We start from the raw sequence: 143,963 nt of genomic DNA, 5'->3' as shown, positions 1-143,963 counted from the left end.
AGAGCAGCAAAAGCGTTCAGCCAAACCGGCGATTCCAAACCGGTGAACTTGGTTAAAATCAGGATAAAAAACAGGTTAAAAACAGTGCTGTCGACATCGATATCCAAGTGTAGAAGTCCCAGCAGGTTTCCAACTAATCAAGTCCTCAGGGCGTGGCGCGGCTCAGCACATGCACGATTGACGACATCTACCTTGTACACAGCGGCAGGATGCATTCCGGGACGGTTGATTGATGTCCCCTTTTCACGGCCACACTCCCAGGTTTTAGTCTTGTGGCGCTAAATAGGCTGACAATATACAGACAATATACATGACCCAGTTAGCGCCATATGTGCCCTCTCCACGACGTGCACGTACCAGGGAGCTCGGAGAAGTATAAATAATCATTAGATCTATCAAGTTTTCATCTTAATTTAGCATGACAGAAAACCATAAGATCATCTTGAATTTTCAATATGATCAATCATTTAAAGTGGCATTATGCGCATCTTATTGCACATAGTGTCTTTCTGGTGAAAGTTTTATCAAAGCAATAGTTGGTTGCTATGCATTTAAATGTGTTAAATTAAAGATAATGCTGCATAAGTATTTGAAGTTGCTGCTTTAGAAATAAAGAAATCAGACTAATAAAATAGTTGTTATTTTCTTCAATCTTCTACGCAGTGATCTCCCTCACCTATAGGTAGAGTTTTCTGAAGTTGAAGGGAAACAACTCCTGCAGGCAGTTTGGCTTTTCTTAAAAAGACTGCCCCAGTCAAAATAAGAAATGTTATATTTGGAAAGTTATTATATCGTACTGGTAACAGGATGAGTTTGGTATATTGGTATAAAAGCTATAATTTCCTCCACCCTTTTTACACACACATCTATTTCAGCTGGATTTTTACTTGAAAAATACGTATAATTCCACTTTAAGTAAGTAAAACAACAATTTCACTTAAAGCTGTAAAAATGTCGGTAAAACGCAAGAAAGTCCATGGAATGGAACCCTTATAAAAATATTCCTCCAGAGGAGCATGCCCCTATCCGTAGAAGTGCCTCCCTGTTTTCAAACGCAAATATATATTTACATTGAATTACTTAAAGTCAATCAACTGAAGTATCCTCTTGCCATTCAAATCTGATTAAGCAGTGATTTACTTAAAATAAAACCGGGGAAATCTGTAGAAAGATGCAAAGTAACAGGGAAGGTATATTTTTATTGCCGTGACTCCGATTACAGATCTTTACAATGCATAAAATTGACCTGATCCTGAAATTCTCACTTGAAAATTTGATTAAACTGATGTTGTTGTAGACATAATCATATTTCGAGTAAGTAGATTAAGAATATCCTTATATTTTATTCAGTTAGACTTATTCCCCGTTTTTAAAGTAAGAAAAGAACACGTTTTGTTTTCATCCGTTTGTCCGCCCAAAGCATTGATGATGCACGGGGAGACTTTTTCCAATCGCCATATGGCATTTAAAGATTGCTGCTGTGATAGATAATCAAGTCTATAAGAAGATTCTATGGATGCATAGAATGTAACCAAGCAAATCATAAGTAGACTCGGTTTGATTGAGATTGTTCATGAGAGGTAATGGAAAATGCAAAACTCCCCAAGCCTCAAAGCACTGCCAGTCTGGCTTAAGGGGAATGCTATTACAAAGGTATTGAATGGACTCCGTGCAAAATTCTGGACTCCATGACTCCACGGAAAATATAACAACACTGAAAACAAGTACGGTGAGACTAAGAGATTGCTTTTGTGATAGTTAATATATAAATCTATAAAAGGCGCAGAATGCAACCAAACTAAATACTTGCAATCTCGGACTGACTGAATCTGTTCATGAGAGGTACACTACTCAAGCAGTTCCATATGTCTAAAGCACATAATATTAATGGCTTACCAGTAAGCGCATCCAAATATTTTGTTCAGTGTGTTGAAATAATTACCGTTTGCGAAATTTGTGTAATGATATTGGCAGTAGCTGCGCAAATGATTCGCGCAAATATTGTGATTTAATACATACTGATTTTATCTTATGACAAGTATCATAAGAGGACCTTTCATATAGAACTGTTTAATGATGCAAATGAAAAAAACAAACCAGACATGCTTGAAGGCGATCTTGTTGGATTTTTTTGAAGCAACCGTCTGCAATATTTTTCCGTTACCGTTTCTTTTTGTTTTGGGCCTACATCGCGATGCATGGCTCAATGGTTGTGTTTGGGGTGCTCTGTGCTTCTAGGGAATCTGCCCTTATCTTTTATCTTTTATTTTAATTCTATAGATGAATAAATGTACGCATATGTATAAACAAGTATGATACTATCAATCGAATTAGTAGGAAACCGGCATAAAATGAAAGTATGGTTTCCAATCTAAAGAATGAAAGAAACAAACAAAAAAGATAATAGGTAAGGGTAGATTTCTCGGAAGCACAGAGCACCACAAACACAGCCTCAGAGCCACACATTTGAAAAGTAGGCCCACAATAAAAAGAAGCTGTAACGGAAAAATATTACAGGCGGGTTGCTTCAAAAATCCAACAAGTACATTTTAATTTTATGCAAAATATAGATAGAGGGGGTGGAAGGGGTAAGGGGTAAAAAGGGGGTGTGGGGCTCGAAGGGGAAGTAGAACAAACGATTCAAAAGGAATTCTACGTTCCTTAATCACAGTTACACTACAACGTATACCACAGTAGCGCAGACACTCGTGTACAAAAGAAACACACACACGCACACGCACACACACACACACACACACACACAAAACTAACTAACATAGATAAACAGACAAAAAGCAAATTTAAAACCATACTCAATCTACATAAACAAAGCAAACACAAACCTACAGCTTAACTCAGAGTCATGAATATAAACTAACTCAAGTTCAAAATTTGTAAACTTGAAAAATACAACGAGTCTGTGTCCGTGTCTTTTGCAATAACCCCTAATACAAGAAAGAAAGATGTGTAACACTGATTCTCAAACCTTGAAACTCAGATACAAGATTTACAGGATATTGGATTTGTATCAAGAAATATGCACGAGTTCTGCAGCGGAAATATTGCGCGACTTTAGGAGCGCAATATTATTCCGCGAAAGAACGAGTGCATATTTCTTGATGCAAATCTAATAATCTTTTTATTACATACGCATTTCCACTTAAAATTATTATATAAATGATACAGATTTGATTTTAAACCTGAGTGAAATTGAAAATATTGTCGTAAAAGAAAACTTAAACGCTGTGAAATAAAATATTTTTTGGTACTGAAGTATACACATATAAGTTAGAGAGGCTGGTTTATTCATGGTCATAAACTTAATGTCCTCTATCATTGTGTGGAGTGTTAATTTAATAAAGGGAGATAATTGAAAAATAGGCAAGGTAGTGTTATGGTTCTTGTACTCGGCCCTTACCCTTATTGTCCTCTACTTATGTATGCAGTTGGCAAAAATTCCCCCGAGTACTTTTAGAGTTAAGCCCTGGACAAGTTAATTTAGTAAAGGGAGATAATTGAAAAAATGGCAGGGAAGTTAAGTTTCTTGTACACTGCACTTCCCCTTAATGTCCTGAAAAGTTTACTTTCATGAAAAGTTTGCTTATGTTTTACTGTTTAGCAATCGTTTACGATTATGACTAGCAGGCGCGTTGTCAGGGATAGCTGTTAAAAATAGTAAAAAACACAGACATTATGTGCATCACAAAGATAGAGTATAAGAACTATTTTACAGGCCAAGTTATAAGTAAAGGCAGGAAGTTGAATTAGAACAGATAGAAAGGTGGCAGCTGCCCAGCAAATATTTCTAAGCTTGCACTAGCTTTCAAAGACACAGGGAGACTATTCCCCAGACGTATACTTGCGGGGAAAAAGGAATTGGCATGATAGAGTATGAATACGGTATTAAATAGTTCAGGTTTCTAGTTCTTCTAAGGTGACTATGGTCAACAAAAGCAAGGTGGTGTTGGATCTTATACAACATTGTAACTGACCTGTTATTACGTCGTTGTCCTAGGGCTTGCAAGTTTAATTCATTTAACATTTTGGAAACACCACTGGTGTAACTGTAGTCATTATGAACATATCTTGCTGCTGATCTTTGGACTTGCTCTATTTTGAGGGTTAGATATTTTGGCAACTGATGCCATATGGTGGAACAGTACTCTAACTAAGGTCTAACATAAGTTTTATATGCAACCTCTTTGACTTTTTTATTTGGGGTTTTGACATTTCGTTTAAGGAATCTTAGGGAATTATTTTGCTTTGAATGTTATGTTGTTGATATGATTGGTCCATGATAGGTCTTTGCTGATGGTAACACCTAGATATTTGGCAGAATCAGCCGATTTTAAATTGATATCATGCAGCTTATCGGGGAAGATTAAAGGGTTTCTTTTGCGACTGATTCTGAGGACTTCACACTTGTCTGGATTGAATTCCATGGACCAATCAGACTCCCAGGTGTCGAGGCTTAACAGGTCCTCTTGTAGAGCTTGAGCATCACTGCTGGATTTGACGGTAACATAGACTATCGTATCATCTGCGAACAGCCTCACTTTGCACTCACTGTCAAGCAGATCATTTATGTAGGAAAGGAAAAGGCAATGTCCAAGGACCGGGCCTTGAGGGACACCAGAGGGGACGGGGAGATTGTCTGATTTGTGACCTTCAACGACAACCTGCTGGGTGCGACCCTGAAGGAAGGACTTGACCCAGAAAGTGACCTGTGGGTTGACACTTCATCTTTGTAACTTAAGGAGTAGTTTATGATGATCTACCTTATCGAAAGCTTTGCTGAAAATCCATGACTATGATATATGTTTGTTTACCTAGTTCTAAGTTGTCTTTGACTTCTTGGGAGAAACTTATTAGCTGGGTTTCTCAGCTGTGCTTTGACCCGAAACCATGTTGATAACAACTTATCAAAGAAGGGCATAATGTTGGAGACCAGAATGTATTCCAATAGGTGTCAAAAATTGTTTATTTCCTGTGTCCCGACCTACCCTAAATTTTTGGCCCGACCCTAAATGTTTTTATGGCTTTGGGGAATATTTTTTTCAACTTTATAACAAAAAAGTTGCTAAACTGCACTTTTATACTTTAAAAATGGTCAGTGATGTTAGAAATCAACTTACTGATGCTCTAAAGGCATAACCCCTTATTTGTATTCATTTTCTGACACAAAAAAATAATTTCCGAAAAGTCTCACTTAATAAAAAAAGATCCAAATTTTTTTTATATTTTCCTACCTAACTACCCTAATTTTTTTTTAGCACGTCACCGGAAACAAGGAATTATTTTTAGTCCTTAGCTTTGATGCGATACATGTCAGGGATATGGGGCGGTAATTAGAGTTAGCTTGATCTGGTATGGTGTGGCAGTTTAAAGCACTTACTGGCAAATTTTCATGTTAAGATATATCTTGCATTCATGAAAAAATTATCTGTTTCAACGATATTTTTTAGTTTTCATTAAAACCTTCATTATTCTCGCAAAAGTTTTCATAAAAAAACTAATAGCTAAGTGGTGGCAGTTTTATACTCCAGTATAGTACGCCAGACTGTCTATAACCTTATCTTTATTATACTTGAGTACGAAAGAAAAAAGAACGAATATGTTGTTGATTTGGCCAATCACGCGCCGTGTTCTAAAACTACTTTTCACGTATAATCTATATTTTGATTGGTTAAACTTGAAAGTGCGGGTAGAACAAATTTTTGGAAGTGCGCTATAATAAATAAAACTTTAATTTTGGTAAAAGCAAATATGGAGAACGATAACGGGTGGGATTTCAATGCTCCACAATATGTAGACTTTTCGGGAGCACAAGTTTTAGATGATGATGACAATGCTGACGAATATTTCGGTAGGCCTAACAGTTTTTGAAATTGATAAATATATCTACCCCACCCATGCCAGATTTGCATGTAAACTCCGCCTGCACTGTTGTCAAGGCACTCTGGTGGCTCGGAGTCAAATGAGGTTTGAAAAGGTGGTTGTCCTTTCATTTAGGAAGCCCTAGAACCCGAGATTTGGGTAAAAATTAGTTTTTCTGATAAAAAAAAGTTTTCCAGAAAAATTATGTCCACCTATAATATGTGGGTAGGTAAATTTACAGATAAGGGAATAGAGAGATATTTAGAGGGAAGGAAGGGGTGAAGGCACGTCTTGAAAAAGCACAGGCATTGACGGTCATATTTATCAGGTTGGAGATATCCCCTGGATTGAGACATTCTCTCGATCTAAACATTGTCTCTCATTCTAAAGACTCAAATTAGCTTAAGCAATGAAAATCATTGAAAGAGTAATTAAAACTCTTTTTAGAATGCGCATTATCATATTGTTTATTTCAAATATAGAAAATTATCTTCCTTTTATCAGATTTTCAAAATCAGAATTATTTTGGGAATTTTATTTAAGCATTATAATGCTTAAGTAAACTTCTATGACAATGTTTTTCTTGTAAAGTTTACTCGAAATAACAAATTGTTTCAATGAATAAATAATGCGACTGCAATGTAATGATTGTTTTGATAATGATTTCCTGTTTTTTCAACACTTAAGCTAAATACAGTATTTCGATTGAAAGACATTTTGTCTTTCAAACGAGAGACAGTGTTTAGATCTAGAGACTGTCTCTCAACCCAGGGGAAGTCTCCGACCTGTTTATATTGGCTTTTTACTGTCGGTGTACTGACTGAAGCGGCAGTAGCTAAAAAGATTCAGTTCAAAGATGTTTATATGCTGTTGGATCTCTGAGCTGAAACGAATCCTGTATTAAGGCATCGCCTACAGTGGCAGCCATTTGACTCAAAATTTTACATGCAAATTTTCATAAAAATAAAAGATGACTAAGTGGTAACAATAAAGTCAATAAATTTGTCATAATTATGTTTTAAATATCTATGTGAACATATGCAAGTAGAAGGATGTGCATTTCACTACCTGTATTATGCCTTTATTCGATATTTTTCTATGACAAAATTTTGCAGTATTATCTGCAGTCAAACTCAATATATATTCAATACATTTCAAAGATAATTACAGCCAATTGTTAAGCAGCCCGTGAAGAATAAAGTCTTCAGAAATTATTTTGAAATTTTACCTGATTACTGAATTATACACAAAAATCCCAACACCATCAATTTATCCAATTTGTGTTATCTGTTCACACATAATTTACATGTATATAAACAGGTGCTATTATAGGATTATGTATAGGTTTACCTGGCTACCTGTGGTCAGTAATGCATGTACAAACAACATTTTAAATTAAATTTACATGGGGTTGTCTTTTTGTCTCTAATGCAATAACCAGGAACAATTTCAACAAAAATCCGTGGGAGTTTGCAGTATACATATTGTACTATGAAATTAACTAAATTTTGTCTTTGTAATATTTTTTATATTGGAGTTTTACTGCACATAAAATTTCAATATTTTGGGGTAAACTTTCAGTCTAAACGAGACTCAAATATTTTACAAGCGGCATATGTACTATAAATCATCATATGCTTCTTATGTTGATGATAATTTGACCAGCTGTTAGGCGTAAAAAAAAAATATGTATGTTTCCGGTGACCCGACCGACCCTAATTTTAGCCCCCGACCCTAAACTTTTTTTCGGACGAAAATTTGCGGGTACGAAAAAAATTAAATGCTCTCATTTAGGAACATCGGATCGATGTACATTCACCGGGCTTTTTTAATAAGTCAATCCGCCAACAGGCAGTTTCTTGTGAAGGATCTGACAGTTCTATATTCACCTCCATCGTACATTGACGAGTTAAATTCTGGATAGGACGAGTCAGAGAAATATTTATTTTTATAGCTCTTTGGACGAGTGGACTTCGCTGTATACTCGACCGATCGGGCGAGTGGTTTTAACGTCGTAACTTTACTAAATTCAGAAATTATATCACGAAAAGATACCTGGATTGATTGGAATTAACTCGCGAATCATAAGGATATCAAAACGTCATGCCGGTAATTTTCCATTCCACGAGCACGTGCGACCTACCGTAATATCTAATCTCGCTGTTACTTTTGTTTATCGACACGAACACAAAAAAACGCGCGTTGTGCATTCATTTTTTAATATAATCGCTTCGAATTTTCAACACCGCTTGAGAAGTAATACAGTTTAAATTCTATAATAATTTTAATAAGACATTGACAAAAATGTAGGCAAAATTCTATAAAAACGGCCGAATTTTCATGTAATCACTTGTAACATTTGAAACAGCGCGATCATAATTACTTATGTCTTTCTTAAAGTAAATAAATGATACATAATACGGTCATAAAATTCAGATTTTTGAACAGAAAGTATAAAAAACAGAATTAAAAAATCTTAAATAATGAAAAAGCGGCAGCAATTTAAATACATGGAGTAAAACGATTTTTCGCAAACAGATTTCTGTTAGCGCGGCAGAATAGGTTACGTGACCTCGTGAATGTATATAGAATTGTGGCTTTAGAATAACGCAGTATGATGTTGTTGCGGTTTTTAATTAAGTTTTAAATGTATCTTTTCGTACAAGTTTCTCTAACAATAATGTAAATTCTTTGAGGGCAAACAGGTCACAGAGGTAGGGTATCCGGTATAATTGTTTGACACATTTATCTGTCAGTTCATTCGTGATGTTGTACATTCGCTTTTAAAAAAAGTAAAGAAGAAACTTTTTTTATTGATTTCTTTTCAAAAATTTAAAGAAACGAGGCGGTACGATCAAACAGCGATGTTTCACATGGCGCGAAAACATGACGTAATGCCATGACAATCTCGGGCAACTATACCGCTTTGATCTTCACTTCAGATGCCATGATACCGACACACTTCTTTTAGCTCTTTGGAGGGTGTTAATTAATGATGAAAACAAGGCCAATTACTTAGCTTATAAACAGAATAATTTCCGATAATTGTTTGTTTTTTTTTTTCACTTTCACAAATTTAGGGTGTGTGGATGATGATAATTATGTCCATATTTTGGGGACACTTTTCAGAATAATAATTTTCGGGAAATAAGTCTTGAGAAAATGAAAATAACTAAATATTTTATGCTGTCCTAATAGTTTAGGAAAATACGGGAGGGGATAGACTTGAATTATTATTACTATCGCTGCAGTTATTTTGGAGAGCAACTGGCTGGTGCTGCTGACAAAAATACAGGAAAGAAAAATAAAAATGTCTGCTGTAAAAAGGAAGTTTAAGAAGAACAAATATGCCACCTTAAAAAGGAAATGTAGGATACAAGAGAATAGTATTTGTCTACTAGTGATGGGACATCGGTTGGAATCGGTTAGCAAACCGATGCGATGTATCGGAAAAATAATCGGTTGAATGTAATTTATTTTCATACTTGTTTATTCAGATAGTCATGTCTTTAAAGTGACTGTTTTTCTTAAAATTCATATGCTCTTTTGAAAAATAAAGAACTACCATTAATCAGATGTTTTAAAGCTGGTTCATGGTAAACAGAAACTTGTTTAATAATGACTAATTAGTTGCAGACAGGGAAACAACAATAAATTGCAATCTGGTTTACATACATGTATTTTAGACACATAGCTGTCATTTGTGACAGTTGACTGGTATACCTGTACCTGTAACATATCTAGCATACAGCAAGGAAGTACAGTCTTTCTCTGGCTGACAAAAATAGTGATTGTAGAAAATCATTAAATGAATTCAGTTATTTTTCGGTAATAATAATATTTTCATACAATGGTTACCATAGCCTGACACTACTGAGTAGCACCATGTTCCAACTACTTGTTGCTAGGGCATATAACAATGTCATGAAGCTTGGTAAAAAATGATCAGATAAAAATCAGAGTTTAATCTGTTTCCATATGTACACTGGTCAGCGATACTGGGTAAACAGAATTTTGGCAGAAAAAAATCACGACAACTCGGTGACAACTGCAACTGCATAAAAACACCAAAGTTCTTTCCATTGAAATTACGTCATGGACACGGAAATTTGACGGCATTAGTGTCAAGTTTCAACAGATAAATTCCCTCGGGCATACCGTTGTAAAATACGAAAATTTCTCAAGTTTCGCTAATTTTTTTGGCCCCACTTTTATTGACGCTATGGACGCCGCCATGTTAACAGCTGATCCTAACTGTAAGATGTTAAATCCATTTTCATTGGATAACTGAAACGAAATACTAACGTTTGAGTGTCGGCATACTTCTGTTTTATCCGTTATGCATGCAGGTAGTCCATATTTCGGATATTTCTAGGGTAAACATAAATTCTCACGGACCGTATTTCCCTTCGGAAACCTTCGTTCATACCCGTGTAGATTCGTACCCGCTATCGACTCTGAGAAAACATAATCGATTATCGGAATCGGTTGGACTTTTCTAGCCGTCAATCGATTATATCCGCTAATCGGCCCATCACTATTGTCTACTGAGTGTTACATTTGAAATTTACTTATTGTATAATACTCCTTTCATAAAAGTGACAATATTAAACATGTCAATTATAAGGGAAAGTGACTGTTCACTAAGGGCTAGCAGATTTTAGTGGTTAGTAGTCCTGCAGGGCAGGTGGTAGGGAAAAAAAATACACCCCTGCCTTGACATAAAATATCATGAGTTTAAGCTAGGCTTGAACCAATGGAAAACCAAAGGTGCATTCTGTTGAAATATTTTGACGGTATGTATTTAAAAATTTGACTAAAAGCCAAAGGGAATATAAAAAGCAGTGTATTTAAAGTGTATAGCGTCTACCATCTAGTACAGACATATATGTATTGATAAGACAATAGGCAAAAGCAAAGACAAGGGAATTCCACTGCTGTAAAGATGTGTATTCAAAAAAAAAAAAAAAAAAAAAAAAATCGACCTACCTACCCTATTTTTTTCTGGCATGTCACAGGAAACATACATATTTTTTTTTTTTGGCCTTAAGGCTTTAGTGCAATTTTCAAGAGAAAAATTCTCGGCCTGAAAATATGAACTAATACTGAGTTGTGACTGTGGCGATGCCTTAACTAGTCCAACAAATTTGACGCGATCCTAGGAAATAATGAGATAATTTTTTCATATATGAGCAATATCCCTGCCAGCGTTGAACACTCGAAAGACCGAATTATTGTAGAGGAAATTTCCAATTAAATTTTCATCGCTGCCGTCGCTTTACATGCTATAGGTTTAAATGCCGATTATGTCACAAATTGGCCATAAATTCAAATAAAACTTACATTATCAAAAGGGGATTCAATTCCTCATTGATTTATGTAAAAATTATCAAATAATGTCCAAAATTACGAATTTTCAGGTGATTTAAAGCTATGTTTGTACTGTACACGATTAACGTTTACCGTGTCTACAAGCCAATATGCACAAAATAATTTGGATGCGATTTTTTCTCATTTTGTCATTTTTTGCAAGATCTCGCAGTTCTCACACCCCAAAATGATCCCTGGACAATCCCATAACTCTGATATAAATTTTGACAGAGTTATGCCCCTTTTAAACTTTGAATTTTTTTGGTACAAGTTTTGTAAAGTTTTTACTGGCAAAGCTCTAATTCAAATTCAGATTCAAGCTCAGAAAAGTCGAGCGCACTGTCTTATGGACAGCTCTTGTTTAATTAAGGAGAACGTCAAAGACCCCTCAGATCTAAGAAGTAAAAACTTTAGTGACAATATGAAGATTATGATGTTAATGTGAAATTCAGACAGGATATTCTTATTTCAGACTATGACCACGAAAATGGCGTCCCTATTAATATAGAAAATGACACAAATAATGGAACAATTGATGGTGCCCTGTTCAGTGATGTTTTCTCTACACCACAGAGTGAGATGAGACAGACACGAGCATCAGCTAATGCAAAAAACCAAGCAGTGTCAGGTACATGCAGCTTTATACTTCCATTATAAATGTATATGTATAAATAAATGTGTGACAGTGATGCACATGTATCAGTGTCGTTGCAACTTGACTTGCAATATTGTTTTCATAAATGAGTCTGACTTACAATGCAAGATTTTAATGCTCGTGTCCAGAGCATAACTTTAAATATATTTTTAGCTCGACTATTCAAAGAATAAGTAGAGCTATCCTACTCACCACAGCATCAACATCACATGTTGGTTCAGTTTTTCATACCAGTCCACATTTTGACAAAACCTTTTGAGATAAAGCTGTGAAACTTTGAACACTTGTGTACCCTCTCCAGTCTCCATATCCAGTTTTAGGCAAGAGTAGATAACTCCATCAAGGATTTTAGCTGAATTATGGCCCCTTTAACTAACAAGTCTTTGTTAAGTTTTTCTTACCCGTTCATATTTTGTGTAAACTGTTCTACATGTGGCTTTGAAACTTTAATCACTTGTTTCTTTAAACTTTATTATAACAATATCTATCTAGGCAAGAGTACATAACTCTAGTCAACTATTTTGGCTGAATTATGGCCCTTTCTGGACTTGGAAATTGGTTCAGTTTTCATACAAGTCCACATTTTGTCAAAACTATTTGACATACATGTGGCTTAGAAACTTTGAACATTTGCTTGTCATCATGATTTCCATCTGAAGGCATGAGTACATAACTCTGTCAACTAGCTAAGTTGTGGCCCTCTTTTGACATAGAATGTAGTTAAGTTTCGCATACCATTTTATATTTTGTCTAAACTTTGATATATGGCTTTGAAACTTTGAACACTTGCTTACAATCATGGTCTCACATTGCCATATAGTGCAAGACTTTATACCAAATCCACAAATTTTCATACAGGTACATTGTTTGTCTTATCTATTTTTCTTAGAGAACTTTTGTCTGAAAATCTTTGGTAATATTTTGACCCCATACTTCCATCAACAGACAGCTCTTGTTTATTTGGCAGATCCCTTTTTGTGAACTTACAATTTTCTTTATAGAATTTCTTCCCTTTGTAACGTTGTTCCTATAAAAAGCTTATTTTGTAACTTTTTAGCTCACCTGTCACAAAGTGACAAGGTGAGCTTTTGTGATCGTGCATCGTCCGTCCGTGCGTAAACTTTTGCTTGTGACCACTCTAGAGGTCACATTTTTCATGGGGTCTTTATGAAAATTGGTCAGAATGTTCACCTTGATGATATCTAGGTCAGGTTCGAAACTGGATCATGTGCGGTCAAAAACTAGGTCAGTAGGTCTAAAAATAGAAAAACCTTGTGACCTCTCTAAAGGCCATATTTTTCATGGGATCTGTATGAAAGTTGGTCTGAATGTTCATCTTGATGATATCTAGGTCAAGTTCGAAACTGGGTCATGTGCGGTCAAAAACTAGGTCAGTAGGTCTAAAAATAGAAAAACCTTGGGACCTCTCTAGAGGCCATACTTGTGAATGGATCTTCATAAAAATTCATGGGATCTGTATGAAAATTGGTCAGAATGTTCATTTTGATGATATCTAGGTCAAGTTCAAAACAGGGTCACGTACCTTTGAAAACTAGGTCAATAGGTCAAATATTAGAAAAACCTTGTGACCTCTCTAGAAGCCATATTTTTCAATGGATCTTCATGAAAATTGGTCAGAATTTTTATCTTGATGATATCTAGGTCAGGTTCAAAACTGGGTCACATGAGCTCAAAAACTAGGTCACTATGTCAAATAATAGAAAAAACGACGTCATACTCAAAACTGGGTCATGTGGGAACAGGTGATCGATTCAGGACCATCTTGGTCCTCTTGTTTTATAACTGGCCGTTCAATACAACCTACACACGAACATGGATGATACATCAAGTTTTTAGACCTGTGTATTTTGACCTATCTCTACTTGGTAAAGATTTTTTTTTTTTTTTAATACTTTAAGATTTTTTGTGTGTGTGCGGATGATTGTCTCCATTTAACAACTTTAGTTTGGGTCAAGATATTGAAATGAAACTTGTTTTAATTGGCTGAAATGTTTTAGTCATTCAGGCAGCAGTATGTCAACAAATAATTCATTAATTGGCTTGACATTCTTGCTCTTTGGCCTTCCAACATTCTAGTTCTTTAAATTTTGCTCCCGTCCTCCTCTGATATAATTATTTGGCGGAGCTCTTGTTTAAAAATGAACTCGAGACCCTTGAAAAAGAGGCCTGACAAATTGCTTGCACAGAAAGATTCATTGTTGCTGATGAAAATATGTGTTGTTAACTGTTATGTAATAATTAAATGGACGTTTTAGAAAAATTATTTCAGGGACCCCAAAAGCTGGTACACCCAAGAGAGTTGTGTGTTCAAAGTCATCAGGTAACAGATCAATCACTGTTTGGATAAATTAGATCTTTAATTGATAAGACAATGACTTCAGAAGGTATAATATTAACAAAAACACATACATGTAGCCATTTTATTGCTGCCTGAGACTACTTTAAGTCTTAGATGTTTGTCGGAAATTTATGTATAAAGATGACAACACTTACTTGATACTGAGATGTGGTAATGTTTGTTCTGAGCATTTCTCATCCAAATACTGAGACAGCAGCAAAGTTTTATTTTATGTCCTGAGCACCTTATTGCAAAGGAAAGGAACATGTTATCTGTTAGATATAAATAATACATCAGTACATTGACTGAATTATGAGTTAAATTTTAGCAGTTAAACAAGTTTGATTTTTAGCTTGCATTGACAATCTGGCATGGTATCAGCATGACTGAGGGTCCGACATTAGCTAGCATGCATCTGTTAATCAATAGGCAGTAGAACAGGGATCAAATTTAACATTTTTTTCCACTAGCAAATTTTGCTAGTGCCATATTTTTCCACTAACAAAATGATGGGTTCAACTAGCAATTATTTAAAAGCTGTTTACCTGCTAAATTTATTAAGTTGTTTTGTTGTTTGGTTTCATATAAAAGTTCACGGTCCAGACAGGCCGGGGACTTTCTGGTTTTGAAAGTACGATACGAACCAAAGTACTCAATGATTCTTTGAACTTTTGGCTGGACGTTGAAGTCTTAAGTTTTTTTTAGGGCAGTGGTCACTGCCCCTAGTTTTGCTAGCATTTTAGATCGCGGGCATTTTTGAAACATTATTTTCCTCTCCATTTCGCAGAACTTTGCAAATACAGACCAAAATGAAAACAAATATTGCCTAGACGCTTACTTAGATTTCTGATAATTACTAAATTGTATAAAAGCGACAAGTGTCTACAAGCAGTCACATGATTATCGGTAAATAAACTGCCCCAAAGGAGTTTTAAAAGAGAAAAGGACAGTGAGCGAATTCCCCGATTTTCGAACGTGATCGCGAAAATATTCAAGTGCCATTATTTTCTACTCGCATTTTTTTTATTCTTACTCAAATTTTGCGAGTTAATGACCGCTAAATTCGATCCCTGTAGAAAAAAGTGAAAAACGTATTTAGTTTCTTTGAATATTTCCATTTATAATTACAAACAAATGTCTTGATATCCTGAAACTCTCTGACTGTATATATCATTGACTTATCTAGTCATCAATATTGTGATTAAATATTGGTATCGTATAGTTGACCAAGTATTCTTCTTCTGACAGGATCAGGAACACCAAGTGTTGGCACACCACAGAGGGTGGCACGTTCCAAGTCAACTACAGGTACAAAATAAGTGTTAGTTCTAATCCCATACCATTACTGGGATCATTATCACCTCTTACTTCTTTGAAGGCTGTTGTAAAATACAGAAAATAGTCTGTTTTGTACAATTCAAATTGCCTAATCTGACTGATGAAATTTCCTCTAGTCTTGTAAAAAAAAGATGGAAAATAAATTAAAATTACAATATACAAAGACAGAAATCATTTTTTGGGTCCTGTCTTTGATGAACACTGATTCTTCATACATGCAACACTTTCCACATATCTACAGTCCATTTAACATTTAATTGATATATGAATGTAATACTTGATTAATAGATGTCTAAAACAACCTGTTCTATTTACTGGTACACCCCAAAGAGTTCCAATGTCAAAAACACCATCCGGTATGTATCAATATTTTGTTTCAAAGTACTGAAATACATTTTTGTAATAAATTGAACATTTTCCAGTCAGATTCTTGCATACCAGTGCCTTTTTTTAGCAGTTAATTTATAGTAAAATGACATTATTATTAAAAGTTCTTTGAAGCAAGCTTACCTAGTCTTTAGAGCAGACAGGCATTACAAAAGAGACGCCACCTGTGTCTGTATTAATACTTGCAGGTCACAAAGTGGAGTTGCGAGCTTTGAGGGTGAATGGGTGATTGTATAGGTAAAACAATAGAAATCTTATTAAAGTTTTACTAATTTGCTAATTTCCCATCAAAGGTATAGCTAACAATGTGGAAGATAGTGCGTCACCTGAACTACGAAGGAGACCAGAACAGACTGTTCGAGTTACTAAAGGTAAGAATCGTTTCAGACAGTTTTATTGTTTAGCATCTACACACTTTTCAGTTATATTTTTACATGTTAGAATGTTTTTAACATGTCAGCAGATATAGTTTTCATCTCTTCTGAAGAATTTAGATTTGTTTGCATGGAAAAATAAATAAAAAAAATATCAAAGATATGGCAGACTCATAACTTGGCTTGAAATGTAGGTGAACAATTTAGATGGGTCCCTTAACAAGGAAGTTGCAAATACTTTACTCTTCTTTTTTTTTCAGATGAAGAAAAAATGCAAACACCAAGCCCAAGAGTGACTCGCTCAGGAAAAATGATCACACCTAATACTGTTGGTATGTGAAAGTTGAAATTGTTTGTTATTCAATATTGGCACAACATGGCAAGTAAAGACATTTTGGGTTTTGAAAAATGTGATTGCGTATGTATCCATCCGTCATAATACATGTCCGCAGCAGAACTTTATAACCATTACAGGTATTGACTTTAATCATATTGACTTTTTTAAATTGGCATATGAGACCATGTGCAGAGCACTTTACCCACTCTGTATGCTCAATACACTCTCTGACAAGCTCAATACACTCTCACAGTCTGACTACCTCAATACACTCTCTGACTAGCACAGTACACTCTCACAGTCTGACTAGCTCAACACACTCTTTGACTAGCACAGTACACACAGTCTGACTAACTCAGTACACTCTCACAATCGGACTAACTCAATATACTCTTTTAGCAAGCTAATTCTGTATACTCCGCCTAGTTCTGTATACTCTCTGACTAGCTCTATATACTCTTTGACTAGGTAACTAGATAAAGCTTCACACTAGATTTAGGAACACTGTAAATGAAATTATTATATGAAATGTAGATATTGTTTGTTGTATCCTTTATCAAGTATAAAGGAGTGGTGCGAACAGGTTTGTTATGTACTCTAGTCTAAGAGGCATTTTTATAGGTGGTTTCCCTTTGAAGATTTTTTTCAATAAAAACATCTTTCAGATTATGCAATTTTCCACTGTTTAAAGGTTGGATACACCAGGTCTTTTTATTTCCATTTTGCAAAAACTGAGCTTTATCAGTTATCTCCAACCCCACATAACAGGTCCAGGCTCTTTCCGCTCTTTATATGGTAATAATATTTCACAAAATAACATGGTCAGTGTTACTGCTATGAATATGCACTAGTAACAGCTTGATTTCTATTCACAGAAAAACACTATGAAGCAATACAGAAGAAAAAACAGCCACCAAATAACATATGTACAAACTTGGAGGAATGGAAAAAGAAAACCACTGGTGCTAAAACTACACAAAATCAGTAAGTATTTCTTCCCTTCCCCACACGGAACTCTGTCTTTACTTATATTTCCATACGGTATTTATGCCAATGATTTTATATGCAGTACCTCACTTTTACGACCTAAAATGGTCAAATTTTGTATATCACTTGTTTGTAGTTGTAGAATTCATGTATAAGATTAGAATGGCATCAAACTGAGGCTTATAATTGGAATACAATGCAATGTATCTTAAACCCCCAACTGCCATATAAAAGCCAGAAAATGGTGCTGGGGCAGGTTTATATATAAATTATGCATGTTTCACATCAGAGAGCCCTTTTTCAAAATTTTAAATAAACTACTGAATAAAAAGTTATGAAAAATTGCATAAATACACATTGAAACATTCTTTATCAATTGGTGTTTTTATTTTTTAAAACAAAAAATTGTGAAGTATAGTTTCAAAAAATTGTTTAAACCTAACTGCCAAAAATTTGAATTTGCCGGGAGGAGCTAATGAGGTCATGAACCCTAGAGAAACAGAGAATGTAAACAATTCTCACGTGGTTAATTTTATCAACAAACTTGATCAGCAGAAGGCTTGATGTATCAATGGAATTAACACCTAGAGTGCATTGTAAAACTTTTCCAGAAAAGTAAATTTGAATTTTTAAACTGAATAGAATATCATAATCATTTCTGCAGTTATATTTTTATGTGTTATTTAAAAAAAATGTTTTAAAGATATTGGGGAACTAAATAACAGACATACAGTGATAAATTATTTCAAATAGCTTATCATTTTTATTACCTCACCTGTCACATAGTGACAAGGTGAGCTTTTGTGATCACCCCCCGTCCGTGCGTCAACAATTTCTTGTCTGCACGATAGTGGTTTCATTATTGATTTTATTTTAACCAAACTTGCACACAACTTGTATCACCATAAGATCTCGGTTCCTTTCTTGAACTGGCCAGATCCCATTATGGGTTCCAGAGTTATGGCCCCTGAAAGGGCCAAAAATAGCTATTTTGACCTTGTCTGCACAATAGCACCTTCATTTATGATTTGATTTTAACCAAACTTGCACAAAACTTGTGTCACCATAAGATCTTGGTTCATTTTTTGAACTAGCCAGATCCCATTATGGGTTTCAGAGTTATGGCCCCAGAAAGGGCCAGAATTAGCTATTTTGACCTTGTCTGCACAATAGCAGCTTCATTTATGATTTTATTTTAACCGAACTTGCACACAACTTGTATCACCATAAGATCTTGGTTCCTTTCTTGAACTGGCGAGTTTCCATTATGGGTTCCAGAGTTATGGCCCCTGAAAGGGCCAGAATTAGCTATTTTGACCTTGTCTGCACAATAGCAGCTTCATTTATGATTTGAATTTAATCAAACTTGCACAAAACTTGTGTCACCATAAGATCTTGGTTCCTTTCTTGAACCGGCCAGATCCCTTAATGGGGTCCAGAGTTATGGCCCCTGAAAGGGCCAGAATTAGCTATTTCGACCTTGCCTGTACAATAGCAGCTTCATTTATGATTTGATTTTAACCAAACTTGCACACAACTTGTATCACCACAAGATCTTGGTTCCTTTCTTGAACTGGCCAGATTCCATCTTGGGTTCAAGAGTTATGGCCCCTTAAATGTCCAAAATTGGCCATTTTGGATTTTGCAGCCATATAGAGACTTCATTTATGGTTTTATTTGATACAAACTTTCAAAATATCTTCAACAACAATAAATCTTGGATTCCATGACAAATCAGATCCAGTTGTAGGTTCCAGAGTTATTTTATATCTGATTACCTCCCCTGATTGTAATCAAAATGGATTTATATAAGTAAGTCCTTATAGGACTTATTTGAAATTTCATTATTGTTATTAGTTGGACTGAGACAATCAGGGTAGATAACTATGGACTGATTTGATGTCAAATTACCTCCCTTTATTTCAAATTAAAATTTGTATATCTCCGTAACTAATGAAGATACTGATCTGAAATTTCATTTATGCCAACATATTTATTTGGCAGATCCTTCTTTTGTTCACTTACATTATTATTTTTTTTTTTTTAATTACTTCCCTTTTACGTTACTATAAATAGCTTATTTTTAGTAACTTTTTTATTATTGGCCATAGGGAAAAACGAGACCACTTTTCTGTGGTACAACATGGATGGTACCTCCAATTTTTAGGTGTTTTTTGACATATCTATACCTTGTAAGAATTTTTTTCTTCTTTTTGGTTAAATTTCTTCCCTTTGTTGTTCCTGTCCTTTGGATTTAGATATTTTTTTTGAGGACCTTCTTGTCTCAAGTGCAATGATAACAGGTGAGCGATATAGGGCCATCATGGCCCTCTTGTTAGACCTTATCACAGCAACACTTGCTAATTTGTGTGCATTGTGCTACATCTCAGACTTAAATAGTTTATTATTTCTGCATTTATTGCTACATTATCTCTATTAATGGACTTGTCAGCAATGATAGAAAAGTTAAGAATGTTTGATTTCAAGTTTCACTGTTCATTTTACATTAATAAGAAGTTTAAAAATCAGGAGTCTAGCTCAACTCAATTTTTCATAACAATGATATTGATATGGATGCATAAAATATGTATAATATTAATTTGTAATCATCAAAACATGCAAGTTCATATTTATTCTTCAACTGACCATTGTTTACATTTGCTTGTGAATCATTGAAAGTGAGCTATTTTTAGCTGACAGACATCCTGGAGTCGCCTTGTTATTTGATAGGCTCCTCCTACAAATCGTACTGCCAGGGTAGTAAAAGTTGGGGCTTTAATTTTGCAAATAATGAACTGAAGTAAATTCGCTCTGTATTACACAATGTGATTTTAATTAAATTGCTAATTATGTAATGGTTCCTAAAGAGAGATTTTAACTTTTTATAGCAAAGAGGCGTCTGTCAAAGAAGAACAGGCAGTTAAACCAGTAGTGAAACGACAGCACAGATCACTTGAAAGGTAGTTTATATTTCTTAAAACATATATTTTACATATGCATATGAATGTGTTAAGTTCAAATGAAATTGTTTGAATTATGTTGAAACTACTGCTTGGAACCAGTGATTTTTATCTGGAATTATTTAACTTGATGATAGATTTATATGTTATTTATTGATCTGAAGCAGAGAGAAATATTTTAATTTGTTGACCTGAATTGTTAAAACTTCAGTTTGTACCTTTACTTCAGGTCAGATTCGTTACCAAGGAGACAGAAGCCAGTTGTTCCAGAGCGAGGTCGAACACCAAACAAACATGCCAGTGGTCTTACACGAAGCAGCTCTTTCTCAACAATAAATAAACAGTCCAGTAATGATAGTGCAAGGCGCAAGAATCATACACGCGGCCTGTCTGGAGAACGTCCATCCCAGAGAACCAGATCTGGATCCAACAGCTCTGAAACTGACAGAGGCATAACTATACCAACCACTCCAACATTGTTAAAGTCAGTATAACAGATACATGAATGGTTTTAGGAAGTTCTGTATGTTTTAAAATAGGCAATGTTTCTATCACTCTAAAGATAACATGAAACATTTTGACTTATTACGCAATTCTAAATCCTGTCTAATGTCAGCTTGAAATTTGCAGATCTGAAATCATGGGAAATTGTCTCAGTAGCAAGCACATGGACATAAACATTTGATTTCATCATATTATAGATCATATGTATATTTACAACTGAAAAGTTTCATTAAAAGCTACAAAATTTGTATTTAAAAAAAATGATACAAGAAAATGTCAGTAAAATTATGGTATATGCTGATTAACTCCCATAATATATAAAAACATGCATTGTTTAAAAAAAAAAATTAAATCGTAGCATAGAACGTAGGAAACAATGCTATCTTTTCATTGGCCAAACTGTAAGGCATGTTTTGATGTTTTAAAAATCAGACTTCAATCAAGCTCTACATTTTAGAAAAGATTTGATTAGAACATGCAGTCCTATCTTTAATGCACAATGAAATCACTGACACATTTTAATACAACTAAATGTTGGCCTAGTTGTCATATTGTGCTTTAAAATTACATATTAAGGACACCTAGTTTGAGAACATTGAGTCAGTTGTAACCATGCTTAAAACATTGCTGCTGTCATTTAGCACTTCTAATTTGGATTCTGCATTTTGTTTTGTCAATATAAAGTTTCAGTTTGAGGTCTTGGAATAACTTGCTCAGATTAAGAAATAGTATGTCTTGCATATTTGAGGTTAAGTAGGCTTGACAAATACTTGAATATTTCTTTTCATTTCAACAGACGTAAACCCATCAAGATGCAAGCACAGGGAGCTGTGAAGAATTCAGAACAACTTGAGATTGAGAAAATCTCCTACTTCAGACAGGAACTAGCAAAGAAACGTAAACTTGCACAAGAGTCTTGTAAAGTTGCTTTAAGTGCAAAAGCACCAGCTTGTGTAGTGCAAACAAAGGAGTTAACCAAGCCTGAAGGATTTAAGTTTGAAACTGACTCTAGAATAAAAACTCACAATATGGAGACAAGACACGATAGTGATGTCAAGGATTTTGCTACTTCCCTGAGATCTGACAAAGGAAAACAGGTATGTCTGCATGGACTTGGTGGCATTCTGATATTATCACAATTTTTTTTTTCCGGACCTGTGTTGCAGAAAGAAGGCCCTGTTCACCCTACAAATTTTGTTACAAATTTTCCTCAGAAAGATGACAGGTGTTTAAGTTTTATTTTTAATAAACACCATAATTGCCTTTGAATTCAAATCATTGTTAAAATGTTAATGCTTTTGATATTTACACAAGGACATGTATTATTTCATCACGGGAGGGCACCAGAGTAGAACCATCGACCTTCGGTAAGCCAGCTGGATTGCTCCCTCAGATGAAAAATTCAACGCGCAAAGTGAGGTTCGAACCCACATTGGTGAGGGGCAAGTGATTCGAAATCAGCGACTTTAACAAAGCTGCCATGGGGCCCCCTTAGTTGAGTTGAAATGCTTGCAGATTTAGTAAAGCTTCCTGCCATACCTGTAATGTATGTATCAACACTATCTGCATATTAACTTCCTATACAATATTGTGATCGGCACAAATATAATCTCTACATTTTACTGCATCTGACAGTATAAATCACATTGTTACGACTCATATTTTTATCATTCCAACGTGTTTTTATTTTTCTAGCCAAATATCTCGTCAAAGCATACTATAACGAAGCCTGAACCTTTCAAACTGTCTGCACAACGGAAGAGGAAATTACCTGACCTTGATGAAAAACAAGCTGAGAAATACGAGTCCATGGCAGAGAGACTCGCTCAGTTTACAAAAACACCAGACAGGTTCAGGTCCAAATCAAAAGGTAACAAATGGAAAAAAATGTCTTTGAATCAGTGTGTTGATAAAGACTGAAGTTGGTGACAGTCTTTTTGGGTAAAATTAAGATTAGTCATAGCTTTAATTTTTACTTGGTCGGTTGATGGCTATTATTGTTAAGTAGTGCTCTGATAGGGAAAATGAAAAGAAAATTTAAGCTGGCTTTGTGATTTATTCACAAGCCTAGTGACCATACTGCCAGATGCTGATATTTGATTCTTTTGTAACTTGTTATGCATTAGATAGCAGATATTGTGTCTAAAATTAATAGTCCCCCAGTTCTGATTCATGCAAAGAAGTTGACAGTTACTTACAGAGAACAGGTTAACACTGGTAAAGAATCCAGGAGCGGTTACCGTAGGTTGACTGCTGGCCATTATATAACTGAAATACTGTTAGTCTGTTGAAAATGCTGCCATATAGTAATATAACTTCAATACACACAATCTGTTAAAAAAAAGACACTCTACCCAAAACAAATTTATAATGCATAAATTTTAATATTTTTTGCTTGTCTTGTGGCCAGTAAAGGTAAAGTGCAGCTTTTTAAGCTCGACTTTTCAAAGAAAAAATAGAGCTTTTGCACTCGCCCCGATAAAGTCGAGTATCTCTGTCACTATCAAAGCTATTGACTTGAAACTTAAAATAGTTACTTACTATCAAAGTCTACACCAGGAGAAACAATCTCCCTAACTCTGGTTTGAATTTCGACAGTTAGGCCCCTTTTTAACTTTCTGTGAATATTTTTACTGCAGTTAAGGCCCTTTGATAGTTTTTGCTATATAGAGGATGGCACAGTATGTGGGACCATCCGTGTCCTTAAGACACAATTCTTGTTTGTAATCAGAGTGGTGTCACTATATTCTAAAGGTCCAAAACTATACAGAGTTCTGGTTTAGATTGTGGTCCATATTGTAATCTGGTGTATGTTTTCATAAAACATCTTTTTCAAACACTTAACTGTATGGGACACAATGCTACTATCAAGCTTGTACAGTTTTATCCAATATTAAAATAGCAAAAATAATCACATGCAAATCCAGTTCAACTTTGTTAAAATACATACATGCTTTTTACTTAAATTTGCAGCTGGTCCCTCAGAACAGAAACGTGGCAGGTCAAAATCTCCACATGGCATAACAGTGCCAAAGACTCCACAGTTTGAAACCCGGACTAGAAGCAGACCTGTTACCGCCCCAACCAGAGAAGATATGGAAAAGATAGAAGTGGAAGAAATGCAGAAGTATGTAATTGTATTATTTAATGATTGTTGTTTTGTGGGAATGTAGGACAAAATCCACTGGGACGAAATTCTCCTGCTAATTTCACTGAGGCTGACAAAACATAAATTTTAAAAATTAAGAGTTTTTGGGATAAAACTTTTTCAAAACGAGTGAAAATAGGACATAATTGAAAAACGAAAGGGGATTTTGTCCGCCTTGGTTTAATTGAGCAAGGGATTTTGTCGGTTATCAATGTGAGCAATACTACATGAAATATATCAACCTACATTTTTTTCTTATATTGAGTTATCGCATTTTTGGCATCGTGGGAGTAAAATAAAGCCATTACATAGATTTGGTATTACTCTAGTGATGCCACTTTAAGTGTAGGAGACGTTGGTCGAATTTACTTGAACTATAATAGGTAAAGAAAGATGAAATTTTGATGTTTCAGCAGGAAAAGCTTACATGTGATAAAGAGAATATTACATTTGTGGCTGGATAAAATTGATGCTCGGCAGAGCCTCACATTTTGTTATTTTATTCAACTTGTTAAATAAATTCAGTTTGAAAAGACACGCGTGAAATATCTTCTATTTAAAACCTGTACAGAAATGACAGTTTCTTATTTCTTCCATTTTGCCAATCAGGAACCAGTTCAAAGCACAACCAGTTAACCCAAAGATTTTCAAGAACCCCAACACAGGAGTGCGGAAAGTACCCACAAAGGCACCCACAGTACCAGAGGAGTTCCATCTGTCCTCAAAGAATCGACATCACGAGAAAGAAAAGTCTGAGGAACAGTATCATTTCCATGCTCAACCTCTCAACAAGAAGATATTGGAAGGCACTGTAGTAAGCTTTTACATTCAATTTCAATATCGAAATGACTCCTTTAAAATGACAATAAGAGTTAGAAAAACTTGGAAAAATATGACTTGTGTGATTGTAAGAGACAGGTAGATAATAGCATCTTTTTGGGAAAAGCTGGGTTTGTTCCATTTTCACCCTTTTGTGAATGTGTAGTTCAATAGAAAAAAGTATTTCAAGTTGCATTTAATATATGAGCCGCACCATGAGAAAACCAACATAGTGCATTTGCGACCAGCATGGATCAAGACCAGCCTGCGCAGTCTGGTCAAGATTCATGCTGTTCGCTAACAGTTTCTTTAATTGTAATAGGCTTTGAAAGCGAACAGCATGGATCCTGACCAGACTGCGCAGATGCACAGGCTGGTCTGGATCCATGCTGGTCGCAAGCACACTGTTGGTTTTCTCATGGTGCGGCTCATATTATGAACTTGTTACCAGACATAAGAAACACCAAATGATAAGCAGTTATTTCACTTGTAGGGTGTGAAGGAAGCAAAGAAGTTGGCCCCTACTGTACCAGAGTCCCCTGCATTTGCTCTGAAACACAGAGCAAGAATTCCTGTTGTGGAACAACCAAAGGTGAGGCACATAGAAATAATTACTTAGCCCCTAAAATTATTCTTAAATCGTTAGAAATAGTGATATTATTGGGTGCATTTGCCGATGCTTTTGATAAATTTGCTGACCAATGCCCTTATGTCTGTCTGCTGAGATTGATCATGCTACTGTTCAGTTTTTAACAATAAGCTCATCTTAGAAGTGAGAAGACATTTGAGTTCATGTTTTGTTTTATGCAATGACATTTGTATTATAATACCATGAAACTTATTTATCAGGATGATAAGCCCAATCTGCGTTCCCGACCAGCTCCACATTTCGGAATACCTTTCCAGCCTCATTTCGAGCATAAAGCTACAGAACCTGAGCCTTTCGGTTTTGATGAAAGGGAGAAAAAGAGAGCTGAAGAGAAAAAGAAAAAGATAGATCAAGTCCTGGATGAAGAAAAAAAGGTAAAAGAAAAATCAGGTGTCTCTATTTAAACCTCTCATTACCAAAAACACATGAAATTGGCTTAATCTTCAAAAATGGAAAATAGATAGGAATCCTACAGAAAAATTGTTCAATTTTCTCATTACAGACAAAATGCAAAAGATATGTTTTGAAAAGATTAACTTTCAAATAGTTAAAAGATTGTTGCCTCTGTAAGAAATGTCTTTTGAGGAAAAGCTGTTTGCTATATGCCATGCTTGAAATTCATAAAAGTTTTCCCCTCTTTTTACAGCATAGGGAGTTTCATGCTAATCCTATGCCAGATTTAAAACCCCATCTTCCACCAAAGAGGAATCGTCCCCTTACAGTAAAGCAGCCTTTTAACCTCGACACTGATAACCGTGGAGCCAAGAAAGCAGAGGAATGGAGTAAAAAGGTACTTGATGCAAGGGGCATGATGTGAAGTGGTTGCACACTTACTTCGAGCGAGCGAAACAGTTGCAAAATGACAGATATTTGCTAAAATAATCACGTTCATTTTTTTTTTTTTTTTTTTTTTTTTTTTTTTCATCAAGTAAGTGGGTTTCTGTGGTATTTGGAACTCTACAGATATGTGTATGTATCAGTTCTATGTCTACTTTACACTCGGTTTTGCGATTCATCATCGTAGATTTCGAATTATTGAAGGTATAAAATGACTATGTGCATATTTTGATATTTGAAAGGGCGCGTTTCTTGTTGACTTTTTAGCTCGACTATTCTACTCACCCTGGCGTCGGCGTCGGCGTCACACCTTGGTTAAGTTTTTGCATGCAAGTACATACAGCCATCAATTAAAGGCATATAGCTTTGAAACTTATTTTTTCTTTTTCTAGGTCAATTACCAACCTCTCTGGGTCAAGTCCCATAACTCTGACATGTATTTTGAGCAAATTATGCCCCCTTTTGGACTTAGAAAATATTGGTTAAAGTTTTACATGCAAGTTACTATCTCCAAAACTAATGCAGATATTGATTTGAATTTTCACATGTGTCTTCGGGGTTATAAAACTAGTTGATAGCAGCAAGTCCTATAACTCTGACTTTCATTTTGGCCAAATTATGCCCCCTGTTGGACTTAGAAAATTCTGGTTAAAGTTTTGCGTGCAAGTACATACAGCTATTTCTAAAAGGCATATAGATTTGAAACTTATTTTTTCTTTTTCTAGATCAATTACCAACCTCACTGGGTCAAGACCCATAACCCTGACATGTTTTTTGAGCAAATTATGCCCCCTTTTAGACTTAGAAAATTTTGGTTAAAGTTTTACATGCAAGTTACTATCTCCAAAACTAATGCAGATATTGATTTGAAACTTCACATGTGTCTTCGGGGTTATAAATCTAGTTGATAGCAGCAAGTCCCATAACCCTGACCTTCATTTTGGCCAAATTATGCCCCCTTTTGGACTTAGAAAATTCTGGTTAAAGTTTTGCGTGCAAGTACATACAGCTATTTCTAAAAGGCATATAGATTTGAAACTTATTTTTTCTTTTTCTAGATCAATTACCAACCTCACTGGGTCAAGTCCCATAACTCTGACATGTTTTTTGAGCAAATTATGCCCCCTTTTAGACTTTGAAAATTTTGGTTAAAGTTTTACATGCAAGTTATTATCTCCAAAACTAATGCAGATATTGATTTGAAACTTCACATGTGTCTTCGGGGTTATAAAACTAGTTGATAGCAGCAAGTCCCATAACTCTGACTTTCATTTTGGCCAAATTTTGTCCCCTTTTGGACTTAGCAAATTCTGGTTAAAGTTTTTCGTGCAAGTACATACAGCTATTACTAAAAGGCATATAGATTTGAAACTTATTTTTTCTTTTTCTAGATCAATTACTAACCTCACTGGATCAAGTCCCACAACTCTGGCATGTATTTTGGGCAAAATATGCCCCCTTTTGGACTTTGAAAATTCTTGTTAAAGTTTTACATGCAAGTTTCTATCTCCAAAACTGATGCAGATATTGAATTGAAACTTCACATGTGCCTTCGGGGTTATAAAACTAGTTGATAGCAGCAAGTCCCATAACTGATATGCATTTTGGTCAAATTATTCCCCCTTTTGAACTTAAAACTCTTTTGATATTTAACCTTTTTGGGTAATATTTTCCTGCTTCTGGGACAATATTTCGAATAGTCGAGCTTGGCTGTCTTACGGACAGCTCTTGTTAATTACTATGATCAAACTAGCCTGTTCTCGGGCAATTAAACGAGACAAAACAACTAATTGTGCAGAATTTCATAAAAGTTTGGTTCTGCATGTTTCATAAATGATTCTATACCCAAATAAATACCGTTACAATAGAAGCCTGCCGACTATCACCAATCAATAATTATACACAGCGTATCATCTCGGCTAACGCCTAAGGGGAGTACAGGGGTATTTAATTACCTTGAATCGTCGTATATTAAAAACATGCATCATTGAATTATGATTAAAGCTTGTTTGTTAAACCCTGATAATTGAATACAATTGCAATTAAGTAATTTGGGTTATGGACAAAAAATTGTTTCTTATTTATAGCACCACATCGAAGCAGGACTGATTAAAATGTAGCTTAGTGATACTTCTTTCAAAGAAACATAATCTTAATCATGACTAATTATCAATCTAATTTACAAGATTCTGGTCAATTGGATAATTCTGCTATGTACTTGGTCATTCTATCAGTCACTCTCGTACAGAAAAGTTCAATTAATTGTTGTCCAAAATGGGTCGTAAACGAAAAGCTGAAAATATGCCTAAGTCTGAAATAAAAGTGAAGAAAATTTCGGATTTCTTGAATTGTTCCCAACAGAATACTGTTAAGGGTAAATCTATGGATATTTCGGAAGAGATAGTGTCAAACATTGAATTTTCGCGAGTCTGTCAAAGACTGTGAAGCCAAGTGCTTTGAGTTCAGTTCAGACAATGTGTGTCCCAGACCTAAGGTACTTTCTAGTAGGAAATTTCGTGAGGAATGGAAATTTAATAGGTCGTGGTTGACGTATGACCCTAACACTAAATCAGTGTACTGTTCAGTGTGTAAGACCGCGAATGTGACCAATTCGTTTGTGACTGGATGTAATGTCTTGAAAAAGGAAAACGTGACCTATCACGAGCGAGCAAAAGGTGACATCATTTTTATAAAAAAAACTGTTGATGGTACTAGAATGAATTAATACAGCGCCCTTGTTCGCCTCATGAGAATGTTCAAATTTCCTACACGTGGAGTGAGTGACGCAGTGAACTTTTGCCCTGGCCTGTGTATATTTAAAACAATTCATGCATTGTTTTATCATGTCTAAGGGCCCAAGAACAGGTTAGTTTGATCATAATAATTAAAAAATCGGCAAGAAACCAGCCCGTTCAAATATCAAAACATACTCATGACCATTTTATACCTTCAATAACTTCAACAGTTCAAAATCTACGACGAAACACAAAACCGAGTGTAAAGTACACATAGAACTGATGCATACACATATCTGTAGTGTTCGAAATACCATAGAAACCCACTTATCTGATGAAAAAGCAAGCGAATGTGCGGTAACTTTAGCAAATATTCCCAGTTTAGCAAGTTTGCAACCATTTCACTTTAAAGACATAAAAAGTCCAGTGTGATTGTCTTGAAGTATACCAACAAACACAATATATGTCTTTAAAAAAGATTTAAACCATTTTGTACTTAACTTTATTTGTTTAAATTATTTATTTTTAGGTAGTTATAACTATGTGCTTATTTCTTTATGCCTATTGTCAATGGATCTGTGTTGTGAGTGTTTTACCACAAATAACCCATGGTCCAGACATCATAAATTTCTTTATCACAAAGTTGTATTTGACATACACAGTAAGCCTTTTTCTGATGCAAACTTTGCTTCTAAAAAAACAAATGCTTGGATGATGTTTGACACCAGTTTTAATCTTTTTGTCCAAGTATGATCTCTTTGTGTTTACCATGGGATAAGACGTAACATTACGCAAAGCACAAAAGAAAGCCCACAATACATGGAGCTGAATATTGAATATTGTTCAGTTTATTAATGAAATCTGGCAGTGTATATATCAGGCTTCAAAGCAAATGTCAGCCAACATTTTCAGCCTTGTATCTTGTATGTGAAAGGTCGGGAAATCACTGGTCTCAGAGGTGTATATAGTGTTCAAAATTAAAGGCCGACTCCTTAAAATTTTACGCACTTGCTCTCACACAAATAAAACAGCTGTTTTTGTGTATTAAATAAATATCTCAGTTTTAGTAACTTCAGGGTAACAAAAATATTTATATTAATTGTTTAGGTCCAGTTGGAATTACAATCAGAAGCAGTTCAATGAACCAAAGCATGTATTTGTCTTGATGTGATATTACATAATGATAGGAAGAAAGGTGTTATCAAGTACTTCAGTATCTAAATTCCTTCTTTCTTATACAGATGCACAATGAATTGGAGCATCAGAAAGAGATGGCACGATTTAAGGCCAAGAATCCTACAGTGCTGGAACATGAACCATTCATACCTCATAAGGAAAACAAGTATACAACAGGTTTGTTCAACTCCATTATATTGTACTGTAATGAAACCTTGCTGTATGCAAGTGTATGATCATCAAATGGAATTTACCTTTAGGCAAAAAACAACAGTTACATGTACATATGGCTAAATTAAGCTGAGCTGTAACTAAATACTTCCAGGAATTGATAATTACGGTATTGACCCTGACCCAACGCCCCTTTTAAACAAAAAGCTACTTTTAAAGCAAGCCAGTTTTGACCATCAACCTGGAATATTTTGTAACTGCATGGAACTGTCATTCCTTCCTCTATGATTCATGTTGGTAAGTTGTCAGTCAGTTACTTGCATAGAATATGTATATGAGCCATGCCATGAGAAAACCAACATAGTGGCTTTGCGACCAGCATGGATCCAGACCAGCCTGCGCATCCACGCAGTTTGGTCAAGATCCACGCTGTTTGCTTTCAAAGCCTATTGTAATTAGAGAAACCGTTAGCGAACAGCATGGATCCTGACCAGACTGAGCGGATGCGCAGGCTAGTCTGGATCTATGCTGGTTGCAAAGCCACTATGTTGATTTTCTCATGGCATGGCTCAATTGTATATTCTGGTTAGTCCATTAACACTGGTTAGGTTAACTGTTGAAGACTTTGAGAAAGAATTTAAAACACTACATAAACAGCTAGCTAGCTTGACTCGATGAGTTTTTGAATATTTTTCAGTCTTTGTAGTTGTAATTAATTCTTTGAAACTGAATACTTCCATGTAACATGAATGAGGCATTATGTATCTGATACAGGGAAAATATATCATACAGTTATTATTTTTGGATTTCTTTTACTTGATCTTAGCAGATATCAGTGAGTTTGAATTCAACACAGCCAAACGCATGGTGAAGAGGGAAGCCTTCGAAATGCACAAAAAAGCAAAACAGGATGAGTTAGATAACATACGAATTCAAGAACAGAGAATGAAAGAAGCCGAAGAACGTGCAGAATTTGAGAGAATGCGACGAGAGGCAGTACACAAGGCAAACCCTGTCAAACAGTACAGGCGTATGGCAATAAAACCCAGTGAAAAGCCTTTAACAGCACCTATGTCCCCACACTTTCAGACAGACACTAGATTGAGAACTAAAGCCATGCATGGAGAAAGTTTTATGTCACAGTAGTAAAATGTGATCAAAATTTTATTTAGTATTTATTGTTTTAGTTAAAAAAGAAAGAAAAAAGAGAATGTTTGTTAATAAAGAAAAATATCTTGAATATTTGAAGAAGGGTGTAGTGGTAATTGATTTTCATGATTTGCTTTATCAAGTATTCTTCGAATTTCAGCTGGTCTCGGCCCTCGTCGATCAAGTAGTGGATAAATACATACAAATTGTTAACTACACATTATTATGTTTCCCACACCACTGTGTGGTGGGAACCATATTGATTTACTCCTGTCTATCTGTCCGTCCGTCACAAATCTTGTCCTCACTCTTAAGTCGAAAATTTGTCATCTGATTTTCACCAAACTTGAATAAAATGTGTTTGCCAATAAGTCCTTAGCCAAGTTCAGTAAATAGCCAAATCGACCCAGGCACTTAGGAATTATGGCCCTTGAAACTGTTTTTGATAATCAAAGCACTGAAAGTCTGATTGGTTTCTTTTTTGATAATCAAAGCACTGAAAGTCTGATTTGGAATTCAGAATATATAGGGAGTAGTGTTCTCATCCGATCTTATACTACTATTCAGATGATTAGGCAGTTGTGGGAAACATGAGCTTTTCTCAAAAGCAGCAGCTGCTCTAGTTTTTAAAGTTTTTCAGAATTTAGAAAGTGCTGGATAAAAGGTCATTACCTTGCTTAGTCACAAATAGTTAAAGTTACCTATGATCTGCAGAAATAAATCTTTTTGGACAGATTTCAGGTTCATAAATGATGTTTCTAATTATATATGAGAAAATATTCTCAGTACATTGTATATTTGAATTGAGTGAGATGGGAGTGTAGTTAAACTGCAATGGACAAAAAATCTCAGAAATTAACAGTTGATACTTGTTTCTTTATAGACAATAATTTAACTTTTTGTTGGTGTCTGTTGAAGATACATACATTGAACACGACTATAATTGTTTGTGTCTGTCTTTGAACTTAATTGTATTTGTGATAAACTGTTTTTACATACTTGTCAGTTTTTATTTGTATTTCTGTATCTGTTTTTATGATGTATTTTTTTTTTTCTTTTATTGTACAAAATTGTTTTAGCAACAACTTTCAAAGACTGCATAAAAATCATTTATATTTAAATAAGGAGTTTTTGCTTTTCAAAAAATGGTAGTGGTTTTGAAAAAAAAAATGTATAAATTTAGAATAATTCAATTTTCTTAAACAGAAACTTCTTTGAAGGTAGGAAATTATTACTCGTCATATTGACAGTCTGTAATGCTAGAAAGTTGGCAGTTACCTGTAGAAAAAATAATACAGGTGAAATATCCAGGATGTTACTAGACCGCTGTTAACAGGAAATGATGATCGAGTTGAAATGAAATACAGTAATTACAATAATATGCAGCAGAAAGGTATGGAAAAAGTCAGTTCTGATACTTAATTCACTATTAGGCGAATTCTGTACACACGGTATTGAAACTACCAGAAATTTGTTGTGCTGTAACCTCCCTTACCCCTGGTAAATTCTTCAGTTTAAAGTTTAGATATCAGTTTATCAGAATTTAATTTTTTTCCTTTGTAAAACCAACACAAAGTTTCAAATTAAGAAATTAATGTTAATTCAGTAATACAAATAGATTTGAAAGAAATGTGTAAAAAATCAAAGGCTGTATATGTGGGGCAAATTTGAATAAATAATATATGAGCCGTGCCATGAGAAAACCAACATAGTGGCTTTGCGACCAGCATGGATCCAGACCAGCCTGCGCATCCGCGCAGTCTGGTCAGGATCCATGCTGTTCGCTAACAGTTTCTCCAATTCCAACAGGCTTTAAAAGCGAACAGCATGGAGCCTGACCAGACTGCGCGGATGCGCAGGCTGGTCTGAATCCATGCTGGTCGCAAACCCACTATGTTGGTTTTGTCATGGCACGGCTCATATATAGTTTAAATTATTTCAAATCCTTGTACATGTTGGTCTGTTTCAAGAATAGCTATACATTTTGTTGAAAAGCAGAGTTTATAGTTTCAGTAAAGAAGCAGCAGTCAGAATATAAATGAACTAATTGCTGCCAGTTAAGTGATGTCAGAGGTTCAGCAGAAGTGTTGTACATTGATGGAATACAGTATGAAGATAGTTTCAAGGTGTGCAGGATATCTTTTTTGCTAAAAACGAATGATATATACCTGTACCTGCAAATGTAGAAGCGTTTTTGTGCAATAAAATGCTTGGAATGATCACCAGTATGTCAAGTTTTATGCCAGATACAACTGTTTTTATTAGAACTTTGTGTCACTTTCTGTCTTGTAAATGTCAGTCTTTCTTTCTTCAACTTTCCTTCCAGTTCAGTCCTTTCTTTTAAAACATTTGTATATGTTTTCATTCATTGACATTTTATATCATTGTTGGTATGTCACAAAGCAGTGAATAATAAGTATATTGTGTAATCAAATTTTATTTTTGAACATATAATAAATGTACTATTAAAGATAACATAGGATTTGTATTGTCTTTGTATAGTGCTAATACTGTTCATTAACTGACAGTTACCATTCAAGCCTATTTTTAGCTGGACTGGTGAAGAATAAGGAGGGAGGTTGCACTTTGCTTCCGTTTTGGTTGAAGTTTTTTATGAAGTCTGATATTTTCGTTACTTTAAATATCCAATTGAAACTGTCTGTACTTAACTGTAGTGACAATGTACATTGTGTGTCAAGATGTGTAAATTTTTGCAGTATTTCCAGAATTGTGCCCACTTTATCGTTAAACAGAAATTTTTGTGAAAAAGTTATACAAAATGTTAACATCTGATCATTTAGATCTATTTCTGTTCAGTGAGCACATAATACATGCTAACTTTTTCACTGGATGTATTTTTCAAGACGGAGTTCAGTTAACATTAAGAGCTAAAAATAGAGAGAGAAAAACTTTAAATGATGTTTCTGCTGATGTATCTTCGAAAAAACTTAATCTGTAGCATTCTTGTTTAGACCTTTCTTAAATTTGTTCCAATGGTTTTGCCTCGCCCCTAAAATAGAAAAACTTAAATTAACAAGCTGTCTAAAGACAGTGTGCTTGACTATGAAGCCCTTCTACCTTATACTAGCTTACAGACTAAAGCTTTAGCAAAAAAATTTATGTTGAAAAAGGGCGTAATTTTGCTAAAATGTAAGACAGATGTGAAACTTGCAGAGTAAGGTCATCCCATGATGCTGAAGGGGTGTGGAGAATCAAAAACCATAAAATTTTAGTCTAGTCAAGTAGCTCCCGACAAACATGCAAAACTTTCACAAAATGTCAAAAAGGGGCATAATTTAGACAAAGGAAAAATTAGAGTTATGTAACTTGCCACTCCAGTACTAGTTTAATAAAAAGTTTTGTATTCTTTTGTGAAATACAGTTGTTTTGTCTGTTACATCATTTTTTTCACCACACTTAACTTTCTGTCAAGTGTGTTTTCTGGTCATTCTAACTAAATAACAAGGAGCTGCCATTTTAAAATGCAAAATCATACCCCCCAGGTGTATGACCAAAGATGTTTTTTGAGCTTTAAGGTGAAGATCACATGAAGGTCAAGGTCATCTACAATGTTTATATAGGTCAGTTTGTAGCCTATGTCTTGCCACAAAAACTGTTGAGGGAGTATGGACTTTTGGACAAAAAATGTTAAGGTTTGAAGGTGAAGGCTATATCGGGGTCAATGTCGTCTATATCCTTAGGACACCGGGCACATTTTTATGAAATCTCGCCAGGCATATGTATGTTTTTGATAACACAGAAAATGATTTCACTCGAACTTCAGCTATTTCCGGAAGTAAAGAAAATGAAAGTAGACATGCTAAACTTGAAAACGAGTCGTATTTGGATTCGTTGATAGTTGGGGTGACCCCGTCTAAATGTTTGCACGTGGTTGCTAATGGGAAGTCATTTTTCAGCATTTTCTAACAATTTGAAATTACCTGGGTTTTAGCACGACATGTCAGCTTTTCATCTACAAAAACATATTTGAGCTCGGGGATAAACACAAATCCCACAGGGGTCCATAACGGAGCAAGGGTACATGAGATTTTTGGAACTTCATCAAATCGCTGTTACAGAATCCAGGAACACTGGTTCGGTTAACTGCCCGCCGTTACATGACTGAAATACTGTTGAAAAACAGCGTTAAACCCAAAACAAAACAAACAAATATCTCGTCAGTTTGCAGGTCTTGCCACAAGGTGTTGAATGCGAATATGAACTAAATTGGGTAATTAATGTGGGTTATATGCAATCTGGTTTGTTTGGATAGACAGACAGTTCAGTCACTACCAGTATATGCCCATGTGGTGGGGCATAAAAATATCTAAATAAATGAGGGTTTACAAAACAAAAGAACACATACTGATAAAAATTTATCACAGTTCATTTGTTCCTGTAAAATATTACAAACAACTCGCAGATCATGTTAACAAAAACCTGTGAAAAAGAAAGCAAAGTTTTTAATTACTTTAAAAGGTGAACACATCATGGTCAAACACAAAAGCAGTGCAGTTTCTTTTGACTGTTATGGTGTGAGTGATCAATTTTCAACTAGGAAAAGTGAAGTTTTACTGATAAATAATTTTGATAGGCAAATAGAAAATTTATTCAAAACATGTTAATATTGAATACATATAAGTACTCTTGAAATATTTGTATCATAAATTCGAACTTCTTTAAAAAGCCTATTATTCTATCTACTTTAACATGTATGTACTCATATATGACTGATACAGGTGAAACATGGCAGCTTCAGCAGATCTGTCTTATTAAATTATTAACATTTCTGTACAAACAGTGTTTGGTAAATAATTGACAACTTCCAAACAAAACACTAGCACAGTTTAAGGTAACTTATATCTGCACTTCAGACCCTTGTGAGACATTCAGAGAAAAAAACATCAAGGCCTGCACCAAGAGTTCCTTGCTTATGATCTCAAGACACTGAATCCCCACAAGTGAGCAGAATAATGTTGATACAGTGATCTGGCACAGATTTAACATCTTCAAGAAATTCCCATCAATTACTCTTCCTCTTCAAAACGGCATTTGTATGTTAACAGCCAAGACAATCATCAGTGATACAAGGTCTGATCAAATTTGGATCCATAAAATAGCTTCCAGGAGACAGGAATTTTCCACTTTGTATATTTTACCACTGCTTCCTCATCAGCTCCACCTATAGACCGAGACTGAAATTAAAGAAAATACACTGAATTTGTGGCTTTCTTGTTTCTATGATGGAGAATATAAAGGTTGTGAAATCCCAACTTAACATTCTGAATAACAAACTTTTTACTGATGACTCTAGCTCAAATACTTTTTAGTACATAAAACTTATGACAGACAACTGGACATTCAGAAGGGCTGCACACATATGAACAAAGGTCAATCTATAAGTGCCATCCCACCCCAAACCAAAACATTTGGTGGTGGGGGTCCCATAAAGAGTATATTCTCAATTATTATGGTTCAGGTTTCATAAAAACCACACAGACGCCACGTATTTGATATTCTCAATATTGCCAACTATCTCTGTACCAAGTTTCATGAAAATATATTGTACTCTATTTATTGCAGAAACCACTTTGTTGTACATGTAAAAACATTCAAAGTTTAATTAAAAATTAAAAAACAAAACATTATTTTAACTGGGGGCCATATGCTTCTTTTCATGGAATTACACCCTAGTGTATAATTGAAGGTTCCATGTGCACCACTGTATTAACAGATCTGCGGATGTCTCTGAATTGTTTTTGTACTTGCAGTATGTGTAAATGTTGAGTTCTGCTCAACCCGGGGATAGAGGGCGTGGACAGTTGCATCCATTTCCACTACCATCTATGAACAGGTTCAATCAAACTGAGCCTGCAACATTTTCATTGAGAGACCTGTCTAATTTCCACTTTTTTATTTTATCAAAAGTACCTGAGAAGAAGTTTCGTTCAAAAATGACATGAAGGGCCATAGCTCCACAAAAAATCAATTAACTGGAAATTGCTGACTAGCCTAGGTTTTGACCCTTCCTACAAAGTTCAGTTAAAATCTGACCAGTATTTTTTGTAGTGTGGACAAACTTTTGCGACAAGACAGGCAAGAAAAAAATTAATATATTTCCCCATATATTGGGAGACATAACAAATGAACCAACAGAAACTACTTACATGAAAGAGAATGAGGCCAAGCCATCTGTTGAGTCTGTTAGCCAGCTCCACTGCTTCTACAACATTATCACCTTCAGCACAGAACATCAAACATATTGCTGTAGGAACATCTTCATATCTACAATAATTTCAAAATAAATATGAAAATACTGTAAAAATCATTTAATTTCGTAGGCATGAAATTTCGTGGTTTTGATCAAAACAGCAATTTCATGGGGATATGAATTCGTGGATTTCAACTTTCGAACATAAAATGAATTGGAATTTTACTTGTTCACTCGGATTAAATTTCGTGGATTGACTAAACCACGAAATCCATGAAAATTAGTCCCCCACGAATAATAAGCTTTCTTGTGAATTCAGTGTTCACATTAGCCAAATCATGTGCCCATACTGTTGCCATAATTTCTTGTCTAAATGACATCTAAACACTTCGCTGCATTAGTTTCAGAAAAAATTCAGACTGGAAGAAATTGCTTTTTGTGCCAGTGACTTTAATGTTTTCAACCTAAATGGTCCAAATAAGTTCAGACTGCAGTACTTCTGGTTTATGATAGGAATTAATCTTCATTACTTTGAGAGGACAGACAACGTGTTTATAGAATCAATTTGCTTATTTGTATCTTTTTCATGTGGAAGCATTTAATTTACAGATTCAAATAATATTTGGAAGGTGATGGCTAGCAGAACTATATTACTACAAATAAATCAAGTTCAGGTCAGCCTGGAATAAAAAAAAATATTGAATGTGATTTTTTAAGTTACAAACTCATTCAGAAGTCAACACATTTTCTATCATTACATGTAGTACATGATGTACAATAAATTCAGCCAGTTTCAATTTGTAATCATAGCATGAATCTAACTGAAAAGTAAAGCTCATTCAGAAGATAAAATAAATGTTATAGCTTGGATTTTGATGAACTCAAAAAGTTCATTCTAGACATAGCTGTCAGAGAGACAGTGCGAGCTTAGATATGAGCCCTGCATAGTTCTGAGTGTATACAGCAAAAGTAAGGTGAAGTGAAACAATTTTCCAGGTTAACTATTTCTTTTCAGAAAATTGTAAAAACTCTCAAACTTATAAGTCTCCTGGCATTTTTTTAGTATTCATCAACATCACTTCATATATGCATTTACAAGACATACTTACAGATCTTCAAATAAAGTTTTGGCAACTCCACCACCAGGAATGTACAGTTCTCCCCCTTGGTCTTCACCTGCTTCTAACATAGATGGCGCTGGAAAACTCTGTCGTTTTTCTAACTCTTCCCATTCATAGAAATTGCGGAACATGTCACCAAACATCTTTTCAATTTGTGGCGAGGCAACAAACCTGAACTGAGGCCTGTATTAGAAAATAACGACTTCAAAATATAAAACATATATATATATATATCATTACAAATCCTTCAGTCTGCTTGACTGAAAACTGATCAAGAGGTTACCGGTAAACAATATTATGTTATTTAACATTGTTCTGTACAATACGGAGATATATTTGGACGAGTACCCACCTGAGAAAACCATATTTGGACGAGCCGCTAGGCGAGTCCAATATGGTTTTCTTCAGCTGGGTACGAGTCCAAATATATCTCGTATTGTACATTACAATGTTAAATCACCTTTTTATTCTATATCTATTTTATCTAAGTTTAAATTAAAAATGTTTCACTGAATATTGTATTCCTGCCTTTTCTGTATTTTCCCAGCTTGGTATGAGTGCAAATATATATTATACAGAACAATGTTAGGCTCATCCAGGTCAATAGTTTCCTGATGAAGGTCAACAGTCATCCTTGGCTAAATAATAAACAACTATCTACCTTTTAAGTGCTTAATACCCTCCCACTTGGAACACTTCCTATTCGAGTAAGGCATGTTAAGTGACAGTGACTGACCATGGCAGCTCAGACCTGGCCATCTTTGTGTCTTACTTCTTTTTACTATAAATGAAAAAATTTAACTGTCTACAAACCCCTGTAATTGTGTATCAAGTCTTTCTTCTGCTGAACTACTGGTTGCTATGACAACTCTACTGAACTGGTTTTCTTTGATCCACTGAACTAACCATTTCCTAAACAAACCCCTCTTTCCCTGTAAAATACAATGCATCATTTCTATATCAGAAATTCTAGAATGCAGATATGATAAATTTCTACATATAAATCCTCTATGTTAAGAAAGAATAAGTATTTCTTACACTGTTTAAAGTTTTTAAACAAACGGCTTCCTCAAATGAAAGAATTCTACACCCAAGAAAAGTTTCGAAGTCAAGGAGTTGAGGGACGAATGATCCGAATTTAGCGATCTTAACAACTGGGTCATGCAGACTCACTATTAAGAACATTATTCACAAGATGTATTTGCATGTACGAAAATTATTTACTTCATTCATTGATTTTATACAATTCGTAATAAATAAACGAACAACTTTATTCTATCATTTTGGACTGAGATTATGATGCCCGTACATCACTATTTGCCTTTCCTAATTTGCACATAAATAAGCATAACATGTGCCGGGTAGCTTACCATTTATTACCGCCACTGTAGTTAGTCCAAGGGACATAAGGCGTTTATAAAGCTTATGAAGTTCGTCATGATATTCATCAAGAGTTGTCGGACTTTGTGTTTTCAGCCAGTTTATATCGAGTCCTGTACTAAAAGCTCTCCCTTCGCCAATTGTTATAAGCCCAGTTATATCTTCATTTCTAAAATTAAAAAAAAATCATGTTATGTGAAAATTAGTTCTTTATCAATTACCAGTGATTAATTTCTGATAACATCTTTAGATTAAGTGTCACAAACACAAAAGTATATTAATAAATAAGAGATTTTTAATTGAAAATACCTAAAAGCACCCAAAACAATTGCTTCTATTAATTGCGAATTCTGCACTACTAAAGAAGCTGCTCATTACACAAAAGTCTGAAACTACATGTATATCATTTTCAAATAACACTGTTACCCTTATTTAAAGTGTCGGCCGCTCAATCCGGGCCAGGGGTCGTGGGTTCGAGCCCAACTGGGGTCACGATCAAGACTTCTCATATGACACCAGTACTGGCTTTTCCAGGAAGCGGACTCGAGAGTGGTTCCAATAAGCTTAAAGCTTTCATCACAATCGAGCTAAACAAATTAGTACAAACTAAACTACTCCTATTTCAAATCAATAACATAACAGATGGTTATTGAAAGATCGGCGTGAAATTGGCAGTACAACAGTAGCAGCAATAGGAAGATTCTTCTTACTGTTTTATACTTTACACACAGTAGAATGAGTGACTTATAACTTACTTTTCGATGTCGTCCAAAACTTGATGCCATGTTCTCACAAAGTCCATGGTAAATTTGTTATCGCCATTACACATTATAACCACAGCAATTCCATCTGTGTCTGTTTGTAACCGTATTCCATTGTAGTCCATTATGTCAACAGATGTTCGTCAACAAGTGTTTAGTCCTATTATTTTCATTATTTCCTTGGTAAGGATATTGAATATTCCGCTCGTATTTCTATAATCCGCGCAGCTACACCATCCACTAATCTACTTTAAACGCTTACAATTTAGTAAGCTATTCATAGTATAAATAACCTATATGATACATTTGCTTGATAAATTCTAAATATTGACCCCCCTGTGTTGATATGATAGCGTATTTATTTACAATTTATAATGTATGCCGCTTCGACTGTCCGCAAGTTTTTCTATCGTTAATCTGCGAACCACAGTTTTATGATTATCAACAAGTTTTGTATACACAGTCGTCAAATCTTCCTTAACAATGTTGATAACGGTAGCCGGAAACATCTAGTTAATCTCACTCCTGACTTTGTCTATATGTCTTCACGGTAGGTTTTCTAAGTTTTTATCATACTTGTTTCATTCTTATTTTCAATAGGTTAAAAGTCACACTGACAAAGTTTAAGGTCATTTGACGACTTTTTTCTTCTTTTAATAAAGACAATTTAGGTCAGTTGCAATACTGGCTGACCATTCTATCACCTAGGACAAATGTGTCATTCACAAAGTCCGTGAACTTTTCAATACATTCAATAAATCCTCTATGATATGGAAGATTGATTTTATAAATATCCATAAGTAAATTGGCATTGTGATTGACTGTATCACGCACGTGTGATCTGTGATTATTTTCGTCTAAACTCTGGTGGAGCGCTGCAATAGTCCTAGATGTATTTATCGTCAGATGTTTCTTGTCTCGTGCATTATAAACCAACCAGTTGTCGTAAGCAATTGATCCAACGACTATTTCAGGAATATCTTGCCACGGATATATCTTATTTGTAATGAAATAATCCTCGGCAGAGGTTACAAACACTTTTCCTCTACTTTTGATCAGTGCTTTTAAGTTTTGTCTTGGTGATATTTCATTTCCTAATACATTAATAACGTTCCACCTCAGCCCTGTCAGAAACACTGGTGTAGATGATAAAATATCACTGTCCAACTTGTAGACAAGGTGAACAAGTGTCTGTACCAGCCCGTCGTCAAACAGAATATCAGAATTTGCATAACAATAAAATGTTGAATCAAAGTTCTTTATTACATTAATGTACATATACTTCAGCACCGGTAATCCATTGTCTGCTGTCTTTGTTAAAGGCGTAACCGTCCATCCGGCTTTTGCAGCATCTTTCGCTAAGACCGAGTCGTTAGTGAATAAAACGGGATTTAGAACTGGCTTGAAACTGGCCCAGTTTTTCAGCGTGTTGTTGTAAATGTTAGATTTTTCTTCATTTCTAGTCCATGTTGAAAATATAGTCAGCAGTGAGGTAGACTTAAGTGTCCGGTTTGTTGAATATTTTGTTTCCATGAAACTGTCTTTGGCGGCCCATTTCTTATCTATATTCATTTGCTTTAAAGTAAGCTTAATTTCATCTACATCTTTTGTCAAGTTGCTAATAGCGTCCAGTATTTGCGTTAGATTACGATCAGAATTATCAACACTTCGATGACTATCATCTGCTGATGAATGCCCTGAAGATTCTATGTAATCAGATGCGAGATGAATCTGACGGGTGCGTCCTAACGAACTGTTTCGAGGTCTTTCTGTGATGAATGTCCTTCGACTGATGAAATAGAAGTGGTACAACAATAGATAAAAAACCACTGCAGTTATCGTTATTATAAACAGCGGCCTCATCTGGGTCCCTGATTCTGGAACGGAATAAATTTGGTGATGTTAGACCCACATAGCATTGGCAAAATGTTCGTGAAATTTCCCACCGTGTACAATAAAGAGTAGAAAAGATTAATTGAGCCGTGCCATGGGAAAACCAACATAGTGGGTTTGCGACCAGCATGGATCCAGACCAGCCTGCGCATCCGCGCAGTCTGGTCAGGATCCATGCTGTTCGCTTTCAAAGCCTATTGCAATTAAAGAAACCGTTAGCGAACAGCATGGATCCTGACCAGACTGCGCGTATGCGCAGGCTGGTCCGGATCCATGCTGGTCGCAAACCCACTATGTTGGTTTTCCCATGGCACTGCTCAATTAAATCTTGAGAATGTAAGTTTGTAGACAGTAGATAAACATTTTCTAAATGTTATTCTGTATTTGGACTAGCTATTTACACATGTAAACACCATATACAAATAAACATGTTTTCATTATTAATACTTTGCATACATGTACAGTTTATAACAATAGTTTCTAATGGCATTAATGATTTCCTTATGTGTATTATATGTCCGGGGCTCGAACCCGGGGCCCTTCCCTTACAGGGCGCATTACCAACTTTTAGTAACATCGATCTATCGGATAATCGATAAATTTGCCTATATAAACAAAGAAGGAAAAAAATACTTAAACTTAAATAGAAAAAGTTCTATTTGGAAATCAAAAATTCGATACCCCACAAATTAAAGTTTAATTTATTCCGGATATTATGAATATTTTTTGAAAAAAATATTTTAATATTTGGTTGGTCCTTTTTGACTTTAAATAGACCCACCTCAGTTCATATATACTCTGTAGGAAACGGGTAAAAAAAACTGACTTTTTCAAATATAACAGATAAAATGAGATATTTTCCACAAATAATCAAAAATTCGATACCCCTAAAAATGTAGAAAAATTATTCAATTTTCGTTATGTGTAATTTGTTTTAAATTTTTTAATGGTTTGTTTGGTCCTTTTTGCATTTTAGTGTGTACAGTGAACATTTCTTTAAAAAATCCGGCTTTTTCCGCCGTTATCCGTAAGTACTCGGAAGCTGTTACGGAAAAAATTGTTGTCTGCTAGTCTGACTTTGTCGGTACAAATTGTTACAGCTCAAAGCCTATAAATTGTAGGCAACTTCACACTGACAAAAAAAAAAAACAACAAAAAAACTGAGATTGTAATTAGACAAATTAAAACAAATTATTTGTTGAACTCAGAAACGCCGAAACCTGGATCCGCTGTCGTTTAAAATAACGCTATGGGGGATTTAGTGATCAATTCGCATTAAAAATACAAATGCTTTTAATTTTCATCGCAAAAAATACTTAAAGAAACTAATTTTCATGTGTTTCCGTAAAATATAGTCTGTCAGTAATTGAGTTTCAAAGCATTCTTAAGAAATATGGCGATGATTAATTTCCAGATACCTATATTATTTTTTGGCCGAACGATCTGGAGATTTTTTTATTGCCGTGGCGGTCCGGGTCCGGGTCCGATCTCCGACGCGGTCATCTTTTTTTTTTTTCTTCATATGGGATTTTTTTTTAATAATTTTGAAAAACAAAATCGTTTTCTATTATTCATAATATGACCAAACTTTAATTTGAAAGATAGCCTTGATGAACTGATAATTCTGCTTCTTTCCGAACCTACTATGTTTGAAAGATAGCCTTGATGAACTGATAATTCTGCTTCTTTCCGAACCTACTATGTATATATTATTCAGTATTCTTAAATTAATGCATGTTTTTGGTACATTCTTTAATCATTCGTTTTAAAAAAATGCGATATCTATTATTTGTTTTAGTCTCAAGATTGCACAGAATCACATTAGGCATAAAATGATTTAATAGTAACAAATAGATACCGTTCAGGTGGAATAGCGTTATTGATAAAAAATAACCTTGTTCCATATGTTAAAGTCGAAAACTATTCGGAAAGTAACCTCATAAAATTTTTTTACAATTTCAAATGAAATATACGGACGAAATGTTAGTAAAAGTAACGAAGATCTGAAATGTGGTATTATTTATATACCGCCTGCGGGTTCAAAATTTTCGCACACTGATCCTTATTTCGAAATTCAACAAGAGGTATTTAGATACTGTGCTGGTAGTAATCATGTATTGTTATTTGGAGATTATAACGCAAGATGTGGAAATTTAACCGATTATACATATATTGATGATATTTTTTCTGATATGTACGATCTTCAATCTATACAGAATGAAGAATCGAATGTTTTTATGAATTTTGAGCTATATAATATTCCTATAGACAGAAACTGTATTGATAAAACTGTTAATCAGTATGGTAAGCAATTGATAGATTTGTGCAAAAATAATAATATGTTCATTTTAAATGGCAGAGTGGGAACGGACCATAAAAGTCCGAAATTAACATGTAAAGAATCCAGCACTGTTGATTACTTTATATCATCCTCTGATGTATTTGAAAATATCGTCGAATTTAATATTGGTGATTTTTGTAGCTTATATTCTGATGTACACTGTCCTGTTCATATCTCTTTAAAAACAAAAATATCTATGTGTAATGAAACTACATTTGACACAGAACATGTTGAACAAACAAAACTTTGGGACACAAAAAAGGCAGAAATGTTTATAGAAAATTTAGATATAATTAAAATATCCGAAATAGAAACTCGACTCGATAAAATGTCAAATGAACATAATATATCACAAAATGAAATTGACGAAACAGTATTAGATATATCCAAACTGTTTAAGGAATCTTCTAGGAAATCATTTGGAACTAAAAAAATGCATATTCATACACACACCACAACAAATAAAAAACCATGGTTTAATAGAAATTGCAGAATTGCGAGAAACACCTATCACAAAACAAGAATTTTATATAATAAGCATAAAACGCTATATTATAAACATCTTTTAAAAGACGTGAGTAAGCAATATAAAACTACTTTAAGGAAAGCAAATAATACGTTTAATGCTTCAAGAATTGAGAAACTGAGGAAATTAAAAACTAAAGATCCCAAACAGTACTGGAACATAATAAACACGCAAACAAAACAGGTAGAACAAAGTGCTTCTTTAGCTGACTTTTATGATTTTTTCAGAAATATTAATGAAAATTTAAGTAATGAACATGTCCCAGGAAGTAGCACCACCACCACCAACAATTACAACAATGATAATAATAATAATAATAATGATAATAATAATGATGGTGATAATAATAATAATAATAATAATAATTATAATAATAATAATATCAATAATAACAATAATAACAATGATAATAATAATAACAATAATCATACTGATGAAATTAATTGTCCCATAACAGAATACGAAATTACGCAAGCAGTGAAAAGTTTGAAGAATAATAAATCTCCAGGAAATGATGATATCATTAACGAACAGATAAAATATTCACTGCAATATATATTGCCTATTTATATGAAACTTTTCAATATTGTCTTTGATACTGGGATAATCCCAGAAAATTGGACTGTCGGAATAATTAAGCCAATCTATAAAAATAAAGGTGACCCAAAACAACCAGAGAATTATCGACCCATTTCTTTGTTAAGCTGCTTTGGTAAACTATTTACATGTATTTTGAACAATCGTCTAAACAAATATGCTGAAAAAACAAATCTGATAAATGAAACACAAGCGGGTTTTCGAAAACATTTTTCTACTGTTGATAATATTTTTATCCTTAAAAGCCTTATAGATATTGTACATTCTGAAAAGAAAAAATTATATTGTTGTTTTATTGACTTCAAACAAGCTTTTGATTCAGTCTTGCGTGTCGGTCTCTGGCAAAAACTTAGAAACGAAAGTATCAATGGTAAATGTTTTCAAGTAATCTACAGTTTATACAATAATATAAAGTCAAAAGTTTCAACTTCAGAAGGATCAACACCATATTTTGATTGTTTAGTTGGTGTACGCCAGGGCGAGAACCTTTCCCCCTTTTTATTCTCTATATTTTTAAACGATCTGGAACAATTTTTGAATGATAGAAATGTATCTGGTGTCTCTAAGGATTATATAAAAGAGGGTACACGTAAATTCCTGAAACTTTTTATTCTACTTTATGCTGACGACACTGTATTATTTAGTGATAACCATAACGACTTGCAACATGCTTTAAATAATTTTAAGGAATACTGTGACCATTGGAAACTCCAAATTAACACCAGTAAAACAAAAGTTCTGATATTTAATAAAGGGAGACAGTATCACAATGCTAATTTTAAAATCGGTGACACAGAATTAGAAACAGTAACTGAATATAAGTATCTTGGATTATTCTTCACAAAAAATGGCAGTTTCAATAAAACAAAACAATATATAGCAGATCAAGCTACAAAAGCAATGTTTTCTTTGCTAAGAAAAATAAAATCCCTTTCTCTCCCTTATGATATGCAAATAGAGCTATTTGAAAAAACAGTAAAACCAGTACTTCTATATGGAAGTGAAATATGGGGGTATGGAAATATAGATATATTAGAAAAAGTACAACTTAAGTTTTATAAGTATATATTTAATTTAAAGAAATCGACCCCATCGTACATGATATACGGAGAACTAGAGATTACCCCACTTTCAATTAACATTAAAAACAGAATTATTGCATACTGGGCAAGACTCATTGAAAATATTGAGAGCGACAGAACTACTAAATTAGCAGCAAAAATTTACAATCTTATATACGAACTACACTCACAAAATAGTATTAAGTCACAATGGCTAGACAATGTTAAACACAACTTATGTAGTCTTGGGTTTTCGGGAATATGGTACAGTCAGAGCTTTATCAATAGTAAATGGCTTATTAGGGCGACTTTTCAAAAACTGAAAGATACGTTTATTCAAAACTGGTTTTCACAAATAAATAATACTTCAGCAACCAACATTTACAAATATTATAAAACAAGTTTCTCTCGTAGCCCATATATTAGTAAACTATCACCTTACTTCAGTAAAACTTTGGTCAGATTTATAACTAGAAATCATCGTTTACCAATAGAAACTGGTCGGTGGAGAAATATACCACAAAACGAAAGAAAATGTAGAAATTGTCACGAAATAGGAGATGAGTACCATTATCTTTTAATTTGTCCATTGTTTAATATTGATCGAGATAAATATATTGATAGACATATAAGAACAAGACCTAATATGATAAAGTTTATTGACTTGTTTACGACAGATAACCATATCAAACTGAAAAAACTTAGTATAATGTGTGACAAGATAATGAAATATCTAATTAATTTTCAAACATACCTGTGACCAATTGACTTCACACATATATATATCTCATCAGTTAAGTATATATTATTTAGCGCTTTTTAAAAATATACATGTAGAAAATAACTGACTACATCAGCAGTCTAGCCTGACTTTCGATTGTACAGTTAGACTGCTTTCACAGTTGGTCAAGTTATTTCAGACTATTCTCTTGTATTTAACTTTCTTGCTCGTCTAAAGCTTTCGTCTCTTCATTTTTAGGCAGCTAGGAGTTCAATACATATTTATAATAAAGCATATTTATAATACAGTAAACATTTAAATAATAATAATAATGATACGCACAACAACAATAATAATAAGAAGAAACACATACGGATTCTTTCTTAGAAAAACAATTATTTTTCATAAGAAAAGGGAAATAATTTTACTGTAAAGTAATATTATTGGTATACATATAAAAATCAATCATTGTATATAACCCTATATATGAACAATTTGTACCGTTTTCCTTTTTGGTCATGTGAATATTACTGAATGTATGTATTATAGAAATGTATATGCTGATGCTGCCCACATAAAGTGGGACTCATGCTTATTTGTAAATAAACTTGAAACTTGAATATCTTAAAATTACCCTTTGACTTTTATTGTGTATTACAATATGGCCTAGGGTAAACAATACCCGGGTCGATTTTGTTTAAAGGCGGTCATAAAAGATATTTTTACCCACTTACTATAAGTGATAGGTATTTTTATGGTTTATGGTTTTTGCGTTGTAATATATGTCTTTCACTTTTCTTCTGTCTTTACATAGTCCTTTCCCTTTCTTTCAGGAATTTTGTTTTTTTCAGATTTTTACCCTTGTTTCACGAATCGTATGACAGTAGCAAAAATCAGTACAAATTTAGAATTCACATCATTAATGGAGTTGTTCCGTAAATATTTACTGAGTAAAGATCCTGGCCCAAATTTCAAGAAAAATCGGAATTATTATTATTTTTAAAAGGTCTGCTATTCTTAAATTGTGATATTATGAAGTAATTGTTATTTAATGTTGTTGCTTTTCCTGTAACAATATATCTGTAGTTAAAGTATACTATGGTAGTAGTAGTATTTGTCAGCAGTACTTATTCAAGTCACGCAAATATTATATTTATGTTTAGGCACGATATAGAAACTTAACCCTTTTCCATGCTAAATTACAATAAGGAACTTGGTCTATCTTTCAATTTGGACAGTACCATTAATTATGAAAAGGGTGCATACCAGTTACGGGCTGAAGGGCAGACAGTGCAGATCATGATCAGTCGCACGAATTTGCAGGCTGATCATGATCTACACTGATGCAAGGAAGAACCATCGTGTCCAGCATGGTGAGGGGTTAAGTATTTCCTTTTAAAGTATAAGTCTTTTTTCTATACCTCTTTTTTTTTAAAGCGACCGGGCCTCCAGATCGTCCGACAACAAAAATACTTTTTATATATCTTGACAAAAAAGCTATATTTCTTATGAAGGCTTAAAAACTAATTACTGAAAACTTTATGTTATGGAAATACATGAGTTACTACCTTTTACGATGAAAATCGAAAAAACGTTAGTGATTCAGAATTTTGAAAATAGTTTAGAAACAAAAGCTCATATTCTGAGTTCATAATATGTGGAAGAAAGCGCGTATAGAGGAAGTATATACTCTTTCTAAATATTTTAGATAACATATTCATATTCTTGAATATTTATTTGATTTACAGACAGTTTCTTGTGCGTTAATATTTCTTTTCTGTACATAGATATACGTTAGCATGAGTAAATCTGTGTTCGATTAAAAAAAATGTAACGATTTCTTCAATTTTAGATAACCTATTCTTTAAAAATTTCTTTTATTTGACAATTAATAAAGTATTATATAAATTTTCGACTTGTTCCGATTTTCACTTTAATAATTATCAAAGCTTCATTCAATTCAAGTATATCGTTTACAGTTACTGGAACAGACCCGGAGAGAGAGTAGAAACTACTCGCACCCTAGGAGGCTCCAATTACATGGTAATTGAATGATGGGCCCGTTACCAGCAAAGCAGCCAATAAAAAGCAATATAAACACATGTAACAGTGTTGATAAGCTTAGGCCAGATTTTCCCCTTTTGTAGGAATAAACGAAAAACATGTATAAAATGATAGTATGCTGTTTATAGTGCATGTATGTGCATTTAACTGCATGTCTTTTAAATTTGCCCATTTTCCCCCCAGAAAACTTTATATATGGATATAGACAAAATTAATCATCATCCACTTTAATCATTTTTGTGCAAAAATATTTAAAACCTATGAAATATGGGTCCATCATAAAGTATATAAAACTTTCATCAGGAAATTTAATAGTAAGAAGACTATATATACTATTAAATTTTCTACATTTGTATGCCTGTTTGCTGTCTATCCCGTCAAATAAGGTAAATCTTGCTGCACTTTATAAAAACAACATGTTTTATAAAAAGATGGCAGTCTGAAGAATATGCTTACGTTATATTTCATCCATATTTTTGTATCTCTGTCTGTCTGTCATTTATCGAAGATGGAATCTATAAATTGGATAAAAGAAAACATTTTCAGATTGGGGCCAGATGTTGTTTATTATGCATGCCGAGTACCACGTACAGGTTTTCTAAAGTCTATTCTGCTCTGTTCTATTTTAAAACTCTGCTAACAGTGTTTCACCCTACCCAAAAACAAATAAGTAGATATGCACTGCATTTATTCTCTTATAAAGATTGGTATACTAAAATCTCATGGTGAAAGCAACTTAAAAAACATTTTCTGCAAATTATAGAGAAAGTTCATAAAAAAAAAAAAGAAATAATCAACGCCTTAAATAATCTATACTCTATTCTTTAACACGTAATAGGAAATTTCGAACGAAAAACATGTCGTACACTGGTTCATGGAATTTGATAAATTACCTTTTTTTTACCCCCCCCCCTTAAAAACCTGAACATGAATTTGCGGATTATGTAACAAATAAAAAACAATTTTGTTAAAATAAAAAACGAATACTACATGTTTGTGGATTCAATTTCGGTAGTTTTCTGCAAATGAATAAATATAATCCACAATGTAAAATTTGGATAAAACCACTCCGTTTAGAATTTTAAATTTCAAGACATAACTAAGAAAAAAAGTCGCAAATCTATATATTCTCGTGCTTGCATTATTTACTATACTGATTGAATGAATCTAGACCTTAAGCAGATTTGAAATTGAGTTTATAGGAAATCGCATTATTTTGCACTAACATTGCAGATTTTGATTTAAAAATTCTCACAGATTGTGAATCATTATTGATTGTTTTTCATTGATTACCATTGTAACAATTAATTTTCATTTTAGAAAGATTGAGACAGCCATTTAGTAAACACATGAACATCCATAACGCATACATAGCTTATTTTCTATTTATCAAGAACAATGAAGATTACTGCATTACTTTCGGTTTATAAAATTGGAAGACTAAGATATGAAAAACCATGCTTAAAATTGTTCATTAACATATGCAGATGTAATTTATAAATTTCATTCAAACCAGTTCGAACTTGGCCTAGAAATAATCAAGAATTAAACATTCTTACCAAATTTCAAGAAAAAAAGGTCATACATATGCCACTTGAGTGTTAAACAAGCTTTCTTTTGATTGAGCACGTGACTAGTTTTTTGACCAAACATGCCCAAGTGTCACACTTGGTCTAGAATCATCAAGATAAACATTCTTACCAAATTTCATGAAGAAAGAGTCATAAAAGTGGCCCCTTCCAAGAAAAAAAGAAAAAAACCAGCCCCCTGTTATATTTTTTTTTTTCCCTTTGATTTTCTTGATGGCTAGTTTTTACCCACATAGACCCAGTTTAAATTTGTTCAGGTATGAAATATCCATTTCTGAGACCAAGGTCATGGAGATAGGATGAGGCCTTTAGCTTTTGATCTGTACAGTTTTAAGAAAGGAACCGAGATATTATGCACATGCAAGCTGTGTGCAATTTTGATTAAAGTTTAAGCAAAATGTGGTCCCTATCGTGTATCACAAGCCTAAAATACCATATATCTTCCTTTAAGGCATGAAACCCTTGAACCATGATGGGATCTGGCCATGTTTCAAAGAATCGAGCTAATTTCCAATACAAGTTGGTGCAAGTTTGATTAAAATTGATTGCAAAGTCGGTCTCTATCGTGTTGCACAAGAAATTGTGGACAGACGACGAAACGAAGATGATCACAAAAGCTCATCCACAGGTGGAGCTAAAAACAAAATCCTCTTTGCTGAGCTTACGATTGATTAGCAATGAATGGAACTACTATGGCTACACAGTGCTGGTGGTACTTGCTAACAAATTAAAACTAAAAAAAAATCAATGTAAAGAATTATATCATCTTAAAAGTACGTTCACATTCATTCTTTCATTTTTTTTCGAAAAAGGTCACGAAGAAAATACCTTTGTTTAAATAAAAACAGGAAAGAGTAAAACAATTTAACTCCTATATCTAACTTAATTAACAGGTGAATTACACTTTAAAAGTAATCACGTAAAATATACAAAATAATACAGGCTTTTACCAATCTTGTTAGGTCATATCGATACTCTCTGATAATCACATCACAACAATTTTAAATTTGCAAAGTTTTTGTAACTTTCTTATAATTATATAACATGGAACAATGTTGGACCAAATATTTAATAATTACAGAACAGATCAGAATAAATTATGTACATGGTACATCGCCATGCATAACAAACAAATCTGGTCCAATCTGAAAATGTTTCTTTTAGCTCTTGCTTGTCGTCGCAGGATAATTTTCCATTCAAGACATGTTATTTCATATTCCATCTTTTGACAGACAGACAGACAGACAGACATATATTATAATGATAACATATTCTTCCCGACTGCCATCTCTATATATTTCAATATTGTCCTTCTAATTAGAAAATTTGTGATGAAATATATTCTGTGCTTTGAATTATATTCAATAATAAAGACCCATATTATTTGCATAGTTTTTAACTATTTTGCACAAAATGATGTTTAAATTTAATTTGTCTTATCCATAATCAAGTTCCTGAAAAAAATGCCTTCACTATAAACAGCACACTATCATTTTATATATGTTATTCATTAATTCCTGCATCAAGGCTTATCAACACTGCACATTGATTTATTGCTTTTTTTTTGACTGCATGCTGGGAAACTGCCATCACTTCAATTACCATGTAAATCACACGGGCCCTAGCTTATCAGATCAAGTGGTTCCAACGTTGTTTGAGCGTGGAATTTTACGCCGACAGATGGAGAAATAATGCCGATACTACAATTTTTTTGGGGGTTTTAAGTATATTTAAAGAAATTTCTACCCGTTAAATAACGAATCAAATGAAAACGATGGTGCACCTGGAGCGCAAATGTGTTCTATTTTTAGCACATGTGTCTATTTAGCTGAGGTTTGTTTCCGTTTATTCAAACACTTTTGTACAGTCCGGGGGAAGGAATTTTTTACAGTTTTGACAATATCGCCTCGAATATAGTGTTAAACGGGGGCAAGTAACTGTTAAAAACACGTTTTATGTAAAGACTACCTCTAAAAACACAGCGTGGTTTTAAACAATAGAATTTTTCAGGGTTTTTTCTGAACAATCGGCCGAAAACCTAATGCAACCCGTTTCGAGTGGGGCACTATGCAAAAGCAATCAATGGATACCGTTCTGTGTCTTACTTGCGAAGTCTTATCCATCTTAAAACAGTCATTAAAGCCTAACAATGAATAAATTTAGTGACTTATATCATTAAAATGATCCTGCCGTTCTAATATATTGTACTAAATATATATAATACATTTTTATGCTCGCTTAAACATTTAACATAATTTTTACGGACTTGTCAAAACATCAACATAAAGCAAGAGGTGAACATCGAACAATATCATTAAGTAAGTAATAGTAATAGTTCGTAAAAACAAGAACCAGTTCAAGGACATTTATCTCATCCACAATGGTACTGAACAGCATGCCAAAAGCGGGTTGACTCTTTATGAGGATTGTTCAAATATGAATGCATCTGAGCACATAAAAAGTAACCTTGATAGATTTCAATGAAAATTTTATTTGGTTCCCTGGAAGTATTCACCTTCAACAGATTTGCAAAATTTCAGTCTTCTAATCCAATCCTTGAAGCCTTTTCGTATATTTCTAGGTATACTATGAAGACACTGGAATATTGCAGAACTGAGGTGTTTGCGTTCCACAAAGTTTTGACCAAAAGGTATTTTTGCGCCTTGGGAACAAAAAGAAGTCACACGGGCAAGTCAGACGAATAAGGAGGTGACGAAGGGAACACAACAACCTTTTCCTGCTTCAGAAAGTCTTGTAACAATAGACGCCTTTGCGATGACGCGTTTTCATGTAGTCTGACATGGCCAAACCAGTTGCGGTCTTCGAGTTTTGAAATATTTCTTTAGTTTTCGAAGACTTTAGTGCAATGCATGTTCTTTTGCCAACTTTGTGCCCATATTTTGTTCTGAATCTTTCGTTTGGCTCAAAAATAGTGAACCAATGTCTCGTCACCAGTGACGACATTTGCGAAAGATCGGCATTGTAATTTGGAAACTGTTAAAGCAACAAGTTTGCGCATTGCACGCGTGCCCTTTTTCTGCTCATCTGTCAACATATGAGGAATCCATCTAGCACAGATCTTTCTCATTTTCAAATTACGTTTCAGATTGTATGAGCTGCTCTTATGAGATGCAAACCATACATTTGTCTAGCGTGTATCTTGCATCAGTAGCAACTATTTCTTTCACTCTAGCAACCATCTTGGCAGACGTTGCTGTTTTCGGCCGACGCCATGTGGTTCATCTTCTGTTGAAACTAACCCACATTTGAATTTCTTAAACCAACGAATAACGTCGAAAAAGATATTTCATTATGCCCAAAAAACTGAACATATATCATAAAAATGTCTTACACTCTATGCCAAGAACACAACGATTCTTAATACAGGACCGTACGGTGTACGCTGACCTTCTCCAACCATTTTTGTATTAGTATACACGAGTAGGCAATGTTTAGCGAGCGATGGACACAGCTAAAGTGAACGGATTTTAATGGTGTGGTATCGATGTATAAATGAACAAATAAAATACAGACACCAGTGAAAGAAAATAAACGGACTAGCAATCTAAGAGAGACGTGTTACAGTTGTATTTTAACTGTCTCTAACAAAACCATTTTTTTTTTTGCATTGGGTCTTATTCATTTGTATCTTAGTACATGTATTTAAACGGCGACCGTAGAGTTTTATTACATCGTTCTGTTTTATGGAGACCAATAAAATCTTGCCTTTTCCCTGGCCACTTTTAACGGTCTCTTTGATTTATCTCTCTGAAAATAAATGAACGATCACCAGGAATATGAATGAAAATAATACAAACAACTGATCAATACTTTTATTAAGTTTTGTATGAACAGCTTAAATGCACAACCAATCAGTAATGAAATCGCAATGTATTGGTTTTAAGGACTGAAAGTAACCAACTAAACTATACTGATTTAAAGAGTCAACCCGATTTGGCATGCTGTTCATACCATTCGTGGAGGAGAAAAATATCCGTGAACTGGTTCTTATTTGAACGAACTAATTCTAATATTTACTTAATGATATTGTTCAATGTTCATCTTTGCTTATGTTTATTGTTGATGTTTTTTTGACAATGTCCGCAAAATATGTTAAATGTTAAGCGAGCATAAAAATGTAAAAGTACAATATATTAAGAAATGGCGGGATCAATATGATGATATAAAACTATCCAATTAATTTATTCATTATTAGGCTTTGAAAATAATGACTGTTTTTAAAGACGGATAAGACATCGCAAGTAAGACACAGAACGGTATCCACTTGACTGCGTTGCATAGCGACCCACCGAAACGGCGTTGCATTAGGTTTTCGACTGATGTTCAGAAACAACCCTGAATAATCTATTAAAATACACACCTTGTTTTAAGAGGTAGCCCTTTACATAAAAAGGTTTTAACAGTTACTTGCTCCCGAAAAACACTAAATTTGAGCGATATTGTTAAAAACTGTCAAAAATCTCCTTCCCCCGCCGGACTGTACAGAAGTGTTTGAATAAACGCACAAACCTCACTAAATAACACATGTGCTAAAATATAGACACATTTGCGCTCCAGTGCACCCATCGTTTTCATTTGATTCGTTATTTAACGGTAAAAATCCTTTAAATCATACTTACAATTCCAGAAATTTGTAGTATCGGCCATATTTCTCCATCTGATCGGCGTAAAATTCACCGCTCAAACAACGTTGGAACCACTTGATCTGATAAAGCTATGGCCAGTGTGGTAATTGGAGCCTCCTAGGGTGCGAGTAGTTTCTACTCTCTCTCCGGGTCTGTTCCAGTAACTGTTTAGGAAACCGCCTGCCTGTAAATGCATCAGATAATGACCAAAGCTGTTAATTATCGATTTTTCCCCCCGTGTTACTACAACAACAACAATTAGTACGAATCAACGAATCCGTCCGGTAGCGATGATATTGGATTATTGGTTTTATTGATTTTTATGATAGGTAGATCTGTCCCGCTTTATCGGTTTCGAGATGTTACTAAAAGTTGGTAATGGAGTGCTCTACCGAATGAGTGACACACATTCCCCCCTTACATGACCAAGTCCGTACCGTGACATACATTATTTATATCTGTTAAAATTTTAATGCTTATAAAGAAATAGAAAAAAAAAGCAAAAAGCGTTATTACTTGCACGGGAGTCCAGAAAACCGACACACTGTGGCGATTCCATATCCCAACAGATTATTCTGCAATTATTAAACCTTTGATAACAATTAACGGGGAGTGTTGTCAATTAATCTTTTCATAATAAATGTGCGTCGTTTATAAATACAGATTTTCAATTCATTTCATAACATTGTCTAGACATGAAACAAACAGTCTTGCTTCGCGAGCTGCGATCTGTTTGTTTAAATCAAATACATAAAGTGGACTTTTTGTACGCCAGTCGAACGAAAATGGCCAAAGGTATAGCCTGTCATTGTACTGATTCGGACGGACTTTAAATAAAAGAAAATTCTGTTTAAAAATAAACCGTCTAAAGGAAGGATGGTAAATTACACTATAAAAAATGAAATGATGTATATTAGACCTGATAATATCCGTGTACCCGTCATGTATGAAAAACAATCGAAAGGGGGAGTCATATTGAAAACTTTTAGTATCACATATACGGTCACATTACACGGTCTTTATCTTCTTTTTTTTTTATCTCAAACAAGATTAAACGACATATTTTTTGTCACAACAAAAAATTGACAGCCCCACGAAACAAGCATTAGACCCTAAGAACACTAAGCGGATCCCGAAAACGACAACTTTTAATCTCGAATATTAATCTTGAAACTCTAAAAAGCTTTAATAACAAGATAAGATACCTTTGTAAACCATTTGCTTTTTACGACGATTTTCAGAACATTTGAAATAGAAAATAATGCAGTCTTAAACTACCAAAAGGAAAAAAGTGTTCACCTGGCGACTTAAATTCCTAAAAAGATTCCTCATTACTAAATCTTGTATATGCGGGTTAATTTATAGTCCATTTTTTTATCTCTTAACAAAAATCAATCCCTTACTTAATTATTCAACCCACATATTTTCACGATCTTGTTGATTTTTACAATCACTGGGACAGTCTCTCGTTATTTATCATTTTACATGTTTACAGATCAACAATCGATCCGGATGTCTTAAATCGATCAGCCAGTTATATTGAAAGATTATACTAAATGTGTTGTATGGAGTAAATTCAGGGGGGGCGGGGGGGGGGGGGAAGACTTGATATTTCGCTTACATATTTTATTGATACATGTATTCTTATTAAAACAACAATAACAACAACAATAACAGCACAACAACTGCACCACTTCATGACAGCCAAGAAGAAAAATAATTTCGAAAGTTTTCCTGTCTTTTTCATCTATGTACGATTGATTGGGATGCCCATTACTTGTTATTCAATTTTCTAAGAGCAAAAGCTTTAGAAAGCTGAAGTTTAATCATCATTTCTACAAAAGAAAAACGACAAGAACATATGAACCCTGATAATAATTCACTGGTCCCTACAGAGAACAAGGTATGGTAGCCTATACACATTCAAGAACATTCAAAGATCCATACAAGTTCTTATTCTTTCCAAAGGACCGTTAGCCAGTGGAACATGTTGCCTATTACAGCTCATGAAGCAGCCACAGCTGACACGTTTAAAACCATCGTCCCTGTCCCTGTTATTGTCTTAACCATAGGATATTAAACAGCAACTATTTGTATCCAAACATTTAAGAAAAAACTTTAGGACTTGTACTTTAATGTCCGTACGTACAAACAAATACCATACAGTTAAATTTTATTTTAATTCACCAGCGCCTACACATAACTCATTGTTATGGAGGAGTGTAGAATAAAGATACATTAAAATTTGGTTATTACACCTGAAAACTTGTACAGAACGTCTATGAATTCCACAGAGAATTCGCCCATTGGGTGTGTCCCCATTCCCGTCATTTCACTGCCATATCGAAACGTAATTGGAGCTTGGCCATCTAGGGCCATCTTAGAATAAATGCATGCCAAAAATCGGGGTCCGAAATTTCGACCCAAAACTGCTATTCTTCCGACCCCCCCTGGTAGAAAATTCACCGATTTGGGAGGTCCATTCCCATCAGTTTCACTGCCTATATGGAAAAGTTAATTGGGGCTGGGCATCTTGACCATCCTAGCATCAGTTGCATACCAAAAATCGGGGTCCGAAATTTCGACCCAAAACTGCTGTTTTTCTTGACCCCGCTGGTAGGAAAATTCGCCGATATGGGAGGGTCCTATTCCAGTCAGTTTCACTGCCTATATGGAAAAGTTAATTGGTGCTTGGGCATCCAGGACCATCACAGCATCAGTTGCATGCCAAAAATCGGGGTCCGAAATTTCGACCCAAAACTGCTATTTTTCCTGACCCCCCTGGTAGGAAAATTCGCCGATTCGGGAGGGTCCTATTCCCGTCAGTTTCACTGCCTATATCGAAAAGTTAATTGGTGCTTGGGCATCTAGGACCATCTTAGCATCAGATGCATGCCAAAAATCGGGGTCCGAAATTTCGACCCAAAACTGCTATTTTTCCTGACCCCGCTGGTAGGGAAAATCGCCGATTTGGGAGGGTCCTATTCTCGTCAGTTTCACTGCCTATATGGAAATGTTAATTGGTGCTTGTGCATCTAGGACCATCCTAGCATCAGTTGCATGCCAGAAATCGGCGTCCGATATTTCGACCCAAAACTGCTATTTTTCCTGACCACCCTTGGTAGGAAAATTCGACGATTTGGGAGGGTCCTATTCTCGTCAGTTTCACTGCCTATATGGAAAAGTTAATTGGTGCTTGGGCATCTAGGACCATCCTAGCATCAGTTGCATGCCAAAAATCGGGGTTCGAAGTTTCGACCCAAAACTGCTTTTTTTCTGACCCCCATGGTAAGAAAATTCGCCGATTTGAGAGGGTCCTATTCCCGTCAGTTTCACTGCCTATATGGAAAAGTTAATTGGTGCTTGGGAATCTAGGACCATCCTAGCATCAGTTGCATGCCAAAAATCGTGGTCCGAAATTTCGACCCAAAATTGCTATTTTTCCTGAACCCCCTGGAAGGAAAATTCGGCGATTTGGGAGGGTCCTATTCCCGTCAGTTTCACTGCCTATATGGAAAAGTTAATTGGTGCTTGGGCATCTTGGACCATCCTAGCATCAGTTGCATGCCAAAAATCGGGGTCCGAAATTTCGACCCAAAACTGCTATTTTTCCTGACTCCGCTGATAGGAAAATTCGCCGATTTGGGTGTGTCCTATTCTCGTCAGTTTCACTGCCTATATGGAAAAGTTAATTGGTGCATGGGCATCTAGGACCATCCTAGCATCAGTTGCATGCCAAAAATCGTGGTCCGAAATTTCGACCCAAAACTGCTATTTTTCCTGACCCAACTTGTAGGAAAATTCGCCGATTTGGGAGGGTCCTATTCCCGTCAGTTTCACTGCCTATATGGAAAAGTTAATTGGTGCTTGGGCATCCAGGACCACCCTAGCATCAGTTGCATGACAAAAATCGGGGTCCGAAATTTCGACCCGCCTGGTAGGAAAATTCGCCGATTTCGGAGGGTCCTATTCCCGTCAGTTTCACTGCCTATATGGAAAAGTTAATTGGTGCTTGGGCATCTGGGACCATCCTAGCATGAGTTGCATGCCAAAAATCGGGGTCCAAATTTCGATCCAAAACTGCTATTTTTCCTGACCACCTGGTAGGAAAATTCGCCGATTTGGGAGGGTCCTATTCCCATCAGTTTCACTGCCTATATGGAAAAGTTAATTGGTGCTTGGGCATCTAGGACCATCTTAGCATCAGTTGTATGCCAAAAATCGGGGTCCGAAATTTCGTCATAAAACTGCTATTTTTCCTGACACCCCTGGTAGGAAAATTTGCCGATTTGGGAGGGTCCTATTCCCGTCAGTTTCACTGCCTATATGGAAAAGTTAATTGGGCATCTAGGACCATCCTAGCAAGGGTTGCATGCCAAAAATCGGGGTCCGAAATTTCGACCCGACTGGTAGGAAAATTCGGCGATTTAGGAGGGTCCTATTCCCGTCAGTTTCATTGCCTATATGGAAAAGTTAATTGGGCATCTAGGACCATCCTAGCAAGGGTTGCATGCCAAAAATCGGGGTCCGAAATTTCGACCCCCCTGGTAGGAAATTTCGCCGATTTGGGAGGGTCCTATTCCCGTCCGTTTCACTGCCTATATGGAAAAGTTAATTGGTGCTTGGGCATCTGGGACCATCATAGCATGAGTTGCATGCCAAAAATCGGGGTCCGAAATTTCGATCCAAAACTGCTATTTTTCCTGACCACCTGGTAGGAAAATTCGCCGATTTGGGAGGGTCCTATTCCCGTCAGTTTCACTGCCTATATGGAAAAGTTAATTGGTGCTTGGGCATCTAGGACGATCTGGGAGGGTCCTATTCCCTTCAGTTGCTTGGGCATCTAGGACCATCCTAACATTAACTGCATGACAAAAATCGTGGTCCGGAATTTCTACCCAAAACAGCTATTTTTCCTGACCCCCTTTCTAGGAAAATTCGCCGATTTGGGAAGGTCCTATTCCCGTCAGTTTCACTGCCTATATGGAAAAGTTAATTGGTGCTTGGGCATCTAGGACCATCCTAGCATCAGTTGCATGCCAAAAATCGTGGTCCGAAATTTCGACCCAAAAATATTTTTCCTGACCCCGCTGGTAGGAATGTGTCTTAACGCGTTTTGACAAGACTGTGTTTGTTTCTGAATTTACATTTATCAGTTGATACATATATCGAATCCAGTCGTCTCTATATTGAATAGAATTGTTGAATTCCTAAGAAGCTGGTGTTATTGGGCAAGGGACAATAAATTTGAAATTCCCCAAATCGGCGCTGATACCAGTGCGAAAAAAATCATGAAAAATCCAATTTTGAAAAATTCCAGGGAATTTTAACGCGGATGTATTGCATATATTTAGCATTTCATCAAGTGATATTTTCAGCTTGCCGATTCTGTTGTTTCTATTATAAAAAAGAGTAAAACGCCGGTTACAGGACACTAAATTTTCAGGCAAAAATGGCCCAAAATGTACACCTTGCGCGACATGTGTCGTATTATCTGCAAATAACTGACCTAAAACATATGTATATTTTTAAAGCACGTGACCAGACGGAAATAATGGTGCGGAAAAAAAAACGTCTCATAACCGTTTACTTTTTCCGCAAATTTGAGCTGAATCGTCTGACTTCCGTTTACTCAGGTAAGATTTTAGACCCGGCCGTTTACACGGAGCTAAGAAAATCGATACAAGCATATATAAGTACAAGTACGCAGGCATCCTTAGTTCTATAAACATCATAAATAACCGGTTGAATATAAATGCCTTTAAAGTGCATCTGTCGATTTTATTTAGAAAACGTACCTGGGCCAAATACGTAACTGGCCCCTGCCACTATATGTTCTATATTTTACTATATCTTCTATGTAGACACTGGACACTATTGCAATTTTACAACCCCTAAAAATACTTGAACTCAACAGAACTATTCAAGAAAGAAAAAATCCAACCATGGGGTTGACCGGCTCTTTTTTTCCACCATTTTGAACCAAATCACATGCGTATGAAGTATACTCTCTAGATGGCCGCAAACAGGCAAAAGTCATGCTATGCATATTTTGACATTCTCATTCTTGCAAACTGTACATGTACCTACTATTTCATATCTCTTCTATTCAATTATGCCAGTTATTGCAGGTGTTGCACTCAGAAATTCACCAATATTCACCGCCAAACAGAGGAAGTATTTTCCGCCTAACAACTTCCTTATTGTGGTCAACCAAGGGCAAATAACTGTGATCTTGTGCCACCTACTGTATTTTTCTCCCAGTCTAGTCTGCGCCGTTTGAAAACACGAGATGCCTGGCGAGAATTTAAAGCCTTAGCCGCTCGATTCTTTTTTCAAGATTACCGAATCGGACAGCAGTTACTTTTCCTGACGTTTATTTCAGCTATATTGTGAGGAAACATAACACAAATGCAGAAATAATTGTCTGTCTACGAGTTGCCGATAAACCGATATGAAATCAAATGGATCGACTAACTGACCAAAGAAACTGATTGAATTAATTATGAAACAAGTTTTGTGTCGATTCCATAGATGTCGATCTTTCTTACTGTGACATATGAAGACAATCTGCGCAAAACTTATTTGTCGGTGATCATATACAAAACAGAGTCGCTAGAATTAAATGTCAGACACCTTTTTCGTTATGTTTTCATTTTGTGTAGGTTGATTGTAACTAATTTCAAATCCAATACATTCGAAAACACTTAATAATTATGTGTGCGATTTTTATCGCATTTCGCCTACAGTCAAACTTGTTTTAAAGACCACCTCCGAACAAAGACCACCCTAAGAATAAAACCCAACTGGGATAAAACAGTGCACTATTCATTTAAAGTAGAAGCACCTATGACCAAAGACCACATGTCAACAAAGGCCGCTTCAGCTTCTTCCGAATAGTGGTTTTACTGAATTTGCAAAATGATAAAAAACGAAAAGGAATGACAGAAGACTATATATTTGGAGTAAGGACACTGGACAACTTGAGTAATCATTATCTCAATTACTATGAACATACCTATCCGTACCTAGACTTACAGTCTGCTGAGATCAAGTAATTTGTAATAAAGTTTATTTCTTTCTTCATAATGACACTGATAATTTCTAAAACACACACACACACACACACACACACACACGCACACACACTTTTTTGCCTAGGTTCATCTCAACGGCCTTTTTAAATGCGATTCTGAGGTTATAAAACGTATCTTGCATATATACATATGTCCTTCCTTCTTTAGCAAGGTTGATGTGGTTCTAAACATTCAGAACCTGTGAAATGCATTGATTTTGGAGCTTTTCTTGCTGTAATTTTGTTTATATTTTCAACAGCATTTGTTGACTGTAAGTACTCGTAAATTAACGACGGAAAGTAATGTTGGGAAACGTAATTGCGAAAAATCTTATGCACTGATCCCATTTTTTTCGTTTATCATTTTGTTTATAAAAATGTAGCTGAAACTATCTTCGGATTCAAATCAGCACTGGCTGCATCGATGTTCCAACCATAATTACTATATATACTTGCTTTTATCCTGTTTTTAACCCTACTAATATTTCTCTTTTCCAGCACAACAGCTTATGTATGTACATGTTTTACATTTAGGGCTATATAAGATGTTAGGTTTTGCGCCTTTTTTTATCCACAACTGTCGGGGAATACTAGGTGGACCGAGTAGCTTGGGAATCCTGATAGTCTTTCACTTCTTAACCCCGGCCCCATGCATGACCAAAATTTATCAGTAAATTAATTGAACGAGACCATTATCATAAAAGAAGAAGAAGAAATATGACCCTGTCTTGAATAATATTTAACAGTGGATCTTTTATAGATCTATTTAATTTGGCAAATTCATGGTTTGCAACAACTTTGTAATAACTGAATATTAATGGCAACGTGGAGTCGGAGAACTTAAAGAACTAAATACTCAATGCTTAGGTGGGGCGTGATGGGTGTTGTACATTTCGTTGCCTCTTAAGAACAGACTCTGCAAAGTTTGCCTAAACGGAAGCGGTTGCTGTCGCACCCGCCTCACCCCCTCTGAATAAACCCTTGCAGATAAATTATATAATGTACAGATCCTCGCAACATGTTCAGTAAGGAAGCAAACGCGAATAAATCAAAGGAGGATTACAATGAACCCCTTTCGAGGATGGAAACAGGCTGATTCGGACCATGGCTGATTCGGACCAGGCTGATTCGGTCCAAATATTTGGCTGATTCGGACCAAATAATCTGGCTGATTCGGACCACCTACTTTGAAATAAGAGTAGATAATGTGCATATATTTTAACTGATTCGGACCACGTATTTTGAAATAAGAGTAGATAATTAGCATAAAGGTTGGCTGATTCGGACCACATACTTTGAAATAAGAGTACACAATGTGCATATATTTTAACTGATTTTGAAATGATAGTAGATAATTAGCATAAACGTTGGCTGATTCGGACCACATACTTAAAATTTGAAATAAGAGTAGATATAATGAGCATATATGTTGGCTGATTCGGACCACATACTTAAAATTTGAAATAAGAGTAGATAAATTGCATATATGTTCGCTGATTCGGACCACATACTTTGAAATAAGAGTTCATAATGTGCATATATTTTAACTGATCCGGACCTCGTATTTTGAAATAAGAGTAGATAATTAGCATAAAGGTTGGCTGATCCGGACCACATACTTCGAAATACGAGTAGGCCTAGATAATGAGCATATTTGTTGGCTGATTCGGACCACGCCTTTGGATTTTTTTTATTTTGGATCATAACTCACTAGATTGTTAAGCGAAGAAAAGAAAAAGGTTTATTTCAATAAATTTTATTTCTGTTTATTATTATTTACATAATAATCATAATGGATCACATTGTAAACGCATAATGAAACTAAATCAACATAATATATCAACACAAAGAAGTATAAAATACATTTTATAGCTCTTTGATCAACATATGTACCATGGAACAAAATTCTGAATTTTATATAAACGATATGCAGCTCAATGTGCAATTTTGAATATTGATACCATAGAATATAACAAGAACAATATGTTTGGAAATAAAATAAATGTAACTAAACGAATTGAAACTGAGCATGGTATCACTTACATTATATAAAGATTAACGTTCGGAAACATTAGGAAACATCAAACTGAATGTATTAAACATTGGAAAAAAAGAAATTAAATTTACATAAAAGCATTTACGAATACATCTAAACAACGAAATCTAGGATCCTGTATTCGGTTATTTCATTAATTTACAATATTTTTCTTGTGGCGTCGTGTAAGCATTCAGCCTATTTGTGATTATCACGATATGTATGTATTACATTATGACATTTGGCGGGAAGAGCTGTCAAACTTTCGCTGTGATCAGTTTATCTGATTATTTCACGGTATGCAACTTCTTCCAACTGCAACTGCGTCGAATACAGTGCTTTAGGGTATAGCGGATAGCTAACTAATTTTTCCTGCATTCCAATTCAAAGAAATGAAAATAGTAGTTTTTATTCAGTATATCAGACAGAAAACATCTATTCTTCTTAAAACAGTCAGCTTTTCATAGAAATTTATATGTTTTTTCTCTCCACGCCATTGTTTACATATGAGCTGATTTAGGGTACAGGATAGCTTTGGTCATTTTTTACATTATTAGTTTAAAATCCACATCTTAACAAACTTTCCAAGATTTCTTTAATATAAATCAGAATAATAATGTATTCTCTTTTCAAAAACATTCAGCTTTTTAAATTTCTATCAAATACTTTTCATTCACTGACGTTTTTACATATACACCAATTTAGTCTATAGGGGATAGCTTTATTTTACATTTGATGACATATGAAAAACAACACAACAAGAAAATATTTAAAATGTATGTCAGAATGTCTGTTTGCATGCCAGTAAAAGAATGATATGAAAATTTATACAATAATTCAAGTCTAAATATAAAATTTACCAATCTATCCTCTATACCCTAAAATCCGCTATACTCTAAAGCACTGTATGTTCTTTGACATGACACAAGCATTCGTCCATCTGTTTTTACCGGTAGACATTTGGATTTGTTCAGCTAACTTGACGCGATCCTAGGAAATAGTAAGACTGGGCCGGGGTGTGGATTGGGAACAACATTTTTTCAATTTATTGTCACTGAAAAAGGTAAAATTAAATGTAAAAACATGATATATTTAACATTTTAAATAGTCTTCCATGTATTATGCGTTGTTATAACTGTTTAGGCTGTAAAAAACGTAAATCTTTACTACGGCGTAGTTGTTACATAATTGGAACGAAAGTTTATGGTGACGAAACAACTCGACAATTTCTACCCGTGATTTTGTTGCATTCTCTCGTTTACTTTGTTAATTTCTATTTGCATTGTGTAATTTATGTACACTTGCATTTACAACTCCAGTAAAAACACTTACAACTGATTCTGAATGGTATAAAATACTGCAAACTCGATTCAATGTTATGAAATTAATCGTACCGGTGTCAGTAGCAGGTGCGCGTTTTACGTTCGGAACATGAAGAGTTGCCGTTCTTGGCTATCTGCACAGGCTTCAGAAAATGACAAAATACTACTCTTTTACGGTGGTTTTCGTTGAGAAACTATGTTTTTTTATGTAAAACAATGATTGATATACCTCCTAAAACCAGAAATTTCCGCGAAAGGCACCGTTTTCACAATTTTCCGACTTGATGAAAACTTTATAGAATGCTTTGTTTATGTTTTTGCGCACTAATTTACAAAGAGGTACCATTTCCCGCTGCGGACTTCTTTTTTCTCCATATATGGCACGGTGGTTCCCAACTTTTTGCATGTTTTATAAGCGAAATCGACCGTAAGAAATGATATCAAAAATGAGGTCAGCCAAAAATAGTACGGGAAAAACACTACGCCAGCGCCACCTAGCGGAGTTTGCATTGCTACTGTTATCCGCCAGGTGGCGCTAAACTGGAAAGTCGCGAATTATTATAGGTTATTAGCTTTGTATCGGGAAATATTGCACGACTTTAGGAGTGCAATATTCTTCCGCTGAAGAACGAGTGCATATTTCACGATGAAAAGATAATAACCTTTTTATTACATACGCATCTACACGTATAAATATTATGTATATATCATATATATCTTCCATAGCCTGAATAGAATCATTCTCGCATACCAGAGGTCTACCGTGGTACCCCGGATGAACCTCTGGCACATTTCGCCGATATTTATGGTTTGGTTACATTACAGGTAAAACGTTTCAGCCAATCAGCGTCGTTTCGCGACAAATCGTAGCGAACCAATCAAAATCGTCCGTGAAAAGCGTGACCGCGTCCTTTCCATATTATCGAGGGAATACGATGTCCATTTACGACAAATATTATTATTTCTTGATGTAAATCTCTTAACGTCGAATTACAGGAATAAATCTTTATTTATCGCATTCATGGAATACAGCCTTTATCCACCGTAAGCAAGTATCTTGTTTACATATTTTTTGAAGTTTCAATTCGGAGTTCCAAATAATGGCGAACAATGATTGGCTGAAACCACTCCCGATAGTAATTACGTGTGCGCATGCTCACCCATGTAAACGATGGAAATAAATCAGAGGTTCGTCTCGGGATTTTGACGAACCTCTGATGGATGAGAATGGAATAGAATTGACAGTACTGAACTAAATAGAAAAAAATAGTGCAACAACACACACTGAATTACGTCACGCACCTGATTTGAAATTCAGGCGTCAGTGTATGGAAAAATATTGAAGTTTCCGGTACCAGTGTAACTTAACGGGAAATAGAAATGAGTATGTAATAATATTCAAAATTACGAATTTTCTGGTGATTTAAACCTGTAAATGTATGTACTGTACACGATTAATGTTTACCATGTATACACGCCGATATGCGCTAGCGATAAAACCAATAACTTCCATTATTTTGGTCGAAAGTTTTGACGTTTAGACTGCCCCGTCACAAATATAAAACAATCTGAACATCAAATTATTTTGACTAACATTTGGATATAACTTGTTAGCTAAAAAATTTCAGCACAGAGATATTCATATGCTAGCTGTTACATTGAGCTGAAACGAATCGCGTACTGGTACTAATGATAAACTCGGACAGAAAATGAGATTTTTTACCTGTAGCTTTTTAGCTCACCTGTCACATGACAAGGTGAGCTTTTGTGTTCACCCGTCGTGCGTCCCTGCGTCAACAATTTCTTGTCTGCACGATAGTGCTTTCATTTATGATTTTATTTTAACCAAACTTGCACACAACCATAAGATCTTGGTTCCTTTCTTGAACTGGCCAGATCCCTTCATGTGTTCCTGAGTTATGGCCCCTGAAAGGGCCAAAATTATCTATTTTGACCTTGTCTGCACAATGGCAGCTTCATTTATGATTTTATTTTAACCAAACTTGCACACAACTTGTATCACCATAAGATCTTAATTCCTTTCTTGAACTGGCCAGATTCCATTATGGGTTGCAGAGTGATGGCCCCTAAAAGGGCCAGAATTAGCTATTTTGACCTTATCTGCATAATAGCAGCTTCATTTATGATTTGAATTTAATCAAACTTGCACAAAACTTGTGTCACCATAAGATCTCAGTTCGTTTCTTGAACCGGCCAGATCTCTTAATGGGTTCCAGAGTTATGGCCCCTAAAAGGGCCAGAATTAGCTATTTTGACCTTGTCTGCACAATAGCAGCTTCATTTATGATTTTATTTTAACCAAACTTGCACACTAACTTGTATCACCACAAGATCTTGGTTCCTTTCTTGAACTGGCCAGATTCCTTTATGATTTCAGAGTTATGGCCCCTTATAGGGCCAGAATCAGCTATTTTGACCTTGTCTGCACAACAGCAGCTTCATTTATGGTTTGAATTTAATCAAACTTGCACAAAACTTGTGATACCATAAGATTATCTTGGTTCCTTTCTTGAACCGGCTAGATCTCATAATGTGTTCCAGAGTTATGGCCACTGAAAGGGCCAAAATTAGTTATTTTGACATTGTCTGCACAATAGCAGCTTCATTTATGATTTGATTTTAACCAAACTTGCACATAACTTGTATCACCATAAGATCTTGATTCCTTTTTATACGCCTGAAGGGACGTATTATGTTATCACCTCGGTGTCTGTCTGGTTAGCAATTTCCCTTCCACTCTGTAACTCTTGAACCCCTTGAAGGATTTCAAAGAAACCAGACACAAATGTTCACCTCATCAAAACGACGTGCAGAGCGCATGATTTGGATGGCTCACTTCAAGGTCAAGGTCACACTTAGGGGTCAAAGGTCATATGACTTTGTTTTGAGTGTATATTGTGTTGCATTGCAGTGCTCTTGTTTTTATTTGGCAGATCCTTCTTTTGTTCACTTACAATAATTTTTTTTAATTACTTCCCTTTTACGTTACTATAAATAGCTTATTTAGTAACTTTTTTATTATTGGCCGTAGGGAAAAAACGAGACCACTTTTCTGTGGTACAACATGGATGGTATCTCCAATTTTTAGGTGTATTTTGACATATCTGTACCTTGTAAGAATTTTTTTTTTCTTTCTGGTTAAATTTCTTCCCTTTGTTGTTTGACCTTCTTGTCCTTAAGTGCAATGATAACAGGTGAGCGATATAGGGCCATTATGTCCCTCTTGTTGCCGTTTGTCTTGACTTGTACTCAGGGGTTCGATTTGTATATAAATAGCTGTCTTTTTGAATATAAAAGGCTTGATTTTGTGACTTTAAACTGAAATATATCTCATGCTGATAAAAATCCTAGGAGTCTGTATGTACACTTCTGCTAATTTCAAGAGTCAGAATCCCCTACTCGCGGGTCCAGGGAACCCCTGCATACAGTTGTTTTAAAAATAAAAAATAAAATTCTTCACCCCCCAACCCCTACCGCTTTTTTCAGCAAAAATTGGATAATCTAGGAGCTAATTTATTATGGCCTTGGCGAGCAGCATGGATCCTGACCAGACTGCGCGGATGTGCAGGCTTGTCTGGATCCATGCTGGTTGTAAATGCACTATGTTGGTTTTCTTATGGTGCGGCTCAAATGTACATGTAAGTCATTTATTTATACAGAATATTTACCAATTTTGTTTTTGTTAACACAAGTTGGTGTTGTAAATGGTTGCTATTAGACGGTGTGTTCATTTATATAAATAACCGATTGCAATTGAATTATTCAAAGGTGGCGGAATTTATCATCCGTCCGAGTTTATCATCAGTACCAGTACTGAAACCTAACCAGGAATCGGTGCCAGAAGTCTGTCAGGCTATAATTTTATCAAATGAAATGCAATGGACTCACCTTTTACTTTAAAATATTTCCAGTTAATTTTTCTTTGGATCTGGCATAAAATAATCCATGCAACATAATTTGAACACAAGTTATACACACACTTTAGTTTCAAATTGGTACACCTGTCTGCAATATTTCGTCCGCAATTGCAGGTGTCACCAGATTAGGGTACTCGTCATTTTGAAAACCAATAGGTGGTATAGAATTGTTCTTTATTGACCTTTTCTGAGAACTTCTAAAATATGTCTTTTTTATGAATTTTATCGAAAAATTGTTATGTTGATGATTAAATTAAATTCATAAATAGGTAAAATTTTGATCTTGATTTTCAAAAACAACCACATGCTCTGACTTGTTGCATGACATCATCAGTTTTTCACATCTGTGCGAGATGTTGCAGTTTGATACTGGTAAGTTAACCAAATGGGGTTTCGCCACAACTTAATGGACGCAACCATCAGAAAATAAAAACAGCATCTGTTAAGTTATGGTAGCCAGAACTAGTAACTTGTAAGGGCCTCTCCTCCCTGCCCTCTAGGCGCCAGACGTCGCCAATTGGCTGCTTTTAAAAAAAAATTCTGACATTTGCAGCCACGGCAGTTTGACCTGTCACGAAACTCACAGAAGTGATCAGTACCAAGCCTAGTTGTGCGTATCACTGATACATTCCGCTTCACTGCACAAAAAGGCCGCCAAAAAAATATATTCAAGAAGTAAATATGATAAATATCTAAAAATGCCATTAAAAAGTACCTTACTTAACAAATTTTTATGTCTCCCCTGGGGGAGACATTGTTTTTGCCCTGTCAGTCCATCCGTACATCACACTTAGTTTCCGATCAATAAGTGGAGAACCATTTGACCTAGAACCTTTAAACTTCATAGAGTGGTAGGGCTGCTGCAGTAGACAGCCCCTAATGTTTTTGGGGTCACTCCATCGAAGGTCGAGGTCACAGGAACCTGAACAGTGAAAACCATTTCCGATCAATAACTTGAGAACAACTTGACCCAGAACTTTGAAACTTCATAGGATGATTGGTCATGCAGGATAGAGAACCCCTATTGCTTTTTGGGCCACTCTGTCAAAGGTCAAGGTCACAGGGGCCTGATCATTGAAAACCATTTCCGATCAGTAACTTGAGAACCACTTGACCCAGAATGTTGAAACTTCGTAGGATGATTGGGCTTAAAATAAAATTAAGTTTGTTTGACCTTTACCGACCGACCCGAAAAAATTGCCGCGACTCAAATAATTTTATTGCATTCCAGAGAAAAAAAATATTTTTATTTTCTTATCAAAGGGAAAAACTTATTTTGGTGCTTGAAACTGGCGATTATTTTATTTAACAAATGCGTACATAATTATGGCAAGTGAGAAAGTAACCCGCGGTCGGCTAGTAGAAATCGATAAAGCGGACTGTTTATCATCTCGTGTAAACCGAAAACGTGTCAACTATGCCGATAACGTTGCCTAAGGCCATAGGATGCAGACGACAATCAAACCGCTTATAACCGGAAGGCAATCTGACGAAAGGACATAATTTTACAAATCTAGTATCTAATTTACCCGCTAAACGTAAAGAAACCAAAACGTCATGCCGGTACTTTTCCATTCCACGAGCACGTGCGAGCTATCGTAATATCTAATTTCCATCACTCGACGTTACTACAAAAAAAACGCGCGTAGTGCATTCATTGTTTGTTATTATCGCATCAATACTTTTTTAGCACCGCTTAAGAAGTAATATAGTTTGAATTCTATAACGATTTTAATAAGATATCGACAGGAATGTAGGCAAAATTCTATAAAAACGGTCAAATTTAAATTTAGTTCTTTGTAAAATTTCAAACAGTGCGATCTTAAAATTACTTATTTCTTTCTAAGAGTAAATAAATGATAAATTCTATGAGCATAAAGTTCAGACTTTTGACCAGAAGGTATAAAAAACAAAACAAAAACAAAAACAGAATAAAAAAATTTTAAATAATGAAAAAGCGTCAGCAATTTAAATACATGGCGTAAAACGACTTTTGGCAAACAGATTTATGTTAGTGCGGCAAAATAGCTCACAGAGGTAGGATATCCACAATTATCGTTTGACACATTTACCTGTCAGTTTATACAGGATATTGAATTCGCTTTAAGAAATTAAAGAAGAAACTTTTTTATTGATTAATTCAAAGAACCGTGGCGGTACGATCAAACAGTGATGTGTTATATGGCGCGAAAACATGACGTAATTCCATGACAATCTCGGGCAACTGTAACGCTTTGATCTCCACTTCAGATGCCATGATACCTACACACTTCTTTTAGCTCTTTGAGGGGATGATGAAAACAATGACAAGGACAAAGTTTATCCACAGGAGTCTGAAATTCTATCAATAAGACCATAAAAGTCTATCTTTACAAAGAATACCCCCTATATATATAAAATAAACACGTGTGTTTATTTTATATATATAGGGGGTATTCTTTGTAAAGATAGACTTTTATGGTCTTCCTGATAGAATTTCAGACTCCTGTGGTTTATCAACAGAATAATTACCGATAATCGTTTACGCTTTTTATTACGCTTTCAACATTGGGTGGATTATGGTTATTGTGTCCATATTTTTGGGACACTTTACAAAATAAGTCTTGAGAAAGTGAAAATAACTAGTCCTAACATTTTTGGGAAATACGGTAAGGGCTAGACTGTGATTATTTTTACTATCGATGCAGTTATTATGGAGAGCAACTAGGTGGTGGTGATTACTAAAATACCCTGAAAGAAAAATGTCTGCTGTGAAAACGAAATTTAAGAAGAACAAATACGATTGATTACAAAGGAAACGTAATGTACATGAGATTATTATTTGTCTACTATGTGTTATATTTGAAATTTGCTTGTACATAATAGCTTGAAGCTAAAAAATCATCACTTTTACTTGCATACTGCCATAACCGTTGTAAAAACCTTCTAAAACTCATAAAAAGTTATTATCTATTGAATTAAGCATCAGACACTTGTTGAAAATAAGCTGTAATTCAGTAGTGTGTTTAGATGCCAAATATTTTCGCGACTATATGGTTTTGTACTTTTAAGCGCAGATGTAGTAAATACATTTTTGATATATATAAAAAGAAAAAGTATAGACATGAAAGATACTCAAAGACTTGGTCAACTTCGCCTTATGTGCAAATTAAGTCTGTGCCCATATTGTGTGTGCATGAATAGGGCTAGGGGTTTATTACAAGCATACATTTAACAGAGCATCTTCCGAGATTATCTACAAGCAATAGGTATTAATAAATAGACTTTAATTTTTATTATTACTGAGACAACAAACATTAAGAAAAAACTAAAATATAATAAAATTATTTACCTACCTACCTACCTACCCACTGTAAAAGTACTGGGTCGGTAAAGGTCAAACAAACTTAATTTTAATTTAGGCCTTGGTCATGCAGAGTAGATGACCCCTATCGATTTTGGGGTGACTTAAATTAAAGTTCAACGTTACAGGGGCCTGAACATGGAAAACCATTTCAGGTCACTAACTTGAGAACCACTTTACCCAGAATGTTGAAACTTCATAGGATGATTGGTCATGCAGAGTAGATGACCCCTATCGATTTTGGGGGTCACTCTGTTAAAGATCAAGGTTACAGAGGCCTAAACATGGAAACCATTTCCGATCTATAACTTGAGAACCACTTGACCCAGAATGTTGAAACTTCATAGGATGATTGAACATGCAGAGTAGATGACCCCTATTGATTTTTGGATCACTCTATTAAAGGTCAAGATCACAGGGGCCTGCATGGTCATGTAAAATCATTTCCAGACAGGAACTTGAGAACTGCTTGACCCAGAATGTTGAAATTTTGTAGGATGATTGGACAGACAGAGTAGATGACCTCTATTGATTTTGGGGTCAGTCTATTAAAGGTCAAGGTTACAGCGGACAGAAAATGGAAACCCATTTCTGGTCAATAACTTGCGAACCATTTGAACTAGAACCTTCAAACTTCATAGAGTGATAGGACTTACAGAGTAGATGCATGGCCCCTGTTGTTTTGGGGGTCATTTTATCAAAGGTCAAGGTCACAGGGGGCTGAACATAGAAAACTCTTTCCAATCAATAACTTGAGAACCACTTGATCCAGAACGTTGAAACTTAATAGGATGATTGGACATGCAGAGTAGATGACCTCTATTGATTTTGGGGTCACTTGGTCAAAAGTCAAGGTCACAGGAGCCTGAACTGTAACTTGAGAACCACAGGCCTAGAATGTTTAAACTTAGTGGGATGACTGGACATGCCAAGTAGTTGTTCCCTATTGCAGCCAACCATCAAATTGTCTCTTTGACTTTCACTCCTGTCCCCTATTGACTTCTTACCTGTACAACTACGCATTGGGGGAGACATGCGCTTTTTTACAAAAGCATCTTCTAGTTCTGTTAGATCATTCAGAAGAGAAGAAATAAAGTATATATTGAGTAATTTGTTTAATATTAATAATAACAACCTGCCAAAGATGGAGGGATTTAGACTCGTGTTGTCTAACCCCACATGAATGTTTGTCAGTTGGACTGAAATTGAAAGTGCTTAAAATCCAGAAAGTATTTTAGCAAGAATCACCAAACCTCACATAATTACTCATTAGCTCATGACCTTTGCTCACATTTTGTATTGTCCCCATTGAGCTTGTGAAAAAAAGATACAAATATGGATTATGGATCACTATAGGGTGGTGGAGCATGCGCAAGTTTGTCAGGATCTCTAGTAACTGCAGAGTTACTATATACGTAATGATTAAAAATTCATAATTTCCCACAAAGTAACCCATTGATAGATAAATATATACTTCTTATTCACAGAACATTCTATTCATTTGGGGATGTAAATTCATTGAATTGATTTGTTGGACTTAATATAGAAAGATATATTTTCAGACAGAATCCATTCTGGTACATTGTCTTAGAACAGAGTATGTGCACAAGTGCGACTAAAACAAAAGCGGTAGAGCCGTTAAGGCAGACAAAGATACTGGATTACATGAAGAAGATTCCTGCCTCAAAATTCACAACAGGGAAAAGGAAAAGTCTACTCACAGGAGAAGTCTCACCAGTTGTAAAATTAACAAGTGAGCTTGATAGAAATGCACATGATTATTCTCTGAATTCAGCTGACCGTCAAGACTGTTATGAAATTGTTGAACCTTTTTTGAGTGTTAATGGCTTTGGACATTGGCATAATCTTAGGAAGAGAGCCAAAGTTGATTATACAGCAACGAAAATCTCAGGTGGTGAAGATGGTAACAAAGAGGTTGGAAAAGATCTGAGTGATGATAACACAAATCAGCAAGGTAGAAATAATATAGCAAAATATGACAGGGAAAGACATGAATCGGGTATAAAGAAGAGGGATGAGAGGGAGAAAAGAGGGACATTGGGCAGACAAACTAGTGGTGAATTTAATATGAAGGGGGATGTAAAAAGAAGACAAAAAGAAAGAAGTGAAAAAATAATGTGTTCTCATGGTTCAGGGAAAGAAGATGAAGATAAAGATTGGAACTTTAAAGGAAAATCAAAAGTAAGGAAGTTAGATTCTAATGTGAATAATGACAGTAAACAAGACAATATACAAACAGATAAGCAGATGTGCAGTGATGCTGGAAATCAAAAACTGTATTCTCTGGAGGACAAGTGTCAGAGTTGCAGGTACACAGGGCATATTGGAGATTCTGTGAATACTGAAACAGAAAAGACTGCAGCATGCAACACCACTGAAACTGTTCAAACTTTGAGGAATATAGAAAAACCTATTTATGGAAGGAATGATCATATTGAAGCTGCATGTGCTGTTTCAGAAGAATTAACAGATAGAAGTATATCTTGCTTGAACTTAAAAACTGTTGATATTGTGGAAAAGGAAGTTGAGGATGGTAACAAAAAGATTGATAACTTTTTCAGAGTGAAGAAGACAGCAGGTAGTGTTCAGAAGGTTGATGTTACCCCAATGAAAGATTACCAAACAGTTGAAAAACATGATCCTGTTATAGTAGATAGGGTAATTGATACTGATAATAGCTCAAATAAATTATTTAATTTTTACATGACTTGTCCTGTCCCTATACCAGAGATAGATTTTGACATTACTGATTATATAGATGTTTACAACTTCCAAATTGTCAAAGAAAAGGCTTTTGATGTAGTTCAGACAGCTGTAAATGAAAAAAGAGCTTCTTTGGAAATAACTAGAAACAAAGCACAATTTGTAGAAAAGCTTACATGCATGGATACCTCAGCAAATTGTTACAATGAATCAGATGCAGACCAGATCGTCCAAAATCATGTAGATCAGCTAAAAGCTTCTTTTGATGATTTAACAGGCCAGGGCAATGGAAACAAAGAAGCAAAATATAGTACATCTAATGACAGTTTAAAAAACCTCAGGTTTCAGAGTAACAAAGTTGAAGTGAATCAGAAAACTGATAGTGGAGAGGGCCTATGTGGTTCAAGAATGGAAACTTTGAGAGATAAACTTAATATTGCTGTGGAAGATGAAGCTAGTTATGTAGAAGATATAAATGACATGTATAGTGTTGGGCCTAGTGAAAGTTTATTAGAACGCGATATTATTGAACAGATACAAGTAACTAGAAGTGAAAGTGGTAAATGCACAGGAGAACACACTGGAGGATCAGAAAGTACCAGTAAGAATCCTAGTACAACGGATGCATCTCCAACTGAAATCATGCCATTACAAGCTTCATCTGTAGCGGAAGTTAGTTCTGTAGGGTTGGTGGATGAAAAGGTTCAGTATATTCGTTACGTCTTCCAAACTTTATTTTTGTTCTTTAAAATCCGTATACATGTAGCTAGTATCAGGATGGGCTGTAATAAGTGTAAATATAACCCACTAAAGATAACTTGCATCTAATTTTAAGGCAGTGTTGTATGTTGTAACCTCAAGTGGAAATGCTGTTAACATGTAAGTACTGGTCAGAAATCCAGGAACATTTGGTTAACTCAGACTGAGCACTGCTTCATACTAGATAGTTCTGGTCAGTAATCCAGGAACATTTGGTTAACTCAAACTGAGCCCTGCTTCATACTTGATAGTACTGGTCAGAAATCCAGGAACATTTGGTTAACTCAGACTGAGCCCTGCTTCATACTTGATAGCACTGGTCAGAAATCCAGGAACATTTGGTTAACTCAGACTGAGCACTGCTTCATACTAGATAGTACTGGTCAGAAATCCAGGAACATTTGGTTAACTCAGACTGAGCGCTGCTTCATACTAGATAGTACTGGTGAGAAATCCAGGAACATTTGGTTAACTCAGACTGAGCATTGCTTCATACTAGATAGTACTGGTCAGAAATCCAGGAACATTTGGTTAACTCAGACTGAGCCCTGCTTCATACTAGATAGTACTGGTCAGAAATCCAGGAACATTTGGTTAACTCAGACTGAGCCCTGCTTCATACTAGATAGTACTGGTGAGAAATCCGGGAACATATTTGGTTAACTGACCGAGCATTGCTTCATACTAGATAGTTCTGGTCAGAAATCCAGGAACACATTTGGTTAACTGAGCACTGCTAGGAGATGGACTTCCTCCTAGATTTATGTCAGTACATGGTAATTTTTGAAACAGGCAGAAGTTTCAGAATTGTAAATCCGTATTACGCAAGTCAAGATATTTTTAGCATACTACAAATTGCAGCTCATTTAATCCTATACTGTAAAAGCAGAAATTTCCGCAAGGGTTTAATTTTCTCTATATAAGCGAGGCCCTACGTCTTGCGAAAAATAATCCTCTCATAAATATTCACCATTAGTATAATTCTAATTCAAGCAGGATACCATTTTTACAATTTCGTGAACATACTCAAAATTTCAAATTAGTGAAATTTTGACCCCATGAAAATATGTGCGTTTACAGTATCACTCTAAATCCTGTGTGATTTCTATATTTTACACACTACACACACATTGTGTATTTTTTTTATGCCCCCCTTCTTAGAAGGAGGGGTATATTGTTTTGCAGATCTATGTCTGTCGGTCGGTCGGTATGTAGATCAATCTGTTTCCGGATGATAACTCAAGAACACTTGGGCCTAGGATCATGAAAGTTGATAGGGAGGTTGGTCATAACCAACAGATGACCCCTATTGATTTTGAGTTCAGGTGGTCAAAGGTCAAGGTCACAGTGACCCGGAACAGTTAAAAGGTTTCCGGATGATAACTCAAGAATGCTTGGGCCTAGGGTCATGAAAGTTGAAAGGGAGGTTGGTCATGACCAGCAGATGACCCCTGTTGATTTTGAGATCAGTAGGTCAAAGTTCAAGGGCACAGTGACCCAGAACAGTTAAACCGTTTCCGGATGATAACTCAAGAATGCTTGGGCCTAGGATCATGAAAGTTGATAGGGAGGTTAGTCATGAGCAGCGGATGACCCTTATTGATTTTGAGGTCAGTAGGTCAAAGGTCAAGGTCACAGTGACCCGGAACAGTTAAATGATTTCCGGATGATAACTCGAGAATGCTTGGGCCTAGGATCATGAAAGTTAATAGGGAGGTTGATCATGACCAGCAGATGATCCCTAATGATTTTGAGGTCAGTAGGTCAAAGGTCAAGGTCACATTGACCCGAAACAGTTAAACCGTGTTTTGATGATAACTTGAGAACTCTAGGTTCATGAAAGTTGATAGGGAGGTTGGTCATGACCAGCAGATGATCCCTTATGATTTTGAGACCAGAGGTCAAGGTCACATTGACCCAGAACAGTTAAACTATTTCCGGACGATAACTTGAGAATGCTTGAGCCTAGGATCGTTAAAGTTGATAGGGAGGTTAATCATGACCAGCAGATGACCCCTATTGATTTTGAGGTCAATAGGTCAAAGGTCAAGGTCACATTGACCCAGAACAGTAGAACTATTGTGTACAGTGACTAAATCATTTCTGTTCCTTGTGCAGTTACTAAATGCATCAAGTGTGGCATTTTGTGTTCTACGAGCTCTTGTTTATAAACAAATATTGCATTGAACTCCCTCGGTCACCTTTTCAGTTACTTACAAAACTATTATTAAATATTGAAGAAAATATCATTAATCTGGAGGCATGCCATGTTGCAAAGAATATGTTTGTTTGTTTGTTTTGGGTTTAACGCCGTTTTTCAACAGTATTTCAGGAATGTAACGGCGGGCAGTTAGCCTAACCAGTGTTCCTGGATTCTGTACCAGTACAAAGCTGTTCTCCACAAGTAACTGCCAACTTCCCCACATGAACCAGAGGTGGAGGACTGATGATTTCAGACTCAATGTCATTTATCAAATAGTCACGGAGAACATACGCCCAGCCCCAGGATCGAACTCACGACCCCGTGATCCGTAGACCAACGCTCTACCTACTGAGCTAAGCGGGCGGGTCACAAAGAATATGTACTGCATTAAATTAGGCATCCTTTTGATTTTCTAACATAATAATTCTTTATGATCTAGAATCTAATACAGACACTGAACCTTATGTTAAGTTTTAGTTTCAAGATCTTTTAGTATCACTGTTGAGTATTATTTTAAGTAGAAATCTTAGTGATTTTTTTTATCAGTGATGTTAATTGTAATTTTCAGAGCCATTTACTGGTTGGTAGTGTTGTATGGGGAAGGTTTAGTAAGAATGTCTGGTGGCCAGCTCTGGTGTTGGAAGAGAAATTGGTTCGGAAATCAAACAAAGATGGATTTGTTTGGCTGTACTGGTTTTCTGATGAACAATACTCTCAGGTTTGTAAAGTGATACAAATAATTCTTGTGTTTTTTCTTTATTAAATTCAGTTTTACTCTACATATATACTGTGGAACCTGTCTAATCCGAACATGATTGGACCAGAAAAAAAGTTTGGATTAGAGGGGTAAGTTTCGGATTAGAAAGGTTTCTATTCTAGACTGAAAATTTATGCTGTTTGTTATACATGATGTGTATATTCAGCTACTTGTGACAGGATTAATAAACATAATTAATGTATAAGCTCCATATAGATCTGTTTAGTGCTATGTCAATTTTAATTTTAATTTAACTTTTCAATATCAATCATAAATATTGATTTCGTTATTTTTAAATTCACTGAAGGTAGCTAAAAAGAGAATATTTTACATGTTTGGTTATTCTAATGATCTGGTTAAGTACCACTTACAGAGAATCAAATACCTGCTTTAAATGATCAAATTGCACAAAGAGATGTGTGGAAAGTACAAGACAAATAAATTTATAAGTATCTATTGTATTCGCAGTACTTATCACAAATATATTCTTATGAATTTCTGTTCAAATAAACTACTCGCATATTTCACGCATGTGGTAACTGCATGCATCTGCAAGCAAACATTTGACATGACTTGTGATTACCAGTTTTAGGGAGCCTTTTGTTTGTTGACAACTTCTTTAAGAGCAATGATTAAAACTGTAAACAGACTCAAAGGTATCAAAAATGTGCAAGATTAAGATCAGAATCATTGATAATTATGACAAAGGTTCGGGTAAGAAGGGTAAATTTTAAAGTAATTTGATACAGAAATCTCAGAAGTTTGTTAGGTTTTTGGAATAGAGAGGGTTTGTATTACAAGGGTACTTTTGCAACAGAGAAAGAATACAAATTTTAGGGACCAAACAATTTGTTCAGTTTAGAGAGGTTTCCGGATTAGAGGGGTTCGGATTAAGGAGGTTCCAATGTATGTTATTTTGCTAATGTTGATGATATGTTTGTTGTGTCAGTAGACAATTTGATTTCTGGTCATTAACAAAGTAAGGCTTTGACCTACAGTTGTTAAAGCTGACTGGCTAATAGATGACCTCTGTTACTTTGGGGGTGAGGGAGGTCGTGGGTTAGATCCCCGGCCGCGTCATACCAAAGACGTAAAAAATGGTACTAGTAGCTTCCTCGTTTGGCGCTCAGCATTAAGAGGGTAGTGCTAGGACTGGTCAGCCCAGTGTCAGTATAATGTGACTGGGTGGGGTATCATGTCACATGTCTACGGCGTGATATTCCAGTGAGGCAGCACTATAAAGTTGGGCATTGTGCTCACTGCTACAAGTAGACACCGTTGTTTATACGGTATGACTGAAAAATTGTTGAAAAAGACGTTAAACCCGAACACACACACACTGTTACTTTGGGGGCCCAATAGGTCACAGTGACCTTGAGACTGGAAAGGTAAACTAATAAATAACTAAAGAATGCTTAGGGTTACAGTGTTTTGGCTGCATAAATGGCTTTGTTACTTTGTGGTCAGTATCACAGTGATAACAGGAGAACACATAGAACAACAGTGGTAAAAATGTGATTGAATGATTGCTTGAGGTCACTAATCTTAATGACCCCTATTGTTTTATATATCACCTCACTTTGCGAAGCTCTTGTTTATAAGAATATCCTTTGGGAGTGTAGAATGCCACAGCAATCTTAGTGTAAATGAAATGTTGTAAAATATGCATGCCACTTGTGATCTTTACAGAAATAGCAAAAATTCTCTACTTCAGACTGGCTTAACCTAGAAGTATTTGGATCAAACCTTGTTAACCCTTACCCTGCTAAATTTCTAAAATAGACTGGTCCATCATTCAATTTAGGCAGTACCACTTACCATTCAAAGGTGTGTTTACTGAACTGACTGAATAGCGAACAGTGCAGACCATGATCAGACTGCAGGGATGTGCAGGCTGTTCTTCAAGGTCTGCACTGGTCGTAAAGGCAGAAACACTTGCTGTCAGCAGGCTAAAGGTTAATATTACCATGATAGTGTTTTCTCTCAGATGTTAATTTAAGTTCGAATATATTGATTACAGGTAAAAGAGTGTCATGTGGATCCATTTTACAAGAAGTTTTTGTCAAGATGCAGACAGACTAACAATAAAAAAATGAAGAAAGGGATATCCTTGGCTTTACAGGTAGGAACTGTTCCTTTACAATGTTGTGAAAGGGCACCTGATATTGATATAATTAGTACCTCATATATTGGATATAAACTTATTAGCTCACCTGTCACAAAGTGACAAGGTGAGCTTTTATGATTTATGATCGCGCGGTGTCCGTCGTCCGTGCGTGCGTCCGTTCGTCCATAAACTTTTGCTTGTGACCACTCATAGAAAAACCTTGTGACCTCTCTAGAGGCCATAATTTTCATGTGATCAGTATGAAAGTTGGTCTGAATGTTCATCTTGATGATATCTAGGTCAAGTTCGAAAGTGGGTCACGTGCCATCAAAAACTAGGTCAGTAGGTCAGGTAATAGAAAAACCTTGTGACCTTTCTAAAGGCCATATTTTTCATGGGATCTGTATGAAAATTGGCCTGAATGTTCATCTTGATGATATCTAGGTCGAGTTTGAAACAAGGTCATGTGCAGTCAAAAACTAGGTCAATAGGTTTAAAAATAGAAAAACCTTGTGACCTGGCGAGGTCATACTTGTGAATGGATCTCCATAAAGATTGGTCAGAATGTTCACCTTGATGATATCTAGGTCAAGTTTGAAACTGGGTCAGGTGCGATCAAAAACTAGGTCAGTAGGTCTAAAAATAGAAAAACCTTGTGACCTCTCTAGAGGCCATATATTTCATGAGATCTTCATGAAAATTGGTCAGAATGTCCATCTTGATGATATCTAGGTCAAGTTCGAAACTGGGTCCCGTGCCTTCAAAAACTAGGTCAGTAGGTCAAATAATAGAAAAACCTTGTGACCTCTCTAGAGGCCATAATTTTCATGGGATCTGTATGAAAGTTGGTCTGAATGTTCATCTTGATGATATCTAGATCAAGTTCGAAAATGGGTCACGTGCCTTCAAAAACTAGGTCAGTAGGTCAAATAATAGAAAAACCTTGTGACCTCTCTAAAGGCCATATTTTTCATGGGATCTGTATAAATTGGTCTGAATGTTCATCTTGATGATATCTAGGTCAAGTTTGAAACAGGGTCATGTGCGGTCAAAAACTAGGTCAGTAGGTCTAAAAATAGAAAAACCTTGTGACCTCTCTAGAGGCCATTTTTGTGAATGGATCTGCATAGAAATTGGTCAGAATGTTCACTTTAATGATATCTAGGTCAAGTTTGAAACTGAGTCACCTGCCTTATAAAACTAGGTCAGTAGGTCAAATAATAAAAAAAACCTTGTGACCTCTCTAGAGGCCATACTTTTCATGGGATCTGTATGAAAGTTGGTCTGAATGTTCATCTTGATGATGTCTAGGTCAAATTTTAAACTGGGTCAACTGCGGTCAAAAACTAGGTCAGTAGGTCTAAAATTATTAAAATCTTTTGACCTCTCTAGAGGCCATATTTTTCAATGGATCTTCATTAAATTTGATCTGAATTTTCACCTTGATGATATCTAGGTAAAGTTCAAAACAGGGTCACGTACCTTCGAAAACTAGGTCAATAGGTCAAATATTAGAAAAACCTTGTGACCTCTCTAGAGACCATATTTTTCAATGGATCTTCATGAAAATTGGTCAGAATTTTTATCTTGATAATATCTAGGTCAAGTTCAAAACTGGGTCACATGAGCTCAAAAACTAGGTCACTATGTCAAATAATAGAAAAAACGACGTCATACTTAAAATTGGGTCATGTGGGAAGAGGTGAGCGATTCAGGACCATCATGGTCCTCTTGTTTGTATAAAATGTGCAACCTTGCAGTGAAGTTTCTCAGAAATTTGATGAGCTTAAGAATAATGTGTGCAAACCGGCTGAAACAAATCTGAACTGATGATAGAATGTGTATATTTGTAAATATATGTCAGTTTTTTATACCCCCACAAAACGAAGTTTGTGGGGGGTATATAGGTGTGAGCTTGGCGGTCGGTCGGTAGATCGATCCGTTTGTTTTACATGGTTTCCGGATGATAACTCAGGAAAGGATTGACCAATTGAAATAATTTTTGTTACACAGGTGTAACATCAGAAAATACAGGTCAAGTTCGAATTTGGGGTTTGTAGGTCAAAGATCAAGGTCACAGTGACCCTGAACAGTTAAACGGTTTCCAGATGATAACTTGAGAACGCTTGGGCCTAGGATCATAAATTTTGGTACACAGGTGTAACATCATGAAATGCAGGTCAGCTTTTACTTTGAGGTCAGTAGGTCAAAGGTCAAGGTCACAGTGACTTGGAACATTTAAACGGTTTCCGGATGATAACTTAAGAATGCTTGGGCCTAGGATCATGAAAATTGATAGGAAGGTTGGTTATGACTAGCAGATGACCCCTAGTGATTTTGAGGTCAGTAGGTCACAGGTCAAGATTACAGTGACCCGGAACATTTAAACAGTTTTCGGACAATAACTTGAGAATGCTTGAGACTAGGATCAGGAAACTTAATCTGGAGGTTGGTCATGTCAAGCAGATGACCTGTATTGATTTTGAGTTCCAAAGGTCAAAGGTCATTTAAACCTTTTACGGACAATAATTTGAGAACGCTTGGGCGGAGGATCATGAAACTTCATAGGGAGGTTGATCATGACTAGCAGATGACCTCTGTTGATTTTGTGGTCAGTAGGTCAAAAGTCAAGCAAGTTCGGCTTTGACATTGGCTTAGTTCTGTGACAAGGCCATATTGTGGGGGTATAATTCGTCGCTCTTGTGACAACTCTAGTTCAGTTTAGTATCTCCACAGTTATGACTCTAGAGTTTATAAAAATTGTAAAGACTGACTGCTCTGCTTCTTGAACTTCAGAATACTTATATGGAAGATGTTTCATTATTAAAATATAAGTGAAGTTAGACAAGGTCAGCCTTGAAAACATTTTTGTTTCCCTTCCCAGGACCCATGGGCAGGTATATAGAGAAAATATTTTTTGTTTTTCAATATATTTCCTGTTAACATACATTTATGTAAATTAGTTTGTTTCTCCTGTATATTTATGATACCTTTTTTTTTTACTGCTAAATCAGTCTGCATCATCTGTTGGATTTGAAATAAGCAAAACTGAAGTGGTAGGATTCTTTTAGAATTACCAGGTAGAATCATAGGCCCTGTAACAAGTGAACATGGTGACTGTGACACTCCTGTTTTTGATGCAAATCTAGTTTTGATCCTTTTATGTTGTGCACTGAAATTTTTTGTTAATTATTATGTGTGTTTGTTGTATATATCTGACAGATTTGTGCATGCAGAGCAGAGGTAGATGTGACCAAGTATGGTGGGATAGATGGTTGGGTGCAAGCTGATGATGGTTTCTTATATAAAGACAGGCAGCTATTTCAACCTAAGTCAGGTACATGTAAACAAGCTAAGCACTCACTGCTCACCAGAAGGTGAGCATGTAGGATAGTTGGATGTTTGTCACCTGTCCTCGCTTATACCGCTGTACTGATTTTTTTTTATTCTCTAACATTCACATTTGAGCCACGCCATGAGAAAACCATAGGGCTGTCATCGATAGAAACGATATCGATGTATCAACGATATTTTTTGGTCGATCGATTATCGATTCCCATTTTTAAAAATCGATATTTTACAGAGAGAAAAACAACTGTCTAGATAAACACTCAGACCCTCTAAAACAACTTTTTCTGCCTGCAAAAATGTGCCGAAAGTAACGGAAGTTGTCAAAAAAGGTCATGTCTAAACTTGTACTGTAGCAGTCTTTTCCCACTAGCCGGCACTACCTATATGGGTAGAAGTAAAAACTTTTAAAAAAGGGCTCAGCTTCAGAATCTATTTGCAAAAAGTTACGTTGTCCTGTCTTGAAAGGTCGCTTCATTGTTTGTGCATGTAAAAACATAGAGTATATATACTGTTTCTACGTCAATCTCGGCTTTTTACTTGTTCGCGTATAGCTGATCACTCAGTAAATGGTACAGAATTTAGCTAGTGCCCGTAACAATAACAATCAAAGATGGCCGAAGAGGAAGTCGTTGCCGGCTTAAATAGTGGAAAAACAGTCAAAAGACGGAAGGAAAAGCTTTGTTTGGGTTCGTAGAAACACAGAGGGTTGCTTAAACAGGCCTTTCAGTACAACAAACAGTCAAACACTACAAATTTGAGGCCCATTGAAAACTTGGGCAGAAGTTAAAAAAGAAAACAAAACAAACAACAACAAAAAAACAAAACACGCGGTGCCAGTACCTAATCCGAATGTAAACTTGTGCAAGGTAAAAATTAAGACAGGGTATGAAACAGGCTAAAAATAAATAAAAACATTGTAAATAAATAAATTAATTAATTTGATAAATAAGTAGATATCTGTGGAAGAGAAATGCAGAATTTTAGCTGTTTGAAACCCAACCCCAGTGCCTGGTATTATAGTTTACTAGGTTCTAAAGTAGGATAAATGCAAAAGAGGAGTGAAGGCACAATGAAGATCTATAAAAGATTTCATTAATTTTCATTTATTTTATTTATTTCATAGATACAAATACAACACAATCAAACAGTAATATAAAAAGTAGGCAAAAAAAAAAGACAACATTAATAAAACAAGAAGGTATATAGCATGCCCATAAACAAAGAGATTGTTAATCTAACTTAATAATCGATATATCGATGTATCGTCGATATTTGTCTTCCGATATATCGGTATCGTCGATATGCAAAAGACCCAATCAATGACAGCCCTAGAAAACCAACATAGTGTTTTTGCGACCAGCATGGATCCAGACCAGCCTGCGCAGATGCGCAGGCTGGTCTGGATCCATGCTGGTTGCAAATGCACTATGTTGGTTTTTTCATGGCGTGGCTCATTTATGTAGCTATCTCGGTAAAATTTCAACACAATGCATAGGGCCAAAATCTCTCTTGAGAGTTTAATTTACTAACCTGTTCTCCCCAAGTAATTTCCAACTTCCTCACATTAATCAGAGGTGAAGAAAGAATGGTTTAAGACACAAAGTCTTTGTCAAATTGTCATGGAGAACATAAATTGCTTCAATGGGTGATCAAACTCGCAACACTACGATCAGCAGATCAGCACTCTCCCTATTGATATAAGTGAGTTGGCTGTGTTAGGGGATTTAATGGCAGTGAAGACTGCGATAGGGGATACTGTTATTGAGGCTGTTTAATATACTTACAAGGAAAGTTTTTAGGCATTCTGCTTCAAAGTAGAAACATGCTTTAACACATGATACATTGTTTTAAAAACTTTATTATTAATAGATAGGTTCTACTTTAGGTTAATCTCTAGTCATACTTGGGTTGTTGGACCATTGCTGTTATGATGTATGTTGTACTCCTGTGTGTAAAAGACAGGGAAGAATTTAAGTGAACATTAGTCTGAAAATAACTAAAGGCAGTGTCGAACATGTGTAACACAATTTTGTTAAACACATGCATTTTGATTTCTGTAACTATAAAGTAGCATTACAACTCTTCCGTAATCAAAGTACACTCTAGGTTACAATTAGTACAGTAGTTTATAATGTTCTAGTCTTGTTGCATTATTTAATTTTAGATAATTTTTCTATTTCAGATGATGCAATACCAGATTATGTTTTCGAAAATTTGGGTTTCACACCACCGTCTCCTTGCTATCAAACATCAATAACAAATAGTGACAATACAAATGAAGGCCAGGAACCAGTTTCAGTAGGGCCAGAACAAGGAAAGCAGGTAAGTCACTGTGTTTTTCTCTCGTGACTTTACAGTGTCTTCCTCAGTTGAAGGAAACAGCTTGTCTTTCCTAAATTGTCTCTTGGCGGTACAGTAATCAGATCACATAAAAAATTTTATGATATTCTACTTGCCAGTTTATGCTCTTTTTGATGGAAATTTGACTATTTAATACAACTGTAGCACTGTGAAATTTAAGTTTACATCTCTATGTGCAGTGAATATAGTTAACTTGCTTTATCCAAAATGCTCAAGTGCTTCAGTCATTCCTTTCTCTGACCCCCAACGTTAGGTGAGTAGAAACTTAGATTTACCAATTGTCAGTACATCTATCAGTATGGCCAGACTTTTGGCCAGCCAGCCATCCACCCAAATTTGTGTTGTGCATTCCTTAAAAAGTATTTGACATAGAGTCATGAAACTTCATGGGATTGTTATTCTGCATATGAAGTTGCGAACGAGAGGTTTTGTTTGGGATATCACACATGAAGACAGAGTAATGTCCATTGACTGTAAAAATATACATAAGGGGCCTACAAGTGTTTGTCACACTTATCCCAGAAAGTATCAAGAGTCATGAAACCAGTAGGATTATTTGCCATGTGAAGTTGTGCACATGATCTTTGATGGGGATTACACTTAGCCAGTCTTTGACTTGGTAAAAGATATGTAAAAAGGGCTTAAACATTGTCACATTGTAAAAAGTATTTGACCTGGAGACATTTAACCTAACAGGAGTATTATTTCAGTATGTGAGGCTGTGCACCTTCTGTTTTGTTTAGAATTTCACTCATCCGTGCCAGAGTTATGGCCTTTGACTTATAGTCAAATATATGAATAAGAGGGCTTAAAACTTTTAGTCCGTATTTCTCGAAGTATTTGATAAAGAGTCATGAAACATTATTGTGAAATTGTGCACTGAGGTTCTATTGCAGGCCAGAGTTGTGGCCCTTGACTTGGTAAACGGTATGCATATAGGGCTTAAAGGTTTGTTGCACATACCTAAAAAAAAAGAATATGACCTAGAGTCATGTCAGCATATAAGAATATCCTTCAGACTGATATGTTGTGCATCTGAGCTTTTTTGTTTTTTTTTTACTCTGCAAGACTAGAGTTATGGCCTGTTACTAAGTCAAAAATGCATTAAAGGCCTGACCTGGAATCCTGAAACTCGAGGAAGCTTTTTTTCTTCAGCTTATGGTTTTATTTTACTAATAGAATTTACATCTTCTCCCCCGTCTGCAGGAAAATAATGAAGGATAAATGTATATGGAAACAAATATGTTTTATTCAGACATGTAATACTGTGTGCAACAGCAGAAAGGAAGTCTGTAGCACAACACAGGACATTGGTTTCAATGGGGACAGTGATGAAGGTGAGAGGTGTTTAGCATGTGATACTACATGGGAAGTTTGCAATGAACACCCGTTGTTTGTGGGAAAGATTTGTCGTAAATGCAAGGTATGCTTTATGTGATTGGTTGTTAGATAAGATGATATTTATTTATAATATGGGAGAGCACAGATCTACGGATCGCGGGGTCGTGAGTTCGAACCTCGAGGCGCATGTTCTCCACATCGGTTTGATAAAAGACATTTTGTCTGAAATCATTTGTCCTCCACCTCTGATTCATGTGGTGAAGGTGGCAGTTACTTGCAGAGAACAGGTTTGTACTGGTACAGAATCCAGGAACACTGGTTAGGTTAACTGAAATACTGTTGAAAAACGGCATTAAACCCAAAACAAACAAATTTATAAGATACTGAAGAGCATTACATCATCTATAAGGGCTCCATCTATAGGCAGAAACTGAGGTAATTACTTGTATAGACATCTTCTCCATTACCCATATTCCAGTTTTAATGTGTTGAGCTTTGAAGAAGTTTGAGAACATGCAATTATTTTGTAAAGTTGTTTTAATGTTCTAGGAATTATTTGAAAATTCAAGATAAGTCAAAAATGAACTCGGGCCTCTGTGGCCGAAGGGTTAAGATCGCTGATTTCAAACCACTTGCCCCTCACAGAATGTAAGTTCACACATCACTTGTGTTAGGAAGCCATCCAGCTGGCTTATGGAAGGTCGGTTGCTCTACCCAGGTGCCTGCAAATGATGAAATAATGCGCTGAGGAGCACCTGCGGTCTTCCTCACCATCAAAGCCGGAAAGTCTCCATATGACCTATGATTGTGTCAGTGCAATGTTAAACCTAACAAAAACAAAAATCAAGTCGAACTTCTTAAGTATTTAGTTTGTATGTGATAAACTTGAGGTATCTTTTTAGGAGGAAACTAACATTCTAAAGGTACTTAAGTGATGCTGTAAATGTACAGTTTGCTTTCTGAGAATTTCTTCCCTTGAAGTATAAATGCAGGAAAATTTAGTGTGGTTTTAAATTTCAGGAAGTGTTAAGAAGTTCATTCTATGCAATAGATGATGATGGATGCAGTGTAAGTATTTCAAGACATGTAGTCTCTGTACTTTAGAATCACTGAATATCAAAACAAAATTGTAGAGATGTTTGCTTTTAGGGGTCAAGAGGCCACTAGAGCTGAAAATAGAAAAACCTTTAAACAAGTTCTTCTCATGAACTGCCTAATGGATCTTAATTACCGTATTTCAGTGTGTATAGGTCGCACTTTTTCTACCCATTCTGCTGCCTGAAAAAGTTCCTGCGACCTATACGACAGAACATTGCCACCAGTTTTTTTTTTCGGGCCAATTTTCTGACCGTAGCTCGCAAAATTACGTGCATCTGTTACGAACGAGCAAAATGGATAAAAAATATCAATATCGGCGGCTTTTCAACCAATAGCGGTTACTTTCAATAAAATATATCGTAAATAACCCATACAGACTATTAAAATCACGAATGACTTTAATTCAAAGATGTTTTTGCAGACTGAATCACGTTTGTTTCTACTTTCATTTTACTGGACGCCATTGACATGTACTCCGGGTTGGATAAATTCTGGACAGATCCGTCCTCCATTCCAAACATTGTTTATACTAAGTCTTAGCGTATTAAAAAACTTGAAAGATAATTTTTTACTTTTGATTTTTAAATAAAAGAAAAAAATCCAAAAAGAGATATTTTGTTAATCTTTTTACTCAGAATCAAAAGAACGCGGTTAATTACATGACACGGAAAGGTGTTATAATTGCTGTGCAAACAATTCACACTTAAACTTGCATGATAACAGAATGTAAACGCAAACCGTCTGCTGCCAATTAGTGTCAAAAAGCCGCTTTTCTTTGATATAATCTGTTACCGATACTACTGTTGGTACGAAACGGTTGGGAACGAAAACAACACTGTCCGATTTCCACCAATCAGGTTCTGATAATAATTCAGTCCGCGGCATCAATATGGCCGCCGCCATAACTTTTTTGCCGGTAAATATTAAATATTGCTGGGGGAAAAATCCGAAATTTAACTGCAACTAATACGCTAGAAGTTCAATTTTCCGACCATTTCCAGAGCAAAAATTAGATGCGGACTATACATTACCGCGACCAATACACACCAAAATACGGTAAACCTTTTCTGTAGGAATTTTATGAGTTTCTCTTCAAAATTTGTTCAAATGAGGGCAAGTTGAAAATAAAAATAGCTATAAACAACTTCTGTTCATGTACCACGTAATTGATCTTAATCAACTTTGGTCTATGGCATCATTATAAAGCCCTCTCCCAATTTTATTCAAAGGCACCTTCCCCATCCCCTTTATGTGGCCGCTTTAGCTAAAAATACCTTGAAACAACTTCTTCTCATGAAAGACTGGCTCGATCTTCATCAGACTTGATCTGTAGTGTCATTTTAAAGCCCCTCCAAAATGTGTCTAAATAATGGAACTTGGCCCATTGTAGGGGCTGCTAGAACTAAAAATAAAATTAATTTTAAACTACGGTCTGTAGTATCATTATAAGGTCCTCTCCAAAGCTTGTTCGAATGGAGGCACTTGGTCCCTTTTAGGGGCTGCTTGAATAAAAAAGTTTAAATGATTTCTTTTCATGAACCTCTTGATGGATCTTCATCAAACTTGGTCTGTAACAACTTTTTATATGCCTTGGAAAAACAAGACATATTATGTGATGGTGCGTGCATCTGTTCATCTGTCCATTTGTCCATCCGTCATAATTTATGTCCAGAGCATAACTTTATAACCATTAAAGGTATTGACTTTATACTTGACCCTGCAGCAATCTACATTACAACCTCATCCCACCCATTAATCCTCCCCTCCTCCCCCCCCAAAAAAAACAAAAACAATTTCATTTAGTTTTTTGCCCTTTAGTATCCTATCGTCACCACTGCACACAATACACCCAGCTTTGCTTCCCCTGCTTGTTTTAAATTGCTTTTTACTTTCACACATTGTATCGCTGTAACATTTAAAAACAGTTCTTAGATTGGTTTGCTAGATTGGTAGTAGTCATTGTTTAATAGGTCCAAATTTTACAAAAGTAAGTTAGATTATTCAGTTTCTGAAGAATACCTTTTGTCTCAAAAATTATCACAGTTTTAATATTCTGAGTAGTTTCAGACAGTTTAATTAAAGGTTATGTTGACAAAAAATGGTTTCAAGATCACAAACAAATGCGGTAATCAACGCTATAGCTGATCCTTTTATTAGTCAAAATTTCCATATTTTCCATTGTTGTCACATGATATTGAGAGTTATGTCCCTTTAATTATCCCCCGACAAAAGTCGGAGGGATATAGTTTTGGCGTTGTCCGTCTGTCCGTGCGTCCGGAGCCATATCTAGAAAATGGTTGGGAATATTTATTTAAAACTTCATATACATGTTCACCACAATGAGTTCTTGCGGCCTGTCAAGTTTCAGTCAGATTGCCCAAGTAACACAGAGTTATGGCCCTTAGAAGTTTCTAGTGTTAACTATATAGGGTACTATAAATATGGCAATTTCTGCATCATAACTTTTGATATATTTGACCTAGAACCATGAAACTTAAACAGAATTTAGATCACCATAATGTGGTTGTGTACACACAATTTCATTTGGATTTATTTGTAAATTAAGAGTTATTGCCCTTTAATTGTATAAAAATCCACATATTTGTACATAACAAACTTCATTTTGTAGAATTTCATTAATTTCTTTCATTCTTTTCCATGAACATTTATTGTAAACATGTGAAGTTGTGTACCCACACCTGGTCGCCCCTTTACCTTGATCACACACCTCCCCCCCATCCCCCCCCACCCCCCCCCCCCCCCCCACAACAAAAAAAAAAAAAAAAAAAAAAAAAAATCATTCCTTATTTTAGATTTTTTTCAAACAAACTTCATATACATGTTCACCACTATGAGGTTATGGGGCCCATCAAGTTTCAGACAGATTGCCCAAGTAACACCAGGGTTATGGCCCTTAGAAGTTTCTAGTGTTAACTATATAGGGTACTATAGATCTATAGATATGCCAATTTCTGCATCATAACTTTTGATATATTTGACCTAGAACTATGAAACTTTAACAGAATTTAGAGCACTATAATGTGGTTGTGCACAGACAATTTTGTACGGATTTCTTTTTGTAACTTCAGAGTTATTGCCTTTTAATTGTCTAAAAATCCACATATTTGTACATAACAAACTTACCATTTGGCAGAATTTCATTAAATTTCTTTCATTCTTTTCTGTGAACATTTATTATAAACATGTGAAGTTGCGCACCCACACCTGGTCACCCACTTGCCTTGGTCACACCCCATCCCCCTCCCAACCCCACTCCCCCCCTTCCCTAATTTTTTTTTTTTTTTTTTCATTTATTTTAGATTTTTTTCAAACCTTCCAAGTTGTACTATTCCCCCACCTCACCTCTCCACCCAGTCATGCCCACCACTGATCATGCATCCTCTGCCCCCCCCCCCCCAACTTCACCCTTTTACCTTTTTTTTTTCATTTTTAATTTTCAATCAATATTTATAATCAGCATGTGAAATTTTGTTTCCTCTCCCGTTCCCCTGCACCCCCACCCCCTAAAACAACAAATATATACATATATCTATATATAGATATATATATTTCCATCCTTTTTTTTTTTTTTTTTTAAATGTTCAAACCTTCAACATGTTAAGTTGTGACTGCACAAACCTTGCCCTCAGCCATGTTCAAGATATCTTATCTGTGTTCTCTTAAGGACATCTGATCTTTTAAGTTCAAATGTACATGTAAAACAGCAACACCTGGTGCCAAACCACTCAAAGACAATATTTCATTCCAGTTAAACTTCAAGCTCACATTTCAATTAACTGTATTTAATTTTAAAAGCTAAGCTTATTACAGTAAGCATATCCCATTCAAAATAAATTCTTTAGTCCGGATCAAAGTATCATACATTTATTGTGTACTCTTTCATTAAACATTTGTTTTCTGTTAAATTGATTTTGACTAATGAAATTATTTGCTTCTTATTAACATCCTTAACTTTTTGCCGGATATATCTTTTTGCCATTCCTCACCACAAACTCTTTCGGCGGGGGATACCAATTCATCGAATTTGCTTGTTAGTCAAAATTTCCATATTTTCCATTGTTGTCACATGATTTGATGAGCAGTCTTCATGATTGCATCAAGAATATGGACAAGTTGGACTATCACTGTAGTTATGGTCCTTGATTTTGTTAAAATTTCTATACTTTTTTCTTTATGAACATAGTATTCAAGTGATTCCTTTGGGAATCAACATTTACCCTTTGTCACATTCTTTGACATACTGGGAACCAAGTTATTTGAATTTCAGATGTTTTGTTGCATATGTGGAGAGGGAGGAAGCCTGTATGTGTGTGATGATATACTATGTGGAAAGTATGCACTTCTTATACACATTAAAACAATGATAGATGGGGGAGGTGTAGTGAATGCATGAACCATTAATCCTTCCTCAAATTATTGCTGAATTATAATTTAGGCTTGTCTAGGGTAAATATTCAGGAGTTTTCGGAAGGGATTTCATTGAATCTTGCAGTCAGTATAAGCCACTTTTTAGACATGCACAACACAAGAAATGTATGGACTTTATTTCCAACTGGGTAGATAATGTTGAGAATATTGCTTCAGTTAAATATGTCTGTCGATTAATTAACCAAACCGATGTTCCTAGATTAAACATTACCAGAATACCAGTATTAACACTTTCTCTGGACGTAAGAAACAACTTCCTTACATGAATGAATAGTTGAGGACAAACATCCTTGAATGTTTACTCATCAGTCACTCACTGTGGAGAACATATACCTCACCTGTGTCTCAAACCTTTGACCTCTTGATTGGAAAATATGTGTTTAACCTACTGAGCTAGCTCGATTGGCTGGCACACTGTTGTAAAACATGTTTTAATGAAATGTTACAAATGTTAATCAAAATAAAGCTAATAATTAGTTAGATTGTGAAAAGGCTTAAAACCTGTATTTCAGAGAGACAAGCACCAGAAATGAATTTGTAACTTGCTTGGTATTCAATATATTTCAGAGCATATTGCTTCATTTGTGTAGCTAGGCACTCTAGTCCCACCACAGTGAAATATGTAAGTAAACATAAATTACCATGAACTGGTCATTCTTCAACAAGAATACTAATGATACTAATTTTGTAGTGTAAAATGATCAACATGTACTGGTCATTCTTTAACAAGAATACTAATGATACTAATTTTGTAGTGTAAAATATCAACATGTGTAAGGGTAGTAATAAGGTAATTAACAAAATTAATAAGATTGAATTTCCTCGTTTGCACTTCAGGTTTAACATAAATAGATATATAAATTTTTAACCTTTCCAGTAAGACGTTTAATTGTTAATTTATTTCAGTTCATTGTATTAGTGTGTTCATTTTAGTCCTGATCATGCTTAATATTAGTTCACCAGGTAATGGTGAACTTTGAGATAATTGGATGTCTGTCTTCTCATCACAATTTCTGTAAAGAATAACACTTTCCTATTTCAAATGAACTTTGACAGGAATGTTCTTTCAGTTGTCACCTTTCAGATTCCTTCAAATCTGGGAAAGCCATGCAGAATTTTAGTTGCCAGTGCAACTCAAAAGAAAAACTAAAAATCTGCTCCTCAGATATTATAAGTTGGCCACATTTCAAATTAATTTCACAGCAGTGCTTCTTGGGTGACTTCCTCCTGAATTCCTTCAAGTCAAAAATGGCAGCAAGAGGTGGGGCTATTTGTCTGTGAATGGCTATCATGGAAAACTTTAAAAATCTTATCAGAAAAGGGGCCTCTGTGGCTGAGTGGTTAATGTTGCTGACCTTGAATCACTTGCCCCTCACCGATGTGGGTTCAAGCCTCATTCGGGACCTTGAATTGTTCATGTGGGGAAGCTATCAAGCTGGCTTACGGAAGGTTGATGGTTCTACCCAAGTGCCTGTCTGTGATGAAATTAATGCACTGAGGGGTCTTCCGCAACCACAAAAGCTGGAAAGTCGCCGTATGACCTAAAATTGTGTGGGTGCAACATTAAACTCAACAAAAACAAACTTATCAGAAACTGCTTGCCCATTTCTAAATAACTTTACACAAATGTTTTTTTAGGTTACTATTTATCAATGTTAATTCAGATTGTTCCAGTTCATCAAAAAACATGGCAGCCAGATCAAAAAATAGAAAAAACCTTCAAATGACATCTCATTTTTTAACCACCTGTCCAGTTTTGAAATAGTGTCAATGAACTATGTCTTGGAGGACTCTTCAACAAGGGTATTCATTTTTTCGAGATCCATAAAAAACATGGCCACAGGAGCTTATAATACAAATATTTTCAAGTGGCATATTCTCTCAGGTCACTTATTTCAATTTTGAAACAATTTCACAGAAATGTTTTTGGAGTGGATGGGGAATTTCCTCAAGGAATATTAAAGTTTTTTTATACATGAAAAAACATGGTGCCAGAGTTACAAAAAAAAAATCAAACACCACTGTTCAAGTTTTGAAATGTTTCTTTGGTGACCCTATATCAGTATTTTATCATGTTATTTTGCTTTTGTCAGAAACATGGTCATCAGAGGGTATATTTCATTTTCATCTTGATGTTTCTATAGGTGTAAAGAAGAAAATGTAAAAGTTGTGTTCTCAGAAATCCACTGCCCTAATTCTTTTTCTTTTTAATTTTATTGATCTTTTTCATCTTTGACCCTTTACCAAAACTCCTTAAGCCACCTACAAAATTGAGGGGAACAATCTAGGGCTATTAGGACCCTCTTGTTACTGTTATAGTAGATAAATACAAACTGTGTACAATGAGTACACTGTTAAGTATGCATGAAATATGTACAAACTTCAAGAGGTTTTTTAGCTCACCTGTCACAAAGTGACAAGGTGAGCTTTTGTGATCGCGCGGTGTCCGTCGTCCGTCGTCCGTCCGTGCGTGCGTGCGTGCGTGCGTCCGTAAACTTTTGCTTTGTGACCACTCTAGAGGTCACATTTCTCATGGGATCTTTATGAAAGTTGGTCAGAATGTTCATCTTGATGATATCTAGGTCAAGTTCGAAACTGGGTCACGTGCCATCGAAAACTAGGTCAGTAGGTCTAAAAATAGAAAAACTTTGTGACCTCTCTAGAGGCCATATATTTCACAAGATCTTCATGAAAATTGGTCAGAATGTTCACCTTGATGATATCTAGGTCAAGTTTGAAACTGGGTCACGTGCCATCAAAAACTAGGTCAGTAGGTCTAAAAATAGAAAAACCTTGTGACCTCTCTAGAGGCCATATATTTCACAAGATCTTCATGAAAATTGGTCAGAACGTTCATCTTGATGATATCTAGGTCAAGTTTAAAACTGGGTCACGTGCCATCAAAAACTAGGTCAGTAGGTCAAATAATAAAAAAACCTTGTGACCTCTCTAAAGGCCACATTTTTCATGGGATCTGTATGAAAGTTGGTCTGAATGTTCATCTTGATGATATCTAGGTCAAGTTCGAAACTGGGTCATGTGCGGTCAAAAACTAGGTCAGTAGGTCTAAAAATAGAAAAACCTTGTGACCTCCCTAGAGGCCATATATTTCATGAGATCTTCATGAAAATTGGTCAGAATGTTCACCTTGATGATATCTAGGTCAGGTTCGAAAGTGGGTCACGTGCCATCAAAAACTAGGTCAGTAGGTCAAATAATAGAAAAACCTTGTGACCTCTCTAGAGGCCATATTTTTCATGGGATCTGTATGAAAGTTGGTCTGAATGTTCATCTTGAAGATATCTAGGTCAGTTTCGAAAGTGGGTCACGTGCCTTCAAAAACTAGGTCAGTAGGTCAAATAATAGAAAAACCTTGTGACCTCTCTAAAGGCCATATTTTTCATGGGATCTGTATGAAAGTTGGTCTGAATGTTCATCTTGATGATATCTAGATCAAGTTCGAAACTGGGTCATGTGCGGTCAAAAACTAGGTCAGTAGGTCTAAAAATAGAAAAACCTTGTGACCTCTCTAGAGGCCATACTTGTGAATGGATCTCCATAAATATTGGTCAGAATGTTCACCTTGATAATATCTAGGTCAAGTTTGAAACTGGGTCACGTACCTTAAACAACTAGGTCAGTAGGTCAAATAATAAAAAAACCTTTTGACCTCTCTAGAGGCCATACTTTTCATGGGATCTGTATGAAAGTTGGTCTGAATGTTCATCTTGATAATATCTAGGTCAAGTTTGAAACTGGGTCAACTGCGGTCAAAAACTAGGCCAGTAGGTCTAAAATTATTAAAATCTTTTGACCTCTCTAGAGGCCATATTTTTCAATGGATCTTCATGAAAATTGATCTGAATGTTCACCTTGATGATATCTAGGTCAGGTTTCGAAACTGGGTCACATGCGGTCAAAAACTAGGCCAGTAGGTATAAAAATAGAAAAACCTTGTGACCTCAAAACCTTGTGACCTCTCTAGAGGCCATATTTTTCATGAGATCTTCATGAAAATTAGTGAGAATGTTCACCTTGATGATATCTAGGTAAAATTCAAAACAGGGTCACGTACCTTCGAAAACTAGGTCAATAGGTCAAATAATAGAAAACCTTGTGACCTCTCTAGAGACCATATTTTTCAATGGATCTTCTTAAAAATTGGTCAGAGTTTTTATCTTGATAATATCTAGGTCAAGTTCAAAACTGGGTCACATGAGCTCAAAAACTAGGTCACTATGTCAAATAATAGAAAAAACGACGTCATACACAAAACTTGGTCATGTTGGAAGAGGTGAGCGATTCAGGACCATCATGGTCCTCTTGTTATCTTTCCATTTTCTTGTAATTAAAGGTGAAGGATGCCAAATGCTGGAATTGTTTCCTATGTACTGAGTATTCTACTTGTACTCATGGCCGACTAGTTCCACAGGAAGACTGGTCACTGGAGCTGGTCAAGTTCTTCCAAGCAGGCCAAGTCCCTTTGGTAATATATTTTACATTTCTGCTAGTCATTTAGATAGACTTCATATCATTTTTGTATGTTTAAGAAATAATATATCCCAAACAGTGATTTGTCATTGAATAAAATCACTGTTTAGAGTGTAGATGCGAAAGAATTATATCACGAGGCACAGCAAATGAGCAGATAACTTTTTAGCTCACCTGTCACATAGTGACAGGGTGAGCTTTTGTGAACGCCTTTCGTCTGTCGTCCGTCCACAATTTCTTGTCTGCACGATAAAGGTTTCATTTATGATTTTATTTTAACCAAACTTGCACACAACTTGTATCACCATAAGATCTCAGTTCCTTTCTTGAACTGGCCAGATCCCATCATGGGTTCCAGAGTTATGGCCCCTGAAAGGGCCAAAATTAGCTATTTTGACCTTGTCTGCATAATAGCAGCTTTATTTATAATTTGATTTTTACCAAACTGGCACACAACTTGTATCACCATAAGATCTTGGTTCCTTTCTTGAGCTGGCCAGATTCCAATATGGGTTCCAGAGTTATGGCCCCTGAAAGGGCCAGAATTAGCTATTTTGACCGTGTCTGCACAATAGCAGCTTCATTTATGATTTTACTTTAACCAAACTTGCACACAGCTTGTGTCACCATAAGATCTTGGATCCTTTCTTCAACTGGAGAAATTCCTTTATAGGTTCCACAGTTATGGCCCCTGAAATGGCCAGAATTAGCTATTTTGACCTTGTCTGCACAATAGCAGCTTCATTTATGATTTTATTTTAACCAAACTTGCACACAACTTGTGTCACCATAAGATCTTGGATCCTTTCTTCAACTGGCGAAATTCCTTAATGGGTTCCACAGTTATGGCCCCTGAAAGGGCCAGAATTAGCTATTTTGACCTTGTCTGCACAATAGCAGCTTCATTTATGATTTGAATTTAATCAAACTTGCACAAAACTTGTGTCACCATAAGATCTTGGTTCCTTTTTTAAACCGGCCAGATCCCATCATGGGTTCCAGAGTTATGGCCCCTGAAAGGGCCAAAATTAGCTATTTTGACCTTGTCTGCACAATAGCAGCTTCATTTATGATTTGATTTTAACCAAACTTGCACACAACTTGTATTACCACAAGATCTTGGTTCCTTTCTTGAACTGGCCAGATTCCATCATGGGTTCCAGAGTTATGGCCCTTTAAAGGTCCAGAATTGACTATTTTGGCTTTTGCAGCCATATAGATACTTCATTTCTGGTTTTATTTGATACAAACTTCCAAAATATCTTCAACAACAATAAATCTTGGATTCCATGACAAATCAGATCCAATCGTAGGTTCCAGAGTTATTTTATATCTGATTACCTCCCCTGATAGTAATCAAAATGGATTTATATCAGTAAGTACTTATAGGACTTATTTGAAATTTCATTATTGTCATTAGTTGGACTGAGCCAATCAGGGTAGATAACTATGGACTGATTTTATGTCAGATTACCTCCCTTTATTTCAAATTAAAATGGGTATATCTCCCTAACTAATGAAGATACTGATCTGAAATTTCATTTATGTCAACAGATTTATTTGGCAGATCCTTCTTTTGTTCACTTACAATAATTGTTTTTTTTAATTACTTCCCTTTTATGTTACTATAAATAGCTTATTTTTAGTAACTTTTTTATTATTGGCTGTAGGGAAAAACCCGAGACCACTTTTCTGTGAAACAACATGGATGGTACCTCCAGTTTTTAGGTGTATTTTGACATAAATGTACCTTGTAAGAATTTTGTTTTCTTTTTGGTTAAATTTCTTCCCTTTGTTGTTCCTGTCCTTTTGACTTTGATATTTTTTTTTGAGGACCTTCTTGTCCTCAAGTGCAATGATAACAGGTGAGCGATATAGGGCCATCATGGCCCTCTTGTTGTTTTTGTGGTGAAGTTGTGCGAAACTTAGCAATCATGTGTTTCTCAAAAACAGTGGTCCTTCATCAAAAGCTGGGAAGTTGCTATATATCCTAAAATTGTTTCTGTGTGACTTACAACCAAACATAAATGGTATGTATTGGATAAATATACTTCTCAAGAACAATGAGTGATTCAGACAAATTGTTATCTTGCTGAGATCAGTTTACCTTGTCAGTTGTAGTTATGATGACTGTATTGTATTTTGCTATTCAGTGTGATGATTTACAGTACATGAAGACAAACAGTAAGAGAAAGCTGAGAGTATTGTCCATGTTTGATGGTATTGGAACAGGTAAATACAGATAGTTCATAATCCCAAAGCCTAATACCATACAGCCATCCAACCAGCTATGTTAAATGTGTATGCCAGTCAATATAGGTACACTATCCAGTTTACGCCAGTGCAGTCAAGTGCCTTCATTGACCACTAATGTCTATGGTGAGTTAAATGTTTGACTGGCATACACATCTTACTTGCAATTTTGTGTGGATCAATGTGCTTTTGGTTAACAGAGTAAACAGTTCTTGCATTATTTCTTTGATTCAAGATGTTTATTACCCTTTTGAAGAAGGATGTTTGGGTATTTTTTTGCCCATTGTTGGTCAGTTTAAAGGGTCAATTAATAGGTCTGGCAGTGGTTGACTTTGTTTTGGCAAAAAAAGAAAAAAAAAAGCAATAGAGAACATTAAGCATATGCCAGTCAGACTTACAGGATGATTCCCCTTTTTGGGAAATACTACCCCTGCAAGTTCAGGAATAATACCGTAAGTCAGTAAAGACTGAAAAAGCTCTTGGAATGCTACTGCCTACAGCTGTTTTAAAATTAATAAAATGTTTTACTGCGGTTTTATAATCTAAGTCAGTGTGTCAAACTACAGGGAATTCCCTATTGCGTTGTTCAACAGATTCATACACTCTTATAGTTTCTTGTACTTCTTTGAGATCTCTAAGGGCTTTCAACATTACCTTTATTTGCATACATTAAAGATATTCAAGGTTGTCAGCTAGAGAAAAGTGCAGATGCTTGCTCAATAAAGTAGATTACCATCAAATGTACTAGTGTTAAGACTTGTGGAATGACTGGCCATTTACTGTTGCTAAATGATTGTATATAGAGATCTGAGGATATGGACAAAGTACTGTGATAACTGAAAATTATGTTTTCAGGTAGATCCGACAGGCTGTCATGTTGGCTGATAATTACATATTTTTTACCAACATCTGTTGTTTAATATTAGGGTGCGTGCATAAGAGTTTGTAGTGTGAATAAATATTTTGCAGGAAAGCTAGTGTTAGATGAGTTAGGGTTAGACGTAGAGGTATACTACGCCTCGGAGATAGAACCAGATGCCATCCTTGTCTCTAGATACCATCACGCACCAGTACACCTAGGTGACGCTTGGGACTTGGATAGAAATAAGGTATTATAAAAGTGCCATGCTTTAAGTTTTGAAATGGAATAGACAATATGACAAAGCTGTGTAGGGAATCTTGGACGTTGGTCTTCAGTGTAAGAGATTTTAATAAAACAGACAAGAGTTACCTAGCTATGCGTAGCTAATATTTTATATTTCTGTACTATACACTGTAAATGTACTTTATATCTTGTTGTTGTTTTTTTGAGGAGTGGGGGTGTGTATACAGCTTCACATGTTTATAATAAATGTTCATGGAAAAAAAATGAAAGAAGTTTAATGAAATTCTACCAATTTGTTAGTTTGTTATATACAAATACGTGGATTTTTAAACAAAGGGCAATTACTCTGAAGTTACAAAAGAGATCTTGACAAAATTGTGTGTGCACTACCACATTATGGTAATCTAAATTCAGTTTAAGTTTCATAGTTCTAGGTCAAATATGTCACAAGTTATGAAGCAGAAATTGCCATATCTATAGTACCCTATATAGTTAACACTAGAAACTTCTAAGGGCCATAACTCTGGTGTTACTTGGGCAATTTGACTGAAACTTGACGGGCCGCGTTTCCCTATTGTGTTGAAGATGTATATGAAGTTTTATTTAAATATTCCCAACCACTTCCTAGATGTGGCTGCGGACGGACGAACAATGCCAAAACTATATCCCTCCGCCTTTGGCGGGGGATAACAAACAACAACCTCTTATATGATTCTGTTCTATAGTAAAAAAAACAACAAACTTTTGTGTCATTGTTGTGTAACATACTTGAGACTTAAAATTATTTGTTGAAAAGTTAAATAATTAAAAAAAAGAAGAAAAAAAAGAAAAATAGTTTGTTGAAAGTTTTGTACTACCCATTTTTAGCTCGACTTTTCGAAGAAAAAGTAGAGCTCTTGCACTGGCCTCGGTGTCGGCATTGCCGTTAGTTAAAGTTTTTGATAAAGTCAAATACTTTTGTTACTATCAAAGCTGTTGACTGGAAACTTAAATAGTTTTTGTGCCCCCACATGAGTGGTGGGGGCATATAGATTTGGTCTTGTCCATGTGTGTGTGCGTCTGTCTGAAGTTCGTGACGCACCTAGCTCAAAAAGTATTTGATATAAATTGATGAAACCTTGCATGAGTCTTAACCATGTTATGAACTTGCGCACCTCCTATTTTTCATCTGGCTCCGCCCCCTATTTCCAGAGTTATGGTCCCTGAAATAGTCAAAAATGCATATTTTCACCTTGTGATGCGCCTAACTCGAAAAGTATTACATATAAATTGATTAAACCTTGCATGAGTCTTTATCATGATTCTAACCATATGTTGATCCTCCCTCATGTATATAGATAATTAATCATAGACTGACCTTTATAATTATATTTGTATATATTCTTGCTAGGGATGGCAAAGCATAGCAATTTTGGTATTCGAGTATTTGGTCAACCTTCCGAACGAATATTCGGTCATCAAATGATCAACAAATCAACTCAAAATTTGTGAATTTATCATGCCCTAAGCAGCGATCTGCATTAATTCTACTTTTGTTTACACCGGAAGTAATTAAGACATTGACAAATTAGGACTGACTAATCGTTTATTCATCTTTTTATGCCCCCGAAGGGAGGCATATAGTTTTTGAACCGTCTGTCTGTCCGTCGGTCTGTCGGTCTGTCAGTCTGTCGGTCCGTCCGCAATTTTCGTGTCCGGTCCATATCTTTGTCATCGATGGATGGATTTTCAAAAAACTTGGCATGAATGTGTACCACAGTAAGACGACGTGCAGTGCACAAGACCCAGGTCCGTAGCTCAAAGGTCAAGGTCACACTTAGACGTTAAAGGATAGTGCATTGATGGGCGTGTCCGGTCCATATCTTTGTCATCGATGGATGGATTTTCAAATAACTTGGCATGAATGTGTACCACAGTAAGACGACGTGCAGTGCGCAAGACCCAGGTCCGTAGCTCAAAGGTCAAGGTCACACTTAGACGTTAAAGGATAGTGCATTGATGGGCGTGTCCGGTCCATATCTTTGTCATCGATGGATGGATTTTCAAATAACTTGGCATGAATGTGTACCACAGTAAGACGACGTGCAGTGCGCAAGACCCAGGTCCGTAGCTCAAAGGTCAAGGTCACACTTAGACGTTAAAGGATAGTGCATTGATGGGCGTGTCCGGTCCATATCTTTGTCATCGATGGATGGATTTTCAAATAACTTGGCATGAATGTGTACCACAGTAAGACGACGCGCAGTGCGCAAGACCCAGGTCCGTAGCTCAAAGGTCAAGGTCACACTTAGACGTTAAAGGATAGTGCATTGATGGGCGTGTCCGGTCCATATCTTTGTCATCGATGGATGGATTTTCAAATAACTTGGCATGAATGTGTACCACAGTAAGACAACGTGCAGTGCGCAAGACCCAGGTCCGTAGCTCAAAGGTCAAGGTCACACTTAGACGTTAAAGATCATTTTTCATGATAGTGCATTGATGGGCATGTCCGGTCCATATCTTTGTCATTCATGAATGGATTTTAAAATAACTATGCATGAATGTGTGACACAGTAAGACGATGTGTCACGCGCAAGACCCAGCTCCGTAGGTCAAAGGTCCTAAACTCTTAACATCGGCCATAACTATTCATTCAAAGTGCCATCGGGGGCATGTGTCATCCTACGGAGACAGCTCTGGTTGAATATGAAATATTTGTTATCTACCTTCATTTACATATAATTTATATAGGTTTATGTATTTTTTACATGGATGTAGCCCTCCCATAAGTAAGGTTCTCTCCACACATATTACACATAGCCGGCTTACTATCGGATGATCACGTGAAATACTTTAAAAAGACAGGTGGCATTGCTTGCATTTTGACAAGTAGATTCACGTAATAGCATGAACAATATATATTTTCAGTTAAACGAGATGTTTGAGACTGTGGGGTTGGGGAGTCTAATAAAAGATATATTTTGCTTAACTTTACTCTTTATCTTGCATGATCATAAGAGGCGACTAATAGGGTCTTAACACTTCAACCAGGTTTTACTGTAACTCTGTGATTCCAGCAGGTATGCAAATTTTGATTTCATACCTCATGTTTTTATTTCGATGTAAATGAGATGTGGAACCAAAATTTGTAGTCCTGTTTGGCGCCATATAACCTATACTGTGTTGGTGCGCCGTTAAACCCAAATAAATAAAAACTCTTTATCTGAATATTGAGTAGATTCTACTAATTTTACCATATGAAATGCTTTATTATCAAGTGGATGATCCGTTTTACATAAAAAATAATATTCATCACATTTGACTTGTTTTCAACACTTTTCGGCATTTTTCTTTACTCAAATACATCTTTTATCGACTTTGATCAAAATCCGAGTCATTAGTTCAAGTGCTAGCTGATGATTTTTAATTACACGCAGTTCGCACCTACCGAAAACAAGACAATTTGTAACAGATTTACATCAGTGTGGGACCAATAAAATTTTCTAAAGGTAAGCAATTAGCGGTACTAACTACAGGGTACGATGTCATCACCATAGCAATGTACAATATCGGCATGCTAATATACAAAATGACATGTCTGACAGCGACAGAAGCCATTTTCGCGCGTATTTATAAGGAAAGCAGAATTTTGGCAAATTGGATAAACGAACATTTGGTTCTTTCATTTGGCTTTTATTTATTTCTTATGATCTTATATTTTTTCCCAATATTCGAATAGTGAAACCTTATTCGAATATTCATGTCTTGAACGAATATTCAAATACTCGAATATTCATTGCCATCCCTAATTCTTGCATATTGTTATAGACCAGAAACTGTAAAGTTTAGAGTCTAATAAAATATTCTTCTTCTTCTACATTGTCAACTTATCAAAATTATGGCCTCACTTAAACGCCATTATCCTTAATTAGTGAAGGGATATTCTAGCACTAATACATGTACATCTTTGACTTTTAGGTGAAAACTTTTACCATAAAGACTAGAGAGTGCATGGCCTGAGTCCACAGGTCCATGACCTTGAGTCAAAATGGACATAGCCCACCAGTCCAGCCTTGGTTTTTCAGCCTGCCATCTGAGACTGGTCAGACAAAAGCACAACAGAATAACAGTCAAGTCAACCTTGTTCATTTAGTATCTCCAATATGTCAATAAAGTCCAATAGTGTACATCTCCACACAAAAAAATCTTGTTGTCACTAATTCTTCTGAATATCAAATTGGTCATTACCCTACAAACTGTTAGGTCATTAATTTATGTGGAAAGGTTATTGAACTTTATATCATTTGAAGCACAAATGTAAGCAATAGCAGTGTGACGTTAGTTATGTATTATGGCCAGTTATTGAGAAAATATAACGTGTGCTCGCTCATTTTGTGTCTGAAAATGATAAGATTTGAAAGTGGACAGATTTATAGATCAGTATGAAATCAGAAATATTTGTGGGGGATGAAATATTGCAGATATGTTGTTGTGTAAAGTGACCAAGGTTTAATCTGAACAAAACAAGCAAATTTTGCATTTATTTTACCATCAAAATATTAAATCAGGGATATTACTCACATTTCCACAAAATAACTGTTTTGATCAAACCACTATATTCCATGCCTATGCGATTAAATGATTTCACATTTGTTAAAAGTCAACATTTGTTCTACAGAAGTGCAGAAATGTATAGGAACACATTTTTAGCTGGACTTTTCATAGAAAAAGTAGAGCTATTGCACTCGCCCCGGCATTGTTGCTGCCCATCACCACTGGTTAAAGTTTTTGATAAAGTCAAATATCTCTGTTACTATCAAAGCATTTGACTTGAAACTTAAAATTATTATTTACTATCAAAGTCTACACCAGGAGAAACAATCCCCATCACTCTGATTTGAATTTTGACAGAGTTATGCCCCTTTTTAACTTAGAATTTTTGATTAAGTCAAATATCTCTGTTACTATCAAAGCTTTTGACTTGAAACTTAAATTAGTTATTTACTATCAAAGTCTACACCAGGAGAAACAATCTCCATTACCTTGATTTGAATTTTGACAGCGTTATGCCCCTTTTTAACGTAGAATTTTTGATTAAGTCAAATATCTCTGTTACTATCAAAGCTTTTGACTTGAAACTTAAATTAGTTATTTACTATCAAAGTCTATACCATGAGAGCCAATCCCCATATTTCTGATTTGAATTTTGACAGAGTTTATAATGCCCCTTTTTAACTTACAATTTTTTGATAAAGTCATATATCTCTGTTACTGTCAAAGCTTTTGACTTGAAACTTAATTTTTTTATTTACAATCAAAGTCTACACCAGGAGAAACAATCCCCGTAATTCTGTTTGAATTTTGACAGAGTTATGCCCCTTTTTAACTTAGAATTTTTTTGTTAAAAAGTTTTATAAAGTTTTTACTGGCAAAGCTCTAATTCAGAGTCAAGCACTAAGAAAAGTCGAGTGTGCTGTCTTACGGACAGCTCTTGTATTACTTGTATTACATTTCTTTAATGTATGAGGTTAATTTGGAGTTATGCTCATTGCCCTGCCTGTCTGCAAATATAGATAATGATCTTTCTTTTCTTAAAGAGCTTTTGTGATCGCCCTGTGTCCGTCATCGTCGTCCGTCATCAACAGTTTGACTGTTAACACTCTACAGGTCACAATTTTGGCCCAATCTTAATGAAACTTGGCCAGAATGTTACCCTCAATCAAATCTTGGACGAGTTCGATATTGGTTCATCTGGGTTAAAAAACTAGGTCACCAGGTCAAATCAAAGGAAAAGCTTGTTAACACTCTAGAGGTCACAATTTTGGTCCAATCTTGATGAAACTTGGTCAGAATGTGACCCTCATTAAATCCTTGGACGACTTCAATATTGGGTCATCTTGGGTCAAAAACTTAGGTCACCAGGTCAAATCAAAAGAAAAGCTTGTTAACATTCTAGAGGCCACATTTATGATTGTTTCTTCATGAATCTTGGTCAGAGTGTTAATCTTGTTAATCTTGATTATCTTTAGGTCAAGTTCGAATCTGGGTCATGTAGGGTCAAAAACTAGGTCACCAGGTCAAATCAAAGGAAAAGCTAGTTAACACTCTTGAGGCCACATTTATGACCATATCTTAATGAAACTTGGCCAGAATGTTACCCTCAATCAAATCTTGGACAAGATCTGGGTTCAAAAACTAGGTCACCAGGTCAAATCAAAGGAAAAGCTTGTTAACACTCTAGAGGTCACAATTTTGGTCCAATCTTGATGAAACATGGTCAGAATGTGACCCTCAATAAATCCTTGGACGACTTCGATATTGGGTCATCTTGGGTCAAAAACTAGGACACCAGGTCAAATCAAAGGAAAAGCTTGTTAACACTCTAGAGGCCATATTTATGACTGTTTCTTCATGAATCTTGGTCAGAGTGTTAATCATGATTATCTTTAGGTCAAGTTCGAATCTGGGTCATGTAGGGTTAAAAACTAGGTCACCAGGTCAAATTAAAGGAAAAGCTAGTTAACACTCTTGAGGCCACATTTATGGCCATATCGTAATGAAACTTGGTCAGAATGTTAATCTTTATGATCTTTAGTAAAGTCCAGTTCAAATCTGGGTCAGGTTGGATCAAAAACTAGGTCACCAGGTCAGATCAGTGGAAAAGCTAGTTAACACTCTTGAGGCCACATTTATGACCATATCTTAATGAAACTTGGTCAGAATGTTAATCTTGATGATTTTTAGGTCAGGTTCAAATCTGGGTCAGGTGGGTCAAAAACTAGGTCACCAGGTCAAATCAAAGGAAAAGCTTGTAAACACTGTAGAGGCCACATTTATGGCAGTATCTCTATGAAACTTAGTCAGAATGTTAATCTTGATGATCTTTAGGTTAAGATCAAATCTGGGTCAAGTGGGTTCAAAAACTAGGTCACCAGGTCAAAAAATCAAAGGAAAAACTTATTAACACTCTAGAGACCACATTTATGACTGTATCTTCATTAATCTTGGTCAGAAAGTTAAACTTGATGATCTTTAGGTCAGGTTCGAATCTGGGTCATGTTGGGTCAAAAACTAGGTCACCAGGTCAGATCAGAGGAAAAGCTAGTTAACACTCTAGAGGCCACATTTATGACCATATCTTAATGAAACTTGGTCAGAATGTTAATCTTGATGATCTTTAGGTCAAGTTCCGATCTTGGCCAGGTGGGTTAAAAACTAGATCACCAGTTCAGATCAAAGGAAAAGCTTGTTAACACTCAATTTTGGCCCAATCTTCATGAAACTTAGTCAGAATGTTACCCTTAATAAAATCTTGGATGATTTTGATATTGGGTCATCTGAGGTCAAAAACTAGGTCACCAGGTCAGATCAAAAGAAAAGCTTGTTAACACTCTAGAGGCCACATTTATGACTTATCTTCATGAATCTTGGTCAGAATGTTGACCTTGATGACCTCTAGGTCAAATTAAAGTCTGGGTCTTGTGGGGTCAAAAACTAGGTCACCAGGTCAAATCAAAGGAGAAGCTAGTAAACTCTCTAGAGGCCACATTTATGATCGTATCTTAATGAAACTTGGTCAGAATGTTAATCTTAATGATCTAACGGTCAAGTTACAGTCTGGGTGAGGTGGGATCAAAAACTAGGACACCAGGTCAAACCAAAGGAAAAGCTAGTTAACACTCTTGAGGCCACATTTATGACCATATCTTAATGAAACTTGAAAACTTGGTCTTAATGTTTATCTTTATGAGCTTTAGGTCTAGTTAAAATCTGGGTCAAGTGGGGTCAAAAACTAGGTCACCAGGTCAGATCAGATGAAAAGCTAGTTAACACTCTAGAGGCCACATTTATGACCGTATCTTAATGAAACTTGGTCAGAATGTTAATCTTGATGATCTGATCTTTAGGAAAATAGGTCAGGTGAGCGATACAGGGCCTTCAGGGCCCTTTTGTTTTACAATACTGATTTCTGATATTTGTATCTTAGCTTAGTGGTTGAGTGCCAGCTTTAAGAGCGGGAGGTCACAGGTTTACTCCCTGGCAGCGTCATACCAAAGGCGTGAAAAATGGTACTTGCAGCTTCCCCATTTGTTTTGAATATCCATAACTTGGGGGGCAGAAATCAACAACTCTACCAAAAACATGCATTCAATGTTTTTGAACAATTTTTATGCCCCCGAGGGGAGGCATATTAGTTTTCAACTGTCCATCCGTTAGTTCATTCGTTCGTCACAACGTTAACTTTTTGCATGAAGGCACTTTACTCGTGAACCACTGCACCCTGAGGACATTCAAACTTCACATGCTGATAGTACTTATTGAGTACACGATCCCTACTGACTGTGAGGTCACCAGGTCAAAGGTCAAGGTCACAGTGGCCAATGTTAACTTTTTGCATGAAGTCACTTTACTCGCGAACCACTGCACCCAGGACCTTCAAACTTCACATGCTGATAGTACTTATTGAGTACACGACCCCTACCAACTTGGGGTCACCAGGTCAAAGGTCCAGGTCATAGTGGCCAATGTTAACTTTTTGCATGAAAGCAATTTACTCGCGAACCACTGCACCCAGGACCTTCAAACTTCACATGCTGATAGTACTTATTGAGTACATGAACCCTACTGACTTTGGGGTCACCAGGTCAAAGGTCAAGGTGCTGCAGGGGCATTTGTCACCATTAGTGACAGCTCTTGTTTTATTTCGTTATTACCATCATAACATTTACCATATTTTTGCATATATTTGAAATTTTGGAATACAGGAACACAATTTCAAGAACAGTAATTTTACATTCGAGTTATTTTGAGTACAAACTATTTTCAAAATGTTGACATGCTTGCAATATTTAATATATGAATTCTGTGAGATATCAAATAAAAAATAACATACCCACTGTTACTTACCAAAATTGTTCATATGATTCCTAAATTAAAACACGGTTGTGACATAACTTTTTGTTATCTACTGTCCACGATATAGGTTATTGTACCGACACCTCTCTATACACACTATTGTTTTACTATAACTATCCATTATTAACCTGTAACTGTCCATTCTTAAAATAATGGATACTTAAAGATTATGGACATTTAGCAGGTAATGGATTATGTATAATAACAAAGTTAAACGTTCAGAGGTGTGGGTACAGGAACCTATGAACTTCAAATACTTCATAAAAAAGTTTTGAAATATAAACTGAACATTTTACATAAGGAATAGCTGCAATAAAAAAACAACTGAAGCGGGACTTATGACTTTGATCAAAATCGGCCCCTGAGTTATCAGAATGCTATGTCCTTATGAGGGGTTTGACTAAATTGAAGATAGATAATGGAAATCAAAGAATAGGTCAAAAGCAGTTGCCGAAAAAATAGTTTAATCTTCACCTGTCAGAAAATAGTAAGCTGCCCTCCCCTTGATCACCCTAGAAAACCTACTTTGGCATTTTCAGCTGAGAATAGCTGGAAATATGCAACGAAATGTACAAAACATTTTGCTGTGTATAGAAAGTTAGCAGTAGCATTGAGAAGTAGATAAAATTGGAAAACGTGAAATTGGCATTAGCAATGGCAGTAGACACAGTAGCCAAATTGTGAAATTAGTAACACTAGCATCAGTAGCAGTAACAATGAAGCAGCAGTAGCAGTAGAAAAATGTGTAACTGGCAGTGGCATTAGCAGCAGTAGTAAAAATGTGTAACTGGCAGTGACATTAGCAGCAGTAGCAGTAGCAAAAATGTGTAACTGGCAGTGGCATTAGCAGCAGTAGCAGTAGCAAAAATGTGTAACTGGCAGTGACATTAGCAGCAGTAGCAAAAATGTGTAACTGGCAGTGGCATTAGCAGCAGTAGCAAAAATGTGTAACTGGCAGTGACATTAGCAGCAGTAGCAAAAATGTGTAACTGGCAGTGGCATTAGCAGCAGTAGCAAAAATGTGTAACTGGCAGTGACATTAGCAGCAGTAGCAGTAGCAAAAATGTGTAACTGGCAGTGGCATTAGCAGCAGTAGCAGTAGCAAAAATGTGTAACTGGCAGTGGCATTAGCAGCAGTAGGAGAGTAAGCAGTAACAGTAGAAAAATCCTGAAAATTACAGTAGAAGTAACAGCAGTGGCAGTAGTAAAAATAGTAAATTGGCAATAGCCGTTGCAAAAATGTGATATTTGTAGTAGCAATACCAACAGTATCAGAAGCATAAGAAATTAAGTGTTAAATTGGTAGAATCTATAGCAGTAATAAAATGTTACAATTGGCAGCAGCAGTAACATCAGTAGGTACGGCTCTACTTCTAATGCTCACTGCCACTACTACTGTTGATACTGCTACTGCTCCGTGCCACTGCTACTACTGCTATTGCTTCTGTTGTTACTGCTATTGCCAGTTTCACATTTCTGCTAATGCTGCTCCTGTTTCTACTGTTTTGATTGCTGCTGCTGCTCACTACTACTGTTACTGCTACTGTTACTGCCACATTCATGTTTTTGCTATTACTACTGCTGTTTCTGTTGCTGCTCACTGCTAGTGCTGATACTGCTACTACTGCTATTAATATTGATGCTACTGTTACTGCATACTACTGCTACTGCCAATTTCATGTTTTTGCTACTGCTTCCCCAGATACTGCTACTCTTATTTTCATATTTGTTACTGCAACTTTAAATTTCACATATTTTGCTGCTTCTACTGCTGCTTTTGCTACTGCCAGTTTCACATGTTTCTACTGCTACTGCTTCTGCTTATTATTCTACTGCTACTGCCACTGCCCCTGCCATTTTTAGCTCAACTATTTGGAGAATAAGGGTGCTATTCTACGCGCCCCAGCGTCGGCGTTGGCGTGAGCTTTCTTGGTTAAAGTTTTTCGGCAACCTTTGTTTTTCTTTGTTACTATTGCTTATATCTTACTGTAACTTCACATTAACATTGTTCAGCCAGGGTTTTTTTTTACGACTGGGGGAAGAGGCCCCAGCCTGTCATTGGGGGAAGAAAATAGCGCGCGACAAGCAGTTTTGGGGGATTTTTTCACTCAGGGGGGAATTTACAATTATGCATAATAAACACTTTAAACTATGTTTTTATTACATATTCTTGCAACTTTTAGCAACTATACACACTGTCACTTAGCAATAGATGGACTTGCACTAATGTTCACTTATCATTGTAACAAGGTGGGTGGGGAGAGTTGAAATGCTCAAATCATTGAATATTTAAAGATCACATGCTTTTATTCACAAAAAATGCTTTAAAATAAAGTTGCTTTTGCAAGAGTCATCATATTATTATTAAATGCATACTTTTGTTGGCTTTTTATTTCAATTGTACTAGAAAATATTGTAAGAAAGGATAAAAAAAGTCCGAAAATCACGATCGCGAAAACGTGTGACAAATATGAAAAAAACGAAAGCAAGCATTAAAAATTCTTGATAAAATTTCATCTTTTCACCAGAACTATTCCATACTTATAATATCTGATTACTTAAAACATTTATATTTTATTTTGCTCTAGCAAAATACCTCGGCAAAGATAAACTAAGATTTGCGTAACGGCCGACCGGCTTATTTAATCGAATCAAGCACATAAAATAATTACTTTAAATTAACAACACATATTACACAATACAGCATAAGCTGTTACCGCTAATTAACAAGAGGTACAAACACGATAATCTGACGCTGCATTGTTTATCAATCATCTATATTACATACTGATGATAACCACGTGTTAGTCTGCGCGTGGCGTGATTGACATCTGTCAGTAGCTAATTAACATACGACGCTCCGCCTTCTGTCATACTTACGCTGGTGTCGACAAACAGTATGAAGTTCACTGGGATTTTGATTGACAAGGGGCAGAGCTTTCAAACTCGTTACACATCAAAGAGTATTACCGTGAGACAAACAGACGCCCACGGCATATTATGTGCGGGTCAGATACAAGTTTTTATCGATTTTCGCTGGTCAAAACCGGAACCTCGGGTCCACTGAACGCTCTTCTAACATTTTTCTACTATTTCTAAAGGTTTTCACACCCACTGAAAATTGTGAAAGACCGTCTGCAATTGTGAACGGGTCCGATATTCGGTCGGGAAAATCGCTGGGAGTAATCTCCATTGCTTTGTTTACGATTTTGGAGGGGGGAATTTCGGATGTAGGGGAATTTCGACTGCGGTAGGGGAAATCCTTGGCTGTGGGGGAAATCCTCGGCTGGGGGACGAGGCCGATATTCGGCCTCTGCTATAGAATAAAAAAAAACCCTGTCAGCATGCAAACAAAGTATGTGCAGGAGCTGACCCATTATACCCAAGGTCACCAAGGTGTTATACTTAGGGTATTTTTAAGGTTAAAGTTTTTTGGCAACCTTTGTTTTTCCGTCATATCTTCGTTACTATTGCTTATATGTTACATAAACATTGTCCAGCATACAAACAAAGTATGTGCAGCGGCTGGGCCCTTTATACCCAAGGTCAAGGTCACCAAGTTGTTATACTTGGAATTATTTTCATGTTAAATTTTTTGGAAAGCTTCATTTATAGACATATCTTTGGTACTTTAAAAGATAATGACTTGAAATTGAAAACATTTCTTTATAATTATCATCTGCATGTGTGGTTAGAATCCCCATAACTCTAATTGTATTTTTGACAGAATTTTGCCCCTTTCATACTTAAAGTTCTTTTGGCAATCTTCGCTTTCTGGATATAAGATTTAAGTACAATATAAGATAATGACTTGAAACTTAAAATGTATCTTTATCATCATCATCTGCTATAATAATAAATACTGGTAAAATAAATAAATGAAATAAGATAAGATAAAAATAAATGAAAAATAAATAGAAATATAATTTGAGTTTAGCAAAGTCTTTATACTTTATGTGCATGTAGTTTCTTGGACTGTCTTTTCTGGTATAATTTAATTTTATCAAAATAAAGAATGTCAGTACCCTTTCCATACTTGACCTTTATCCCCTCTGACTAGTAGGGTCTTTTTATATCTTGGTGTATCTTCCTTTTTAGCTCACCTGTCACATAGTGACAAGGTGAGCTTTTGTGATCGGGCAGCGTCCGTCGTCCGTCCGTCCGTGCGTAAACTTTTCCTTGTGACATCTCTAGAGGCCATATATTTCACAAGATCTTCATGAAAATTGGTCAGAATGTTCACCTTGATGATATCTAGGTCAAGTTCGAAACTGGGTCACGTGGGGTCAAAAACTAGGTCAGTAGGTCTAAAAATAGAAAAACCTTGTGACCTCTCTAGAGGCCATATTTCTCAATGGATCTTCATGAAAATTGATCAGAATGTTCACCTTGATGATATCTAGATCAAGTTTGAAACTGGGTCACGTGCGGTCAAAAACTAGGTCAGTAGGTCTAAAAATAGAAAAACCTTGTGACCTCTCTAGAGGCCACATTTTTCAATGGATCTTCATGAAAATTGGTCAGAATGTTTACCTTGATGATATCTAGATCAAGTTCGAAACTGGGTTACGTGGGGTCAAAAACTAGGTCAGTAGGTCTAAAAATAGAATAACCTTGTGACCTCTCTAGAGGCCATATTTTTCATGAGATCTTCATGAATATTGGTCAGAATGTTCACCTTGGTGATATCTAGGTCAAGTTTGAAACTGGGTCACGTGGGGTCAAAAACTAGGTCATTAGGTCTATAAATAGAAAAACCTTGTGACCTCTCTAGAGGCCATATTTTTCATGAGATCTTCATGAATTTTGGTCAGAATGTTTACCTTGAAGATATCTAGGTCAAGGTTGAAACTGGGTCATGTGGGGTCAAAAACTAGGTCATTAGGTCTAAAAATAGAAAAACCTTGTGACCTCTCTAGAGGCCATATTTTTCAATGGATCTTCATGGAAATTGATCAGAATGTTCACCTTGATGATATCTAGATCAAGTTCGAAACTGGGTCATGTGCGGTCAAAAACTAGGTCAGTAGGTCTAAAAATAGAAAAACCTTGTGACCTCTCTAGAGGCCATATTTTTCAATGGATCTTCATGAAAATTGGTCAGAATGTTTACCTTGATGATATCTAGGTCAAGTTCGAAACTGGGTTACGTGGGGTCAAAAACTAGGTCAGTAGGTCTAAAAATAGAAAAACCTTGTGACCTCTCTAGAGGCCATATTTTTCATGAGATCTTCATGAATATTGGTCAGAATGTTCACCTTGATAATATCTAGGTCAAGTTCGAAACTGGGTCACATTGGGTTAAAAACTAGGTCAGTAGGTCTAAAAATAGATAAACCTTGTGACCTCTCTAGAGGCCATATTTCTCAATGGATCTTCATGAAAATTGGTGAGAATGTTCAGCTTGATGATATCTTGGTCAGGTTCGTAACTGGGTCGTGCGGTCAAAAACTTGGTCAGTAGGTCGAAAAATAGAAAAACCTTCTGACCTCTCTAGAGGCCATATTTTTCACGAGATCTTCATGAAAATTGGTGAGAATGTTTATCTTGATGATATCTAGGTCAAGTTTAAAAGTGGGTCACGTGCCTTCAAAAACTAGGTCATTGGGTCAAATAATAGAAAAACCTTGTGACCTCTCTAGAGGCCATATTTTTCAATGGATCTTCATGAAAATTGGTCAGAATTTTTTATCTTGATGATATCTAGGTCACATGTGCTCAAAAACTAGGTCACTATGTCAAATAATAGAAATAACGACGTCATACTCGGTTCAACACTAGGTCATGTGGGGATAGGTGAGCGATTCAGGACCATCATGGTCCTCTTGTTAAGTAGAGGTCTCTTATTGAGACATAAATTCATTTTACTGTCAAATCGTGGAATAGTGGAGCGTGCTGTCTTACGGACAACTTTTGTTGCTATTGCTGCTAATAGTACTGCTAACGCCCACTTCACATCTGTAATTTTCCTTTATTTTTATGCCCCCGAAGGGAGGCATATAGTTTTTGAACCGTCTGTCAGTCTGTTGGTCTGTCGGTCTGTCAGTCTGTCCGCAATTTTCGTGTCCGGTCCATATCTTTGTCATCAATGGATGGATTTTCAAATAACTTGGCATGAATGTGATCCACAGTAAAACGACGTGTCGCGCGAAAGACCCAGGTCCGTAGCTCAAAGGTCAAGGTCACACTTAGACGTTAAAGGTCATTTTTCATGATAGTTGGGCGTGTCCGGTCCATATCTTTGTCATCCATGGATGGATTTTCAAATAACTTGGCATGAATGTGTACCACAGTAAGACGACGTGTCGCGTGCAAGACCCAGGTCCGTAGCTCAAAGGTCAAGGTCACACTTAGACGTTAAAGGTCATTTTTCATGATAGTGCATTCGTGTCCGGTCCATATCTTTGTCATCCATGGATGGATTTTCAAATAACTTGGCATAAATGTGTACCACAGTAAGACGACGTGTCGTGCGCAAGACCCAGGTCCGTAGCTCAAAGGTCAAGGTCACACTTAGACGTTAAAGGTCATATTTCAACATAGTGCATTGATGGGCGTGTCCGGTCCATATCTTTGTCATTCATGCTTGGATTTTAAAAATATTGGGCATGGATGTGTACCACAGTAAGACGACGTGTCGCGCGCAAGACCCAGGTCCGTAGGTCAAAGGTCCTAAACTCTAACATTGGCCATAACTATTCATTCAAAGTGCCATCGGGGGCATGTGTCATCCTATGGAGACAGCTCTTGTTTTTAGATACTGTAGACCTATCTTTCCTGATACAGTGTGCATGTAAAACTGGTTAATGCTTTTGACGTAACAGACATTACAATCCTACATAACTGATACCTGGCTGTTGAAATGTGTAATTTCAACATTCCAATAAAATGTGAAAAAAATGGGGATACATTTCTTAAATTTTTACAACATGTTTCGGTATTACTAGAAAACTTGGTCATAATAATCAGTTAAAACTATAATTATGATTTTCTTGCAATGACGATGCTATTTCTTGTCAAAACAGACTATTTTGTCATTAAAAAAAAACAACAACAAAATATCAATTGGTCATAATGATACAACACCTCGTAACGTTATACTGTTAATTAATGTCTTAAAATTACAATAAAAAAATCTTGTAATAATGGCATAAGAAGCGGTAGTTTTGAGATTGTCGTCAAAATTCCATTTTCAGTTTCCCCAGTTGCATTAAATATTGCAGTTTTTTGTTACATTTGATATTCTCATACAAGGTTCAGTCATAACAGTAACAACTAAAACGTTTGTATTTTTTTGTGCGGGGGGGGGGGGAGTTTGGAAGCTTTATGGGATTTTCTTTTGAAAAGTACATTTGTCTTTAATATGTAATAATTAAAGATGTCTCTTCCTTGATTCTTTTATGAAGAAGAAAGAGGAAAAAATTTAAATCAAGCTGAAAGGTTTCTCTCCCTAAAACAGAATTTTAAAACAAGAAATGAATTGAATCAAATTCTATTTCTGTTTTCATAACTTAGTGGAAAGGCGATTTTATTGTAAAATAACTTTTTTTCTGAGCATGTCTGTTTCATTGTTTCAATAGATATGCAGAGTACTTTTTGAAAAATCTAATTATACATACCAATAGAATGTCTTCACCTGGACCCATCATTGTAATAAATAACTTCACCTACATAAAACTGCACACTCAGCATGGACAAAGCATGGGCAACTATCGATGTACATATCATAAGACCGAGTTAAATTTAAGTCTTTTAAAGGCACTTTAAAAAAATGAGATATATTTTAATTTTTTCTTCGAACCAATTTTGAATATCGTCAATGTTTAAAAACTTGCAATAAATGGTTATTCAATTTCAGTTAAGCTCCATCCGACTTGTTTTAGTTTAGTACAGTGACACAAAACAATGAATTGTCTTTGACTTAAAGAAGTTAATCCGCAAATCTACAGTATCAAGAAAATCTTGACTTTTTCAGGAGGACCGTGTTTTAAGTCGGACAAAAGCCTCAGACTGTCCATTATGTGAAAGGATGGATAATCTTGGGGCGTTGCGCCTTGATTTGTGCATCCTTCCACTTAATGGACAGTTTTCGGCTTTTCTCCTTTACATAAACAATCGCATTAGTTTACATGCTTCGTGATGGAAGAACTATTTCTTAATGCCCAATTTGAAAGAGTGTAAACAGCGACACATGAATAAGTATTTTGCCCTGACACAGAAATAAAAATCGTGTTCTAACAGCTTGTGACCAGAGTGCCTTGTTAACAGGGTGTTCTCCATTTAATACATGTCTGGATCTAGTGAAAAAAGTAGTTTTTACGCAAGAATATAAAGTTGGGCATTGTGCTGACACAGTGAGTGTTTCAAGTACACACCATCCTTTATATGACTGAGAATTTGTTCAAAAGGTCCTAAACTTGAAAACATGCACTCACGGCGTGCACGCACACAGGCACGCATGCATGCACACACACATATACAGAAATGAAGGAGGGCAGTCATGATAAAAAGTCAGAATTCCAGCTGATTCGATACTCTGTTTATCCCATCCTCTGATTTATCCCATCAAGTAAATACAGTTAGTTTTCTATTTTACTTTCAGCTTGAGACGTTATGTCCTATAGACCTTGTACTTGGAGGACCGCCATGCAATGATTTATCTATCGTAAATCCAGCCAGGAAAGGATTCAGTAAGTTTCTGTAAAATTATTTCTGAATAGAGTATTATTTAGTTATGTAATTACTTTATATCCAGTAATTTTTCATTTTCCTACATGGAAAGCCAGAATGTTAACATATTCCTAACTGTATACTGCTCGTATGCCAAGGCTGTGTAGTTTCATATGATAATTGTATGCTACAAGTGTATGTTGTAGTCTAGTAGTTGTTTGTTTATTTATTTTATTTTGTTGGGTTTAACAGGGATATAAATTAACACTCTAGCCCTATTAGCCAACTGGGCTCATTACAGGCAAATTCTAGGGGCCCAGCCTAAAAGTTAGAGGCCCAGCTATTATTAGCGGGAAAAGATACTAATAGAAGTTTAGATCGACATACTTTAATAAGTCTTGTAATTTGCTTCCTGCCAAAATACATCAATTTCTTAAATATAATTACAGAACGCTCATCAACCTCACACTGAAAAGGAAAGTTGTAATCAACCTGTGCATGTGACATGTTCTAAATATAGGACACAGCCTCTCAAACACAGATGCACTTAAAGTTTGAATGATTTTTGCAGCACTAGAGGATTTGGGTTGTTTATGGGCATTTTGATAGAGGCTGCACGCTTATGGACATCTGAATTCTAGTATTTTGTTACATTGTCCAGTTACAGGTCACTCACAAAATTTTACGAAATTAGTACAAAAAGTACAAACCATGTTGCGGTTGGTGTTCTATGCAGCCGCGGTCTGTTAACAGCCCATTTTTCATTAAAAGTTCTCATTGGCCTTAAAATAATCCTGATAATATTTCGTTTTGTCGCCACGACCGGCCGTTCTAAGCTCTTTAACAACCTTCAATAAACCTCTACTTTCTAGTACTGTATTTCTATGGGCGCATACATTGTTAGTGACGGAGTAAATGACCCGCGTATTCCAATTGGTCATAGTATACATCGGTAATTTTGATTGGTCGATTTAAGTGACGTAGTGCATATTAATAAGACAGTCTCAGAAAAACCCAGAATATTGACATTAATAGGAGAATTCAAAGCCATTCGCCGGCTGGGTGATTATTTTGGAAAATTGACTCGACCAGCTTCAAATCTGGTCGCACTGGGCGAGTGTTGATTTATATCCCTGTTTAACGTCACACCGACACAATTATAAGTCATATGGCAACTTCCCAGCTTTGATGGTGGAGGAAGACCCCAGGTGCCCCTCCGTGCATCATTTCATCACAAGCGGGCACCTGGGTAGAACCACCGACCTTCCGTAAGCCAGCTGGAAGGCTTCCTCACATGAAGAATTCAATGCCCCGAGTGAGGCTCAAACCCACATCGATGAGGGGAAAGTGAAGTCGAGGACCTTATAACCACTCGGCCACAGAGGCCCCTCTTGTAGTTGAGGAGCTGTTAAGGAGTTTATCATGGAAGCATTATGCAACTAAATTTCAGATAGTCATCACATGTTGAATAGTCAGCCTTTCCAACTATATGTCATAGAGGGAAGCTCACGGCAGCCATCACACTTTGTGCCTTTAGTCAAGATTTATATGCTAATTTGTTCCATTTACCTTTAGCCTGCTAAATTTCTAAAATGAACTGGTCTATCATTCAATTTTGGCCAGTACCATTATTATTTGAAAGGCTGTTCACCTTTTAGATAGGAAACTGGGGTTTGCCCCAATGGACACTTGTCTCATTGATGTAAAAACCATTCATGCAAAATAAAAAAATATTACTCCATGATGTCTGGCACAAAAATGCAACTCAAGAAAACAAAAGAACCCAGGTCACTGCTGCAATAAAGATTTCTTCTTACTCAACACAGGAATACTTTGCTTTCCTTTTTCAAAAAATATACTTACTATGAGAAAAATTTATCTTCAAACCTTATTTTACATAATAATGATATCAGCTGTCAATTTGGGATTGAAAGTATTCAACCTAGATTACTATTCAGCAGTGAGTCCCAGTAATTTTAAAAAGGCATGACTCCAGATCATACGACAACAAAAAAAAAGAGAAAATTTTAGGTGCCTTTTCCCTTAAGAAGGATTTCAAACTTAGTTCGGACAGGTTTATCTTATGGAAAAACATAAGTTTTAGTTGTTTATACCAATTTTTCCATCCAAAATATGTGACCTTAGGACAGCAATTCTTATTTCTTGTGTTAAGAGCAGGTAGACAATTTTACTTATCAAGGTATTAAATTAAATGTCACAGGATTGTTGTCTGATCAAGCATTAGGGGTTTATCACAATTTGTTACCATTCTTGCATACCAGACGGGGATAACTGGTATTTTCAGCGGTTCTGTAAAACAGCATTTTACACCCGAGGTTGAAGGGATGATAATCATGGTGTAAATAAGATTTACAAACTGCATATACTGTATAGGGGGTTTATTCACGGTCCCAAATGATCGCGATTTTTGAAGAGTTTTGAATTCACGGTTGTCTTAATTTCGTGGAGGAAATATTTTGCCCGCTAATTATAAACCTTAGTTGTAAACAACAGAAAGGGAGGTCACTCTTCCTAGTCATGCAAATAATAATATACACGCGATTAAGTCTGTCGTCATCTAAATAGACATATAGCATGTAATAATTCAACACTTGTGTGAAATTAAGTTCTGTAATGCATTGAAATAAAATCTCACCACTGTTTTTCTATTATTATCCCCCGACGGGAAAATCGGAGGGATATAGTTTTGGGTTGTCCGCCTTTCCGTCTTTCCGTCCGCCGGAGTCATATCTAGGAAATGGTTGGGCATATTTAATTAAAACTTCATATACATGTTCACCACTATGAGTTCTTGCTGCCCGTCAAGTTTCAGTCAGATTTCCCAAGTAACACCATAGTTATGGCCCTTAGAAGTTTAGTTCACCATAATGTGGTTGTGTACACACAATTTCGTTCGGTTTATATGTAAATAAGGTTATTGCCCTTTAATTGTATAAAAATCCAAAATATTTGTACATAAAAAAATTACCATTAGGTAGAATTTCATTAAAATTTTTCATTCTTTTCCACCAAAAAATTTTTTGTAAAAATGTGAAGTTGTGTACCCACAGCTGGTTTACCCCCTTACCTTGATCACACCCCCCCCCTATCGATCCCCCGACCCCCCCCCCCCCCCCCCCCCCCCCCCCCAAAAAAAAAAATTTATTCCTTATTTTAGATTTTTTTTCAAACAAACTTTTATAACATGTTCACCCTATGAGGTTATGGGGGGGCCCATCAAGTTCAGACAGATTGCCCAAGTAACACCAGAGTTATTGGCCCTTAGAAGTTCTAGTGTTAACTGTAAGGGTACTATAAATTCAAGGGTGGTTAAAACGCGCAATCCTATTCCCATTGGGAATACGTTAAAATGGGTTTTCTCGACTTCTGGTGCTGGTGTTTGCGCATCAATATATACAAAAAACGAGGTAGGGGGTTTTTGTTTTGTAAATAATGACACATTTATGAGTGTTTTCGAAAAACCAAAATGCTTTCGACACAAAAATGAAATAAAGATCATTGTTTGAAAAGCGAAAATTATTAATTTAAGAATCAAGCCTGATATCATGAAAACTCTGCTGGCCGGTCTGTCAGAAAAGTTGGGGAAACATAAAATGCAAATTTTCTAATCTTGTGCCTTCTTTCTGGAAATGTGACGTTCTATGATCAAAAAAACGTGTTTTAACAGTATGAATATTACATACAAATTGAACGAAATGTGCTTTAGGGGAAAGATTTGGGAAAAAAAACAATCGGGGAAAGGGGTTGGCCCTGGGAATGGAGTTGCGCGTATACATTATAACATTATGATGTATACGAGCAACTCCATTCCCGGGTTTCGCAACCCCATTCCCGATGATTTTTTTTTTTTCAATTATGTCCCCGTAAGCAGGATTTGAAGCCCAAAATAATTTTGATATTCGTTCTATTAACAGTTGAGTTATCATAAAAAAGCATCAGATGTCCTCAGATTAGGTATATGAGGTCAAAAAAACTTCCATTTTGTTGATTTTATAATTTTTTCACACTTCGTGCCGCCAGAGTTTTGTGATTTAAAAGAGCCGAATCATTAATTACAAACCAGATATTTTAATATACGGGTGTATCATCATATTTGGTCGAATAGATTTTCCTTTTTTCGAGGAAAAAATTTTTTTGTCCATACGAAGCAAAATCATGACTTCACAATCTCAGTTTCGTCTATTTTTCCCCGCAACACCAGCCCGGGAAGTCGCGCAAAACCCCTTTTAAGCGTTTTTCCCGGTGGGAATTGGGTTGCGCGTTTACCACCCATGAATATGGCAATTTCTGCATCATAACTTTTGATATATTTGACCTAGAACTATGAAACTTAAACAGAATTCAGATCACCATAAGGTGGTGTGTACACAATTTTTATTTGGGGTTTATATGTAAAATTAAGAGTTATTGCCCTTTATGTATAAAAATCCACATATTTTTACATAACAAAACTTACCATTAGGTAGAATTTCATTAAAATTTTTTTCATTCTTTTCCACGAACATTTATTTTTTAAACATGTTAAGTTGGTACCCAACCTGGTCCCCCCTTTACCTTGATCACACCCCTCTCCCCCCCGACCCCCCCCCCCCCCCCCAAAAAAAAAATGATTCCTTATTTTAGATTTTTTTAAAACAAACTTCATATACATGTTCACCCACTTTTGAGGTTATGGGGCCAAATAAGTTTCAGACAGATTGCCCAAGAGTAACAACCAGAGTTATGGCCCTTAGAAGTTTCTAGTGTTAACTATAAGGGTACTAAAATATGGGGAATTTTGCATCAAACTTTTGATATATTTGGACCTAGAACTATGAAAAAACCTTAAACAGAATTTAGATCACCATAATGTGGTTGTGAACACACAATTTCATTCGGATTTATGTGTAAATTGAGTTATTTGCCCTTAATTGTATAAAAAATCCACATATTGGACATAAAAAACTTAACATTAGGTAGAATTTCATTAAATTTCTTTCATTCTTTCTTTCGAACATTTATTGTAAACTGTGAAGTTGTGTACCCAAAACCCGGTCACCCCCTTACCTTGATCACACCCTCCCCCTCCCGACCCCCACCCCCCCCCCCCCCCCCCCCCCACACCCCCCCCCCCCCCCCCCCCCCCCCCCCCCCCCCCCCCCCCCCCCCCCCCCCCCAAAAAAAAGAAAAAAATCATTCCTTATTTTAGATTTTTTTCAAACAAACTTCATATACATGTTCACCACTATGAGGTTATGGGGCCCATTAAGTTTCAGACAGATTGCCCAAGTAACACCAGAGTTATGGCCCTTAGAAGTTTCTAGTGTTAACTATATAGGGTACTATAGATCCATAGATATGGCAATTTCTGCATCATAACTTTTTATATATTTGACCTTGAACTATGAAACTTTAACAGAATTTAGAGTACTATAATGTGGTGTGCACAGACATTTGTACGGATTTCTTTGTAACTTCTGAGTTATTGCCTTAATGTCTAAAAATCCACAATATTGTACATAACAAACTTACCATTTGGCAGAATTTCATTAAATTTCTTTCATTTCTTTCTGTGAACATTTATTATAAACATGTGAAGTTGCGCACCCACACCTGGTCACCCACTTGCCTTGGTTACACCCCCTCCCCCTCCAAAAAAAAAAAATTTGATTTTAGAACCTAATTTCAAACCTTCCAAGTTGTACCATTCCCCCACCTCACTTCTCCACCCAGTCATGCCCACCACTGATCATGCATCCTCTGCCCCTAAATATATACATATATATATTATATATATATTAATATTATATATAATATATATATATATATATATGTATATATATATGTATATATATATATTTCCATACCTTTTTTTTTTTTTTTTTTTTTAAATATTCAAACCTTCAACATGTTAAGTTGTGACTGCACAAACCTTGCCCTCAGACATGTTCAAGATATCTTACCTGTGTTCTCTTAGGACATCTGTTCTTTTAAGTACATGTTAAACAGCAACACCTGGTGCCAAACCACTCAAAGACAATATTTCGTTCCAGTTAAACTTAAGCTCACATTTTAATTAACTGCATTTAATTTTAAAAGCAGCTTATTACAGTAAGCATATCCCATTCAAAAAAAATTTCTTTAGTCAAGATCAAAGTATCATACATTTATTAATGTACTCTTTAAATTTAAACATTTGTTTTCCCGTTAAATTTATTTGGGCTAATGAAATTATTTGTTCCCTTTTTAACATCCTTAACTTTTTTCCGGATATATTTTTTTGCCATTCCTCACCACAAACCCTTTCGGCGGGGGATACCAATTCATCGAATTTGCTTGTTTAAAACAGTACGAAACACATGGTAGGTAGCTTCTTACGACGCACTCATAAAACTCCCCTTTTTTATATATTATTGAGCAATTACAAAGAAAAGAAATAGAAATAAAATTATCTCACCATGTCTGCTAAGCCTATTATTTGACTGATTAATAATCATGTATCAATACGCATGACAAATTGTACTTGTACAGTTTCCGTGTCTTTGGTGAACATGTTTGTGCTGATAACTTATTATGTCCCCCTTCGAAGAAGGAGGGGTATATTGTTTTGCAGATGTCGGTCGGTCGGAATGTAGACCAATCCGTTTCCGGATGATAACTCAAGAACTCTTGGGCCTAGGATCATGAAAGTTGATAGGGAGGTTGATCATCACCAGCAGATGAAACCCCTATTGATTTGGAAGTCTGTATGTCAAAGGTCAAGGTCACAGGACCCTGAAATAATAAAACGGTTTTCCCGGGTGATAACTCAAGAACTCTTGGGCCTAGGATCATGAAAGTTGATAGGGAGGTTGGTCCATCACCAGCAAATGACCCCTATTGATTTTGGGTCAGTATGGTAAAGGTCAAGGTCCACAGTGTCCTGAACAGTTAAACGGTTTTTCCGTATGTAACTCAAGAACGCTTAAGGCCTAGGGTCACAAAAGTTGATAGGGAGATTGATCATGATCAGCAGATGACCCTATTGATTTTGAGGTCAGTTTATCAAAGGTCCCAAGGTCACAGTGACCAGGAACAGTAAAAAAAGGTTTCCGGGCAAATAACTCAAGAACGCTTTTGGGGCCTAGTGTCAGGAAAATTGTAAGCTAGGTTGGCCTGACATAGATGACCCCTATTGATTTTTAGGTATTAGGGCAAAGGTCAGGCACATATTTGTTAGTAAGTATCATAGTGTAGGAATGATGTATGATTTATTATACAACATATACTGATGGAATAGAATGGAGTTTCAGTTTATCATAAATAATGCTTGTGTTGCGTTTCATTATACGCCCGTCTCTTAAAGAGTAGGGCATATGTAAACACCCATGGTAGCAGTGGGCGGGTGGTCGGCGTCCAAAGCATATCCGCTCCCAAAGTCCAACAGTTTTCATCCGATCTTCACCAAACTTGCTGACAATGTTTGTGGTCATAATATCTCGACCAGGTTCGATAACCAGCCAAATCGCCCCAGGCACTCTTGGATTATTGCCCTTAAATTACCCGAAAAAATGCGAATTTAGTCTTGTCAGCTCTCTTAAGTCCAACAGTTTTCATCCAATCTTCACCAAACTTGCTGTCAATGTTTGTGGGCATAATATCTCACCCAGGTTTGATAACCAGTCAAATTGCCCCAGGCACTCTTTGATTATGGCCCTTGAATTGCTAAAAAACTGAATTTAGCCTTGTCCACACTCTTAAGTCAAACAGTTTTCATCCGAACTTCACCAAACTTGCTGACAGTTTGTGGGCATAATATCTCAGTCAAGTAGGATAACCACCCAAATTGCCTCAGGCGCTCTTGGATTATGCCCTTTGAATTAGGCCAAGTTCGATGACGGGCGTGTTTTGTGACAGTCTGGCTTGTTGTAAGATTTGATAAAGCCAAATAATGTGGTTAGGTTTAACCTTGACTCAGCTATATTTATGTCTCCCCCAGGAGACATATTGTTTTTGCCCTGTCCGTCCGTCCGTCCGTACGTCACACTTCATTTCCGAGCAATAACTGGAGAACCATTTCACCTAGAACCTTCAAACTTCATAGGGTTGTAGGGCTGCTAGAGTAGACGACCCCTATTGTTTTTTGGGTCACTCCGTCAAAGGTCAAGGTCACAGGGGCCTGAACATTGAAAACCATTTCCGATCAATAACTAGAGAACCACTTGACCCAGAATGTTGAAACTTCATAGGATGATTGGTCATGAAGAGTAGATGATCCCTATTGATTTTGGGGTAACTCCGTCAAAGGTCAAGGTCACAGGGGCCTGAACATTGAAAACCATTTCCGATCAATAACTAGAGAACCACTTGACCCAGAATGTTGAAACTTCATAGGATGATTGACCATGAAGAGTAGATGACCCCTATTGATTTTGGGGTCACTCAGTCAAAGGTCAAGGTCACAGGGGCCTGAACATTGAAAACCATTTTTGATCAATAACTAGAGAACCACTTGACCCAGAATGTTGAAACTTCATAGGATGATTGTACATGCAAAGTAGATGACCCCTATTGATTTTGGGGTCACTCCATTAAAGGTCAAGGTCACAGGGGCCTGAACATTGAAAACCATTTCTGATCAGTAACTTGAGAACCACTTGACCCAGAATGTTGAAACTTAATAGGATGATTGGTTATGCAGAGTAGATGACCCCTAACGATTTTAGGGTCACTCTGTTAAAGGTCAAGGCCACAGGGGCCTGAACATGGAAAACCATTTCCAATCAATAACTTGAGAACCACTTGACCCAGAATGTTGAAACTTCATAGGATGATTGAACATGCAGAGTAGATGACCCCTATTGATTTTGGGGTCACTCTGTTAAAGGTCAAGGTCACAGTGGCCTGTTCATGTAAAATCATTTTTTGGAAATAACTTGAGAACCACTTGACCTACAATGTTGAAACTTAATAGGATGATTGGACATGCAGAGTAGATGACCCCTATTTATTTTGAGGTCACTTGATCAAAGGTCAAGGTCACAGGAGCCTGAACAGTGACTTGAGAACCACTAGGCCAAGAGTGTTGAAATTTAGCGGGATGACTGGACATGCCAAGTAGATGATCCCTATTGCAGCCAACCATCAGTGTCTCTTTGACTTTCACTCCTGACCCCTATTGACTTCTTGCCTATAGGACTTTGCATTGGGGGAGACATGCGCTTTTTTACAAAAGCATTTTCTAGTTCTAAAATGGACTGGTCCATTATTCAATTTTGGCAGTACCATTCAGAGAAAATTTACTGACTGAATAGCAAACAGTGCAGACCATGATCATGCAGGCTGATCTTGGTCTACATTGGTCAAAATAACCTGATTACTATTTTTTTAACGATTGATTGTCTTTTTATGCACTAACAGTTTTTTTTTTATTATAGGATCATTAACACAAACTAGCCAAAAGATTTGTGATGTTGTTTCTGAGGAAGTATCATGATGGAGCTGGTAGCTACATGAAGTCCAGAATATATATTGAGGATCTTGAGCAATATGCTGTTTTAGATGAAACCACGATCATTGGCCTTACTTGTTGTTAACCCTTACCCTGCTGAATTTCTATAATGGACTTCTCTATCTCAAATAGACAGTACCATTAACTGTTAAAAGGGGGTGCTTACCAAAAAGATACTGACTGAATGGCCAACAGTGCAGATATTGATCAGACTGCATGGATGTGCTGGCTGATCATGATCTACACTGGTCGCAAAGGCAGAATCAGTTGTGTCCAGCATGGAAAGGGTTAAGTACTGGGGATCAATTCTGGTACTGCTGTATAAAGTATGTATAGTGCCTAGTTTGTAAAACTTAATGCTTGCTGAAATGGTGACAGTTTAATAAATGAAGGAACGCTTTTGGAAAGGGTTTGTAGTGTAAAGTAATAGTGCAGCGGTCATTTGATAATATACAGTCACGAAACAATAAGGATATTCACTGAAATATATGAGCAGAAACGACTTAACATGCATTAGACTCTTTCAGCATGTGTTTTAATAGCCATTAATGTGCAGCTGCCTTTATACTAATAACAGAGGATATTTAGACCATCCAATACTTCTGCAGCAGCCTGTAGACACTGAATGTTAACTGTTATACAGGGTGACTGTAAATATCAGGCCAGTTTATTTTTTTCATTCATTAAAATGGATGTAGTTACATCACTGATATATTGAATGTAGATATAGAATTTGAAACTTGCCAAGACAATATCATCCCATTTGATGAAATCATTTTCAGCAATATTTGCATGCATTTAAACATTTTTAGACTGTAAGACAGCAATATTTATTACATCTATTTAACTTTATATACCCCCACCAAACATGTTTGAGGGGGGTATATAGGAGTCAGTTTTGTCGCGTCCCGTTGCGTCCCGAAATCTATTATCTCAGTTATTACCAAATGGATTTGATTCAAACTTAAAATACATGTTCCACCTTATCACCCACATCATGTGACACAAGGTGCATAACTCTTGACACCAAGTTTTCATGAATTATGTCCCCTTTTACTTAGAATTTAAGGTTAATTTTGTTGTATTTTCACTATATCTCAGTTATTACCAAATGGATTTGATTCAAACTTAAAATAGATGTTCCACCTTATCACCCACACCATGTGACACAAGGCGCATAACTCTGACACCATTTTTTTTATGAATTATGCCCCTTTTTACTTAGAATTTAAGGTTGATTTTGATGTATTTTCACTATATCTCAGTTACTACTGAATGGATTTGATTCAAACTTAAAATAGATGTTCCACCTCATCACCCACATCATGTGCCCACATCATGTGACACAAGGTGCATAACTCTGACACCAAGTTTTCATGAATTATGTCCCCTTTTACTTAGAATTTCAGGTTAATTTTGTTGTATTTTCACTGTATCTCAGTTATTACTAAATGGATTTGATTCAAACTTAAAATAGTTGTTCCACCTCATCACCCAGATGATGTGACATAAGGTGCATAACTCTGACCTAAATTTTTTATGAATTATGTCCCCTTTTACTTTAAACTTAAGGTTGATTTTGATGTATTTTCACTATATCTCAGTTACTACTGAATGGATTTGATTCAGACTTAAAATAGATGTTCCACCTCATCACCCACATCATGTGACACAAGGTGCATAACTCTGACACTAATTTTTCTTGAATTGTGTCCCCTTTTACCTAGAATTTAAGGTCAATTTTGATGTATTTTCACTATATCTCATTCTGATTGGCCTAAAGCCAAAGGGAAGTAACCTTTTTTAACTTTTGTTCTGAGTTTCTTACCCTTAAATATCAGGAATTAGTCTATTTTTAGAAATCCTATTTTTAGATTTTCAATATTTTAGGTATTTTTCTAACTGTTTTATTATAAGTCCTATGTAAAAAGTAAAAACATTTTTCTGTGGTAACATGTGTTGGTAAGACACTTTTTTGTATTCACTTTTAGTGTATCTCTAATATTAGAGATTAAATATATTTACTAGTATTACTATACTAGTATTATACTAGTATTACTTAAATGTGGAAGCCCAGGATGAAGTACTCCAAAGTATTTTTAAGATTCCTTATGGTTGCCATTCTTCTGTGACAAGATCGTATGGTGGGGGTATGAGTCACTCCTGTGACAGTTCTAGTTATACCTAGTTGTGTATTTTTGAAAAAAAAGAACACAGGGAGTACTTAAGTTTTAAAAAGTTTTGTTGAATTATTACCTCAATGTGTGAGTAGTGATGTTCCGTCTCATTATAAATGAGCAGTTTTATGTTAAACTTTGTTATTTTGATTGTACTTTATTTGTAGTTTACATAAATAGTTGTAACTAGATAGAATATGGTCATGATATGGTATAGCAATCAGGTTATAATTTTAGAAAAAGGATTTTGTCATAGAACGAAACTGAATATCTCCAGCTTGGAATAGCATCAGTGGTGATTGTCCTGGTATATATGACTTTGACCTCCAAATTGAAAGGTCAAGGTCAGATTTGGAGGTCAGAAATTTTTGGTGACTTTTTGCTGATCCTGTTTATTCATATCGTTTACATATTGATCAATGATAATTTAACTTGAAACATTCATCATAAAAGTTAATTTCCCTTTTTCATTTCATTTTCCCATAAGCAATAGAGAAATTTGAGCTGTGCCATAGGAAAACCAACATAGTGGGTTTGCGACCAGCATGGATCCAGACCAGCCTGCGCATCTGCGCAGTCTGGTTAGGATCCATGCTGTTCACTTTTAAAGCCTACTGCAATTAGAGAAACTGTTAGCGAACAGCATGGATCCTGACCAGACTGCGCGGATGCGCAGGCTGGTCTGGATCCATGCTGGTCGCAAAGCTACTATGTTGGTTTTCTCATGGCACAGCTCATTTAGTAATAAATACCTGCTACACTTGTATTTATGTTTCTGTATGTACAAGTTAAACATATTTACAAACTTGCTGTATAGTCAGACAGTTGGCTTGACAATCAACTGTTTTGTTTGTACTGTGTTGTTATATGTTGACATCAGTGATCTGTACATTTGAAGCTCACAATCTATACTGTTCTGTCTAACAGTTAATGCTTAATGCTATATCACGTGTTGCACTTTAACCTTTACCCTGCTACATTTCTAAAATGGCCTGGTCCATCATACAATTTGGGCAGTACCACTTATTATCCAAAGAGGTGTTCACTGAAAATTATTGATTGAATAGCGAACAGTGCAGACTGATCATGGTCTACATTGGTCGCAAAGGCAGAATCACTTGCCACCAGCAGGCTAAAGGTTAAATTCTCTATAGTATTTTTGAGTGTATTTCCCGGTTGAGTTATTTTAAACATAATATCTGCTATATTTATCATAACATCAAGTTGTATTGTTTTTGTTTATTTTATTCATTTGTTAATGCATTTTTATCAGAAAATTTGTAAATTTTCATTTTGACTTATTTATTAATCTCTTTGTGTGATGATGAAGAAAATAAATTATTGATATATGCACATTTTTAAATTATTAGAGGTTGCTGTGGCAAAAAACTGACAAGAATATGACAGAAAAATGGATCCTTTGGTGTTTTAAAGGGAATTCCTATAGTTTTTAATGCGCATCTTTCTGCGCAGCCGACACTTTCCATGGAAAACTGAACTGAAGTCAACATTTGTTGAAACATGTTACAGACAATCTTAAATATGAGGAATCTTGAATGAAATAACATTTTTGATAAGTTATATCAGTAATCAAATGTTGATACTGGTTTATGTTGTACTGACAAGTATCATGCCTGACAGGTATCTTGCTATTTTTGTAGTTGTGTTTTCACATCGCATTTTAGTATAAAGACAGTGTTGTTCATATAATGTAAGATAATTGACTTAGTACTGATAAGACAGTATCACCTTTCAGATTATTTAGTATGCAATTATAGAAAGAATTAAGAATTTTTAAAACTTTTTTTTAACTTTTAGCAGACATACCGTGGGCTGAGCGCGAAACTATTGTAACTGTATATAAATAAAGAACAAGATACAATATATTTACAATATTATTACATGTAATCAATTTGGGCAGGTTCGCGCCATTTCCGTCCGAACAGGTGTTTGTATTCTAGCGGTCTTAACATAAAATTTAGCCTGGTGACCCATACATTTTTAGCCATTTTTATGCTGACAATACAATTATCTATACAAAAGAAAAAAAAAGAAAAAATTCTATGAAAGAGTTTTTTCAAAACTTAAAAACATATTCTTCACTATGGGTTTTTTTCATTGAAAAAAGTTCACAAAAGTAAATATGAAACAATATTTTTTTTTCATTTGTACCCATCATTGTAAGGATAGAGTATTACAAATATGACTATGATATCAAGTAAGTATATGATAAAATCTGTAATAAGAAAGAAAAACGTATTGTGCTGCCTGGATGTATATTTTGGTTGGTATTTACAAAAAAGCAGAAAATTATGAAAATGTTCAAAAGTCGCTGGCAGTTTCAGCAACAGTGGGTGTGTTCAAAGCAATTTTTCACAAAAACAAGCCTGGTGACCTATTATTTTTATTTGTTCATTGTTTTCAGCACACATTTTCCTATCGTATACATGAATTTAAAAAAATTCTATGAAAGGAAAAAAATTATCGGAATTCTCTTTAATGAGTACAAGAGATTGTTTGATAAATGGTATATAGATAGAAGAAATGTAAAGATTGACACATTACATTTTTTGACAGTTTTCCATTTATCTGTCTGTCTGTCCATTCATCAATCACAAAAGGAGGATTCTTTAATATCTATAGAAGAACAAGAAGTTTTTACATGAAACTTTGTTAGTAGACAGAAGAATATAGGAAGAATATGCACATTATTTTAACTGACAGACAAATGATCAAAATACAGTAAAACACCGCTCGCTCGAGGTCGCAAGGGGATGAGCAAAATGCTCGAGTTATCCATGGTTTCGAGCGACCCAAATATTGACCATCATACAAAGAAAACTAAAGTGTCATCGGGACCGTTTGCAGAGTAAACGGTGATGCTTAATAATAACAAACTTGTGACATTTGCAAAAACAAACGTATTACAAACGTTATCTATTGATAGATGTCTCAATATGTAATTTGTAAATGATACATGTGAAGAAACAACTAAGACTTTTTTATTCATCAACAAGTGCATATCATAATTATCGTCTCAATTTTATGAAAAGGCTATATTATTTCCTTCATTTGCAAGCAAACAACTGCTGATTAAAATACTAAGATCTCATAACTATCTTCTCGATCCCGCAGAAAAGATGCTTTAAGTAATCAGTAATTGATCGATATTTAATCAATAAAACTTTTCTTTAAGCTTTTATTAATAATTAATCTCATCATAAGATCCAATATACCGACAAACAAACATTTAAGATAGTCTGGGAATAGACTACGCAATTCTCACGGTGTGTGAAAATGTTTAATTAATTAACCGATACAATCTGACCACCGAAGGTGTGAAACATTTTGACACCTCTGCTCGAGTTAGCCAGAAGCAACAAAGAGTAAATTAATACACAGGGACCAGGTGTCATGCTCGAGCGATCGAGTTATCGATGATGGACCCAGCCATGGTAATATCACATAGAAAATAGAAGGAAATCGGCCGGGACCACAAGAATTGCTCGAGCGAGCCCGGGTGCTCGAGTCATCGATGCTCGAGCGAGCGGTGTTTCACTGTATTAGCTCAAAGAACAAAGGATTTCTTTTCATGAAACTAGGTTCACACATTGAAAAGAACATGCACCTTATTTCATTTTATTGATACACCTACAGAGTTGGTGAAATTGATTGTCCAACTTGCACAGCTGGTTCGGTCCCAGAGCACGTATGGTCAAGTAGAATTCACATATTTAAGAAATTCACATATTTTACCATATATCCACGGACAAGTAGAAAGTAGCCCATGGATTTTGCCAGCCCTGGCTTATCCATTCATCAGTCTGTCTGTCTGTCTGTTTAACCTTCAGTCACAAATAGATTTTGTGCAAGAGTTTAATTAACAAAAGTTAGATTGCATTGAGTAGGGAGAATAATTTTACTGCTAAATTTAAGTTGTGGGTGCTATAGCAACCAAACTTATTTGTGTAGAGGTGTTTGATTCCTGCACAATAGCCTTGTTTTGATTGTTTTGAGTTAAGAAGATTTTACAGAATCTCAGATTGGATGTGGGTATTTGTTTTGTTTCCATGTCCAGCATGTCCAAAATTTAACAGATTTACTATCACTTTATCTACAAGCTTCATATAGATTGTACATCCATTTTTCTATACACTACAATCATAATGGTTTAATGTCAGAACAAGATGTCTTTCATTTTAATACAACTTTATTTTTTCTTTTCTTGTGTATAATACATAAAGGTGGCTATAAACTTGATAGTACACATGTAAATCATTAAGTATTGTACTAAAGTTCTATGTTTGTTTGACACACAGTGCATGCACATGTTATGTAAATGTACAGTTGATGTCAAACACATATATTGTATATATATATATATATATACTTTATGTGATTACTATCTATATTTTTATCTGATAATCAAATGATCTGGCTTCCATGATATATTTTCCTCAAATTGAGCAAGTATTTTGTTAAGGTTTATTTTTATTTTAAGACTAATGTAAGTATCATGTTTATGTATTGATGAACATATTTACATTGTAGAACCATATATGAGCCGTGCCATGAGAAAACCGACATAGTGGGTTTGCGACCAGCATGGATCCAGACCAGTCTGCGCAGTCTGGTCAGGCTCCATGCTGTTCGCTTTTAAAGCCTATTGGAATTGGAGAAACTGTTAGCGAACAGCATGGATCCTGACCAGACTGCGCGGATGCGCAGGCTGGTCTGGATCCATGCTGGTCGCCAACCCACTATGTTGGTTTTCCCATGGCACGGCTCATATTTATATATGTTTATCAACTGCGATATCTGAAGTCCATCAATATAGTGTTTGACCTTAATGTTTTTAAGAAGTGTAATATGCATAGGTTATGTTTGGTAACAATGTGCAAATAATTTATGTTGCCTTGGTTACATAAAAGCTACGAATGATGTTTTCAGTGCTTTAACTATTGTTAATAAAAGTTTACAAACAGAGTATTGTCTTTCATAATCCAGGTAGAATGCATTGTAAAATATTGTTTGTTTTTATATAGTCACTATTTTTCATGCATTTTAAGTTTCTGTGATGTAAATAAAATCGTACACAGCTTGCTTAGTTGGCAATTTATATTACATTACAAAAAAATTAATGTGTCAGGGAAAAGTGTAAACAGAATACAGCCCCATGACAGATAATTTTAAAGGAAATAGGGTCAGCATAAACAAAAAGTGCATTTTATGATATTTATGGATTTAGCTTTTAAACACCCTTTGTGCATGTAATAGCACGTATTCATTTCATGTTCTAACATCGACAGAATCCCGCAGGATAAGTTGGTACCCTTGCCCAAACAGGCTTTGGCACAAATCAATCCCTTGAGATTTTGCAGATGTTATTACGTGGTATCCATACAACATCATTTGAAAAATGCAGCATTTTAATCACTGCTTGATGTAGCAGTAGTGTTATGGAGTAGATGGTACCCCTGGTTATATTGTGTATGTATTATTCAAAGCATTGTATGACATTGCTACAATTTGGGTTCAGGGTTTTGGAATCTCATTAGTTTAGATTGTTATAATTTAGATATATCTCTTTGTTGGTTTTGTGTTTTTTATGTTTTTGTTTATTGCTAGAGTGTTTGAACAAAATATTAAAACTTTAAAATTTGTAGGTGTGCATGTGTGAACTTGGCTTTTTTTAAAAATATATAAATGATCTGGAAATTTTGTTTTTGAGTTTTATTACTCTTATCTCAATACTAGGTCATACTACATTAACTTTACAATAATCTATTAAATGAAAATATTTCCAGTCAAAAACAGTTATTGTATATATTTAATTGTTATGATCTGATAAATGTAGATGTTGTTTATGTACAATAAATATCTGTAAAAGTTCTTCTTTTTCATTATTTATGTAAGAAGTAGTTGTTAACTTACCAGTAGTGGTCATGAATTCATTGTTTACGTAATTTGGAAGTTATTACGAGAATCTTAAATAAGCAAAAGAAAAATGACAGTTATTTCGGAATGAATTTCTTTTATTCCTGTAGCTTCTTTGCAAACTATTCCAAGAATAATCAGAGGAACAGGTACATGCCTGTAATATAAATGAGCTTTTAGACATATAGCCTGATGGAGTTTCATAGCAACTTTATCACATAAGTTTTTAGCTCGACTATTCAAAGAATAGGTAGAGCTATTGGACGTACTCACCAGTGCGTAAGCGTCGGTGTCCCTATTTGGTTAAGTTTTTGTATGTAAGCTTGTTTCTCAGTTACAACTTGTGGGAATGAATTGAAACTCCACACACTTATTCCCTGTGATAAACTAACACGCATTGCACAGGTACCATAACTCTATTTTGCTTTTTTACAAAATTATGCCCCTTTTTATACGCCCGTTTGAAAAACGGGACGTATTATGGGAACGCCCCTGGCGGGCGGATGGGCCGGCGGGCGGGTGGGCGGGCGGCGTCCACAGACCTTGTCCGGAGCATATCTTCTACATGCATGGAGGGATTTTGATGAAACTTGGCACAGTTGTTCACCATCATGAGACGGAGTGTCATGCGCAAGAACCAGGTCCCTAGGTCTAAGGTCAAGGTCACACTTAGAGGTCAAAGGTCAAATTCAAGAATGACTTTGTCCGGAGCATATCTTCTTCATGCATGGAGGGATTTTGATGAAAGTTGGCACAATTGTTCATCATCATGAGACGGAGTGTCGAGCGCAAAAACCAGGTCCCTAGGTCTAAGGTCAAGGTCACACTTAGAGGCCAAAGGTCAGATACAAGAATGACTTTGTCCGGAGCATTTCTACTTCATGCATGGAGGGATTTTGATGTAACTTGGCACAGTTGTACACCATCATGAGACGGAGTGTCATGCACTGGTCCCTTCTTTTGAATTACTTCCCTTTGCTGTTACTATAAATAGCTTATATTGTAACTTTTTCATTACAAGTCGTAGGGAAAAATCGAGACCACTTTTCTGTAGTACAACATGCATGTTACATCCAATTCTGAGGTGTATTTTGAGCTATCTCTACCTGGTAAGGATTTTTGTGTGGACTTGTAATTTTTTTTTTGATTTTTTTTTTTTTTTTTAAATTTTTTTTTTTTCTCTTTAAAGATTAACTTCCCTTAGTTGTTACTATAAATAACTTACATTGTAACTTTTTTATAATTGACCGTAGGGAAAAACCAAGACCACTTTTCTGTGGTACAACATTGATGTTACTTTAAAATTTTGGGTGTATTTTAAGGTATCTCTACCTGGTAAGGATTTTTTTTGTGGACTTCGAAAAATAAAAGAATTACAATAATTTCTAAAAAAAAAACATTGTAAACAACTAGAAAATTAAAAACTCCATTTGCAAATACAGGTGCTAGTGTAAAGAAATTTGCTGTGACGGGCGTATATTGTGACATTCTGGCACCCTTGTTCGACTTACATTCATTCAGTTGACAAGGCTGTTGAATAGTTGAGCGTTACTGTCCTCTGACAGCTTTTATTAGAATAAACCAGAAAGTTTAGATTAAAACTTTTATGTCCTCCACACTTGGTTACAATTTTTATTGGCACAATATCTCGGACAAATTTTACAACCATCAGAATTATCCCAGTAGCTTTGAAGTGGTGGCACTCTACTCTCTAACTTGAGTAGTTCTTATCCAATGTAACATGTTCACCAATCTTAAAAAAAATGTTTATGGACATAATATGTAACCAGTCAGATATTCCAAGTCACTCCTGAGTTGTGGGTCTTGAATTAGTTAGAATTTCAAAATTTGACAATGTCCATGATATAACTAAGGCAGTTGTTACCCAATGTTCTCCAAACTTAGCGATTATTGGCATATTAGCCAAATTTGATAAACAGCCAGATAGTGTGTTTGGCTGAGGAGTTACGGGTCTTGTATTATTTGAAATTGAGAGTAATCTGCTCAATAAGTAGAGTATTTTAAAAGTGAAACGTCGTTTGTTGTGTCGGGCATATACTGTGACAGTTTGGCACTCGTGTTTGGTATAGTTTGTCTAGACTGCTTCATAGAATTGAGCAGCATCCACCTACTTGCACATTCTTTATGGGTTTTTTGGTTGAATGCTTTTTAGTTGAGTTAAGAGGCCTTTGAAATGAAACGTATATCTCTATGCTTACGCTCAAGCATCATCATATTTTATGAAATCTTCTACAAGGGATTGTGTAGGTTTAATCAGATCTTGTGTAAGATTAATTATCATTATGGGCCAAAACAGTAGTAAATGCACAGGTTATTGCCCTTGTTTGATAAAAAATGCAGTATTTTACTGTGTCTACTCTTGAGCACCTTCATTTCTTAGCCAATTATCATTATTTCCAACTGGAATATGTATACCAGTGAGGTCTCTTTCAAGTTTGATTATGGCCCAAATATTAAGAGTTACATGCCCTTGAATTTTAGAAATGCCATATTCCGCTGTTTACACTCGAGCTTCTCATTTCTATACAAATCTTTGACATAAATATGTACAATGATTGTGTTTACTTGTTAAATCAATGTCAAGTCTAATTTACTGATGAAGTCAGACTGTTCATTGCTGAGTTATGTGCTCTTGATTTTAGTAATACTTTTCCATGTAGCATTCAAATGCCTAGATAGCCAAGTGGTTGCGTCAGACCAAAGACGTGAAAAATGGTACCAGTAGTTCCCTTGCTTGGCGTTCAGCGTTAAAAGGGAAAACTGGCCTCTCTTTTCTCGTACTCTCGTGGCGGTGAATTCCATCAGGAATGAGGTGTCGAAAGTGATTAATATAAATTGTAGAACTTGCTTCGCAATTGACCTAAAATAAATTAGTATAAACTATGTAGCAAGCAATAAACTCATTCATGTTCACACTTCAGGTTAAAATGTTTAATTTGATATAAAATGTATGTCCTGCAATGCGATGAAAGCCAGTATTGAATACTAGAGCTTGATTTTGAAAAAAGCATATGTCTTCAGTTAAAAGGATGGATGGATGGATGGATGTATACAGTATATCTCAGACCCCAACTCAAAAGACATTTGTTGAGAAAAAATGTTAAGCAGTGAAATGTTTGTGATGCGAGTTAAGTTTTTGGGAAAATAGATATTGAAATCATTAGAAGTAGACAATATTGTATGCAACCACAATTACTCAACAACATGGTGGCCCTCTATTGTTCACCTGAGTACCATTGCTTTTACTTTAGACCCTAGGTTTGTTCTAATGGTTCTGGGCTACCAGAGCTTAAAATAGAACAAAAAACTTAAAACAATTATTCACATGAACTGCTGGATAGATGTTCACAAAACTTGGCCAGATGCAAGGTCAGAAGGTATGCGTCAGATGAGAAACTTGGAGTCTCTTGGCCTTGAATTTGCAGTAGATTTTTGTACTTTTCCAAAATTTCCATGATTTCATTATAAAATTGCACATACATACACATTGGAAACATTCAACATATACTGGTCCTGTTTTAGAAGGCAGGAAACATTCAACATATATTACTGGTCCTGTTTTGGAAGGTGGGAAACAATCAACATATATTACTGGTCCTGTTTTTGAAGGTGGGAAACATTCAACATATACTGGTCCTGTATTGGAAGGTGAGAAACATTCAACATATATTACTGGTCCTGTTTTTGAAGGTGAGAAACATTCAACATATACTGGTCCTGTATTGGAAGGTGGGAAACATTCTACATATATTACTGGTCCTGTTTTTGAAGGTGGGAAACATTCAACATATACTGGTCCTGTTTTTGAAGGTGGGAAACATTTAACATATTAAACTGGTCCTGTTTTTGAACATTCAACATATATTACTGGTCCTGTTTTCGAAGGTGGGAAACAATCAACATATACTGGTCCTGTTTTTGAAGGTGGGAAACATTCAACATATATTGGTCCTGTTTTGGAAGGTGAGAAACATTCAACATATTATACTGGTCCTGTTTTTGAAGGTGGGAAACATTCAACATATATTACTGGTCCTGTTTTGGAAGGTGGGAAACAATCAATATATACTGGCCCTGTTTTAGAAGGTGGGAAACATTCAACATATATTACTGGTCCTGTTTTAGAAGGTGGGAAACATTCAACATATATTACTGGTCCTGTTTTCGAAGGTGGGAAACAATCAACATATACTGGTCCTGTTTTTGAAGGTGGGAAACATTCAACATATATTACTGGTCCTGTTTTAGAAGGTGGGAAACAACATATTATACTGGGCCAAAAATTTAGGGTAGGTAGGGATACCGGAAACAAACAATTTTTTATGCCTAAGTGCTTTATTATATGACATCAGAAGTTAATTTTTCAAATTTTTACGCTCCCTTTTGAAGAAGTGGAAACTGAAGTCAACTTAATGTAAAGCAAATAATGTTAGGTTGGCAAGTCATTATAGCGACACGATATGTCCATGTAGGTTGTTCATACAAGGTTACATATTGTTAGTTCGCTGTGAGCTATTGAGGGTCAGATCCAGGATTTTGATTGGGGATGTAAGTTTAAGGGGATCCAGGGGTTTGCCTCTTGGGCAGACTTGTGCTCATTGGTGCAATCTGACATATGTTTGTGCATACGTATTTGACACAATGCCCTCTTTTAAATTGTAATTGTTCAAAGTACTCCGACCCAAATAATGTGTCATTCAGTCCCTATACTTAGCAATTGTACATATATTTGTGATACATGCTTTTAGAGCAAAGCGAGCTGAAAATGCAGTATTGAAAGTATTACGTTCCTAACCATGTAATTATACATAACACCTATTTGAACAGACGTTTCATTTGATTTTAACATAAAATTTAAAGCCTTATGGAACCTTAAATATACACTGAAGCACAGCACTTCAAGCGGACATTCCACAGTAATAGATTACCATACCGTTAATTTGTACGAGTGTAGAAGAACATGTACATCGATGCTCTGCTATCAAAAGATAACATTGGCATGTTTGTCTAGTACATAACATGAATGAAATATTTGGCAGATGATTGCTTCACACACTTCAGCCTCAATATTCAGAGTACCAGTCCAGAGATTTCAGAATCTGAGCATGATTAATGTGCTCCGGAAACACCGCGTCTAGAATCATTCGTCCCCCTGTGCACACCCATCTTCTGTTGTTTACGGAAGTTGTCAGGAAGACACTGATACCGTACTGAAAATTCTAACAGAACAAAATACACTATGTTTGAATTTAGGCTTATTTGTACTCGCCGCCGGTAACCCATACGTGCGACTTCCTCCAGAGGGCTATTACTGT

General features: G+C 35.8%; 4 protein-coding genes across 5 annotated transcripts; 2 read left to right on the top strand and 2 right to left on the bottom strand.

Moving 5' to 3' along the window:
• The first annotated feature begins 5,697 nt into the window (after positions 1-5,697).
• On the top strand, positions 5,698-34,307 carry LOC123549618 (targeting protein for Xklp2 homolog). 2 transcript variants are annotated; one of them, XM_053545120.1, is made up of 19 exons: positions 5,698-5,866; positions 11,720-11,875; positions 14,193-14,243; positions 15,510-15,574; positions 15,922-15,955; positions 16,280-16,357; positions 16,621-16,692; positions 17,573-17,681; positions 20,573-20,644; positions 20,874-21,128; positions 21,945-22,245; positions 22,844-23,018; positions 24,122-24,275; positions 24,906-25,110; positions 25,609-25,707; positions 25,965-26,138; positions 26,411-26,554; positions 30,578-30,689; positions 31,513-34,307. In XM_053545120.1, exons 1-19 carry the CDS (start codon positions 5,767-5,769, stop codon positions 31,827-31,829), a joined length of 2,673 nt encoding a protein of 890 aa, XP_053401095.1. In that variant the 5' UTR covers positions 5,698-5,766; the 3' UTR covers positions 31,830-34,307. The 2 variants fall into 2 exon arrangements, with proteins under 2 accessions (XP_053401095.1, XP_053401093.1); XM_053545118.1 differs by having other exon boundaries at positions 31,510-34,307.
• Positions 34,308-36,195: 1,888 nt separating this feature from the next.
• Positions 36,196-41,430, bottom strand: LOC123549621 (proteasome assembly chaperone 2-like). The gene is made up of 6 exons (XM_053546669.1): positions 41,300-41,430; positions 40,535-40,713; positions 39,978-40,170; positions 39,153-39,347; positions 38,000-38,117; positions 36,196-37,027 (listed from the first exon to the last, which is right to left on the bottom strand). The coding sequence occupies exons 1-6, from the start codon at positions 41,428-41,430 to the stop codon at positions 36,911-36,913; spliced, it is 933 nt and encodes a 310-aa protein (XP_053402644.1). The 3' UTR covers positions 36,196-36,910.
• Positions 40,539-43,186, bottom strand: LOC128557591 (uncharacterized). The gene is made up of 2 exons (XM_053545117.1): positions 41,300-43,186; positions 40,539-40,713 (listed from the first exon to the last, which is right to left on the bottom strand). Exon 1 carries the CDS (start codon positions 43,166-43,168, stop codon positions 41,978-41,980), a length of 1,191 nt encoding a protein of 396 aa, XP_053401092.1. The 5' UTR covers positions 43,169-43,186; the 3' UTR covers positions 40,539-40,713; positions 41,300-41,977.
• Positions 43,187-66,099: 22,913 nt separating this feature from the next.
• Positions 66,100-130,498, top strand: LOC123549639 (uncharacterized). The gene is made up of 15 exons (XM_053546668.1): positions 66,100-66,150; positions 76,019-77,882; positions 80,711-80,860; positions 82,920-83,021; positions 86,229-86,343; positions 88,540-88,679; positions 89,974-90,141; positions 91,080-91,127; positions 95,446-95,510; positions 96,174-96,228; positions 99,961-100,092; positions 102,251-102,329; positions 103,320-103,459; positions 120,956-121,043; positions 130,440-130,498. The coding sequence occupies exons 2-15, from the start codon at positions 76,056-76,058 to the stop codon at positions 130,496-130,498; spliced, it is 3,168 nt and encodes a 1,055-aa protein (XP_053402643.1). The 5' UTR covers positions 66,100-66,150; positions 76,019-76,055.
• Positions 130,499-143,963: the final 13,465 nt, after the last annotated feature.

The sequence above is a fragment of the Mercenaria mercenaria genome, chromosome 6, assembly GCF_021730395.1.
Source record: "Mercenaria mercenaria strain notata chromosome 6, MADL_Memer_1, whole genome shotgun sequence".
In the NCBI taxonomy this organism is placed as follows: domain Eukaryota; kingdom Metazoa; phylum Mollusca; class Bivalvia; order Venerida; family Veneridae; genus Mercenaria; species Mercenaria mercenaria.
Note: the sequence above shows the minus strand (reverse complement) of the source record. Positions and strands in the feature narration are given on the sequence as shown.

Excerpts from the sequence above, each read along its gene's own strand:
- LOC123549618 (XM_053545118.1), top strand. The coding sequence starts at position 5,767 with ATGGAGAACGATAACGGGTGGGATTTCAATGCTCCACAATATGTAGAC. Across the intron at positions 15,575-15,921 it reads CCAAGTCAACTACAGGTACA|CCCCAAAGAGTTCCAATGTC; the intron begins AAATAAGTGTTA and ends TTTACTGGTACA. Across the intron at positions 15,956-16,279 it reads AATGTCAAAAACACCATCCG|GTATAGCTAACAATGTGGAA; the intron begins GTATGTATCAAT and ends TTCCCATCAAAG.
- LOC123549621 (XM_053546669.1), bottom strand. The coding sequence starts at position 41,430 with ATGGACTACAATGGAATACGGTTACAAACAGACACAGATGGAATTGCT. Across the intron at positions 40,714-41,299 it reads GTTTTGGACGACATCGAAAA|AAATGAAGATATAACTGGGC; the intron begins GTAAGTTATAAG and ends TTTTAATTTTAG. Across the intron at positions 39,348-39,977 it reads CTTGATACACAATTACAGGG|GCCTCAGTTCAGGTTTGTTG; the intron begins GTTTGTAGACAG and ends TTTCTAATACAG.
- LOC128557591 (XM_053545117.1), bottom strand. The coding sequence starts at position 43,168 with ATGAGGCCGCTGTTTATAATAACGATAACTGCAGTGGTTTTTTATCTA.
- LOC123549639 (XM_053546668.1), top strand. The coding sequence starts at position 76,056 with ATGTGCACAAGTGCGACTAAAACAAAAGCGGTAGAGCCGTTAAGGCAG. Across the intron at positions 80,861-82,919 it reads CTGATGAACAATACTCTCAG|GTAAAAGAGTGTCATGTGGA; the intron begins GTTTGTAAAGTG and ends TATTGATTACAG. Across the intron at positions 95,511-96,173 it reads GATGATATACTATGTGGAAA|AGCATATTGCTTCATTTGTG; the intron begins GTATGCACTTCT and ends AATATATTTCAG.